This window comes from Aptenodytes patagonicus, chromosome 20 (genome assembly GCF_965638725.1).
Source record: "Aptenodytes patagonicus chromosome 20, bAptPat1.pri.cur, whole genome shotgun sequence".
Lineage (NCBI taxonomy): Eukaryota > Metazoa > Chordata > Aves > Sphenisciformes > Spheniscidae > Aptenodytes > Aptenodytes patagonicus.
Window position 1 is genome coordinate 25346 of NC_134968.1, and position 144179 is coordinate 169524.

A 144179-nucleotide genomic window follows, 5' to 3' on the forward strand; every position below is an offset into this window, starting at 1 on the left:
AGCATCAAATGAGTCACCTGGATTGCTTAACAATTCCAGAGGTCTTGCTCCCATTTCAGAATACCCCCTAGAATCCAACTACAGCCTGCCATTAAAAGAAAACCCACAACCTGTAAACCCCACACAAAGAAGCCTTAACGCTTTTGAGCTGCAATCTGCTTCACTACCCCCAAACAGCCCCTCCCACGTGGCTCTGCCCATCCCCATACAACACTCCTGAAGAGAGCTGTCTGCACAACCTGCTGACGGCTACTGGATCTGAGATGACCGTACACCCTTTGCCTCAGCAGTCTAGGCATATCAACATATTAACCATAGACTCTTATCGCTACTCCACCTACCCCGGACTCTACACCCCCGGGCAGGGCAGCTCCAAGCCAAACACACACACAGGCACAGACCAACACTACATGGAACACTACAAACAACGTGCCTCAAAGAGAAGAGAAAACTCTCAGCCACAAGAATGACACCCGGATGGAAGATGCTCTCCGGCAAGACCACCAACGGGACCGTGACGGTGACGTGAGGAGGCTCTGTGGCGACCCCAGAAAGAGAGGAGAACTTGTCATGGCCCGTGACAAGACGACACTCTCAAAAAGTGAGGAGAGGTATGCGCAAGAAGGCTGGCATGAAGACTAAGAACATAAGGATGCAGGAAAGAAGTGCCAGTCTGCAAAAATGGATGGCTAGAGAGCCCAGAGCTGCTCACACAGCCGGGAACAACGCCATGAAAGAGACCGTCCAGAAACTTCCAAGACGCAAGACCGATCCATGCTTTAAGCTTGTAACGCAAGAAAAGCGGCACCCGATTGGCACTATGCCGATGAGTACAGGCACTTGAGACCCTAGGGATGGCACCCAAGGCGCCTGCTGAGCTCCTTGAGCGCCAGGGGCACGTTCTGACCCAAGGAAGGTCTAAGGCACAGAAGACAGACCACACAAACTACACAACAACAACAGACACAGGCTGGAACTGCCCTGCCCACACTAGCATCATGCTGAAGAGTAACCCGCTTCCTTTACCTGTCCAGAGGGGACTGTTCCCAGACAGCCCTCTCCCCTACACTATCATTAAAACCCCTTCATGCAACTGTCAACCTTGTCCCCTCCCTCCCCCCTCTCCAGCATCGCTGCCTCAACTTAGCTTTCAGAGGGCCAGGAATCTGAATCCATCCTTGACAAGAGCAACCACAATCAGCCCACTAAATTAGTCCTGCAGTCACCAGGTTAGTCTTCATTATCTGCAAAAAAAAAAACCCCACCAAACACCACACACCAAAAAAAACCCCCAAAACACCCACCAATCACTGCTCACCTTGCCCAAGTCAGCTCCAGTGCTCATATCCCACATTACTCCTTGATTTGCACCTTCAAATTAAAAAAAATAAAATGCCATAACCTAGTCATATAGCCACCAGTCAAATCTCACCTCTGACACCACAGGCCGACCCACCTTTTACGGCACTCCGCTCATCTCTATGTCAACCCTTAGGTGTGCCGCTCATCCCTCTGCATCTGCAAAAAACAATATTGAATGAGTCACCTGGACGCAGAGCGACAGCTTAACAATTCCAAAGGTCTTGTTCCCATTTCAGAGTACCCTCTAGAGCCCAACTACAGCCTGCCATTAAAAGAAACATAACTCAAACATTAAGCCCTGCACATACAAGCCTTAACACCTTGGAGATTCAATGTGCTCAACTAGCACCCTAGCTGCCTCTCCCAGATGGCTCCGGTCATCCCCTTGGCACCTGCAAAATGCTACAGAAGTGACTCTCTGTACCTGCTGCTGACATCTACTCTATCCAAGGTGACACTACACCCTTTGCCTCAGCAGTCTAGGCATATCAACATATTAACCATAGGCTCTTATCGCTACTCCACCTACCCCGGACTCTACACCCCCAGGCAGGGCAGCTCCAAGCCAAACACACACAGGCACAGACCGACACTACATGGAACACTACAAACAACGTGCCTCAAAGAGGAGAGAAAACTCTCAGCCACAAGAATGACACCTGGATGGAAGACACCATCCCACAGACCACCTATGGGACCATGATGGTGACATGAGGAGGCTCTGTGGCGACCCCAGAAAAAGAGGAGAACTTGTCATGGCCCATGACAAGACGACACTCTCCAAAGTGAGGAGAGGTATGCGCAAGAAGGCTGGCATGAAGACTAAGAACATAAGGATGCAGGAAAGAAGTGCCAGTCTGCAAAAATGGATGACTAGAGAGCCCAGAGCTGCTCACGCAGCCGGGAACAACGCCATGAAAGAGACCGTCCAGAAACTTCCAAGACGCAAGACCGATCCATGCTTTAAGCTTGTAACGCAAGAAAAGCGGCACCCGATTGGCACTATGCCGATGAGTACAGGCACTTGAGACCCTAGGGATGGCACCCGAGGCGCCTGCCGTGCTCCTTGAGTGCCAAGAGCACGTTCTGACCCAAGGAAGGTCTAAGGCACAGAAGACAGACCACACAAACTGCACAACAACAGACACAGGCTGGAACTGCCCTGCCCACACTAGCATCATGCTGAAGAGTAACCCGCTCCCTTTACCTGCCCAGAGGGGACTGTTCCCAGACAGTAGTAGTATTGCCCTGTAGTAACTTTAAATCCCCCTCCTGCAAATTGCCAACCTCATCTCCTTGTCCCCTCCCCAGTGCCCTTTGGTGCACGGTTCACCAAAACAATGTTGAATGAGTCATCTGGATACAGAGTGACAGTTTAACAATTCCAAAGGTCTTGTTCCCATTTAGGAATACCCTCTAGAGTCCAACTACAGCCTGCCATTAAAAGAAACATAACTCAAACATTAAGCCCTACGCATACAAGCCTTAACGCCTTGGAGATTCAATGTGCTCAACTAGCACTCTAGATGCCTCTCCCAGAGAGCTCTGATCATCCCCTTGGCACCTGAAAAAGTGCTATGGAAATTATTGTCCTCACCTGCTGCCAATGCCTACTTGCTCTGAGATGGGCTGCCTCTTTTGTTTTTTTGCCTTTGCCAAAACAGTCTAGGCATATTAAATTAACCATACACTCTTATTGCTATTCTTCCCCTGACTCTACCATTGCTATGCTCCCAGGCAGAGCAGCTCCAACCCAGACACACAAGCACAGACTGACACTGCACACAAACACTGCAAACAACACAAACCAGAGACCTAAGAAAACTCTTGGCAAGAAGAATGACTCCCAGCCCAGAGATGCCATTGGGTGAGATTGAAGGGGCCATGAGGAATAATCTACATAAGCTCCCAAAAATTCAAATGCTGGTCACCTGTGATACAGAGAGATGTCCACAACTGGGATGATGGATGTGTGAAAAGCTAGGCTTAAAGACCTAAGAATGCTAAGACACAGGGAAGAAGTCCCAGAAAAGGGCTCCAGGAAGTCAGACTGCTCCTGAGCAGCAATGCTGATGCTGCCTTAATCACCACTGCAAAAAGATGACCATCCATAACTTCTGATACATGAGACATGCACAACAGATCCGTGTGTCAGACTTATAACATGAGAAAGGAAGTGCTCAGTTAGCATTACACTGATGAGCCAAGGCTTGTGAGACCCTCGGTATTGCTACTGATGCACCTGCTGGGCACAGAGAACAATGGAGACATCAAGACCCGAGTAAGGTATGGTACACAGAAGACAGTACCATAAAACAATACTACAAAAACTACAGAATACTACACAATACTACAGACACAGGCTGTAACTGCCCTGCACAGTAGACACTTGTGTTTTGCAGAAAGTACTCCGCACCCTCTCTCTGCCCAGATGTGTCCAATCTCAAACCGCTTTTTCTGCTACACCAATTTTAAAACCCCTGCCTGCCCCACCTGTGCTTCCCCCACCCAACCAACCCACCCACAGAAAGATAGCATTGGACCCTCAACTTGCCTTTCAGAGGGCTGCAGTTAGAAACCATCCTTTACAAAGACCACATAGGCTACCTAGGATGTTGCTGCAATCACCTGGAGCCTCTTCATCATCTGCAAACAGAGTGCCATCAGTCAGCGTCACACCAGTCAACGCTGACCTCTTCCACAATGATGCCCTCCTCAGAAGCACTGTGGCATTCCACTTGCTCCCAGTCTAACACCAGATGTTGTGGCCAGCATCACCCATGGCACCTAGAAACCGAGAGATACAGAGTGACCATCGTACCTAGAAGCGGTCATCTGCTCACGAACAATTTACACCTCAAAAATAACTGCTACTATGGTTTGGCATTCATCACTCACCTTGCACCGCAAGCTCAGGGGCAGACATCCTGCTTTGCATGTAGTTTTGCAAGTCGCTTCACACCTTCAAAACAGAGCATTAACTAGTCTCACAGGCACTAATACCGGTGCGTTCCCTCCATCGTCACATGCCAACCTACCTTCTCAAGGCGCTCCACTCACCTCCTCCCTTCGGTGCATCTGCAGCAACAATAAAGCAAAAGTCAGCTGGATGCTGACAAATACCCTAACAAACAATGAACCGGCCCCTTTCTGACTTCTTCGCTCCGCTAACCTTGTCAATCCATGCTTTGCACTCTGATCTGCCATGCTGAGTCAGCAACATCAGCAAGTTAAAAAGAGACAAACAGTAGTACCCATAGGAAGTATACACCCTTCCCTCTTCTTTCCTCTACCAATAGCCACACCCCCAACTCATCCTTTCCCCCAGCAGGCTAACATGGCTCCTCTCACCTCCCATGCCGTGCCTCCAAGGGTCAGTGACTGCATCAGGCACCTGCTCATATAGTCGGTCTGTCTCTGATGACTTGGGAACCGTAACCTTTGATGCCAAGCCCACCTCAGGAAAATGCAGAGATGCACACAGATGTTATATACTGCTTTCCAAACAAGAGAGCCCACCATGCAAAACAGACCAACAAATCCCTGTGACTGACTTACATACTCAGGCACCACAGACAAAGCACAAAACCCAAACAATCAACCTCACCCTCCATCATGGCCCACAACACCGTCCGCTTCCTTTATGGATAAAAACTCCTAAATGAATCCATGAACTGCAGCATAGAGAACCCCTCGGTAGACAGCATGCTCAAATGAGAGCACTGACATATACAGCACAGGAGACTGGGCTGCCGGAAGCTGCTTGCGTACAGAACGCTACTATTAGGTAACACTGCACTATAATGTCTTAATCCAAAACTGCATAGCAGTTACAGGAGACCCAAATGCAGACAGATACTGAATATGACTTGATGGTCACAATATCTAATGGAGACAGGTGCCAAAAATCTAACAGAGACTCTTCAGACCCAAATACTTGATGAGATGCTTCTTGCCAAAATACAAGCTCCATGAGGAAAAGCCAAAGGCAATGCAGACCGAGCTATTAAAGTCTCAGTACAGAAGTATACATTACTTCAGGTGGCAGGATAGCTCTGCCAGGTCAGTCCAACCCAAGCACCTGGTTCTAACACCTGTCCAGTGATATCTGATGTCTCGCAGCCTCCCATGTAATGGACAGCTCCCCTGTCTGGGACCATGTTTTGCATGTTCCAGCCCCATTCTGCCCCTGTGATGGAAATCAAACAAAACAAATAAGGACTCTGCTTCATCACCTCGGCCTCCAAAAGAAGCTTCCTTCCTCTACTGACAGTCAACACTGATAACCTTATGCTGTTCCTTGAATGCAGGCTGGCCCCCAGATGCCTGTACTGCCAATGACACACTAGAGCAAATCTCATTGGACACTTAAGGAAAAAGGCAAAACTGGAATAATAGAAAAAACTTGCATGCCCAGGACTGCAATAAGAGAAAGACCCCAGCTGGAGATTGTTACAAGCACAAATAATACGCATCCTCTTCTCCAAGAAATTCCAGGGAAGACAGTGACAAACCTGCGCTGGAAATAAGTGCCTAGTCAATGCCACTAAGTAACGACGACTGTGACATCCACGTAGATGGTGAAGGGATGGATGCAAAAAACTAAGTTGGGAATGAAATAAGTAAAAGGCACAGAGAAGCAGAGACCTCAGAGTTCAGGAGGGTGTATTTTAATGTACCTAATGCTTTCCAAGATGACACTCATCTGACATTCAGCCCTGCATACTGTGATGCAGAGGCCTGGATGGTTTACACTGTCTCTGGTGACTTTGTCATACCTCCCCTCAGCTGCAGAGAGACTAAAACAAAACAGACCTTACTAACACCCAAAACCAACTGCAAAACCAGTCTGAGAAAGGCTGACAAACCCTCCTCCCTTTCCCAACCATCCCCCAGTCCCAAAACTTTTGAAACCTCTTCTCCTGAACTGTCAGGGAAAGAGCCCCACTCCTTCCTGACAGCTCCTTCCCTGTATTTGCAGCCCCTGAACCCCTTGCATCAGCCACTCCTCAGGAGTTGCCTTTCTGAGCTATGCCCTATGTTCTGCGGGCACCTCCTATCTTCCATCTTCCCACAGACTCTGGGCTCTGCTACAGGCCTGCAAGATAAATGAAGTCCTGATGCTTACAATCTACAAGGGACCTGCCACAAGCTGCAAAGGTTCTAGAGATGACATGATACTCTGTGGGCAATCGGAAAAGGCGATGAGCCATCCCATACCCTGAAAGACACTATGCCTTATGTCCCTGCCACTTTCTTGAATAACACTAAAGCTCTATATGCAGATGGATTTAAGATGCTCACCCTAAGCCCCGCTAGATAACCTCACCATCAGTACTGTTAAGACAGATTATATCAGCAGTTTACAGAGTATACAGCAAAACTAGTAAAAAGACAAGGCTTCATCTTCAATAAAGTCAGGAATTAAAAAAAATGCATTGCACCTAGAATAAGAAAATTCATACTATTAAACTATCTTGCTACCCCTGAATGCTCAATACAAAGTTATTGACCCCAAAAAAAGAAAGCTACATACAAGTGTACTTTCCACTATATATGCTGCTTAACCTTGGCTGGTCCTGAAGCTCTTACCTCAGGTGCCTCTACTTCTCTAAAAGTCAACACATCTGCTCAAATACCTTAACCAGCTCAAAAGCTGCAATTGACTGAAGGAACAGCAGAACACTGACCCCAGAGAAGCCCAAGAGCAGAATGAGCTCCCTGATGAGAGGCTGTGGCTCATATACCCCGGGACCCACCCACCACCCTTCCCACAATCCCCTGGGAAAGGGGAGGGACGAACCACCCAAAGGCATAAAGGCAGCCAGAGGAGCAGTGGGAAGTTTTCTCATCTGCCTTAAGTTTACAGCGTGCAAAGTGCTGAACAGAGATAAGCGACACTTACTGGAAATGATGATACCTGCTCTCTTACTACAACAACATCTATTGCATCAGCAACGTTGACTGGGTAAGGAGTTTAACTTAATTTTTCTGGGGCGTAGATAGAAAAAGTTAGATGTTATACTAGGCTATGTAGGAAGGTAGCTCATTAAATGCAATAACAATCTTATTATCGAAAATTACGTGCTTTAGTTTCCTATTAAAAAACCAAAATGTTATGGGGTTGCACTTCATTTCTAGCAAGACTATGTGTGCTACCTAACTTCTACCAGAACTACCTTCTGAATAGGGCTGAATGACAAAGCAAAATTAGATCCCATAAGAATCCCTTCTCAAAAATATCGCTGGTTGCAAAGTAAATTATTTACTGTAAATGACTGATGACTCAGAGTCACCTCAACGGCCTCTCCAACTGACTCCCTTAACAGAACTAGATGAGTCCCAAAGGACAGAAAACACAAAACCCCCATGGAAATATAAGAAATGTATCAGAAGGTGTATGAAGCAGCCTAATTAACATCTAAGTAACTAGAACGAAAGTGAATTGCAAAACACAAAAAAACCACCCTGGGAGCTGCATCAATAAAAATAGATGAAGGCTATTGCCCTCTCTGAAAAACTCAAGAGAAGATCTGAGCCAACGATAGACATCTTTGGGTACCAGATACCACATAGAAACATACTATAAGACAGAAAACAGATTGCTGTGGAGCACAAAGGTAGCTTCGGCAAAGGTTCTGACAGAACAAGAGGCATCGTCACAGGGATTAGAGAGGTCCCGAAGGGACTGGAGAGACCAAAGAAGTCTTGGGGATGCAATGAGCTCAAAAGGGAATGGAACAAAGCACACATGTCCTCAGGGGATCGAATGGAGATGCACCGAATGGGTGAGAGGACAGAAAGACTGACTGGGGTAACAGATGTGGACTTAAGAAGGGTTCTGAGGGGGAAAGAGGGGTGCAAAGTGCCCTCCTGAGCTAGAACAGGGCTCTGGGGCGTAGGGGATGTCTCACGAGAGCTTGGCAACGGCGAGCAGAGGAGTCCTGAGGGGGCCTGAGAGACCAAAGAAGCCTCAGAGATAACAATGAGGAATTCTGAAGGGATTTCAACAAAGTACAGATGTTGTCAGGGGGCTGGGGGCTGAATGAAGGTGTCCTAAATGGCAAAGAGTAAGATAAGAGTGCTCTGAAGCGCACAAAAAAAAATTCGAAAGGGAGCTACAAGAGTGCCGTGCACTACAAGAAAGAACTCAGATGACATTGTTATAGAGAGTAGAGGAATTAGGAGGGGGCAGGGCAAAAAAAGAAGGCTTGGAGACACAGTGAGGTCCTTGGAGTCTCAGGCGGGCATCTAAGCAAACTACAGATGACTGAGTGAGAGAGGAACAGAACAGAGACACCCTCAATGGCAGAGAGAAAGATAAAGGAGTGCTGCGTAGCAAAGAAAGACGGCAAGCTCTGATGAAACAAGAAAGATGGAAAGGGAGATAAAGTGCTACAAGGTGCTGTGGAGAATGAGGAGGGTCTCAGGAGGCATCGTAACTGTGAGGAGAGGGGTGTTGAGGGGAGCTGAGGGACAAAAGAAGGCTTGGGGATGACACGGAGGAACTGGGGTGATCATCTGAGCAGAATACAGATGGTCTCGGGTGGACAGGGACTGAACACAGGAATCCTAGATAGCGTAGAGGAACAAATGTGTGCTCTACAGCTCAAAGTGCTACAAGATGGATGTGGAGCACAGGGAAGGTCTCGGGAGGCATTGTGACTGGGAGAGAAAAAAATGTCCTGAGGGAGCCAGAGAGACCAAAAAAGGATTGGGGACACGACCGTGAAATCCAGAGGGGGTGTGAACTGAGTAAACATGTCATCAGAGGACCAAGGAATGAACAGAGGTATGGCTAGAGGGAAGAGAAGACCAAATAACTGGGCTGGGTCATGAATATGGACTCAAGAAGTCTTCTGAGGGAACGAGAGGGGTGCAAGGTCTGCTACAAAGCTAAAAGCGTGCTAAGGGCAACGTCAAAGGCATCGATATGCACCGTGACACCATTAGAGGGGTCCTGAATGGGCCAGAAAGACCAAAGAAGGCTCAGGGACACAAGGAGGAAGTCTGGAGGCGATTTGAACAGAGTACAGATGTCCTCGGGAGGCTGGGGACCAAACGGAGGCACCCTAGATGGCAGACAGGATGTCTGAGGCACAAACCCGAGGACGGGGTCTGGAGGTAATGAGAGAGGATCAAAGTCCGCTAGAGAGCAAAAACAGGGCTGTGGGACACAAAGAAGGTCTCGGGAGGCACGGTGACTGGGAGCAGAACAAAAAGGCTCAGGGGGATAAGAGGGATTGAAAGGGAAGTAAAGTGCTACCAAAATGCTGTGGAGCACAGGGAAGGTCTCAGGAGGCATCCTAGATGGCATAGAGAAGAAAAAGCATGCTCTTTTTTGGGAACGGAGATCTTGAGAGTTGCGATTGCGACAAAATGAGTCCAAAGGGGGCTTACGGAGCTAAAAGTGTGCTATGGGGAACATCCAAGACCTCAGGAGGCATCATGACAGTAGCAGACAGGTTGTGAGAGGGACAGACAAAAGAAGACTCGAGGACATTATGAAGTCCAGAGGGGATTTAAATGGACTACAGACGTCCTCAGGGGACTGGGGACTGAAGGTATCCTAGCTAGCATGGAGGACAACATGAGTGTTCTGGAGATGAAAGATGGCATTAGGAAAGGTTCTCAGGGAGCAAGAAAAGTGTGAAGTGTGCTACAGAGCCGAAAGAGGGCTGTGGGGCAGGAGGACGGCCTCGGGAGGCATGACGATGGGAGAAGGCTGCTGAGAGTGAAAGAGACAGAAGGCGGCTCTGGGATGCAATGCAAAACTCAAGAAGGTGTCCCCCCACCAATGTACAGATGTCCTCAGAGGATGAGCGACTGAATGGAGACATCCTAGATGGCAGTAAATAAGGTAGGAGAGCTCTGGGTCAGAGAGAAAACCTGAGGAAGGATTCTGTCTGAATAAGAGAGATGCAAAGAGGGCTGCAGAGCTCAAAGGGTGCCGTGGGGCACGAGGACAGTCTCGGGAGGTGTCATGACAGGAACAAGAGGGCTCTGGGGGGCAGGGGAATGAGGACATAGAGACAAAGGATTGCTGACACAATGAGGTACTCGGGAGGGGACTTCAACAGAGTACAGATGTCCTCAGGAGAACGGACGAGGCATCCGACATGGCGGAGGGAAGGTAAGAGTGCTCTGGGGCAAAATGAAAGCCTGAGGAAGCGTTGTCTCTCAATAAGAAAGATACAAATCCTGTTGCAGAACTAAAGGATGTCCACAGAACACAAGGACGCTTGCAGGAGGCATCATGACAGAAATAGAGGGGTGCTGAGGTGGCTGGAGAGATAGCAGGTGGCTTGAGGGAACAAAGGTACTCAGGAGGGGATTTGAACAGGGTACAGATGTCACGAGGGAGATGCTGACCCATTGGAGGCGAGTGAGATGGAGGCGAGGACAAAAAGACTGCCCTGAGGAAGAGGCGTGACCTGAGGAGATGTTCTGACAAACCGAGAGGGGTACAAATTACACTCCAGAGATAAAAGCGTGCTGAGGAGACCCTCTAAAGCCTCAGGATGAACTGAGAGAAGGGGGGGGGAAGACACAAAGAAAATTTAAAAAGTGACACGGTGTGTGACAAACAAGAAAGAATTAAAAAATAGGGATAGACAGCTGAATAAAAGTAGACTTAGAAAGAAAATTTAAAAAGCAAAAGGGCACAAGGCAGAGGAGAATTAAAAAATAGGGACAGAAAACTAGACAAAAGTAGACATAGAAAAAACTGGAAAACAAAGGCATTAAAGGAGGAAAAAAATTAAAATAGATGAACAACAAACTAAAATGGAGACATAGAAAGAAAAATGAAAAATTGAGAGAGTACCCAACAGACAAGAAAGAATTAAAAAAATAGGGATGGGAACTAGATAAAAGCAGATGTAGAAAAAAAGATTTAAAAACCAACAATATTAAGGAATTAAAGGAAAAAAATAAAAAATAAGGATAGCAAACTAAAATGGAGACATATAAAGTAAATTTAAAACGCAACAGGGTACACAACAGACAAGAAATAAATAAATGATAGGGAAAGTGAATTTAAAAGCCAACAGGGCACGACAGACAAAGAATTAAAAACCAGGGAGCTTGATAAAAGTAGACATAGAAAGAAAATTTAAAAGCGACGTGTTAAACAACAGACAGGAAAGAATTAGAAAAATAAGGATAGGCCTGTTGATAAAAGTGGTCACGGAAAGAAAATTTTAAAAGCGATGAGGTGCAGAACAGACAGGAAAAAATTTAAAATAGGGACACCAAAGTAGATAAAAGTAGAGACAGAAACAAAATTTTAAAAGCCAAGGGATTAAGAAATGAAGAGATTAAAAAATAGGGACAGCAAACTAGAACAGAGACGTAGAAAGAAAATATTTTAAAAGGCGGCACTAAGGAAAGACAAGAAATAATTCAAAACTAAAGACATCAAATGGGATAAGAGTAGACACAGAACATTTTAAAGGCGACAAAGACTAGGAGAAGTGAAGAAAAAAATTAAAGAATAGGGACAACAAACTAAATAGATGGAGACATACAAAGTAAATTTTGAAAGTGACAGGGTACATGACGGGCAGGAAACAAATAAAAAATAGGGATAGGGAGCTTGACAAAAGTAGGTGTAGAAGGAAGATATAAAAAGGGATGAGGTACAGGACAGGCAGGAAAGAACTAAAAGTAGAGACAGCAAACTAGATAAAAGTAGACATAGAAGCAACATTTGAAAAGCCAAGGGATTAAGAGGGGAAACAATTAAACAATATTGGTGGCAAATGAAAACACAGCCAAAGAAAGAAAATTTTAAAAGTAAGAGCACTAAGGCAAGACAAGAAATGATGAAGAAATAAAAACAGCAAACGGGATAAAGGTAGAAAGAAAGATTAAGGAAATGAGGAAAAAAATTAAAGATAGCAACAGCAAACTAAAACAGAGACGTAGAAAGAAAATCTAAAAAGTGACGGCACTAAGGAAAGAAGAGAAATAATTAAAAGAAAAGAGAGCGAATTAAAGACAGCCAATGGGGTAAAGGTAGAAAATATAAAAAAGCAACAGGCATTAGGGAAATAAATGGAAAAAATTGAAAATAAGGACTGCGAACCAAAACAGAGATGTAGAAATAAAATTCAAAAAGCGAGGGCGCTAAGGAAAGATAAGAGATAATTAAAAAATAAAGACAGCAAATGGAATAAAAGTAGACAGACAATTTTAGAAGCAAATAGGATTAAGGAATTAAGGAAAAAATTAAAAAGTGGTGATGGCAAACTAAAACGGAGTCACAGAAAAAATTTAAAAAGCGACAGCACTAGGGAAAGACAAGAAATAATTTTAAGAAAACAGCAAAGGGAATAAAAGTAGGCATAGAAAGAACATGTAAAAATCAATAGGCCTTAGGAAAATAAAGGAAAAAATATGAAATAGGGACAGCAAACTAAAACGGAGACATAGAAAGAAAATTTTAAAAGGGCTGCAGTAAGGAAAGACAAGAAATAATTAAAAAATAAGGACAGCGAATGGAATAAAAGCAGACAAATTTTTAAAAATAATGGGGATTAGGTAAATAAGAAAAAACTAAAATGTAACGACAGCGAACTAAAACGGAGACGTAGAAAGAAAATTGAAAAAGCAAAGGGATTAAGAACAGGTCAGCAAACTAAATAAATGAAGACATTGAAACAAAATTTAAAAAGTGAAGTAGAGGACAGGCAGGAAGAAGTAAACAACACAGAGAGAGAACTGGATAAATGGAGACAGAGGGAAAAAATTTAGAAAGCGATGGGGTACTGGCCATAGGGGTAAGAAGTGAAATATCAGGAGAGGGAGCCAAATAGACAGCCACAGGGAAAGGACGTGGGAAGGGTGACGAGGTGCAGAGCAGAGGGAGTCACTGAAAGCGGAGACAGGTGACTGGGTAGAGGGACACCTGGAAATGCAATTTTCACAATCAATGGGGAAGAAGGCAGTGTGGGAAGAATGAAATGATGGCATGTGAGGGGACGGAAAGGGAGAGGCATAGAAAGGAAATGTAGAAGGCGACGGTGTACAGGGCAGCGCTAGCAGAAGAGCAAAAAGCTTTGGGGAGCTGGACAGCCCAAAAGGGAGACGGAGGCAGGGACAGGCAAGGAGGCAGGCAGAGATCTGGAGAAGCTTGTCAGGGATGGGCCGGGACGCACACGAGGGGATGTGCAACTTACCGCAGTTCCTGGTGCCAGCAGGAGACCTACACTGCCCTGAGACTTCTCTCTCTGCCTCTTCCTCCTCTGCAATGCCAGCTGCCTGACCCTCGCCCACCCAGGAGGAGGCGGCGGGTGCCTTGACGCTCCTCTCCCATGAGGCTTCCCACAAGCACAGTGGCTCACATGTGCGGAAAACGGAGGCACCGAGCTCCCAGCACTATGTGCTGGAGGTGTGCTCTGTCAGGGACAGCTAGGAGGGATCCTTCCTTGCTGTGGGGACCAGCCATTCCTTGCTGGAGGCAGCTGCCTGTGGAAGCCCCTCAGTTTCACTCCTCAGTCAGCTCCTGCAGGCAGGCATGCCCAGGCAGCCCTCTCCCCAGCTAGAGCCCCTTGGCACAGCAGGGCCAGCCCCATCCTCAGCCTCACTGGCTGCACCTGGGGCTGCCCTGGCCCATCCCCACCTGCAGCCTTTTTAAACTCTTGGCCCAGCCCCATCCTCACCTCATGGGTCCCACCTGGGCTGCCCTAGCCCACAGCTGGAGCCCATTGGGAACAGGGGGCCATCACGCTGTCCCCTGCACACATCCACCCACATGAGCTCTGCACCCAGGGGCTGCAAACACATCCTGGGGCACAGGGGAGGCAGAAAAAGTTTATTCATTAATGCACATAAGAAATCCTGGCAGTGCGTTGGCTACAAGGCTCAGTGCCCAAATGCAGGAGGACAGAGGAAGACAACGGAAGAGAAAAACAGGAGGAAGGACAGAGCAACATAGAGAAGAGGTGTCGGACAGGGAGCCAGAAAAAGGTACGCTGTGAACAAGAGAGGGATGGGAAGCAGGACAACGGTGTAGAGAGAGGACAGCAGAGAGATTGCAGGGAAAACACAGGGAGAGAGAGATGGAGGAATAAATAAGAGAGGGAGCAGGAGAGAGAAGCAGAAGGGACCAGCAGGACAACAAGATAAACACAAGACAAGGGATGGGGAAAAATTCTAAAGCGATAGGGGAAAAGAAACATAGGCAAGAAATAAAAAATAGAAACAGAGCCTGATAAAGGTAGGCATAGAAAGAAAATTTCAAAAAGCGAGAGGGTACAAGAAACATAGGCAAGAACTAACAAATAGGGACAGGGAGATAGAAAGAGGGAGATGTAGAAATAAACTCTAAAAAGTGACAGGGTACAGAACAGAGAGGGAGGAATTAATTACAGACAGGGAGATGGATAGAGGGAGACATAGAAAGAAAATTTTGCAAGTGACAGGATACAAGAATCTTACGCAAGAATTAAAAGATAGGTACACGGAGCTGCATAGAGGGAGACGTAAGAAGAAACTTTGAAAAGCGACAGGGTACAAGAAACACTGGCGAGAAATTAAAATTAGGTCAGGGAGACAGAGAGAGGGAAAGGTAGCAAGAAAATTTAAACAGTGACTGGGTCCAAGAAACATTATGTAAGAATTAAAAAGATAGGGATGGAGAGGTAGAAAGGACATTTCAAAAGCAACGGGGTACAAGAAACATAGGCAAGAATTAAAAAATAGGGACAGGGAGCCTGATGGAAGGAAACTGTGGTGGGTTGACCTTGGCTGGCTGCCAGGTGCCCAGCGAGCCGCTCTGTCACTGCCCCTCCTCAACAAGACAGGTGGAGAAAATACAACAAAAAAGCTTGTGGGTCGAGATAAGGACAAAGAAATCACTCACCAATTCCTGTCACAGGCAAAACAGACTTGATTTGGGGAAATTAATTTAATTTATTGTCATTCAAAATCAGAGTAAGATAATGAGAAATAAGAACAAATCTAAAACACACCTTCCCCCCCCCTCTTTTATCCTGGGCTCATCTTCACTCCTGACTTGTCCACATCCTACCCCTGACCAGCGCAGGGGGACAGGGAGCGGGGGTTGCAGTCAGTTCATTACACGTCGTCTCTCCTGCTTCTTCATCCACATTCCACCGCGCATGCGCAGCGCTCCACCTGCAGTACCACGTTCCGGTCGCTGGGAGGCAGCAGCGAGTGTGGGGGAGCGCGCATGGGCGGCACCTGAGCTGCAGTAGCGACTTTTGGTCGTTGGGAGGCAGTAGCGAGGACGGTGTGATACCCTACCGCGCATGCGCAGCGCTCCCCCTGCAGTATCGCATTTTGGCCGCCTGGTGGCAGCAGCTAGGATGAGGACATGCGCTACCGCGCATATGCAGCGCCGCACCTGCAGTGCCGCAAGTTGCTCATCAGGAGGCAGCAACGAGCACGGGGGTTGCGCGCCATCGGGCATGCACGGTTCCCCACCTGCAGTACCGCGCTATTGCCGCTCGGCAGCCACAGCGAGCCGGGCGTTGCGCCACCGCGCATGCGCGGCGCTTGATCCGCAGAACCGGCTTTTGGTCGCCGGGCGGCAGCAGCGAGCGCGTTGTAACACTCAACTGCGCATGCGCGATGCCCCCCCTGCTGCAGTGCTGCGTTTCGGTCGCCGGGCGGCAGTGCGAGCGCGGCGGCCGCGCGACAGCGCATTCGCGGCGCTGGAGCTGCAGTACGACACTTTGGTCGCTGGGCGGCAGCAGCGAGGCCAGGGGCATGCGCTCGCGAGGCGCGGCCGCACGGCTTGTCGGGGACCGGGCGCAGCGGGAAGCCCGCAGAAAACCACACGAAACCGGCAACAAAACTACACCTCGTGCCGCGCCGCGCCGCGGGGGCCACGGCGGTAGCAAGGACTACGTCGCGCCGCACAAGCCCGACAGCCGTGCGGCTGCCAGGCAGCTACGTCCGCGAAAACTACACCTCTCGGCATGCACTGGCAGACACGGCACGGCGGGCCAGCAGCCGAGTGACCGAAGACTACACCTCCCGGCATGCTCCGGGGAACAAACATGGCCGACCGGAAGCCCCGTGCCCCAGGACTACAGCTCCCGGCATGCCGCAGGAGGCAGCCGTCCCCGCTCCCTGACCCTGCGGGGACACCGTTCTCCCCCCGCCGACGCACCCGGAAGCCCCGCCCAGCCCCCAGCGCAGCCCCCCGCTCCCTAGCGCGGCCTCCCTGCCGGCCTCACCGCCTTCCTCGCTGAGCGACCGCTCCGCTCCTCCCTTGGCTCACACCGGTCCCTCCACGGCCACCCAGGGCGCGGCAGCCCCACCAGAAGCCCCATAGCCTGCAGCTACTCTGGCAGCACAGCCCCTTAACAGGGAGGGGCCGTCGCCATCAGCCTCACTGCCCGCACCTGGGGCTCCTCCAGCCCCACAGCCCACAGCTGGAGCCTAGCAGGAACAGGGGGCCATCGACCGACCCCCACAGTATGTCACCTCCTCCTCTGGGCTCCATCACGGCCCCTCACCCGGTGCAAAGGAAATGCAAACGCAGCCGTGAGGGCAAAGGAGACGGCGAGTGTTTATTCGGCCATGCACATAACAAGTCCCGGGAGCAAGTCTGCTCTGGGGCTTTGAGCCTCCGATGCACATTTCACACCTCTTGGCTCCTTGCCACCTCACCGGTCTGGCACGGTGCGTCGTGCCTGCACAGCGTCAAACTGAGACCTCGGATCAGAGCACAGAACTGAATGCTGGGTGGCACAGCGGAAAGTTTTTGTCATGATCTTGTCCACCTGCAGAGCCCAGCACTGAATATCAGGTGGCAGCTGGCGGGCGGCCAACATGCGCGTGTGTGTCTCAGCTGGCCGTCCCCGCCGGTAGGCATTCCCCAACGCTTGCTGTGCTGCCGTGGCACGTTCCACCTGAGCCCCCGGCTGCGGGGTTGCCTTTGTAGCCGTAGAGCGGGCTCAGAGCTAGGCCGCCTGCCGGGAAAGTGAGGGCACATACCGCTCCCTGCTCCTGCTCGGTCAGTCCCGTGTGATCCCGGAGCTGGGGGACGGTTTGCTCCCACCCGGTGTCCAATTCAGGGCCCGACTCGCCCCCTGACGCGACCTGCTGGTGGCAGCACCGGTGACCCCTTGGTCACACGTAGCTCTGCAGTTGCTAGGGGCCCCTTGGTGTCCTCCTGGGGCCACGCAAAGCTGGCTACGTTCTTCCTCCTTGCCCTCCTGTATCTCTGGGTACCCTGTTGTGTCATTTTGCTTGTAAGAGTTTGCTTTCCTCCTCCTTCATCCTTACTCTCTTCCAGAGCAAATACACTCCTGGAGGAGTAATAGCGTTATGAGAGATGCGTGCTGCAGCCGTGTCTCAGGAAGACATCTTTCTGCTTTGTGCAGTAGGAACAGAGTTGCCATAGGGTTCCCAGAAGTACTTTGACAATTATTTTTGTCACAGTGGGCATCGCAGAAAACCACCATACGACTTGCAAGCTCTCATATAATACATTTAGAACGTGAAGATTCTGCTTAGCGCCGAGTCGGGTCTACAGGAAAGTCTCGGGAGGCCACGACTAAATCTACTCTGCAGCTATAGGAGCAGCCCCGAACTGGGAAAACTGAAAATAGCTTAGGACCATCCTCCAGAATGCACAGCACAGAATACTTACATGTCTGACAGTTGCATAACATGCGTGGAACAGCCTTTCACGTAACTATTTGGAAAAGCAGATACAGGGTACTTCTGCCCATTGTTTCTGTGTCTATTAGAAATGCACTCTGAGCTGACTGACTTGCAAGAATGCTTGAGACCCTAAGTGGATGTAATTTTATTTTATACTAATTCTGGCTGTTCTGAATAGTGGGGAGAGTCATCATCCATCAAGACTTCATGCCGTCATCTAAATATCCCATACTAATACATTTAATAAATGAAAATACAGATTTCAGCACGTATATAATGTTGAAATTCATGTTGAAAACGAACAAGAACAACAAGAAGCAAATCCTACCCCTGTGCAAAATACCATTTTCCAGTTTCAGACCGTAGGCAGGAGATCAAAAGCAAAAAACAGCGATTTATGCAAGCCAAGCCATCCCTGGCTTGGATATATCACTTTACCTCTCCGTTTTAGTCATCGAGGCATGCATTGCCGATTGATATGGCCACAGCAACCCCTCTTAAATTTGACTGAATTCTGTCCATGTAACAAGAGCAGAATTTGATCCTTCTGTTGGGGAGTGCTCTGCTAGTGATAAGCACCCTATATGCTGAGCTACTGAACATCGCGTTTTACAAAATAGCAAGTTCTGATTGTGCTTGCTCACTACCAACTGGAAAAAAAAAGACCTCACAGAATGAGATGGACAGCAGAACAGCTGAATAGTAATGCGATTATTCTGAAATGTAGAACCCCAGGAAATCTAAGGAAGTCAAAGTCTAGTTCTTGCCATTTCCTCATGATCAGTAAGGCAAATAGTAGTTTCAGTTATGCAAGATTTGTTTTAAAACCAGGAGAGCATTTTTCCCTCTTGTTCAAGGCCAGTCACTTAGAAAAAGCTGTATGACACTTTAAAGATACTGCATACCAAAATACCAACACTTCTGTGTAAATCTTCACTGACATCTTTTTGGTCATTTCTACACATAAGGTTGCCATATTCCAGGGATGATCTAAAATATTCATGCAGCAATTGAAAGTAAATCACCATTATTAGCAGAAGCACTTTGAGAGGATGCTCCATTATGCTCAAAAACGAGAAAGCCCTCTCTCGGCTGCACACTGAACATGTTACAGACCTATGCTTCCTTTTCTTTCAGTATCTTAATATATTTATGTTAAAACAGAGTTCTACCCTGCAATAAATTGCATAATATTATAAATGTCAAACCTACAAAATTATTGAGAATCATACATAAACGGAGAAGGCAAATGTAACAAAAAAAAAAAAGCAGTATCAAAGACCCTCACCATTCATTAGTAAAACTCCGAGATGTGTACATACTATTGTCCATTCCTGCAACGACTGAGCATTATCTAGCACTTTGCTTTTATTTACTTACGAGGAGTCTCCAAACTAAAATTTCATTAAGTTGAGGTATGAAACATACCACTAAGTTGAGCTACCGACCTCAAGTTCTCTTCACAGTGAGTGGTGATACGGTTATTAAAATTCAATGTGATCCACCTGATCGAATGCTGGGATCTAATTTTGGACAGGATAAATGATTCTCGTGTTTATGAGAGCTTGTGCGAGTCAAATGACACAAATGGCTATCGCAAACCACATCCCTTACCTGAATGACAATGAACGAGATTCTGGGAGTACGGAGCTGGCATGCCGCAATCATTGAGAAAGAAGGATGCATGCCACTAGGCTGCACAGGAAGGCCACCTTCCAATGGGGTCACTGAGAGAACTGGACTACAACCGAGCAGCGCCACAGATTCTTCCAGTGTTCTGCTGTACTGTACATCAGGAACAGCCCAAGATCTGAGCTGCACAAAATTGTGTTTCAGCTGGTTTTACACCCTTTTTTGGCTTGATCTCTGAACATTTCACTCTGCAACTAAGGATCTGGACCTTGCTTTGTGAAAAAGCATCTGCATATATGGAAGACAATGTAGATTTGCAACGAGCATGAGATAAACATCATTAGGGCAGCAATCTCTTTGGCACAACACTCTAACCTTACTCCACTCAAAGTCCTATTATGCTACCTAAGTTGGATCTGTACAGAACAATTATACAAAAAGGATCGTTATTCCTGAAAGTGGCAAAACCAAATTATGACTTTACTGTAAGACAACTCTTTCAGGTCAGCAGTCTCGAATGCAGTTTATCAGCAACAACTCCTGTTGCTTCTGCTCTTAAGAGAAGCAATCAGAGTTCATTTTTCGAAGTTTGGCAGGAAAAACATCTTCCAATTTCATCTCCAGAGCGCACATACTTGGAGGGTTCTTCTGTAACTCGAGATCGCCGGTAGACTCAGTCAAAGCCTCGGTGTTTATTTTTAAGGCTTTCAGCTGTATCCTGTCATCACTGTCTTCACCGTCAGAGATGGGACTTATTTCTTGAATTTTCAAGAGATCGCTGGTACTGCAAGTCTTCTCTGTGTTACTGGAACTCATTCTCAGAGCTCTTCTTGGAAGGTCTTCCATTCTCGAGCTAATCTTCTGGAGTTTAAAAGGGAGCTTGTTCTTCTCTCCTGCAACATCAATACAGTCAAGTGAACAAACCTGTTCTCTTCTGGTTTTGTCATTATCGACGGGACTATTCAAAGGAGGTGACAGGGACAGGTTTTCTTCTTGCTCTTTAACACTGTAAGGAGGAGTGGGGACTTCAAACGTAGCATGGAACTGAGAATAATCGACACGGAAAAAGCCATCTTCTAGGGACATTACTGGGAGGAATCTGTGACCCCAGAGAACTTCATCTTCTGTATACGAGGTCCTAGCTTGACACGTCATTCCTATGCAAATAGAGACAAGAGCATGACATTCTAATGTGAGCAAGTAGACCGGCATATGGAACAAAAAATACAAGGTAAGGCTGACAGATAAAAATCAATTGGAGCCTGTAAGCTAACAAATTTATACATTATAAAATGGAGTGATTGTTGCTAGTCAATCTCCTGACAGTCAATGGAGTGCCTCCAATTGATTGACTAGATTTTTATGCAAATATTGGATTAAATATTGCAGACTCACACCAAGCAAACAGCTTTTGATAAAAGCAAAACATAAAATTAAGACAGTATTAGCTTGCTAGCAACAACAATCTTATAGTTTGTATGTAATACTGTTTCTTGGAAGTTACCTTGGGAGAAAGAACTGTTGCTTGGCAGAGGCTTACAGAATTCTCTGGCAAAGATCGTGCTGGGGAGAGCCAAAGCTAAATGAAAAATTTAATCTTCCATTCCTTCTATAGGCTAGGCTACCTTTTCTCCAAATAGCATGTCAAGACAAAAGCTGTGCAGAGACACTGCAGCTGTCTTCCATGCTAAGACATAGGTACCGCTGTAAAGCTTGTAGAAGAATTTGTGCCGCTTAGTGCAAACATGCATCATTGGCAGTATTTACACGTGTGAATTGACAGCTAAAATGTGTTCTAACCAAGCCAACAAATCTGTTACAATCTCAGCACAACCGTGCTGATTATAATTAATACAAATATCCCAGGTGAGTAGAACTTTAAGACTTCCTGTCATGGTACTCTTCAGAGGCAGAATTAGCAGTCAGTAAGCCCAAACTCTGATTTGCTCTCCGGTTACTGCTACATTAATTCTCAGACAAGCGTAAAATGTTTCCCTTGCGATATCCAGTTAGGTAATTTCATTAAGTGCGGTTATGAATGCATGCTTATCTAAGATACATGGTTCAGCTGAGGGATGAGAAGAGGCTTCTGTGGGGATCTAAAGACTCCCACACTCGACGTGAAAGAGTGTTCTGCCCCGGTGGATTGTGCATTTGTTTAGGGCTCAGCCGAGCATGTGGATAGTAATCAGTCAGTTCTGTTTCCTGTCCGGCATGAGATGACTGCACTTGGCTGCGTCAAAAGGAGATTACTGTTTCTAAGGCAGGAACCGGGCAACCAGTAATCTTGTTGAAAGAAGGATGAAAATGCTCCTTGATTAACCAAAGTTTAACAAATCCTTAAAAGAAGGGAGAGGAAGATCAGAATATCAATGAACCTACTGAATTATTTGGACTTTAACAGTACACATGGATCCCCGACGCAGAGCTTCTTATGTAACCGCAGTGCATTGTCACAGGATTCGTAAAAGAATTAAGTCCTCAAAAGACAAGGCCACAAAGTCAGCTGCCATCTGGACAATGCCATATCAGAATTTAAAAAAAAAAAAAAAAAAGTTAAAAAACCCGAAAGCCCGGCTCACGTTTGCCGATAACCACGTGTTCCTACAATCTTTGCAACTATGTGGTCTGTATTTGTACTGTAAAACTGGATTTGTTATTTCGCATTCAATTTAATGAAAGCTAGGCTGAAAGTGATTTTGCAGCACTGCCAACTTTTAAAGTTCAATGTTCTTTCAGAGTGGTGGTCCTTAAAACAGGAGTCTCATAAGGGTGTTGTACTCCTCTACATGCCATACTCAGAGTGGCAGGGTGCATCTCTTCTTGGATGTATTGGCCACTTTGGGCATCGGTAATGCAGAGCCCTATGAGGAAGGGAAGTCTCCTATTGGCTGTTAAAGGCCACTGAAGCTCTGTAGCATATGGCAGGATATTCTGGAGCATCCAGGATTAGCATCCTGAAAGGATTAACAGCTGCCTTGCTAAAAATATCAGGACTGAAAACACACGCTAAAAATTAGAGCACGCATATTATTCTAAAACTTACCGGTAGTCTCAACGATTCCTTCAAGGATAACAACTATTTCAAATTGCTCGCTTCTTAGTGATCTTTGTGAGAGACAAAAAAAGGGGCTCTTTGAGTTAATTTCATGACAGATAGTTAATGGGGAAACTAAAAACAGCTGGTCAGCTCCAGTTCCAAATCCAACATCCAGTTCACACTGGTCTAGCGGCAGAAATTCTCCCTCCGGTGTCTGTCGGGACTAAAGATGAAAAGATGATTTAGTAATCACCGTGTGAGGCAAAACATGAAAAGCAATGCAATGAAGTTTAAACCTGCCTCTTTCATGACATTATCATCTACATATTAGGTCTGGGGTCTTCATAACGGAGATATAAGTAATGCTAAATACTATAAGGCTACTATATATGACCAATTTTGATTTTTCTTATCATGCCACTAGATCTCATCATCATCTACAAACTTTACTACGAGAGAGACAGAGAGAGAGAGAGAGAGAGGTATTTTGACAAAGACATCAGGTACCACACTACAGGCCTTATAACGGATGTTCGCCATGAACATCCTGCGGCAAAAGTTCCCGTTAATGAAAACAAAATCTACAAGCCAGGCACATTTTAATCCATTGCCTGAATTCATGTTTTGTCATTTTTATACGTCACTAATTTTTGTTTGGCAGACACTGTGATGTGCTAACTTAAAGGTAAGCATCATAGTAATTGTACAGTAGGTCTGGTAAGTGACATTTCCACAAAACCATCTGAATCGATATTAATGATGCTATCATCCCTTGCCAATTTGCATGTACCACCTACTGTATGTTGATCTTAATAATGAACTTATGATCATTATTAAGCTAAGTGCCCCGTTTTTATTCATGTCATTTCACGGGTCCAATAAAAATACCGATATGATAGCTTCCCCCCACCCCGTAGTGTTCCCCACAAATTTTCCTGGTATTCAAGTATAACTAAAAATTGCATCAGTTGGCCAGGCAGCTCCTCAGCTGATTGCTTTAAAGGTCTCTGGTAGAAACTGCCCATTAAAATTAAAAGCTTTGCAGAGCCTATTTAAAATCCTATTTAAAATCCTTTCTGCTTATTGCTTGATTAGAAAGCACTTAACTCTTTAAGAAGCCGACTATTGATTATAAATGATAGATTATTCCGTAGTTACTAAATAGTTTTAACTGTGTTGCATTGGTATTGACAAATGTATTGGCTCCATTGCTTGGAAACTCCATCCGTTAGTCCTGAGAGCGAGCTGAAGCTAGCAGTTTTGCTGTTGACTTAGATCTGATTGGTATTCTTTTAAGAAAGTTTCTGTCTTTAAAAAAAATCCCTAAGCAACTAGTATACCTTCAGATTGTCTCTCCGCTTCACTTGTATGTTAAAAATGCTGAATTTTTAACTGCCTGGTATTTACTGGTGATTACATAACCAGTTAGGTAGCTGGTAGAGTACAGCTCCTTATTAAATACAATGCATTATTTCATTTACATGCTGTGTCCGTTTTTCTGCTGAGGGGAAAAAAAAATCTTCCCATCTAAATAACCAAGTTTTCCCTTACACAAGACTCAGTTTCACCGCTACCGATGAGGACAGGGAAAATATCAGCTGATTGCTTGTAAAAGCATTCTCACGGATTATTTGTGCTTTGAAAGGTAAAAGACAGTGCTATAAAATAAAAGCGATCAAAACCACTACTACGTAGCAATCGTGACAGTCTCTGTTGTATGCAAAGGTGTAATCAAACTACTGCAAAAACATCCTTTCTTTTTTCCTGAGGGAACCTGCAGAACTAAGCTGCAGGCTACGCCACTGCTTTTGTTGCCTGGCTACTGTTCTTTCAGCGGGTCCACAAATTGGCTGGCAACATACGATCTTTGCTCCAAGGTAACAAGGCTCAATGTGAGCTGTATGAACCAACATCTAAACCTCAAATTTTCCCAAAGTTTTATCAAATGCAATTACCTAGACAAAGATGTGCATATTTGCACAAACTGCTGCCTGAATGACTTAAGAACTGTTTCATCTACAAACCATTTTTCTCTGTGGAAGAGTCTTCGATCAAATCCACTCAATAGTAAACAAATCCAGCGAGGATGATTAGAGGTAACAGATCTGGGAGAAAGCAAAAGGTTGTGTTTGAGGTATTTGGTATCTTACATACAGGACTGATTTATGCAGGGGATTGAGAATTTTTGAAAGAAACTGATTTGTTACATAAAAAAAATTAACCTGAATGAAGATAGCTTAATAGCCCTAATATGTTAAGACTCCTAGCCAGCGACCTTTGTTGCATATATATAGCTTTACTCAGAGGACTATAAACTGTCAGCAGTAAGTTTGGAAGGAACACTTGTGATTCTTTACTTTGACCACCTGCATAACACAGAGCCAAATAAATTCCGCAGATTAATACATGCTTGAACAAGGGCACAATTACTTAGAAATGCCCCAGCTTTCATTTTAAATGTGGCCAGAGATGGAGAATCCAAAGGTCTAGATGCGTTGCTCTGAAGGTTAATTGCCTCGCAGCTAAGAAAAAAAAGACTCCTTCTGTGTCCGGATTTTTCCACCTTTAACTTTCTGCCACTGGATCTTTGCTTTGTTTCTTATTACTTGGCAGACTCCATTGCATCATCACTTGGTCTGTTTTTGTGTCTGACCAAGTATTTTATGCCCTTCGAGTCTTCGCTCCTATCCTTTACTCATTCTCAGCGCTTTTCTAAACCCTGTTGTTTACGCACGTCCTTCTTTAACCAGACACAATGCAGTTTTATTATTATTAACCCTCTTTCAGTTCACTCGTTTAAAGAACTCACATAATTCTGCTTTGATACCCAAGTAGACTAATTAAGCATTGGAGTAGAAAATGCGGGATGCAAAAGACAGACGACCATTGAGCTTAATATTGGAGTACGTTGTAGAGAAACTCAGGAATCTAGAAAATGCTAAACTGGTACGTGCTAATTTGCCATACAGTACTACAGTATTTTCAGTTCTGGTATTTGAAGGGAAAAACCCTGATCTCACCTATCTGTGCTTCTGCCCCATCATTAAACTAGCAGCTTGCAAGAATATTTATTATATATTACATTACTGAAATAATATGAACTTGTTACTTTGATACAGCTGTTAAAGAATTGCATGGTTTTTTGGTAGTGACGCTATACCTGGAGCTCTAGCTTAGATAATTCCCAGGATGACTGCTACTTTTTAATATAGTCTAGTTGCCCCAAGCTGTAAATATGACCTGAGTGAGCTGAGCTTGTTCAGACCGGAGAAGAGAAGGCGTAGAGGGGGATCTAACAGCAACCTTTCAAAACCTAAGAGGAAGGTAATCAAGAAGATGGAGCCAGGCTCTTCACAGCAGTGCACAGCAGAAGCAAGAGACAACAGGCGTAAGCTGAAACAAGAGAAGTTCAGACTGGATTGAAGAAAAACTTTTCCATCATGAGGACAGTTAAGCAGTGGAAGAGCTTGCCCAGCAAAACTGTGCAGTCTTTGTCCTTACAGGTTTCCAAAACCAGATTGGAAAAAGCCCAGAGCAACCTGGTCTGACCTCCTAGCTCCCCATGCTTTGAGCAGGAGGTTGGACTAGAGACCTCCCGAGGTCCCTTCCAATCCAAATGATTCTGTGATATTAAAAAACATATTGTTTCCACTTTCTGCACGTGCCCTGCTTATCGAGTTATTGAGATCACAATATAATGGGTCTTCTTACTTATTTTCAATGCCTGTGATCTGCCATCTGCAAACTTTCTGTTACAATTTTGTTTGCTTGAATTTGAATTAGATACAGCTCAAAGAATAAGTGCCTGCTGGTCATAAGCCAAAGCGCACTGGCTCTATGGCTACTGTGCTTCACAATTCTATTTTTAAAACTATTGCTTAGCACATGTTGAAAACAGGCTATGATGATTTTACATTCCTCAGCTTTCTGAATCAAAATGTCCTACACTACTAGCTGAAACACTTTACAGACCACTTTACACACCAACCCTATCATGTTTATCAGTGACATATGTAGTCCCATCAACAGAAGGTAAATATAGGTATCGCAACTAATTTAAAAAAAATCAATACTGATCGCCATATGGTAGATGCTGGTTGCTGCTGCTATCTCCAGATCACTCAGGTGTACTAGTGAGGTCCAGGAATTAACAGGCAGAAAAATACAGTTCACTGTGACGCTGAAAAGGCCAGGACCTGGAACTGCACATTTTCAGCAGCTAGTTCCAACCAGGTTCTTTCTATTTCTTGCCCCAGGAGTTTGCTTTTTCCTGCTTCTAGAGCACTCAATGTAAATTAGAAAGGCTCGGGTTTCTGGAAAAGTTTTTGCTGAAACATGCACACTTAGTCTTGTAACTCTGTTTTCCAAACTCCCCACAACTCAGTCCAAAAAGGGCCCCAGATTTTTCCATGACATCACTATGCCGTGCTGCTGGGCAGTCCCCTGGACAAAAAAAAAAAAAAAAGCCAGCACAGTGTGGTGGCACCACTGTAATCTAGTGAATATTCTAGGGCATATATCACACTTTCAGTAAATGCCATTCAGACAGACTTAGATTGGTGTACTTTCTTTACAAATGTAAATCCTCGGGGCTCCACTGAAACACTATGTTCACTACTAAATATGGCTCCTATCTCAAGTACAAAAGTGTGATAAGACATATTTCTTCACATTCTTTCACTGTGACACAAGTAAAAAAAATTCTAGCTATCTAGTTGGGTGCAGGAGAAATGTAGCAAGATCAGCTGTCAACAGCACTGCATGAAGCACAGCGGAAAGAGCACAAACCACAAAAAGGCAGAACTCGCTAAAGATAAATGGTAAGCGAGTTCTGGCACATTCACCATCAGTTTACAGGACACTCAAAGCTACTTCAAAGCAGCTGACGTAAATTCACACGCTGCCGGAACAGCCGCTATGACTGCTGGAACGGTGTGTCCAGTTCAAGGGGCACCTCAACGAACTGAGGAGGATTTACAGAAAGACATGGGAACTAATACCACGCCTTGTAATGAGGGCTGAGGGGGCAACTAGTACACAAACATTCACTTTTAAACTTTCCTGTGTCCATTGCTTATATTTGCCAAAGGTCGCAAAGCAGCCTGAAGACAAGTCATGGGCATGATGATCGTTCGAAAGAAATCAAGTATTACTCACTGATTCATTGTCTTGTCTATGAAACAGCTACCATAAGACGAATCGGTCAAGCAGGTCCATCAAATGTCCTTGTGTTTTCTGTCCCAATCATCTGCATACCAGCATTGTGTAGCAATAGAATTATCAGCAGAAAGCACACCAGGTTGTGTGTTCAGTGTCTTATTTCAAAAGAAGTTTATAGCAAATTACTGTCACTGTAAAAACACAACTGCGACACCACTTTTATTCCACTTTGACTTGCATTCTGTCTTGGATGATGGACAGAATTAAATACTTTAGAGGAGGCTTTCTGCTAATTTTTAATAGTTAGAGATCAACAAAAATCATGGCTTTCCAATTCCTACAAAAATTGCTCCATTGTAACTCCTGACAGCTTGTTCCCATATATATATCCAACCTCTTTTTGAATCTTAGCAGATTCTCCATTTTAAATGGTGTTCTGCGGCAAGAAAAATTAACAGCTCGGTCAAGCGTTCTGCACGGAACAGAAGGAAAACAGCCTTTCACATTTACCATTGTCCTGTCACCTACTGTATCATGCCTATTTCTGCAGATTATTAAAATGGCCAAACAATTGCTCCAAAGAGAGGATTACCATGGAGAATATAGGACATTTGCGACATTCAAATATGATATTCTGAAATTAACGTCATCACTGGGATGCAGCTTCTGATGCTCCCCATCAAGCGTGCTCCCGTGACAAGACGTAGCTGCTATGTTGCTTCACCTCGGCATGCCGCACAGTGTTTTCTTTCCATTCTACTGCCCGATGTCTCTTCCGGACTTCAGTGCCTGCCAAACTCTACTGTCTCCAGAGTATTTCTTTATTTTTTTGGTTATGATCTCCTTTGAATTCCAGTTTTCTGGCATTCTGAATTACACTGACCATTGTCAGTGATTAATAAATAGATATTGGTGACAATCAAAATAGATATTGGTGACAATCAATGGGCCTTTCCACTAAAGCACCTGCACAATCCCTCTGAAATGCTGGGAGGCTACTGGCTGGAACTGTGGGGCAACTTAAAGCTGTGCAAGTTTCTCCAAGGGGAAGAGGAGGTCAAGGTTGATCTTTGTCCTCATTTAATGCCACCACAAAACAGGTATAATCAATTTCTTATTCCCAGCCGTCACCTGCTAAGGGGCATGCCTTAGTATCCCTCCCTGCAGCTATCCTGTATCCCGACACATCCACTTTTCCTGACCAAGCTGGCTTCTTGCCAGCCTCAGAATCCACTGGAATGCCCCTGGGAGCTCTCTGATGAGACTGCCTTTTCCCTTATACCTGCTTGGTTCTTTTGTGGCTCCCACTATGGGCAGCCACAGCAAATTTTTTCCGAAGCCCTTCACACCACCCCAGCCATGTCCTCTCGCTCACATGACAAGGGACAGGGCAGCTGCCCCTGGGGCAAGGCACAGCCCACCAGCAGACAGCAGCAGGGGCTGCACAGGGGAAGCCCCATGCTACCTGCAGTATGGGCACGTGGTTGCACTTGGCCTGCACTGTGCCCACGTTGCCCACTGCAATGCGGGCACCCCATCCCGCCCGCTGTCACACCAGGCCTCACCTTGATCAGCTTGCAGCGGATCTGGGCAGACACCATGTGGCTGTTGCGGAGGTTGCCAACACGGAACATGAGGCAGAGCTTGCCATCCCGCTGCGAGACGACTGCAGCACGGCTGAACATGAGGGTCTCAGCTCGCTTCTTGGGCTGGGACATCTTGATGAACATGCAGCCGATGAGGAACGCATCGACGATGGAGCCCAGCAGTGACTGGAAGAGGAAGAGCACGATGCCCTCAGGGCAGCGCTCGGTAATGTAGCGGTGCCCGTAGCCAATGGTGGCCTCGGTCTCTATGAAGAAGAGGAAGGCGGAGGGAAAGTTGTACACATTGGCCACACATGGACTGTAGGTGTCATCATGCACCTGGTGCAGGTCACCTCGCAGGTAGGCGATGCCCCACCACATTGAGGCCATGACCAGCCAGGCGACTGTGTAGGTCAGCAGGAATATGAGCAGGTTCCAGCGCCACTTGAGGTCCACCAGCGTGGTGAAGAGGTCGGAGAGGTAGCGGCTGCTCTCGCCACCCAGGTTCCCGTGCTGTACGTTGCAGCGGCCGTTCTTGTCCACGAAGCGTTGGCGCTCTCTGCGGGTGCCGCTGCGAGCTGGGCCCACCACCTGGTACTCGTCCCCAAACTTCCGGCGCACAGCAGACATGCTGCCGGCTGCCGAGGCCCCCCGTGGGCGCGGTGAGGATGCGGCGGGGCGGGGGGGTTCGGCGGCACCCCGCTGTCTGCACGCAGCAGCCGCCGAGTGCGGCGCCGGCCCCCGGAGAACGGGGCGCGCCCGGATGCCCGCGGAGCGAGAGTCTGCCGCCGGCAGCGCGGGGGAAGATCGGGCAGAGCAAGCGCGACGAGACCGTGAACACGCCGGCGGAACCGCGCAGCCGGCGGGTGAGCTGGACCGGTGGGCGGGGCGGAGCTCGCCGGGGACCGGGGCGGGGGCAGAGCCGGGGTGGGCTCGCCGAGCCCTGCGGGGCGGCCTGCGGCTGCGCGGAGTCCGGCGGTCAGAGCGGCGGACTCTGAAGGAAGCAGGAGCGGCGAGTGCCGCCCCCGGGCTGGGAGATAGGTCGCCGGCGTCTTTTTGCTCCAAGCCGTTTGCAGTCAGCACCTCGTTCCGTGCTCAGAGACCCTCGGGTGAGGATGAATGATCACTTTACAGATGGCGTTTCACCGTAACACCCTGGTAGCGGAGTTCAGGCTGCCGGAGATTAGAATAATGTGAGCGGCACCGAGTGATCCTCTGAGAGGCCATGCTGCCGGCAGCACTAGGGATTTTAAAAGGAAATGGAGAGATAGGTCAGCTCTTAAATGAATGCGAAGATGCTAATCCTAACACACACCGAAAAGAAATTTGATTACCTAGCTGTACAGGCAGGACACAAATATCCAGGTTTGGTAATTCCACACTCCTCCTTCCTCGCAGGTTAAGTGGATGATGCCAAGCCTTACCACCAATTGAGAAGTGCTTGATGGCTTTTGTCATGTGATTTCACACGTTATCTATGCTGCACAGTGCAGTAAGGTGGAAAGAATACACAGCTCACATCAGTGTTTCAGCACGGCCCGTTCAGTGCTGCACAGACGCTGCAGCTTGTTGGCTCTCAGCAGGGCTCATGAGTATGTATGTAGTACCACAGTAACACAGTTACGCTCCCATTCTGGAGCCAGTTCAGACTTTGCTAGTTGCACAGCATATGCCTGATTTTTAAATCCTACTCCACTCCTGGGGAATAATGTCTGCATTTCTTTTATTGTTCTCTAACTGTGCAACATTTTCTACTGCCCTGTCCTCACTCACCTATCTCCTTAAAGTAGAAAAAAAAAAAAGCCCCCAAACCTCTCGAATGCCCTCAACCAATCATTTCCAGAATAATCCGCAAGAACTAAACACGTCAGCCTTAACGGTTTAATGATTCTTAAGACACACACTTGGCTGTATCAGTATGCACTGGACGTTATTTATCTAACTCTTTTTCCTTGTCATCCATTCTTTAACTCTTCCTCATTCTTTGCGCGCTACGTCTAAAATTAGAGTACAAATACATGGGAAGGGGGTAATATCTTGGGGTTTATTTGCTGTCAGTGGCATAAATCTCAGCTTAAGTAGACTCCTTGTAGACACGCTGAACGGAGAGCTGATGGACTTTACCTAGAGATTATGGGTTACATTCATAAAAGGCCATAGGTACCAAAGTTGAAACTTGGATCTTTAAAAATTCCTGCATAGCTCCCTGCCCGTTCCGGAGGCTCTGGGGTTTTTGAAGAATGCTCCTCCTGAATAGACAGGTGCCTTGCTCCTATTCCAATCTGCACTTCCCACAGTCACTCACCAAACCTGATGTAATAGTCTCAGTCTCACACAGAAGGGAAGATGAAACAGGAGTGCTGTGTTTCTTCCAAGTGCTCGGCCAGGGGAGAAACGTACAGTTTGAATTCCCTTTAACATTAACCTTCAGCTTACTAGGGAAGTGCACTGTTCAGCAAACTGGCTATTTGCACTGTACAAATCTGGCACATCTTAGCCTATCCGAACAGGAATACGCTCATTATGAATTTTTGTTTACCACTACAGGTAAACAAAAAAACCTGCTGTCTGCAGTGGTGGAGTTGTATTCCAAAACAACAGGAGTTCCGTCTGTACTGCTGCGTAAGCAGTACCTCAGGGTACGTTGGAGGTTAATTAGCAGAAGACCCATGCTTCTTGCCTGCAGACACCATCTTCAGTTGTGGGGTGACCTGATACTCTTTTGTTCACAGGAGGAATACTGGGTATGCCCATCATGGGAGCACCTTCCTCTGATTTCCCCCTCCTGATCCCCCTCCCAGGTTGCACATATTAATCATGTGGATACATCCTGACCTTCAACTGTATTAGCTGCTTTTCATAATGTCAAGTAGAAAGTAGGAGCCTGGGTCTTCCTGGACAAACTCCTGTGTTGCTTACTGCCAGGGTAGATGCGATCTGTAGATAAAATACAAGGCTAGTAGTGACATGCAGAGTTGCGTCTTGGGATAATGTAGACGCGTATCATGGGGCTTGAGTATACATTACTCATGTGCTGGTCTTTCAAAACAGAAGGAGTTGTGTTCCTATTGAAAGAGCAAACTTGCTAAACTCAGTCTGACTGAGAAGAGCCCCACTGCCTGCAAATATCTCTTTAATGAGATATTAAAAAAAAAAAACAAACCAAACCTATTCCTGACGGTCAGTAGAATCATTTCTGTTCACTGATCTGCTGCAAACAAGTTATTGATTTATGCCTCAAGTGTTAGTAAGGATGGTTTGTACCTAAGAATTCCAGTTGGTAGCCTTCGTCAAAAAATAAATGATCTTATAGAATGTTTTTCTTATTTTATGTTAACTGCATATCAACGTACTTCACAAGCAGTGAGAAACTTCAAGTCTTTCAAGGCTAGACTAGACATAAAAAAATTTCTACAAATGACTGTTCACAAACTGGATAACCCTGACTGCATTTTCCAAATAATTTTGATTTTTGAATGCATTTTGATGGCACGCATAGGAAAAGACATTATCCATAACTAAAGCGGGTATGATGGAGGCCAGTTCTGCAACTCCGTAGCAGTATTTCAATCTGACTCAGCTACAGCTGAAAAAAGCAAAATAGCTGATAGAACTCCACTCTTCTCTTCTAATTCTAGCCAAAGGAAAATCTATCTGACTGTGAACTTTGGATCTTTTTCAGCCTGTTTTCAGCCTGACACTAGTGTTTGAAAACATAATCATCTGAGGTTCAGAGATTTTTATCTCCTAGATTTTAGGCAGGCTTTCCTTCAGAAACTGGAATTTGTCACTTCATTATTTTATTAAGAGCAGACAAAAGATGTGCTTTCACCTTGGAAATATTTGCTTACTTTCTGCTTGAACGGGTAGTTGTTGGGAGAAAGAGCGGTCTTTAAAAGGGCAACACATTCACCTTCAAAATTTTAAGTTCTCCATTTTTGTAAGAAAATAGACAGTTATTCTGCATGACTGACAAATCACAGCACAGTACCCCACTAGCGAGATGTTTTTTAATAGGAGTTTCTTATCTCCCTGCACAGTGCTTCCCTCCAAAAAAAGTAATTACTAAACCCATAAAATCTGTGCAAAATACAGTGTTGTTTAAAAGAAAACCCTTCAACTGTCATGTAATAAAATAGTCTACAGTATTTCAGAATCATGTTTGCATTCAGTGATGCAATCATAGCACGGTAGTGTAAGTTTAAATCTCCTATAACTGCACAGAACTGAAAACTGATTTGTAGGGTTTTGCATTTCATGAGATTTTCCTTCTTTTTGTTGTTCATTATCTTTTTCTTTTCTCTTGTAAAATAATAACTGAAAGTTGCTTCAAGAAAAAAAAGTCCAAGGATACAAGAAACAGCAATTTGATTTTTTTTTCTCCTGGTAACTGCAGCAGACTGGTAAAGCATTATTAGCTGTTCTTGCAATGATTAACTTATATTTGAAGAAACCAGCTGATCCTGTATGCATTTAGCAATATTGCTGCCATCGTATCTGCAAAACCACACTGAATAAATCCTTAAACAATCTGCAGTGAAGAACTAACTGTAAAGAAGTAGAACAGATTTGGCAATTACTTGTTTAACTGTGACTTGACTAAAGAAACAGTATTCATGTAAGCATTTTTACAAATTAAATGGAAATCTATTTAACAATGATCGAAGCGGCCTCTGACAAGTCTCCACATGCCTTTCTCACTCTATTTTTACAAGTTTTAGAAGTCGTCTTATACTTCTACAATCACAGCAGTGATCGCTGCAGATGGAAGCACTGCTGTTTGTACCCTGGCTCGGAAGAAGGAAAATGCTATTTGTTCAGGTAAACCTTAGGAGAATACTGGGAAGCATTTCTACTTTCTCTTTAATTAATGCCATTTGTCACCGTAATGACATATCACTAATGAACAGCTTTGGAGAAATTAGTATTTAATTATACATTAAATTCTATAAAGCATAAAATTGTCATGAATGTTTAGTAAATACTTTGATAAATAGCTTGGTTATTCTTCCAGAATAGTGTTCTGTGCTGCAGACTAGCCTTCATATATATATATATATTTTAAAAGGATGTTTTACTCCTAAGAGCTTGACTGACCAAAGTAGCTATACTCCTAAATTACTACTTAGTATTGCATCTGATAAGTGGCTAATAGATTGTCCTGTCCTTCCTGCTGAGGACTTTTAAGGATTGAAGAGCGGGAGAGAGGACTCTGCAAGCTAAAAACTCATCTGTTCCTAGCCTCTCTCTCTCCCAAATAATATAAATTTCTTTCCAGAAAAAAAGGATGCTACCTCTGTAGAGCCTAGTGGATCTTCTGCCACACTCCTGTGATTTTTATCGACCCTCTCTGTCTCCATTGGCTATCCATTTTACTTCACTGAATACAGCTTTTTGTCTTTACCTTTAAGGCCTGGATCGCTTCTTATGGATGCCCTGCCAGCTGTCTTGAATGCGATCAGCCTGTGAGCTTCTGCTCCCTTGATGCCTGGCCACCAAATATCCACCAGCACTATTTGCCCCGCGGTATTTTTGTGCATGCTCCAATGCCGCGTCCCCCCTCGTGGGATGAATCCCCCTATAAAAAAAAAAAATCCAGAAATCCACCGCAGTGTCCTCCTTCAATGCCACAGCACACTGGACAGCTGCTAGCTAGGGGACTGGGCGGCTACGCTCACCACCACCGACACCCACTTCCCAAGGATGACTTCAGAAAAGGGGGCTCTGGAGCCCGGGTGGCGCAGAGCAGGGCTAGGTCGCGGCAACGGCCCAGGTCCGTACTGCGCCCCGGAGCCCTCCCGAGCTCCCCTGGAGGCGCGTGGGTCCCTCCACGGGAAAGCCGCGTCCGGCACCGCCACCTCTGGGGCGAAACCCCGGGCCGGAGCTCGCTGCCGCCCCGACTCTACGCTACGGTTTCGCGGCGAATCCCCAGCGGTGCACAACGAGCCAGGGGGGCTGCAGCCGCCCCCGGCCCCGGCACTGTTGCCCGCCCGGTCCCGGGCAGGTTGGGGGAGGGAAGGAGGCGGCGCGTAGAACGGCTCTAAGGGCGCATGAGCGAGGCGCGCAGCGGGCTACAGGGACGCGAGCACCGGGGAACGGCTCTGCGGCCTGCTGGGGCAGGCAGCCAGCACCGCACGGGCCCGGACTTGGGCCCGCACCCGCAGGTAACGGTCGCCCGGCGGCAGCATTGCTCCCGAAGCGCGGCGCGGCTCTGTACCTGCACAGGCGGCCAGGGCGACGCCATTTTGTAGCCGGGCGGGGCTGGGCCGGGCCGGGCTCTGACGCTGTCTTCGAGGCGCGGGCCCCGGCGTGGCGGGAGCCCGCGGGTCCGCTGGGGTTTGCCTGGTGGGCTCTGGCCGAGGCCGAGGACTCGGGGCCGGGCCTGGTGGAAGCCCTGCGGAGTCCTCCGGGTGGCGGAGATGGGGCCGGAGAGGCGCTCGCAGAGCCCGGCCTCACGGCTGGGGAAGCAGGTCTGGAAGAGGACGTCTCGCTGTCGACGAGGAAGTCCGGTCCGGGGCGTAACCTCGCTCCATACCCGTTGGGCCCGCGGCTGAGCCGTGAGGAGGGTCGGTCGCGCTAGCCTTGCGGCCGGCAGAGTCATCGGTGCCCGAGCTCGGTGGAGCGCATGGAAAGCTTTCTCCGAGGCGGGATAATCCTGTCCGGCGGTGCTGGGGGAGCTGGTCCGCCTCGCCGTGCTCCGCCCCTCGGGTTCCAGCCAAGCCCCCAGGTCGTCAGAGGGGCGCCCGGCTGAGTCCCGGCCGCTGGCCCACGGGCTGCGTCTGGTCCCGAGCGCAGGGCCGTGGACTTGCGCGCCTGCAGTGGGGGCTCGGACGAAGAGCCTGTCCCCGTGGTGCCGAACAGGGAGCGATGTGCGGTTTTGTCCGTGCTTCGTTCAGCCATCACAGCAGTCGCTCTTTTAGTGCTAAAGTATGTGTAGTACCTAGCGAAAGACTAGTTCGGTCAGATTTGGACACTTTTTGTACACAAAAGCTAAGAGAAATCCTGTGTCATAGCTATCAGCTATGGGCTTATTAGCATGCAGATGCATTTTCTGTCCTCATCACCGGTGATCTTCTCCCAGAAAGATGTTAAAATGCAACTGCTTTCCGAAGCGAGGTCTTCTACTGCTTTGACCGCTACATCTGGATTACAGAAGCTTTATGTTGTATGAGGCTGTGAACCACACTAGGTTTATTTTAAAAGGTAATGGGGATATGCCAGAGCATATTATGTGTCTGTTTAATTCCCTTCTTTGAACCCATGTACAGCATCAGTTCAGTTTATTTAGCTCTTTCCAAATATCAGCAGTCCTTTTCCTAGGCAAGGAAGGTGGCTCAAACGTTCTGGCTTGGGAACAGCTGGGCAAGGATATGTGTGAAAAATGAATTATGGTTTAGGGTAGATATTTTTGAAGAGGAAAAGTGTGTTTGAGCCTATTCATATTACAGTGATGAAAGGACAGATTCATGGTTTTGAGCCCCTCTTGCAAAATATCACATGCTGGGGCTGAATTGAATACCTTGAAGCCAGCCCTGAGTATTGACATGGAGCGTGCTGATGACAAATGATTGGCTACGGAATGCTCTTCATTATTCTGACTGTTCATTCCAGTCAGTCCTGGCTAACAGGATTTTTACAGAGAGTGGGAAATGCCTCTAGGGGAAGCCTCCATTTTGATTGCTGGGCCTAACTCATCTTAATTCTGTTGCTCCTGAGTTTGCTGTCAGGTTTTTGAGATGTTAAAGCATATATTTTCCAGATTTCTGTGCAGGATGCTTTTTCGCTAAGAGTCTGGAAAATAACTTGGGTTTTCTTGGGGTTTGGTGCTAAATAAGTTTGACTGTGGGAAGCATACATTCTTACAAAGACAGAGCACACAATTGAAGTTCCTTTTCTTGATAATTAGAGATTTTAAATACATGTCAAATGAAATGCAATAGTCAAGGAACCAGAGCAGTTGAATGACTTGCCTATACATTTCTTTTGGCATGAAGTGGGGGGTGTGTGTGTGAAATGTTTATTTCTTCAAAGCAATAGGTAATAAAAATGCTTTTGAAAGTTAAATAAATGTGTAGTATATGTAATACACTTGAGTACGATCCATAGATTAGAGTGAAATTTCAACACTCGTTCAGTTCACTTGCTTAGCGAACTCAGTTATGTTTTGATACCCAGGTAGGCTAATTAGGCATAGCAGTAGAAAATACGGGGTGTAAAACTCAGGTGACTATTGAGCTTAATATTTCAGTACATTGTAGAGAAACTCAGGAATCTAGAAAATACTAAACTGGTATATGCTAATTTGCCATGCAGTACTACGGTATTTTCAGGCAGCTAATCAAAATAAAGTTGAATCAGAAAACGATCAAGCTTGTGTCACGCGATCAAAATTTCAAGAGATTTATCTACAAATAGAAACACAAGGAGCATCCTTTATTGCATTTAGCAAAGAGTTCGAGTATCCCACATTTCTTTCTAATCCTTTTTGTGTGCTGTTATGGCTGTTTATTTTTCTGATTAATTTTATGAGCATGAATGAGATTTTAAATGCCCTGGAACGCACAAAGTGTTTCATCTTGGACTGGCAATTATAAGCATAGATTCAGTTTTGCAGTTTGAAATGAAATTGCTCTGGAGTCATTTGCTCTCAGTGACAAGAAAAATCAGCAACAAAAGCATCTAATGGAATTTTTGAGCAATGGAAGTAGCCTTATTTGTTGTAGCATCCTTAGTACCCATGACCAAGGATGATGGAGTGACACTCCTCCTAGCTTTAATGAGTTGCATGTAATTGTAGCGTGGTCTGCATCAGAATGCTGGGGGATGTAGATTCCTTCGAGGTGTGCTTTTAGGAAGCCCCAGAACATCTTGTCGCGATGGTGTCTTCCTGCATGCTCTCTCTATTTCTCTGCATATCGTGTTTATTGGTGCTTTTAGACATCCATTCTGCAGCATGCTTTTTTCTTTTCTGTCTTTTCAGACAGTTACTTAGGCCTTGTAAAACTGTCTGTCTTGAGAATAGGATAGGGAAGCATCTGCTCTCTTCAGCATCAGCTTTATCCAAGATACCATATGTTATTAGATAACATAATATTTTTCATGTTGTTACTTGTGTAGCAGAATAACTGCAGGACTCTGCCTAATTCAGGTTAAACTGAACACTTGAGAGAAAGATGTAGTAGGAATTTACTATTTTTACATGATTGCCATTTTTCTCGCATGCTTGAGCTTAGGTATTATCTTTGCTCATTTCAGGACTGCCTCTGAATCGCAGTCCAGAAAGAAGAAACAATCGTGTTGATTTAAGTTGAACATTTGTCTCTAAGATTAAGAACAAAGCCATGCCAGTGCTTTCGGAAGACTCAGGTAACTAATCTGCATGCTTTCAACAGACCAGTGACTGAAATCTTAGTGTATGTGTTTCACACAGGAAATGAATTCGAATTGGAGTTACATAAAATAGAATTAAGATAGTTCAACTAGATTTCTTAGCAATTACCTAAAAGAAAACAAGGAAGGTGGAGTATAAATGGTGGAAATGAATAAAGTTAGTCAGATTTCAGGAAATACATAGTTTCATAAGAACCCTAGAGCCCCTGAATATATGCTGGTAGACAGGCTCCTCGGGACAAACTTGGACCTCTCAGTGTAACACTGGCTTCTATGCATGCTTATTAAAGATCAGCCCTTCTATCTCTGCTGCTTGCCGTGTCACTTCTTAATATTTTCTGAATAGGTGTTAGTAAGCTTTGTTAATATTCTTCTGTTTGACTTTAAAGACAGTGATTCCACTCAAGGCTTCCTAACCAGCTTCTCCAGTATGCTACCCAGGGTGAAGTCATGTACGCTAATGATACTGAGTTTTAAAGCAGAAGTGAGTTTGAGTCTCCTGGATCCAAATGCGCTTTAAAGTTCATGGAGAGAATAGCCAAAGGAGCAGATTTTAGCGCCCACCCTTTTTTCTTTTTTGTTTTTTTGTTTTGTTTTCCAGTCATGGTCCGCCAGGAAAAACCTGACGTTTGTCTGGCCCTGTGCACTGCAAAATTGGGATATTGATGATTTAAGCACTTTTTAGAAAACTAGCCACAAGCTTTGCTTCCACTGCAGTGGAAATCTGCACCAGTCCTTTCCTCCTCTGGTCAGGCCTGACTTCTAACAGGTGCCTCAGAGGTAGAAAGGGCAGGATAACACTTGTAAGCAAAGTTGCTTGGGAAGTAGAGCTGGTAACTGTGTAGCAAAGGAGGTAGTTCAGTCATTTTGTGAAGTCAGCTGTGGCACTCTAATAACTTCAAATTTTGTTAGGGCTAGCTGTTCTAGAAACAAAGGGTAATTGACATGAAAGGGGAAACTTCAAAAGTAATGTCTTTAAATATATATATTTCTTTGGTAGCTTTTGCCTTAATATGATATATGTTATATCTTAAGCTGTGTTTGCCACTTAAGAAGGAAGCGTTACAAAATGAGTGGAAGATAAGCACAAATCTCTCTGCAAACTTAATGATCACCAAGATGGTACCCAAGTAAATGTAGCTGATGTTAAGTCTGCAATAGAAGGTCCCATGAGACATGCTATCTACAGAGCTTTTGTTCTGTCTTGAATCTAAATTTAGGATTGCATGAAACTTTGGCCCTTTTGACATCTCAGCTAAGACCTGATTCAAATCATAAAGAGGAGATGGGATTCCTTAGGGATGTCTTCAGTGAAAAGAGTCTCAGCTACCTGATGAAGGTAAAAGTTCATTTATGAACATACGTTTTCTTTACAGGTTACTCATTATCTGTTCCCTTGATTTATCTATTGTTTACTTTGCCAAAGCTTTTTTTTTTTTGTAGAATTCCATGCTGACCAAAGCATGTATTTATTTAAGCAGAAGAATTAAGAGCATTTGTTGACAGTTAACATATTTTGTTCAGAAAAGACATTTCTGCCTTGATTGCCAAAATGCAGATACAGTGCCCCGTAGTTAAAAAGCAGTGTGAGATGGCTTCATTTTTTCCCTTATGCTGCTGAAGTCTTAACAGATTTTCTGGCTATCTGTGAAACTAACATGAGCAAAAACAGAACTAAGAGACTCCTAAACAAAACAAAAATAACCCCAAGAGAGGTTATTTTTCTGACACTTATCTCAGAAAGATTATATTCCTTAAATATAAAAATATTCCAGTGTAGGTATATTTAGGAAGTTTTGTATCTCTCTGTAGTAATATACCTGAATAATCTTTTTCAGATTCATGAAAAACTCCGTCATTATGAAAGACAGAGTCCAACTCCTGTTTTACATAGTGCAGCAGGATTAGTTGAAGATGTGAGTAAAAATTCTTGTTTTCCTATTATTTAACCCTGCTTTTCTAACAAATCAAAGCTTTGCAATTGCGCTATACGTGTACATATTTCTCATCTTCCACAGCTGTTTTTGGAATCTGTTGGCTAGTTTCACTCATGATTGATCAAGGAAATGAGAGCTTAAAAACACCATGTCATTAAATGTCCAGTGAAGACAGACATAGGCAGGTAGAACAAAAGGATGTTATTAATGGCCTTCATAAGGGAGAGACTGCAAAAAGGATTCAGTCCTTTCTTGACAATAGACTATCCCAGCTAAGCATTCAGTCTTAAGGACTTAAATCCATTACAACCCAAGCAGCATTGCTGTTCACGTAGAATGGTTTGGATTGGAAGGAACCTTGAAAGATCATCTAGTCTAACTGTGCTGCCATGGGCAGGGCCACCTTTCACTAGATCAGGTTGCTCAAAGCCCTGTCCAGCTTGACTTTGAACATTTCCAATGGTGGGGCATCCACAACTTCTCTGGGCAGCCTGTTCCAGCATCTCGCCACCCTCATCGAAAAAAAAATTCTTCCTTATATCCAATCTAAATCTGCCCTCTTTCAGTTTAAAACTGCTGCCCTTTGTCCTGTCACTACAGGCCTTGGTAAAGAGCTTTTCTCCGTCTTTCTTTTAAGTCCCCTTTATATATTGAAGGGCCGCAATAAGGTCTTCCTGGAGCCTTCTCTTCTCCAGGCTGAACAACCCCAACTCTCTCAACCTTTCTTTGTAGGAGATGTGTTCCAGCCCTCGAATCCCTTTCATGGTCCTCCTCTGGATGCGCTCTAACAAGTCCATGTCTGTTTTGTACTGGGGACCCTGGAACTGGATGCAGTACTCCAGGTCGGGGGGGGGGGTGTGGGGTGTGTCTCATGAGAACAGAGCAGAGGGGGAGAATCACCTCCCTTGACCTGCTGGCCACGCTTCTCTTTACACAGCCTGGGATATGATTGGTTTTCTGAACTGCAAGCACACATTGCCGTCACGTATCTGATTTTTCATCCACCAGTACCCCAAGTCTTTCTCCGCAGGGCTGCTCTCAATCAACTTATCCCCCAGTCTGTTCACAGAGCAAAGTTGTATCTTAGATTTGTTTGTAACGTGCCACGTGCCTGAAAAAGTGAAATTTATACTGCCTTTGACAGCTCTTTACAAGTGGCTTGCACCTGTTTCCTTCGAAAGCATAGCAAAGGGCTGTGGAAGGTTTGGGAGCTAGAATTCCTCCCTTTGCAAAGCCAGGAGACCCCCCTGCCCCATCTTAACCTGCAGCATACCCCCTCTCCCCTTTCCCACAAATAGCCTACTGCCTCCATAAAAGTTTTGGCACTGCTGCCTGTCAAGTCATACAAAATTACCATCTTCTAAACAGCAGAGGAGAAGTTTTATACAGCACTATATGACTTCCCTATCTAGAACCCTTTACAGGGAAAGGAAACCTCCCTTGCCTCAACCCCTTGTCCCTTCCTCCTCTCTCTCCTCCCACCCAACCAGCCTAGTGCAAAAGTGCTTCCATTATTTCTCTAATCTTTTGTTTGGAAGCCCTGAGACTCCACAGCATATTTTGGTATCCAGGCTTTGCAGGGGAACGAGGGAACTTCTGTTGCATATTCCATGTGGGTAATGCTACCTGGTTACAGAGAGGATTAAACTCCTTTATCATAGTACAAGCACAAGAGTGTTGTTTCACATATCACTTACAGATTCCATATAGAATTTAAAATTTCAGAACTTGTTCCTGAAATTATATTGGCGGAATCACTCTTAAAATGTATGTTTAGGGGCTAGGATCCTGATTTCTGATTATGTCTTCCTGCACTATCTAATAAAAATAAAATAGATTAAGAAGCTTTCATTTCTTTTAGGATTCATGCACTATTGATTGGCATTGTTTTTCATCTGTGTACACTCCTTTGAAGGACGATTGAAATTAGCAAACACAGAACACTCGCTTGCAAATATATGATCTTGTTTGGTGGACTCCTTTTATTTTGAGGTTGTTAATTTTTATTTTAAAGGTAATAGAAGAATTGCAGACTGCACCAGTGAATAATGAAGAAAAAGAGCTACTTCAGCTGTTGTCAACACCACATCTCAGGGTAAAAAACACACCAGAGACATTAACAAAATTCCTTTGCAGAATTCCAATAGAATGTTTTGTAATGGAAAAGTTACATTAGAGAGTCCCTAAGAGAAAGGAAAAACCTCCTATAAACTGTAGTTCTGTTCCACTGTGATTTCCTGCACAGGCTTTAGGATGTGAAGGGGATTGAGAAGACGCAGCGTAGGCCTTTCATGCATAATGCACCATGTTGTCTTCCCTTCCCTCCTTAATATTTTCTGAGGGAGCAGAAAAGAAAAGGATACATTTCTCAACTTCTTGCTTTCCATAGTCCACCTCCATTCTCTAAGTTTATTTAGGCTGAGCTTTGTTATTGCCTGGATTTACTTTAAATGTCAACATATACCAATGTATAGTTTACATGATGGGTAAGATAATTGCTAAATCTTTTTGGGGGGATTTATGGTGAGGGTGGGAAGGGAGAGGTTTAAGTTCGCTGGAATGTTGGAAACATGAGAACTGGAAACTGTAATATTACCCCATTACATTACTGTTTCTTATTTCCTTTATGCAGGCAATGCTTGTAGTACATGACACTGTAGCACAGAAGAATTTTGACCCAGTCCTTCCACCTCTTCCCGATAACTTTGATGATGATTTTGATGAGGAATCAGTGAAAATTGTTCGGCTAGTGAAAAATAAAGAACCCTTGGTACATATAAGATAACCCATCTCTAGTCATAAAACTCTGTAGTGCAAAAGCGTTATTGTGAGTATGGAGGAGATATACTTGGAGATGTCGTCAGATAGTCTGCAAAAACTAGCAGTGTTCTGAAGCTAGTAAAATAACATAAAAAGAACACTTTAGTAAATACACCTTCACAATTTTGTGTGGGATGCTTTGTAGGCATGGGTTTATAACGCCAGTTAATGCAGGGAACACGATCCCTGAGGAAACTGTGTATGTTGAAGCAATTATGCTTATTATACATATTAATTCTTTTCATATTGTAGCTAATAGTCAATGAATTAATACCTTCATTTGCATGAAAGTCAGTGATGTATGGTAGGAGTATGTTTGATAGCTGTATGTAAACATTATATTGACATGGTACTAATTTTATACAAATGGAAATGGAAGAATTGATTTCCTAAGAAAAAACAATTGCGTCTGGGAAGAAATCTGCTAAAGTGCTTTTTGTGTATGACAGTAGGTAGTAGAAGAGAGCAGTGATTTAATTCCTGATTAAAGCTTTATATTGCCAGCAAAGGTAGGAGAAGAAAAAAAAAAAAATCTAATTACTTAGCTTTCCTTGCTTTTATACGTACAAGTGCTGGCTGTATTCTATAAAGATTCAGAAGACACATAGAGAAAGCTTGTTGTAAGAAATTCCGTTTTGCACACTTGAGTGACTTTGATCACCACAATAATGTAGGTAGTGTAAGCACTCAGCAAAGTCGGCAGAAAGGAAGGTGTGTACACCTTCCCACAATCACATGAGATGGGCACAGGCAAAAGTTCAATAATGGTGGAAATTGTCAAGGAGGAAGACAAAATTTATAGAACAAATTAATTCCAGTTTAAAAGACACATTAGCTTACATGTTATTTCACCGCTTACTGTATTCTAAGCAAATTTCTTATGGTTTCTGGGGGGGGGGGGGTATGTTTTATTTCAGGGAGCTACCATCAGAAGAGATGAGCATACAGGAGCTGTGATTGTAGCAAGGATCATGAGAGGCGGTGCAGCTGATCGTAGTGGTAAATTTCTGAAGAAAAGGGGATTTAAAATTGCATTTGTAAACTGTTTTAAAATTTCCAAAATTATGCATGCACACACGTACTGCATACACATACCTAGAGCGATAATCTCTAACCAAATCTGATGGTTATTCGTTCCAAAACCAGTCCTTTGGACACAGGTGTTTAATATATGTATAGACTATTTCATAAAAAAAGTAACAGCCTATCGAAATCCTAATAGGCAACTGTTAAATGTCAAGTCTTAACTAGTATGTAGGCGCTCTGTGTAGTCAGTGGAGGGAGATGGACATATTGCTGGAGAACAAATAGTCCCAATGAGCTTTAGAATGGGATAGGTCACTGCTGAAATTGCCTTTCTTCCTTGTTGACTATAAAGGGAGCCTACATGGTAAGCTCACTTGACAACTGAATTTCAGGTGTCTAGTGGCCGGAGAGACTTCCGTGCGTAGGCTGTCATTCAGCATGCTTTCAGGACCTACAGGGTTAATTCATGCAGTATTTGACCTTCCATTTTCTAGAAGGTGATCATCCAGATTTTATTAAATAAGCTGAATTGGCCTTATATGAGATTTATGGACTCCAAGCCTCATGCACTTTTTTTAATATACAAGTAATACAATCCCAAAATTAATGAATTACTGTGATGAAAAAATACTAGCTAATTACAGCTTTCTTTTTGATTGTTACCATTCTTCAAATTAGTGTAATCTGATAAATGTAATGTGAAATGACTAGAGTGTGCACTTAGCATTTCTGTATTTCATCAGTAATCTATTAATTTAATTAGATACGTTTTCCTCTAAAATAGCCACTAGGAAAAAATGCCAATGGGGGTGGGAGAGATAGGTCTAAGTTTTAGAAGAAAGAAAAGAAAAGAATGGTTTTTACCTTTAATCTAGTGTCTTGGTTTATTCAGTGTATCGTGTTGTTTTCTGTTTGCTTTACTGAGAAATTCTTTATTAATTACATAATTAATTCTTTATTAGTTACATAACACAAGTACAACATTTCTTACTGAACTGGATAAACAAGCCTAAATCTTCTAAGGGCCTCTTCATGGGTTGTTAAAAAAATTAGTCCAACATTCTTTCTGGGACTGTGTAGTGTTGATCTGTCAGTTGATGGCCATGTCATTCCTGCCTTTATAGTCAGCAGCGTGTCTCCTGACTACAAGATTTGATCATCCTCATGAAACTATTCCAGTTCTGCATTCTTAGTGCTGATCCAAATATAGAGGCAGTGATTTTCCAGAGTATCTTGCCACATATTCTCTATCTCCATGCTGGTCTATGAGACTGTGCAGCATGAAAGAAAATGCCATATGGAATAAGGGCGGGAGACTTCAGAGCATGTTGCCAACAGAGGCACCTGGCTCTAGTAGGAAATCCATTAAGCTGGGGGAGGGAGGAGATGGGGTACATGCTATTGACAGGTTGGACATCAGAGGAGTGGTGCTTTCCAGTCTGTAGACTTATTTTAATTTACTTACTATCTTTTCAGGTCTTGTCCATGTTGGAGATGAACTAAGAGAAGTCAATGGTATTACTGTGCTTCACAAACGACCAGAAGAAATAAGTCAGATTTTGGTCTGCACTGATTTTAATTTCAAGATCTTTTCTGTTGAGTGATCTAGTAATTACAATAGATGATGAAATTTAACCATGAGTTTAAAATACATATAGAGCTAAAAGATGCAATCCCTGCTGGTCTTTGCATTAAGAGTTTTGCTTCTCCCAGTGGATTAGTCTTCTCGTTTTGACTTTAGAAACTGTGATCTGAATCGGTACCAAGTAAGATACAAATAGAAAGTTACATGTTGCTCTGTCAAGAACTTACCTTTCATGCTTTGTTTATGACAAGCAAATTGCAAATTAAAAGTGCGTTCCTAGAAGATAAGCAGTGTATTCATAATACAGTGTGTTAGGAAGCTGAAGAAAGTCTCGGCTGTGTGTCCAGTAGAGCTGTCAGTCTGTTCTTTACCAGCAGATTCCTTGCAACATTAGCAAATTCTTGCGTCAAGCTTCTCTAATATTAACGCCCGCAAATCTTGGTAACTTTCTAAATCTCCAAATCTGTGGTCAGCCTGCTGCGTTGCAGAAAGTGTTGTAGCTCTTACGCTTATTTGTCTCTGACTCCCCTCTTGTGGCTTGGTTTCCCCTAGTCTTGGTGTGGAGTGAAGTTAGGGATACAGTAAAAAGAACGGCAACACTAGGAGACTGAAGTATCTGGCATCAGTTCCATCACCTAATTTAAATGTAGATCAAAATAATCCTGAATAAGGAGGGTAACTGCTTTTAACTTGGGGGAGGGAGGATCAAAATCGTATTTTGAAATACTGTGTAAAGTTTTATTTGTGGGGACCCTGGGATGCTATTCATCTGTCCCGTTTTAAATGCCTGCAATGTAATAGTTTCTTTTTCATGTTTTATTTTTTGAGGAAGAGCTACAAATGTTTGTCCAAGCTGATTGTCCGGGTTTTCTTTTTAATCTGTGCAGAATAGCAGGCTTCTCTAGAACACAGTTCATCTCATCCAAAATAAGGCATCTAAAATAGATCAGATAAACTATTCTAGAGTTCCAAAGCACCTAGAAGTGCTTTTTAATTTACTATAACTCATAATTGAAATTTACTAGCAAAGATTTTTAGAGTGAAAGTAGATGTTTACTTTGTAGATGTTTACATTTCACCCTAAACCAGTTAGCCACTATGTGGGAAAATACAGCAATATTTTTCAAAGGAGCACTTTAAAGTGGTTGGTCTGCAAAAACTTAAGTTAGTGTCGTACTAAAAGCCACAGAAGTATTTAATGCCCTGTGAACCATAATCCAGAAATTAATGCAGTTGCTAAAAGCAAATGAAGGAATTTTAATGCAGGTCTTATTATGTTCTAGCCAAGTAGTTACTGTGGATTTCTCCATGGGGAGGACGCTGTTGTGGAAGATTCATGAAACGTCATGATAGTCTCTGTAATGAAGTTAAATAGTGGATTAGCTTGGCCTATTAAAGCTGAGAAGAAGAGACAGACGCTAGCTCATAAACTGGAACGTGATTAGTCTGCATTGTGTCCTTGTCCTGCTTTCAAAGTAAAAAACATTTCTCTCTTTCTTAGGCTCAGTCTCAGGGATCAATAACATTAAAAATAATTCCAGCCATCAAAGAAGAAGATCGTCTAAAAGACAGTAAGGTACGCAACTTAGTGAAATACTGAAGCATGCGTTTTCATATTTACACAATGCTGGCATCTCTGTAAATGCAAGATTTCTGCTGTTTCAGTGAGGAGTGTCACAGACCCATAATTGAACTAAAAAGATAGTAGAGCAGTTTCTTGTAAAATGCAGTGCCCTTTTATTCAATAGAATTACTTAGGTGACTTCTCTCTTCTTCATCATCTTGGCACACGTTCTTTCATAGCATTTCTGAAATCTAGCCTCTTCTTTTTGTTCACGTAATTAAAATTGGTGTTCCTACCGGTCTCCTCTTACCATGACAGCTGCTATCTGTCCATTATCTCTGGGCATTTTGCCACTTGCTTGGGTCAAAACAGACCTATTTGCAAACAGGGCTGCATTCATCATTTGACCCCATTAGCCCACTGCAAACATCAGCATGCCTCTCTGAGTGCTTCATTTGCTCTCCTTAATCAGCGATGACTTACTGTTCGACTGGTCCCTTACAGGATTCCTCTGTCAACCTCTATCTCTGCTTCCCGGCTCTCAGTTGCCGAATTTTTCCTTGAAGCCCCGCAAATCACTTTTAAAAGTAGTTCTACTGTGATGTGTTAAATAGTGCTAAGATACAAATCCAAAGTTGAATAGTAGATTTCGATGCATTAAAGGAACTTTTTAAGGACAGTCTTTATAATCAGGCAACTTAGCCATAAATCCCTTATTGTTTTCTCCCTCCCCTTATTTTTTTTTTTTCCTTTGTTGCATTTTGTACTTATGTAGACTGTGCACTGTGTTTCTTGGGACTTTGATCTTTGAGTTTCATGTTCCACAATGCCAATACGTAATGACTGGGTATGTACTTGAAAGTTAGTTTATTTTTCTGCATAAGTAAGTCAAAATACAGATGCAGCTTGCTAGGTTTCAGTATTTCTGAGTACCATAAAGCATAAATGAGACATGAAGAGTATATATAGTTAGCAGTGTAAGCACTGGGGAAGCCTTTTAAAGATAGTTTGAAATTCCAGATAGGACAAGAAGAAAGGATGTGTTACTTTCTTTTAAAGGTGTTTATGAGGGCGCTTTTCTGCTATAATCCCAAAGAAGACAGAGCCATTCCCTGCCAGGAGGCTGGGCTGCCATTTAAGAGACGACACGTCCTAGAGGTTGTAAGCCAAGATGATCCCACGTGGTGGCAAGCAAAGCGTGTTGGAGATACCAACCTCAGAGCAGGCTTGATCCCCTCAAAACAGTTCCAAGAAAGGTTTGTCAATGAAGATTACAGATTTTTTTTCACACATATAGTGTCATACTGGTTTTATACTGCTTTTTTTTTCACAGGAAAGGAAGGGCAGGATCATATACTTTTTTTATATATATATTAAAAATATATATAGAGAGAGTAATATAAAGTGCTAAAAAGCTCCATCTTCTCCAATTATATAATAAACTTCCTAGCTTTCCTTGGCTAGTTTGCCATTGACTTACACTTTGTAGCATGAGGACAGAAGCACTCGCTAAACAAACATGTATGAAATGAAATGAAATGTGGAATATCAGTCTCTTGACCCTCTTGGCTTATGGAGACACTGTATTTCACAGACTTGTACTTCCATAGTATAAGAGGAAATGCTGATTTATTGTAACAATTTTGAATTTATGCATGTAGTCGTAGTCAAAAAGCGTATCTGATCTTCTGGCTCCTAAGAGAGTATTTAGCTGGGACCCGGATACCTTCTAGAGCTTGAAGTTTCTCTGTTTTTACAGCAAGATATGTGTATCTTCTAAAGCAAAAATATCCCTCAAGTCTTGTATTTACAGTACAGAAGTCATATTTAAGAAGGAATCTGTTTTAGGCCACTGGTCTCGTTGTGTGATTCTTACTTTGAATTACTGGATGTGTCTTCTTTGGATTGTAGGTGTTACAAAGGTGGGGTATCTAAGAATTAAACGGGTCTGATTCTATTGCTGGCCTTCAAGATTTGCATAAGGTTTCTAATAGAGGACTTTGTTCCACTATATGAATGCTCCTTTGAAATACTAGGCAAATTCTTCCTGAACAGCTGTGTCCTTCTTCCTGTGCATGCATGTATGTCAACAGATGCGGCTGCACTGCAGTCCTTTTTTTTCAGATGTTGTAAACTACATTTCAATGTATGCAAGAATATAGAAATTGCTTCAGTGTCTGTTTCCCCCGAGAGACTGCGTAAATGCCTGAGCACCTTCTTTAGTCTGTTATGAATGTTGGTCTGTTGCAAAAAAAACACTTGGGAAAAAAATGTGGTTTCCTTTGCCAACAGCGAGGGGTTCTTGGGAGTTGGATTTTTGTGCTGGGTTGTTGGGGGGTTTTTTTTGGTGTTGGGTTTTTGGCGTGGGGGGGTGTGGGGGTGTTTTGAGCAAATTCAAGACTGGGAGATTAGGAGTTGAGCTCTGGTTCACGATTTTAACACATCAGAAAATTTTTACTTGATACTCTGTTCTTACATTTTCACACAAGCTGGGTAACTTGGTTTGTTTACTAGTAAATAATGGAAAACTCCAAACTGATCTGGAAGGCAATGGATAATTTCTGAGTATGCATAGCTGCAGTGATCATTTTGGACAAAGGTCATCTACTTTTGAGTTCTCTTTGAGGTTGGTAGTTTTAGGATTGTGGCAGACAGGAATTTTGCGCATCCTTTGTAAAAATAGCAAATAGAAGTTGGATTCTCAGCAGAATTACAGTAGAATAGAATAGTTGTTGTTTTCTTAATTTTTCAAAAAAGATTGCGTGGGGAAAAGGAAATAGAAAAAAATTACATTGATAAAAGTAACGTGCTATTGATTTCTGTGCTCTGGTGTATGCAAGCCTAAAATGTTTTAGAATCTTCTCTCTCAGTCGCTTATCGGTAGCAATCTGGGACCCTCATAGTTTTAAAGAACAAGTCTTTTAAAACGTTGAATCAGAGACATCTTATATTTTTCAAGGAGAAGCACAATTTCATTCTTTATTTTCAGTGCTATATGTGTAACATGCTATAAATTCTTTATAATTCTGAGCTTACATGGCTAAAATATAATTATTTTCTATTTAGACGATTGACTTACAGAAGAACAATAGGCACTCTGCAGAATCCCAGAACTGTGAAGAAACCATTATGTAAGTCTGTTCTGTTCCTTCAGTGATGTCTTAGTTGAAACCAACTTCTCAGTATTTTTCAGTAATGATGTGTTTGAATATGTTTTGTGTAATCTGTCATTGATTGATTTGCATGGATACAAGCTGCCACGTAAGAGGATTTGGGTTTGAGCTTTATCCAGTGTTGCTAGTGCCTATTGTTTTCAAAAAACATGGTTGTCCCTCTCTACTGTCAAGAACATGAGGCCTTACACATTGTTTAGCAGCTTTAAAATTTGCTAGTGTTCACATTTTTTCTACGGTTTGAAACTTGAAAGCTGCAAAAGTAACCCAATGCACGTTTCTTGAAATTTTTACATAGGTGCATGAAATGACTCTAAGCTTATATGAAAATAAACTGTAGCTTTAAGGAGGATAAAAATCACTGGAGCTGGCAATACCATCTGCATTTCAGGCTTAGCGTTACAGAGCTGGTCTTAAGTAGACTTTAAAGTGATTCTTCGTTACAGCTCTGAAGCCTCTGTCAGTGAAAAAAAAAACCACAAAAACTACTACTTGTGATGAAGTTGCTAGTCAAGTGATGAAAGGCAGAAGACATTCTGTATTATCCCAGAATATAATGTTCCTGTTGCTCTTGGGTACTTCAGCACAGCTATTACTGATGTGTGAGGCAGCCCTGTGACTGTGTGAAGCCAGCCATTGTGCTAGGAGTGCCACCCTCATGTAGACTAGGAATCTGGAAATTGTCCATCTTCAGTGATATAAGTGAACTTCTGACCTGTGGTGCATGGCACATCTCATGAAGAGGTACAGGTATTTTTACGGAGATACAGGTATTCTTATGCTACAAAGAGGACGGAAGATGCTCAACCAAATTATAAAATAGCATTACTGATTTAAATGAAGCTTTTCCAAACTAGTTTCCATTACATTCAATGTTAGGAGGCATGTAATAAGGATTGCTACTTAGGCTTTTTGTCAGACGTTCTCGAGACAGTTAAGCTGATAACTGGTTATAATACTAAATTTTAGCAAAAAAGTCTTTAATCAGTTGATAAGGGTACATTACTGCATTATTTTTTTTTTTAAGATAGAAAAGCCTGTTAAGCAAATCAGACCAGAAGAACCTTCCTTTCCATTCCCTCTAATTTTACTCAATCATTTGCCAGTCTTTTAATATCATACCAACTCTGCCTTTCATGCTAACTACAGATGATCAGTCTTCTGATAAAGGTAGGTACTCTCCTCACTCATTTTCTGTCTGAATATAAACAACCAATGCATTTTCTAAAATACTTGCTAAGCCCCCAAGCCAAGGGAATAGTAGATATAGCTTGTTCCTACAGCAGTTTCTTCCTGAGTCATTATTTAAATTAATTTAATTTGGATTGATGATTTAGGTCATCAACAACAGGAAATAGCTCTGATCTTAGCTATGGATAGCATATATTGCTACTAGTATCTTCTGTTAATGTAGGCATAATGTTTTATGAGTATGCATTGGCATTGCTTGATTACATACCTGCATGCAACTATTCATTAAAAAACAAAGCTCTTTCTCTGGATTGGCGCATTTTGTTAAAGGTTTAAGCTGCATATATTTTTGCCTATGGTTGGGCTTGTCCCAGAACCATACACGTTCTTCTTAAAATGAGTAGAGGTCTGTGGATATTGCAGGGCACAGCTGCCTAAATTTTAACAAGCCAGGTAGCACTCTTTCAGGAAATAGAACTCGGTATTTATCTTAGGATTGCAGTATAGTGTTTTGCAGCTAAGTATCATGGTTTTATTTTGCATACTTTTAGGGGCCTTGGGGGTGGTCGTAGTTTGAGGAGGGGTAGGTTGGCTTTTTTTAACATAGATTTGTATATTATTTTACATACATGCATATGACAAAAGCATCAAATCTTTACCTTTTTAATAAAGAATTAACTTGTCAAAATGAAGGTGTTTAGAGCTCATATTTCAGTCATCTCCGATTCCCTTTTTTCAAGCCCAAATGATATTGAAATGTCAGAAGAGGCAATATTCTTACACAATCATACCCATTTATAAAGTCATACATTAAAAAAAGAGCTCTGTGTTTGCGGAGTCTTCTTTTTTACTTAGGTCTGGATATTACACTTTTAGCAGCAGCACTGATCAAATGTAATGAATGCTGAAGAGCATAAATTCTGGGAACCATAAATACCGACATGTAAAATTCTCTTGTGCAATATTGACATCAAGGATTTCTTAAAATATAAACCACTAGCCAAGGCAAATAATTTTTTGTATCATTGTGTTAGAAAAGTGTGTGCATATAATGCAGGATATAAAACTTCTCCTTCTCTCACCAATGAGCCAGACTCATATCACAGGCACTGTTTAAGATGTCTCCCTCCTCCCCTCTCACTCTCCTCTCCCCTGTGCCCTTATCCACCCTCCCCCCCGCTTTTTAATTTACAGAAGACTGTGACTGTGAAGGATATTTCAACGGACAGTACATAGGTGAGAAACCAAAATCCCTTTCCTCTTCCCTAACACCACCACCACCCCCCCCCCCCGCAAAAAAAAAACCAAACCCAAAGCACCCCCACATTAAAAAAGAAAAACTAGCTTATTTACATTAGACTTAATTTCCCATACATTCATAAACTAGATTATCTTTGTGCAGAGGCATAATTGGACTTTGGCATAGCCAACACTTGGCAACTCAATGTGATATGAAGGGGGTTTTATTATAGATTGGGTGCTTGGTTTTCTACCTGATATGCAAATTTTTCATCTATAAGATCAGCATATGTGCACTGATTTGATTATTAAAAAAAAAATTGTGAGAGTAACTCGTATTCAAAGGCAGAGTAATTTCTAGCTGAACAAGCTTGAAAATTTAGATAAGTGGAGACATGATTTAATATATCTTTTGTTTTCCTCTACAGCTGGCTTACGCAGGAGCTTTAGATTAAGTCGTAAAGAGGAGAACAATCTGAATGAAGGAAAGCAAGCAGAGCAGGCAGATGCAGTAGAGTTCCTAACATACGAAGAAGTCACAAAATATCAGCAGCAGCCTGGTGAACAGCAGAGGCTGGTGGTTTTGATTGGTAAGATACGTGAAAAATTTTGAACTAATTGTGTATCTCCCTCTTTCCTTATCACCTGCACTCCAAGAGACTTTCTTTAGGTGTTGAGTTTTGGTTTTTGTGGTTCTGGTGGGTTTTTTTAAAGGTTTTTCTGGTTTTGGTCAGAAGTTGTTCTCTTCTTTTAAATAACATTTAAAAAAAAAAAACCAAACCCCCCAAAATCCCCCAAAACATCCAAACTCGCCAAATCCTTCTAAAAATAATGATGCAGGACCATTTCTCATTTTTCTGATTCACTTTCCATTGGTTCTCACTCAAACGTGCATACATATGCTGTCAGAACAATTGATGAAAAGGTAGATGTTAGAATTATCTAACAAAATTTTGCAGCAATTTTAATTCAGTGTGCTTAACAGCTTTGTGTTAAGCCAGTTTCCGAGGATGTCATAGAAATCAAGGGTATCTCATAAAACTGGCTGCTAAGATTACAGATTTTCTGACTTAGTGCCTGACAAATGTTTGTCCAACAGCTGTTCAAGGATTCAGTTTGTTCCTGATGATATTCTTCAAAGCAGAATGTGGCAGGTCATGAGGTCTCTCATGTACAGGTTTCTTCAAGCACGCTCCTGTATCTTATTATTTGTGTGAAATTTATATTATTTATTCTCTTTGCAGTATTTCATTCCACACAGAAATCTGTCAGTCAGTTCTATTTTATTAGGTTGTTTGGGGGCCAAATTAAGTGAGCTCAAGCAGAAGGTTGTGTCAGAGAACCCACAGGATTATGGTGTTGCAGTTCCACGTGAGTAAAATTTACTACCTTCTGTGTGTTGACACTTTATTCCATAAATGCTGTCTAATAGTGTAGTGCTAGCTGCATTGATGAATGGTAATTTGTGTTTTGGCTATTGATTATATGCATATTTCAGAAGTACTTAAAATTATTTTTCTCATTATAATATACTATGTTTGCCCTTAATAGCTGAATAGATCACTACATAACTTGGCACATATGTTCTTTGGAACTCTGTCAACTCAGTTAATTTTTTTGAATTGTGTTTTCCCAAGTGAAAAGATTGCATTTTCTCAGTGTCCATTAAACAAATGAGAAACTGAATACAGGAAGAAAAAATAAGATTGTAAATTGCAAAAAGAACTAGTGTGAAAAACTAGTATCTTAAGATTCAGCCAAAACATTATGTATGTTTAAAAGAGGAAGATTTTTCTTCAGAATATCATACCAGCTGAAGTTTAAAAAAAAAAAAAAGTAGACAGCAATAAACCAAGTCAAAATTTTTAGAAGATTTTAAATTGTGATTAGTATATCTAGGCTGTTCAAACAAGCCAGTCACAGTGATAGAGAAATTAGTGATTCTGCTGTATGGGTTTGTGACTAGAGTTACACTGAAATTTTTTTGCTGGATTAATTTCTAAAAAAAAAAAAATCCATCAAATCCAACAAGCTACTTTTGCAAACCAAAAAATTAACATTGAGGGCACTGTTTATATGTTATTTAAGACTTTCAATAAACATCTGTCACGCAGACATTCAGTTAGTTAGCAGTAGAACTCGTGTAATTTTTACTTGAATTTAAACACGTACACAAAAAAATAGCAGACATCACTTTTATGGCCAGGTATAGATTTGTAGACTGATCACCAGAGCTTCTCCTACAGTAATAACAATTATTAGAAGAAATTACAACATCAAAGGTAACGGACACACATAATTATGTAAGTTTCACAGTAGCATGGGAAAACAGCCAGGGATATTCTTATTCTAAATTCAGAGGAACATAATAGGACTTTATATTTCCTATTTTTATTTTCTAAGTTTCAAAGAAAATCAGAGTCCAATATTCCAAACGGTTAAGAGATACTGTTTTCCATAGGATATACTCTACTGCTTCTACCAGATGTAAGAAGTATGCCTCCTCTTGAACCTCATGAGGTTTAACAAGGCCAAGTGCAAGGTCCTGCACCTGGGTCGGGGCAACCCCCAGTATCAATACAGGGTGGGGGATGAAGGGTTTGAGAGCAGCCCTGCCGAGAAGGACTTGGGGTACTGGTGGATGAAAAGCTGGACGGGAGCCAGCAATGTGCGCTCGCAGCCCAGAAGGCCAATCGTATCCTGCATCAAAAGTAGCGTGGCCAGCAGGTCGAGGGAGGGGATTCTGCCCCTCTACTTGGCTCTGGTGAGACCCCATCTGGAGTACTGCCTCCAGCTCTGGAGCCCTCAGCGTAAGAAAGACACGGACCTGTTGGAGCGGGTCCAGAAGAGGGCCACGAAAATGATCAGGGGGATGGAACACCTCTGCTATGAAGAAAGGCTGAGAGAGTTGGGGTTGTTCAGCCTAGAGAAGAGAAGACTCCGGGGACACCTTATTGCAGCCCATCAGTACTTAAAGTACTTAAAGGGGGCTTATAAAAAAAAGTTTGCTGCCATCTTTAGCAGGGCCTGTTGCGACAGGACAAGGGGGAATGGCTTTAAACTCAAGGGGGGTAGATTTAAGCTAGATATAAGGAAGAAGTTTTTTATGCTGAGGGTGGTGAAGCACTGGCACAGGTTGCCCAGAGAGGTGGTGGATGCCCCATCCCTAGAAACATTCAAGGTCAGGTTGGACGGGGCTCTGAGCAACCTGATCTAGTTGAAGATGTCCCTGCCCACAGCAGAGGGCTTGGACTAGATGACCTTTGGAGGTCCTTTCCAACGCAAACTATTCTATGATTCTATGATTCTAATTTTTGTGTTGGCTATAGCATGCTTGGGAGCAAAACAACTTCATTTTTGGTCTTACAATTTTTGAGATTGAGTTTAAAACAAAATTATAATGTTTGATTTTTATTTTATATTAATTTGAATTTGCTAGTATGTAACTACCTTGTTTGAGGTCACGAAAACGTGACTGGAACTAAACAGAGAAAATACAGTTGTTTGCAAAGGCTGATCTGTCTCCCATGTCTTGCTTCCATTCTCTTCTAGATACAACCAGGTCAAAGAAAAGTCACGAGAAAGAAGGAGTAGAATACAATTTTGTCTCTAAGCAATCATTTGAGACAGATGTGCAGCAAAACAAGTGAGTTAATTTTAAAATACTGGCATAATTGACTGTATTTCAAAAACATTGCTAGTTAAATCTTACATCATATGAATACCAAAATCAAGTGTAAAGTTGGACTAGCTGTTTTAGAAAGGTTCAGCTTTCCAAGTAAAAAGCTCTTTATTCAGTTTGGACTGTTAGCGTGAACTTGGAAATTTAATAAGAAGCAATTTAGAAACAACATAGGACTAGTAGGAGGATCATAAGTTAGAATTGAAGCCTGCATATCATAAGTAGTATGATTGGTCAGAATTGAATCTAGTGAAAGTAACATACTTAGTTGGGCCTACTTATTCTCCATTTAATATGATGGGTAACAAGTGTTATTCATAAGTCCACTTTAAAGTGTGTTGTAGACTGAATACGTGGATATAAAGGACTTTCTGTAAGATTGAGTGTGTTTCCTGAAAGTACAAATTTTTGGCTAGTCTCCCAGAAGATGGAAGAATTGGAGTTCATTTCCTTGCCAGCTTTGTTCTATTTTCTGTGAAAAACATCCTCTTTCTTCTATTAGGCTTGAACATCAGTCAACTGAATTAATGCAGCTTCTTCCCCTATTTGTCAGTAGTGCTGATTAGCTATTAGTGACATGTGAAGAAGACTATTGCTACTAAGCAACCAGAAGGAAAAAAAATAATCAGAAAAAAGAAACCCTTCTGCTCCCCTGCCCTGCCCTGCCCTGATTTTCCACCCTTCCCCCCCATTTGACTACTGTGACTTCAGGAAACAGCTATCAAATGTTGTAAGTTAAATATTCTTTGTGGATGGTATTTAAAAATGTATTGACTTTTTAGATTTGTGGAACATGGAGAATACAAAGAAAATCTGTATGGTACAAGTCTTGAGGCAATCCGGTCCGTGATGGCCAAAAAGAAGGTTTGTTTGGTGGATGTGGTACCTGAAGTAAGTTCTGCAGCTTATTTTAAAGAAAGCAAGTATTTCTTCCTAGCCTGCCAGCCTAAGTAACTGTTGTTGTTCACCATTTGTGGCTACTTGCTCTGCAAAGAACAATGATACTCTCAGAACTTGTGTTTCTAACAGGTGGCCTGACTGCTAGCTAAGTGGAATAGGGCTCTTTAGAAAGCAGTGCAGTGTTTACAGTTCCTAGATGTCTAGTCGATACAGCCTAGATGACACTTTATCAGTTCTCACTGTGGGATTTTTCCCTTGCTGTAGGAGAAATGTGCATCACTTTCCTAGCCTGCTCAAGTCCTAGAGGGAATACTTAGAGCATGGATGGGTTTTTCGTTCTTGTTCCTTCCTATTGCCTCTGAAGTGTTACTAGCGTTGTAACCAGTGCCAGTATATCTGCTCTTAATCCCTCCATACTGGGAGTTAATCTTTGACATTTTGATTCAGATTTTGTAACTGGGCTAGGAAAAGACTTGTAGTACTACCTCAGATGAATTCCAGGTTTAAAATTTCCAGTGTTTGGCCTCTTAAGTGAAGCAAACCATAACTCGCCTGTCAAGTCAATTTTCTTATACTTTTCTCAATGTCCTTGTTCCTGGTATTGCAACGTGTAGCAAGGCAGGTGTGCAGTTAGACCATGCTGCAGGAAGCTCATGTACTCTTGTAAGCTAGCCAGGACACTGACATTAACTTTTCTTTTGAAGAGCAAAAGATTACTGTGGTCAGATGTATAGTACACAGGACTTCACACCACAGTGTGTTCTAGTGAAACTGTTGAACCCAGCTTGAGTAGATCATTGACGTATAACAAAAAAAAAAAAAAAAAAAAGTGTAACAAAAAAAAATCTGTTCACAGGCAGTAAAGCACTTGAGGACTCCTGAGTTTAAGCCTTATGTTATCTTTGTGAAGCCTCTCATTCCAGAAAAGAAAAAACATGTCCTAAAATCTCCCACGTCAGAAGAAATCTCAGCCTCCTTTGTAAGTATTCTAACCTTAATCTCTTCTTTTTAGACGTGAAAAGAAGTATTTGGGCTAGTGTTTCTGTGATACGGAAGAGCTCCTCTTCCATGACAGCAAGAGTCAGAGTGGGGCACTAAGTGGGTCCTGTGCACATATAGCCTTTCAGCTGGAACTTTAGATTTGGATTTTTGGCTCCCTTAAAACTTGACTATATAAGTAACATGAAGCAAAGTGCACATCTTCCATGCGGATCTGTGTACCTCACTCAAGGCTGCACCCAGGGAAGCTGCTGCTGAACTCAGATAAACTAATAATCATTTTACATTTCTGATGAGCAGCCCCATCAAATGGGTAAGGGTAGCTGCCTATTACTGATACCTCGAGTGACACCCACCCAGGCTGTTAATCAGGTACACACAAAATGCAGCATGTGGATGTCTTACAAGGACCAAACCTAGACCAGCTGCAAACTGGTGATGTGTAAATGTGAACAGAAATACTCAGAGTGCATAATGTCATTACTTTGGGTAACCTGAACTTGAATTTATACATATCAAACTTAGTTCACTTGGTAAGTTTTCATGTAAACCCTTAAAATTATTGAACTTGGGGTCAGTGGGTCCAGCATTCCTTTTCAACTTTTGAGGAGCATGATTTCCAGGTGTTAGGTTAGGCAGCGACTCTAACTTCATAAAATGCCGCATCACCATCTTACATCCCTCCTGTAATATGTTTTTTCCCCCTATCACCTCTTGCATTTTTGAAACAGCCTACCAAATTCCAGCAGTTAGCATACTACTCCTTGATCTCAGTTGTAATATCTTACATACCCTTTCCTAATCGTAGCAGCTCGTTTCATTTCCTTTCAAAGTAATGACTTATCGTGCTAATATATTTTAAAATGCTAGTAGTTAAAAAGACATGCTGTAAATTTCATACCACCTTCTTGTGTTGATCAGCAGGATGAAGAACAGCAGGAAATTATTAATTCAGCAGCATTCATTGAAGAGCAGTATGGCCATTTAATTGACACTGTACTGGTGAAAGAAGATCTCCAGAGTGCATGTAATCAGCTGAAAACTGTGTTAGAGAAACTAAACAAGGATTCATTCTGGGTGCCAGTCAACTGGGTTAGGTCATAGCTTATCATCTGTTTAAGGGAAAGATTATATAAAAATGTCTTGTAAAGATACGGATTAGAAGAGGGAAGTATGTCAAATTCACTTCAAAACTGCTGGTCTATCTAGAAGCTAATAAAGACTGTATGAGAAAAACTAAACAAAGTCAGAAGCTGACACTGCCTTCCTGGATCAAAATCTTGAACAGCAGCTGTCATTTAAAAGTGAATACTCAGACTAAACAGATCAGTAAAAGATTGGAGTGACTTTTAGACTGTAAATAGCGCATTTTGTACAGTAAAGTTTCACAGAGGGTCTCACACTTCCAAAGCATTTAAGTAGCGCTAGGACGCTAACCAGCTGGAATTTTCATCCTTTGGCTACAACTTTTGTGGCTAGACTTAAGGCATCTGAACAAGGTACATTTCAGGAACCAGTCTGCCTACAGAACAAGCTACTTTAGCTAGGTGGGAGGGATGTCCTCTGGAGAGTGCTTACACCATGTCAGTTACTCAAAAGTTCAACTGGCTGACAGGCCAGCAAAACCTGTTTCCCTTCACTCAGGATCATTAGTTGCAAATCCTTTCCAATTAGGCCCTAAAACTAGGTCAGTTATATAAGTTGTATATATTTTAGTGGCTGAGGGATGAGTTGTTTTTTTCATGTCCATCCCACATTTCCCAATGCTTCCACGTTGTCTTGCACAGGTATGAATCTGCTCATCCATAGCGTATGCCCACTTTCCCAATCTCTTCCTACTGACACAGGACAAATGTGAAACCACCTGTGAACACACCTGTGTGACTAGCCAGCTCATAAACCAGAGACATTTTTTAGTCTACATGAAAATAACTGCATATGATTTAAAACAGGACTTCTAAGAAGCTTATTTTCTACAAGACATGTTTGCAAATGCCACCTGATGGGATATCACCTTGACACTTAACATAGCAGCTCCAAAAAGGGCGCTAAAAGGAGGAGGCTGAAGTACCAAGTAGCTGAGCTACAGGTCCAAATCATCATCCTTCCAGTATTTATGACTACCTTTGTTCCAAATCAGGTAAAGGCTTCCAGAGCATCTAATTAGCTACAACAAGTCCTGAAGAAGAGGACTCTCTATATTTCAGGAGACTTGAATATACAGGATTTTTAGATGGATGTTAATAAGAAAATGCAGAGAGATGATTCTGGAAGCACCTATGCTTTATAATTATTTGGAAAAAAATTATGAGTATTGTACAGGAGCATGTTAGCTGAAACTAGTTCTTGTTTTCCAGTGCCTGCTGAGGTCTAATCTTTCCTGTGTACTGTGCCCTTTAACAAGACCTTTTGGTGCACCAGTCTTATGCCTTGCCTCTTAACAGTATGATGTTATTCTTGTTCCACTGCATTTAGCAAAACTAACAGCATTGCATATTAAAAGCACATTTCTTATATACCAGTGTCACTGAATCTACATTAACTCTAGCCCAAAGAGCTGTATAGGACAGTGGGCCATATCCATCTTCTCCAAACCTGTGTACCCTGGCAACTTTCATGTATTATCCTGCCTATAGGTATTGAGGTTCCCATTCCTACAAGAATAAACACTTTTCACAGTCAGATATCTGCTCTGGCTTGTCAGAATGCTGTCATACTGGTAGCCTCAGCAAATGTACCAGGACTCCTTCACATGCAGGTGGCCCATCAGCTCTGCCATTAACTCTCTGCAATCTTGTCCCAGCACAGCCAGCAAAAGTAATGTGGCTTACAAGAGAGACATATTGCCAGGTGAATTTTGTGACAGATGTACCTTCATCCTATGAAAAACTGGGTGTAATACTTTAAAAACTATTTAAGTAACAGCATTTCAAACTAAGTTGCTTTATGAAAATATGAAATGGGCAGATTGATCTCAGCATAGATCTAGATTGCAGATTACAAGCAGGTTTTTATAATCTGCAAGACATAAATGTGTAGATGATACAGATTTAAAGAAAATAGGTAAGATACTATCTAAGGGTCAGAATTCACTTAAAGCAAGGTTGCTATCTAACATCTTAGAATATTCGAAATGACTAGTATAAATAAATTAATTTGTATGCTTTATGATCTAACATAGTCTAATAGTAGAAATATGCGTTAAGAGAAGCAAGACAAATGACAGAGGTACACCTGAAGTTACAATAGCTGAAAACTTAAGATGTTAAGATATAATATTGCTATTAAAAGTGACTGAAATACTCAGAGTTAAATAATCTTTTTTTAAGTGTATGCAGATACTCTGTATTGATGTACAGTCACAGATACGTTTCTGACAGTATCCCAAGTTAGTTTGTTTCATTTTTTTAGGTTCGAAGTAATGGATGGTGAGAGGCTATGTATTATATGCTAAAGTTTGCAGGTAGCTAAGATGAGCGTCAGTTGTAGGGAGAAAAAAACCAAACACATTCAATGCTCCTATTTATTATAAAATCCTAGGAAGAGGATACACGCAGAAGATGGTTGTTATCAGGACAAGACTCCAATTCTGACAAAATACCGAGTCCCTGCCGCATTAGCTATGCCTAGTATAAGCTCCTGCCATTAGGGAGAAAAAAGGTGAGAAGAGATTCTAAAAAATCAGAATGCAAATTTACTTTAATTCAAAGTCCTGCTTTGTAAATAGTGCCAAAAGTTCTAAGTCAAAGTACTTAAGCAAACTGAAATTCCTCCCCCTTATCCCTCTCCCCACCTTGCTCACACCTAAAATTTATGTAGTCTTTGATACTTCTTTTCATGGTTTATAGTATTGAAGTATGAGCCTCTGTTAACATCTACAGTTTTCAGGTGGTCTTCCATACACTGGCTCTATCTGAAACTGCTTCCCTTTCTAAAAATATGTTGTGTACGGTACATCCAGTGCATGCTTCTGCCAGTGAGCTCAAACATGCATTCATACAGTTTTGAAGAATCCATTTCTCCAACCAAATTTGCCATAGGATTAAGATGACAATTTACTATAAAATATGTACCTTCGATATGACTATGAGATGTACACAGATTATAACCCTGATACCTCTAACCCAGCTTCTTAGGATGTGTACTTTTTTTTTTTATAAAGTGAAATCTGTGTTAAAACAGCATACCTAATTCTCTTGTGAGGGGATAAGGGATCTTGTAGCAGTCTGCTTAAAGGTGTCTGGTGTCCTGCCATAAAAAAAATTGCTATGGGTTTTGTCATCAGGGCTAATTAGGCACTGTAAGAAAGCCGTAATTAATAGAAGTATACTTCATCCTTTTCCCTCCCCCTACTCTTACACATCCTCTTCCCTTTGTAGACCAGTGACTGACTTACTAGCATTCTCAGTCAAGTCTTCTGTAGGAGAATACATAACACTATTTGTTAATACGGACTGTACATTCTTCTTGCACCTCCTGTCTGAGAATATGTCACAGGTTATCTTAGTGATACCTACAGATTTTTAATACATATTTTGATCAGCCATCATTGCCTTTTTCTAAACAATAAAGATTAGCTTTTTTTTTTGTATTAAACATATCTTAGTTTGTCTAGAATGGGATACAAAGCATGCAAGTTCAAAAAATGCCCATAATCATCTACCTTTTACAACCTGGTATCTCAGATACCTCAGATACGAGGTACTAAGAATGCACTAAAATACTACTTTGTTTTGCCCTTTCAGATAGTATAGAAAAACTTGTAGAGAACCTGAGGAGGAGCAAGGGAAATATGGGGGACAGTTACGAAGATGCTTTCCTTTACAGTTGTCATTGGTAATTGAGCACAACCTATCATAATCTGTGTCTCATGGGGGGGGGAAAAAAGGCTACAATTATAAGTAGTAAAACCTGTGAGCTTCTCAAGTTCCTAATTAGCAAGTTGAAAGACAGCAAAAAAACTGCCTAGGATTCAATGGCTTCCTAAACTTTCAGTGAAAAGTTGGCTGGGGCTGTTACTGAAATTAGGTTCCACTTCTGTAACACAGAAGCAAGGTTCTTGTTCTAGCGATCTTTTTATAAAGAAACAACGTTATGGTTTATTGCTCTGCCCTAACAGAAATTAATATTTTTGCTTACACATGTGAGTGAGTAGACAATAGAAAGATTAAGTCTTGAATGTAATATACTGGCACATTTTCTTTATACTAAAATACTGGCAATATTTATTGAGAATATCAGAATAAAATAGCACGAAACACAACTTCAGCAAAGCAGCCATTAGCACTAAGACCACACATGCTTTTTTCATATAGGCAGCCCTTCTACCCAAATTTCTAAATTTTTTTTTATAGAAGATGCTTCCCTTGCTCCCTTTTCTAATTACCTAATGCTTTCTCACTACTCTCAGATTTTTTTAAGGTATAGGTTTTTTTCTAGTTCAATATACAGTTAACTAAATAGCTGTAATTTTAAAAGCATCCCAACACAATTTATTTAGTTTGAAGTTAAAATAATATTTATACAAAACAAAAATTAAAATACATCCCTGCCAACCACTCTCAGAATTCTTTTGATCATAGGTAGGCTTACAGTCAACAAGCCTCTTCAAAATACCTTGGTTTTCCACAGTGATGTTCATTATTTTCCTGTTCTGCTTGTCTCTATTTGAGCTATAAACAAAAATGAACACGTACGAAAACACATTTTCTGGCTAATAAAATTGTATTTGTAAGGCACATACATACATATATATATCATGGTCAAACAAACTCATGTTATCTACCCCCATACACACACACACACATTCCCCCCACAACCCTTCAGTGAATCCTGTAATCAGACATTTGCTTTGGTCAACATTTCCATAACAGTATGTTAAAGGCTGTACCTTTATCGCAGCTCATTGTCATATCCTTTCCCTGCACAGCCTACAAAACTTCAGTTACTCTTTTACAGCATTCACGACTGCAGATACCACCCAATAGATAAAGTAATCTCACTTGTGAAGATCTAAAAAAGTAACTGTATGTGGAAAGAAAGTAGCAACAGAACAGCTGTTGTGAATAGGTAAGGGGAGGAAATGATAATACACTGCAGTTCAGTAACAGAATGTGTACTACATGTGCAAGCTCTTTCAGTGCAAATATATATCTGCAAATACAGAACCAGAAATCACCTTGCTGGCTTGCCTTGGATAGCTGGTTGTGAAGTTAATCAAGTGTGGGGAAATCACGATGACAAAGCAAGTTTGGTGTTGCGGTCCATGCATTAGGGCAGTTTGGAAAAAAACTTAAGGAGAACTGAGGTTGGCAGAAAAAAACCCAGGACAATACCTAGTGAAAGATGCAGTCAAAGCCCTAGCAAGGAGCAACATTTCCATGTCTGGATGGTATAGGATGATAGCATAAATTTGCACAAAAGGACAGTGACTAGTGGAAGCTCTGGAAGAAGAAAGAATGCAACATAAAAGCATTTCAGTAGACACATTTTATACACAATGAAAAGGGTTAAAATCTCCAAAAAGTGGTTCACTGAGTGTTTGTTGCAGGGGGTGTGCATGTGTGTACAAAACAAATTTTGTATACAGAATGGACTGAAGGCAGAACTCTGTAAGGACACCATAGCAGATGGGGCTACAGGGAGCTTGAGGATGAGAATGCAGTTGAATTCTAAAAATAACAGCAGAACAGAACTCTCAAAAGGCATTTAACTACAGGAGATGAGGTAGGAAGGTACCACCATCTAGTAGGTGCTAGTTTAGCTCCCTCTGTTACAGATGGCCCCTTCTGAAGCGGAAATGTTTATCAAGCACTCCTTCTACAGGAGCCCTTCCGTTGCATAATATTATAATTATATAAGAGAAGCTTTTCAATAATATTCCAAAATGGAGTACTACCTTATTTTATGCTAAGGCAGGAATTTCAGAAAAAGTCCATGTTGAATGCCATACAGCAAAAGCACAATACTCTAAGAAGCACTATGATTTAATAGTGAAAAATCTGACAGAAAAATACCTGGAGATATCAGCTGTGCATAAGGGAAGGAGAAATTGTATTTTGTTAATGAACAAAAACGTATTTTGCTGATCAGTTTGGTTTTTGGATCTACACAACTGGTGGCAGGTCAAACAAGGCACAGACTAGTACTTGGAATCCCCCCCCCCCTTTTTTTTTTTTTAAAGTCCACTCCATTCAGACAGAACAGCCACCTGTAGATTTAAGAAAGTGGACAGTATGCACCACATAGACTTTTATCTTGCTGTGCTGAAGATTCCATTAGCTGGACTCCCTGCTTCTCTGTGCTTTTATCCCAAAGACCTGGTGTCTGCAGGATCTTTATGACTAGCTCCTCAAAGGCATGTTGCACTCCATCCTGCGTCTTGGCACTGGTCTCTGGTGGAGGGGGAAGAAAGGGGGGGGAAAGTATTTTATCTTATTTGCAGGGAGTATTCCACTTTGTAAGAAGTTCTTTTGGGACTAGAGAGAAGATACAATTTTTTAAGTGAGTGAACCTCCTCTCTATTCTCCCTTAAAGGCACACTTAAGTTGAATATGATAAACAAAAATGCATCCCAGTCTGAAGCATTCAATTTTTCCGCCTAAAAAAATTCCACAGCTCCCCATTCTCTCTATAATGAAGAAACAGAAATTGTTCTCAGGTTGTGATAGTAAATCTACAAGATTCCACAGCTAAGCTGGAAAACAAAGAATGCAGACAGAATTACATGTTTTCCCCTACGCGTTTGTTCCCGTTCCTTCTGGGAATCTTTTCCAGAAGCTTCACCTAAAAGGCACTTTTTAAAAAAAAAAACAAAAAAAACCAAAAAAAACCCACAAATTTGTTCCCCATCTTTATATCTTCACATTGTACATTTTATTGTTGGTCTAAGAATACTGTCTTTTATGTAGCTGCAACAGAAACTTGGAAACGAAAAAGAGATTACCCAAGGTCCTTGCTGGCATCAGTTAGGAGAAAAACTCCAGTCTTCTGGGCTCTGAATTAAAAAATCCTGCTAGTTTCAAGAGAATATAAAATCCATGCCTACACAGTATATGAAGTAAATCTCTTTCAGATAAAAGTACTTCCAACTGCAGTCGATGCAGAGCATCTCTGAAAAAAGCTAAAACCTACATCCCTGCATATGAACTAATGCAGCAAAAGGAGCCCATATTAATTAGGTACTAAAAAAAAAAGTACATCAACCTATCAATGTGAAATACAATTGTACACTTCATTCACACTTAACATAAACATGAATATACAAGTTTTTGGCACAGAGTTACATACCTATAAAAAGCAGTGAGCGTTTCCTAGCAAACTGAAGTCCTTCTCTTCTCTCTACTTCACGATCAGGCTGCAGAGATGAATGAAGAACATGACTAAAATAAGCTACACTTGCCACTTTTAGGAAGTACCTGGAAAAGCACCACTGCAGAAATGAAGTTCTGCTGAAAACAAAAGTCTATAAAACCATGTAGTAATCAGCAACTGGATTTTCCCACTCTACAGGCTGTTAGGGGGTCAAATTGAACAGCAGCAACATCAAATCAGTAGGAAGTGAATGTGTTGCTATCTTCTGAATCAACTAGGAGCAAGATACATGCCAGAAGGGAGGTTTCAGTAGTCAAATAGCTGAAAAGTCATATCAAAGGATCTGAAAATTGACAGATTTGGAAGGGGGCAGAAGAGAACCTAGTTCAGGATAGCCACACTGGAAACCTCTTGTAGTAAAGCAAGAGTTGAAACATCTCACTATGCAACAGGCATCTAAGATACGTCAAAACACTCCAGAAACGTACAGCAACTAGTGCACCTCACCCCCACACAGATGCATACTCTATAGCCATCTGAAGAGCTGAATTCTCCTTCCCCACCACCTGTCCGAAACAGAGTCTGGTCAAAAAGAAAACAGCAGTTTTGCTGTTGCACTACAGTTAACTTCAACGGTATACAGCAGTTTTTAGGCAGAACCTCTCACTATCTTAAGAGAATCTCTGCCATCAATTGCATGTCTCCAGGAGAGTTTCCATTAAAATCTTTAACAAGAGCTGCTTCAAAAATGAGGTAGCAAGTGGAGCCTGCCCAACCTAGGTTCCTCAGTTACAGAGCATATCACCTCCTCACGCAACAGATGCGTTAGTTTCAGCGCTTAGCTCACATTTATACTCTATCATGACCGAGTAATCTGTGGAAGAGCATAAGAGGATGCATTTCTAAACTGACCTTATCAGTTTTATTGCCAACTAACATCTTCACAGTGTTGCTTTTGGTGGTATACATTTCCAGCTCATTCAGCCAGCTCTCTAGTCCTGCGAAAGTGTCTTTTCTTGTAACATCGTACACTGGTAACAGAGGAAAAGGAGCTTAACAGCTGTAGAGTCCTGAACAATGTTTATTTCATTATGGCAGAACTACTAGCTAACTACTGCCCTGAAAAAAAAGCAGTATTAGGGAATTACAGAAAGATGCATCAACCATATCCTCTTCCCAGAGCTGGAACACATTGGCTGTGCTCACCCAAAGTCACTAGGGATAACAGAACACAAGCACCTCTGCAACAGATCTGTGACTGGAAATCAGACTTACCAGTTGAAATCTTATACCGGTTACTAGTTCTGAATTGGGCCACACAGAATATTTTAAAATAGGTATTTTGTCACCTCATTTAATGTATAAATACATGCATGCACTGCTGCTAAAAACACGGATTCTGAGTAAAAAGTGACTTTTGGTCACTGGTAACTCATAACTGCATTCACTTAATCACTAAGGTTTAAAAAGCTGCATCGTAGTCAGAAATAGTATTTTGTCAGCAAGGTGTTCAGCCTTCACAATCCCCGAGAATAAGAATCCCTTCTTTTTCTAATTGGTGTTGTCACACAGAAAGGGACTAGCCATCCATTACTTGTGCTACAAACCTCATGTCTTACAGTAATCACATCAACAGTTTCAGGGGTTGGGGGGGAGAGGAAGTAAAAACACCATGGGGGAAAAAAAAAAAACAGAAAACCTAATTTGCCTTATTACCAGAAACTCACCAAAGTAATTGCTACAAAGCTACTAATTCATCCACTGAACGGCTTGTAGTGTGACATCACTGTATTTTCAATTTAAAATATTTTGAAGAAGCACTATTTCCTGCCAGTGGTTTTGCATACTCGGTGTTTGAGCTAACGATGCAGTAACATTGTAAAAACTGTAGTTGTTCCTCTGATTCTCTCAGACAACCTTATTTTGTAAAGACATGCACATTTAGGTAGTAATAAAGACCACACTTTTTGTAATCATGTTTTTCTTCCATATACCTCATACCTAAAACAACCCCTTGAGCTCCTCGGTAATAACTGGGAGTCAGCGTTCTAAAGCGCTCCTGTCCTGCTGTGTCCTACAGAGGAAAGAAAAAAAACCAAGCAAACAAACAAACCCCCCACAAAACACATACACACACAAAATAAAATATATTTAGAACAAAAAAGGTATTTTAAACTACACAAGATAAACAAAGTTAAATTTTTCCTGACCAGTAAGGATACGTTAAACCATAAGACAACAGAATGAGGGAAGCAGTCAGAAGACATTAGCAGCAGCAACAGAAAATGGATAAGGAGGGGCAGAAAAGCATGGAGAGGACTTGATGGAAGGTTAAAGTGCTAAGCACAGACACCTGTAACATGACTGAGACAACAAGAAAGTCAATGAGACTCAAGAGAAATACATAAAAGGCTATTGCTGCAAGCCAAGCAGCTAGGCTTAATCAGTTAACAATCAGCTGAACTGAATGAGGTGAGGAATAAATTGTTTTACAGTGAGAGACACTGCAGGAAAGGAGACATAGTGGTTCCAAAAAATCTCCCTTTGCTCCTCCACAGCAGGAAAGGAGAATCCAGTTAGAAAGAACTACTTCAAGTTTGCTAAGACTCTAAGCAGATAAGAAATTTAAAATCAGCAATTTCATTCAATTATTACTGCAGTATGTCACGCTTATTCTCACAAATCTTCAAAATAGCTCCTAGGTGCAACATGAAATTCAAAAACCCTCAGAACAAACAATAAGGAGGCAAAAGAATTACACAAATATGATTTTTACCAAAAACATTTATTTAAGTTTATGTACAGATTACAATAGACAGACTAACAGCTATGTTGTAATTTTTTTCTTATTTGTTAAAAAAAGAAACTAAAATTGGCAATATGTTTACTTAATTTGGGTCATTGTTACTAAGGAGATTGTACTCTTAGGCATTCATGGACACTAAAGCAGAAGCCTCTTTGACCTTGATGCACCATACATGCATTAAAGTTTTTATTTAACATTGTACAACTGCACTGTTTTTTTCCCTCCTAATTAGCAGTTTCTCCTGATGCTGTTACAGACTGCTGCAAAAGTGCCTTTTCCAGCTATACAACTTGTGCAAGTTCTGGTCTTGCTTTTCATTTCACAGTAAGGAGACACACCCCGTGTGATTATTTGGGCAAACGTATCTTGGTTACTCTCAGCAAAGCTTCTGCTTTGTGTGCAGCATGTTCAGAATACAACTAATATATACGCTCACTGGCTAGAGCAAGTGTGACTTTATCACTCTTGCTCTGCATTCTGTACACAAAGTGTGAATGAAAACAAGAAATCAATTCAAGTTTCGGCACTTATATTACTTTTATTAATACCAGCCCAAGGCACATTTGCGCTCCCTTTCCAATAGTCCCAATTACTTAATTCATAATAGTATAAATAATAATAAAATACACACAAAATTTCTTCCTTCTAGGGCTCTTTCATTCCGTTTAGGAGAATAAATGCGGTGCTTCAATATTATAAATATTCCTGATCACAGAGCTGCAATCTGATTTCCCAGTTTGCAGGTCCTGGAAATACAGCATCAGGAACTTCAGGACAAATGCTCAAGCCTCCCAGTAAATCTGAACCAACCTTTAAGTAGTCTAGGACCGAGTATTTTTTTTTCCGTGATTTTAACCAAAATAAAGCATCTGGACTGTTTCTGGTATAGTATACACACAGAGTTGCTGCACAGCCCCTACAGGAAATCATGCAACTCATCACCCAGAACATCACTTTTCTGCAGTTTCCTTGACTTAAGTGCTGTCTGTCCTGGGAGTGCGCTCCCAGGTCAGACAGGCACAAAACACCTGCCCTTCTTGCAAGGCCACATCTTCGCAAGTCTAACACTTCACAAAGGGTTTGAGAAACCCAGTTGTGTAAGTGCAGGAAAGAGCAGTCAAAATCTCTACTAGAACTAATGGAAGTCCCAAACCTAGAGCAATGAAGTGTTCTGAAAGAACCTGGTCTGCAACTTTTGTTGTACGATCATGACAGACACTCATCCTATGTGCATTTGCATCCTAAGTACACAATCTCAACATGCAGACGACTTTAGCAGGGGGAGGGAGTAAAGGAAGAGGGAAAAAACCCACAAAAAGAAGCTCTGTAAGTTTTCACATCTGTCAAGAACAAAACCTATCCGTATCTGTCTGGAACAAAACCTACCCATATTGCAAGCTGTAGCGCATGGCCGTCTACCACCATTTTCTTCACTTTAAAGTCAACACCTAAGACGTAAGAAGAAGGGAAGGCTTGTCTGAACTGGCGAACGCCCGCCCTCGCAGCCGGCTCCCCCGCCGCTGCCTCTCGTCAATGGGACCCAAACGAAAGCAAGCGAAAACGTCCCCAGCTCGGGGACGGGCGGATTCCGGACTCACCAATGGTGGGTTTCAGGCACGGCTCAAACGCACCGTCAGTGAACCTCAGCAAGAGGCTGCGGGGAAAGAAACCGAGAACTCAGTCCGGTGTCGAGAGCGCCCGGCCCGCCCGGCCCGCCCGGCCCGCACCTGGACTTCCCCACGGCGCTGTCTCCGACCAGAAGCAGCTTCAGGGTGAGGCCTGCAGCGTCCATCCCCCGCGCTGCACGGGTCCGGAACCGCCCGCGGCCGAGGCCACCGGGTCGGTCGGATTGAAGCGAGGGACACAGCACAGCCCTAAACGAACTGCGCGCTCCTCGCGCGGCCCTGGGCCTGACCCTGCCGGCCATCGCCGCCAGAACCAGCTGACGCGACTCCGCCTATCAGGCGGCGGCCGGTGCCGGGCGGGGCGGGGCAGGAGCGCGCCAGGCCCGAGCTGCTGCGCCAAGGGGTCCTGGGGCTGGCCGGCGGGGAGCGGCTTGGGCCCGGCCATGTCCGATTACCAGATCTCAGTGGAGGAGCTGAACGACCTCCTGGCTAATGGGAGCGGCTGCTATAGCCTCCCTAGCGCGCACAGCAACGAGGTGGTGCCCCGCATCCACGTGGGGAACGCGTGAGTGCGCCGGACCGGGGCCGAGGCGGGCGGCTCGCGAGGGGCGAGGCCGGCCGCGGTGGAGGCGGGGGGCCCGTGCTTGTAAGCCTGTGAGCGGTGCTCCCGTAGGCATTTGAGCGCAGAGGTTGGAGTAGGCGGGCTGCGAGGCCGTGCAGGGTTGTGAGACGCAGGGCGTTCACTGAGTAGCCGCCTGAACGGGAGTTTGAGCCGGCGGAAGTCTGGCTGCAGGGCGGAATCCGCTGGATCTGTGCGGGCCCCGGGAGACCCTCCGGAGCCTGGCCCGGGCTGCGCAGCCCGGGGGTCCCGAGCTTAGGGGAACCGTCAGCCGGGAGGCCTGTGGCTGCAAGACCTGCTCAGCCTGGCAGCAGGCTGCCTGGGGCTCCTGCTGGTGCCTGGCACAGCAAATGGCGAGGCACAGCTCATAAATGGCGTCTGCTAAAATGTTCAGTACCCTGTTGAATTCCCAAATCTAAGCTAAAACAGAGCTGAAACAAGGTTAAAACTAATTAAGCTGCTTAAGAATGAAATATGCCTGCTCAGTTGTGTCAGCGCTGGGCTGGTTTTTTCTCCTGATATTTCCTACTCTTGCTAACAAGTTGTGGACATACACACAGAAGAGGGAGGAAAGACAAGACGCCGTGAGGTGTATGTACAATATCATCTGCGAAAACCCGATGACAACACCAGTGTAAGAACTGTGTGTCAGATGAGTGGAATAAGCTGGAACATGAAGAACGAGCAAAGTAGCAATATGGATATTAGATCTCGGTTTAACCGTGTGCAAAATGACCTAACGGAAGCAAGACTTTAATAGGAGTCGCCACGCCTGTCTGTGATTGGTCAAATGAATGTTTCTGCACTCTAAGCCCTAAAAAAACCTCATCCTAATTAAGTATTCATGCACATGATAGAAGCCAGAGCGATACAGGTATGGCTATGATGAAAGCCCTTAAATGGGGAAAAGTGTTCAGGGTTCACCAATAGCACTCCTTTTCTCAGTTGTATGATGTTTATTGTTTGCACCAAGATTATGATTTCAGTTATCTGTTCCAATCCTATCAAATCCTGCTGATTCTTTTTCCCCTTTTTGCCCATCTTTGTATACTTTATCTCTGTGAAATTGGGGACTTTTTGATATGTGTGTGGTATACTGGATCCCTGTCCTTATTTGAAGCTTGTAGCTCCTAAAGAAATATAAGTCAAACCCATAGGTTTTCATTAACTTTCTCCTAAGCCAAACCAATGATGTTTGTCACTGCCAGTTGATGCAGGACATGCACATCTAGAGATAGGACGAAAATTATTATCTCAGTGGCCAATCTGACGTCTGACAGCCACCTTCTCCTTCATATTTTAGCAGTTACCTGGAAGAAATGAAGTCATAGCCTGCAAGGTGATTTGCGCAGTAAATAATTAAAAAATAATTTTGAAGATAGTTGGCTACTACAGAATAGTTTTCATTGTTCAGTAATTTATTTTAATTATACAGTATGGACTTTAATACATTCAGATGCAAGGTTGTCTAGGAACAGAGAATGCATGTGTATGTTGCAGGATGGAAAATATCTGTCTAGTGGAAAGCTTTACCACTGAGAAGGGTTTTTTATGTAATAATTGACAACCGAAAATATCTGAAGCACCAGTGCAGTTTGTAGCATAAGAACAGTTTAACTGTTAGTTGAACTAACAGACAACGTGCAATTCTACTGTCAGTGTTTTTAAAAGGATGCTGAAAAATTGTGGAGGACAGCTAGAGGTAAGAAATAACTTTGTGGGCTGAAAAAGCTATTTCACAGTGGGAACAGACAACCTACTTAATTCATCAAGACTTAGTAGACAATAATATCTTTGAAGCATCCACGGAGAGTTAAGATAATGCTGAGGTCTAGTTGAATGGATGAATGTCTATTAAGATTCAGTCACTGCAGGGTAAACTTTGATATTCTCAAACTGGAAATAATACTAATTCTTAAGAGGATTTTTTGTATCAAGTGGGGTTGTGGTATACTGCATTGTAAGTAGCATTTACTATATTAGTTGTCATTCTGAAAGAATTTGAAACTGTGCAGATCTGTTCTTACGCCATTTCCATCTACATGTCCCTCTTTTGTACTCTCCTTGTGTAAAGATACAGCTGAAGAGAGATCTGTTTTTCTGACTTGACTCCTTCTACAAACTGCTGGGGAAGTGAACCTCCTTTGCACTCAGCCTCTCAGGCCTTGTGCATATGTGTGTCCAACTGTGTGCAAGGCATCAATAAAGCTTTTATTACTGTGTGCAAGAAATAAGCCATAGCTTTGTTTGGGGCCTGTATTTGCATTCATTAGCCTGTCTTGTTCTGCTCTAGCATCTGCACAGAGTTTGGAATACATTTCTCCTTTGAAGCTGTCTTGGTGCAACGTGCATCTGATTGGTGCTCACCTCATATCTCGGTTTTGGCCTTTGTTGCACAAATCTCCTTACTGAATCTCTGAGGAGTCGTTGGAAGCACTTTGCATTGGGCTACAGGGAAGGCCAGGAAGGCAATATAGCAGAAGAACAAAGTAATGCGGTCATTTGAGCTGACATTCAAATCTCTGCTTTGACTTGGGTGGATCAAACCTTTCTGCAATATAGGGCCACATTTATGACTACAAGCGGCAGAGATTTTATAACAATTAAGAATTCATAGAGTAGCCACATCTGTAGAGTTTTAACATGGAGGGATTGGAATCCCAATACACGGCATAAAAGCAGTAGAATTGGAACAGGAACTACAGGAAAAAATTAAAACGTCTGAGTGAGATTCAGAAACTTTGTTGGAAACCTTTTAGAATATTTTGCACAGAGGTGCTGCTATCTGTCCTTATGAGTAACTCATCCTTAGATAAAAATGACAATGCAGAGACATTCAGGCGGATGAGATTATATTGGGTCATACTGTAGAATAAGAATTTATCTGTCAAATGACTTGAAGTTACAGGCAGAGCCAAAGCAGATCTTCCATGCAATACATGAAAGTCATAATTAATGAAAACAGAGGTAAAATGATAAAATATTTTGAAAAGAATGTTTTTGCATATTACAGTAGACAGTTCTAACCTCTCAGGAAGATTAGACAAGATTTGTGAAGATGAGTAGAAAATATAGTATCACTAAAACAAGAATTATTATATAGGTGACAGACAAGCACAATTATATATTTTTCAAGCAATAACAAAATAAGAATTCAGGATAAACTGGAAGTACAAATCATTTTCTATTTCTGTACAAGTCAAGATGTTTTTCAGTGTAACATCTTAATCAGTGACCAGGACAGTTGGACAGAATGCATCTTTATCAGGGTTGCAGATGACACCAAAATGGGGGGAGCAGTCAACACACTGGAGGGTAGGGTTTTTATTCAGAGCAACTGTGTCTTGTCAAAACCAGTGTTTTGCCAGAAAGCAAGCAGGCTTAGCTTTCTGAACTACTGGCTAAGGGAATCTGTTTGTGTTTCTTTTCACAGACTATTGGAAGCCTGTAACAATTCAAGCCATGTCTCCAGAAGTGTATTTGGTAAAAAGGTTCTGGTTACAAATGCCCAGTCTGAGTTTTCTATCTGCTTTAATGTGTGTGGGTAACCCATGAAGCAATTCTTTGTTCTTAATGTGTTAGAAGTGCAGGTGTGTTGTAAGGAGTATGAAAGGCATTCTCCCAAAATTAATATTAAATCTAGTGACTGTAAGGGAAGAAGCAGTGAGGAAACAATTTTGCGTGAACATAACAGTGGAAATTAAAATGTGTTAATGTGCTGGCATTTTTTGCCATTAAGGACTTGGTTTATTTGCTTATAATCCCATATGGCAATACTTTATAGCATCATGTACCCTTAATTGCTGATGCATGGTACTCTAAGACGTGTGTTTTGTGGCTGGTAAAATTGTTCATCTGTGTTCGAAAGAAACACTTCTTACTAGTGTTACTCACAGGATGAGGAACTCTCAATCTTCCATGTTGAGAACAGACAAGAATCTGATTTTTCTTAGGGAAATAGAAGCAGCTGATGTTAGTGTCTCTCTGCTATTTGGAGAAGCTAGCATTTCAACATTGAATGTGATGCAGCTGGAATGAAATGTTAAGGATGGGAGAGATCCAAAGAATGTTTGGAAAGGGAGAAAAAAATGGCATACAAATACTCTCTTTTTCACCTCTAGCTGTGTAAGAAAATCATCTATAAAATCTGCAGAAACCATTCACTAGGAATGAGATTGCCTCCAGGGGAGCCAGTCTGTGTTGCCAGATTCAACCACGATTCCAGGACACGAGTTCCTATTGATCCTGACCACCATCAGATATATACTGATCTATATACTATTACTTAAACCATATACTCACCCCACTAAGCATAGGAACTCACAGCTGAATTAACACTTTTTGTTTTGGCCTTGCACTGTAGGATTTACTTTTGTGTTGCAAGCAGAATTCCCCAGGCACTGATACTTGTCCCCTGGCACAGATGATGTCCTGCCAGATAGAAAATCTGTCAACATTTGTTTGGGTAATGAAGTCTTTACAAATATTTGGCTCATTGCCATAGCTGTTTGGCACAGACAGCAGAAAATTTAGAAGCTTCACTCGTGCATAAGGATTCATCTGCTTACACTACAATTTAAGGGGTGAACAGTCATTAGGAGAAAAGGAACACTCTAGATGTTCATATAGCCTTGAATTATGTGAGTGAATGCACTCAGAGATTCATATAGATATAAACCAACTAATTTGGTTATTTATTTTAATTTTTTTAGAATAGCTAAATGTCCAGCCAAAACCCTTAGGTGCATTGCCATCTCTTAGAAACTTGTCCAAAAAGATACTGCACAAATGCTTATCTGGAGCTCAGCTTAATATTAAGACTCCTTGTATTTGCAATTTATGACTTGAGCTGTAGGAAGATTTTCTAAAAGATGTTTCCACATCCAATTACACACATAGTGAAAACTGCCTTTAAAACCAATAAAGGGATTTATGTCTGTTTAGGCTACCTCTTTTCACAAAGTGTGCAGGAACTGAGTTATCTTTCAACTAAAGCCTTCTGTCATGTTCTGCTCATGCTGAGCAGTGGGCTCAGATTTTACTAGGAGACCACATGGTGTGATAAAACATTTTTTTTTTTTCTTCCCAGGGGAGTGAGGCAAATATTGGGACTGACATACAGAAATAATCAGACTCAGAATGAAAAGTAGTGGTTTTACGACAAAAAGGAGTCAATGGTCTCCTCATATTATTTAATGGTTATCTCCTCTTACTATAGATTGCGCTCTAGTACACAAGTAGGGATTTGTGCACGATCAGTTGTGTTACTAAGCAGATGGATTGTTTGCCATTGTACAACCTAGAGCTTTTATCAGAGCTTATGGCATTATTACTGGATCTAATTCATTGTCATAATCAAGCCTGAAAGGCATGATTATTATGTATCATCCTGCTCAATTGTTCACTAATAGGGTAGGGTGCTCTTTTAGCCACTTAAAGATGGAAGCAGGTGGTTTTGCTACAATTATTTGATAGAACTGAGGAGTTGGAAAGGGCTTAGCTGACCTAAAAGTACTGAACGCTTTCTTAAGCACTTAAGCTCTTGAACATCACTCATCTGGATTCTTTTCCATCTTTTCCATTTTCTATATTGATTTCAACTAAGACACTAACAATTATAATACTTGTGATGAAAACACTGAGTGGCAAAGACTGAATTATATCGCTGTATTGCTGGTCTTCGGATAGCCTTGCCAGATCTTTTCATGACTTCAAATGATGAATACTTCAAATGATGAAAACTTCAGATGTTGAATAGCACAGGGACAGAGGACTAAACCTCATAGGAATCTTCAGATGAGACCTTTGAAGATGCAGGAACATTTATTCATAGTTACTTTCTATCTTCCTGTGGCCTGAGAAGGAGACAGTGCTGTTTCACAGTGGTTAAAATTGCCCCCTAAAATGTCTGTTTGTCTGGACTGTCTGTTAGAGTAGCAAGTACTGCTTACCTAGCCCTGCAACACTGGTAGCTCACAGTAGAGGCTTTTTATACCTGGTTTTTAAATTATCTTATGTAGATAATGGTTAATCTTAGAAGTGACTATCCTGGCTTTCTGTTAGCTCCAGTATTTTCTTACTTTGGTCAGAATTTTATGTTCAGAAAGAGTTATAATTTTATGCCATGATAGAGTGTAACAGATTAAGTTTCATGTGTGCTCTGCTCGGTTGTCAGCCAAGAAAGTAGCGTTCTCTCATGCACACGTAGTGACCATGGCTCTAAATAGCTAATTCACTTCTGGGCAGAGTATATTTAGCATCTGTTAACAGAAAAATCAAAGGTTTTGGTTATCAATACCTTCTGGGGACATCATAAATACTGAGATGATTCACCAAGTTCTAATCGTTTTCTTGACACTTTTTATCATGCAGGTTCATAGCCAAGAACATTATGAGGCTGCAGCGTCTGGGGATAACCCATGTTCTGAATGCAGCAGAGGGGAAGTCATTCATGCATGTGAACACTAATGCAGAGTTCTATGAAGGCACAGGCATCAGATACCATGGCATTAAAGCTAACGATACACAAGAATTTAACCTCAGTCGCTATTTTGAGGAGGCAGCTGATTTTATTGAGAAAGCACTTTCCCAGAAGGATGGTAAGGCAAACTGAAGTATCTTTCTACCATGTTTTCTCTGCACTGCATATGTTTCTTAGCAATTTATTGTACTGTTTAAAATGGTTCTTTGCTCATCAGATCATCAGCTGAACAACCAAGTCAGGAATTCAGATCAAGGCTCTGGATCAAAGACATGAGAATACATAATGAGACATCTTAATCTTCTGTCTATACACGTAGGTCTCCAGTATATGGCAAATGAAAGTCTGTCACTGTAGGGGTGACTTTGAAAAGTGAAACACACTGCTGCGTTCTATAATAGTGCCTTTCTGGGAAGATGTGTTCTTATTTTTCCTTGGAAGTGGTAAATCACATGAAAAAATAAAAAAAAATAAGTTCAGGATCTAAAAGTTCTTTTAGGACACTAGAAATTATAAATCAAAGGCAGCAGTCATACAAGTAATGCATTGCTGAAAAGTAGTCACACAACCTGCTATATGTTTTTTTCCCAAATGTACAGTAAGGATAGAGACTGTGGCCTTACAATTTTTATTACATTAAGTCATTAAATTATTTTATGTGATGATTACCTCATTATTTTCTAGGATTGCAGGAAGGCTGAAGATGATATTTACAATGTTGTTGATTGCCACATTTCCCTACAGTGTGTTTCCTCGGAGCAGAAATCCTAGGACATAGTGCAGTAGGCCAGACGGTGTTTGTTGTTGTCTGACTATTTCAGCATACCGTTTATTTCTACACATGCTTAATTTCTTTCTTGCTTCATGACTGAACATGAAAAAGGAGGAACAAGAACTCCCACAATTCTAGAAGTCCTTTCTCTGAAATGGGCAAAAGGGGTACTAGAGCTGTGATGTGCTTCTGACAGGTGGAAAGAAATTTTACCTCCAGTTTGGTGGAGTATGAAAAATTGAAACGCAACTCTTCCAGTTAGCATTGTGACTCACTGAAACAGGTTGCAGTAGGAAAGAAGAGTCTAACAGTGCCAGCTGTGCCATGACTGTCCCTACTCAGTTTGATCTAAACAGTTGCAGACTCGATCTGAATTTACAGTAGCAGTTCCATTTGCTGATTCTTTCAGTCTTAGTAGTTGTCTACAATGGCTGCCACTGTTTTCTTACGGCGGTAAACAAAGAGGAACTTTGTAGCTGGGTGATGCTGGAGCCAATTTTAAGATTAACTCACTACTGAAATTTGATAGTTTTGTTTGACATTGAAGTGTAGAGTAAGGACAGTGAAGTGAAGAGGGATGCAGTAGTATTTTCCTTCAGTTTCATTTTAGCGTTGTAGTTGCATGAAGTTCTGAAAGGCAGGTCTGGCATACTAAAGGTCTGGAAGGCAGCTCTTAAGACTGCCTTTCACAGAGGAAGGCTAGAAACCCTTTTGCTTCTGATCATTTGCAGAGGGGAAGTCAATTCTCTTCCACATATATGATCAAGAATGTCTAAATCTTGCTAATTTATGGCTACGGGCTCTCAAGAAATGTTGAGAATGAATTGTTTTAGCTGTTTAACTTGCTACTGATTAGAGATTTGCCTTGAGCTGAGAAGCCTCTGCAACTCAAGGCAAATGTGGTAACGGGTTTTCTGTTGCTGTGGTTCAAAGCAAGTTGTGGTTATGATGAAAATGTGTGCGTATGGTTCATCTGTTCTCCTGTCTCAGAAAAAAATTTACTCTGGAGAGTAGCCTGGGGCCATATCTCCCACTGCATTTGGGAAAGGGAAAATTTTTGTGTCTGGAAAAGCAGGTCAAAGAGGAAGCAGCTGAGAAGCAATAAAATCGAGTTAGATTTCTCAAAGGGAGCAGTGGCCTGCTTTATTATTGTTGGATACCTACCTATAGGATTTACCCATGTGGTGGGTTGACCCTGGCTGGACACCAGGTGCCCACGAAGCCGCTCTATCACTCCCCCTCCTCAGCTGGAAAGGGGAGAAAAATAGGACAAAAGGCTCGTGGGTCCAGATAAGGACAGGGAGTTAACTCAGCAATTACCGTCACGGGCAAAACAGACTGGACTTGGGGAAATTAATTTAATCTATTACCAATCAAATCAGAGCAGGATAATGAGAAATAAAACCAAATCTTAAAACACCTTCCCCCCACCCCTCCCTTCTTCCTGGGTTCAACTTCACTCCTGATTTTCTCTACCTCCTCCCCCTGAGTGGCACAAGGGGATGGGGAATGGGGGTTGTGGTCAGTTCATCACGTTGTCTTTGCCAGTCCTTCCTCCTCACTCTCTTCCAAGAGTGAGTAAGAGTCCTTACAAGAAGGACGTTGAGGTGCTGGAGCGTGTCCAGAGAAGGGCAACGAGGCTGGTGAGGGGTCTGGAGAACAAGCCTTATGAGGAGTGGCTGAGGGAACTGGGGTTGTTTAGCCTGGAGAAAAGGAGGCTGAGGGGAGACCTCATCGCTCTCTACAACTACCTGAAAGGAGGTTGTAGCGACGTGGGTGTTGGTCTTTTCTCCGAAGTAACAAGCGATAGGACGAGAGGAAATGGCCTCAAGTTGCGGCAGGGGAGGTTTAGATTGGATGTAAGGAAAAATTTCTTTACTGAAAGAGTGGTGAAACATTGGAACAGGCTGCCCAGGCTTCCCTCAACCCTGGTTGAGTCCCCATCCCTGGAGGTATTTAAAAGACGTGTAGATGAGGCGCTTAGGGACATGGTTTAGTGGACATGGTGGTGTTGGGTTGACGGTTGGACTCGATGATCTTAGAGGTCTTTTCCAACCTCAATGATTCTATGATTCTATGATTCCCCTGCTCCACTGTGGCACCCCACCCATGGGAGATAGTCCTCCATGAACTTCTTCAGCATGGGTCCTTCCCATGGGCTGCAGTTCTTCACGAACTTCCATGGGGTGCAGTCCTTCAGGAACAGACTGTTCCAGCGTGGGTCCCCCATGGAGTCACAAGTCCTGCCAGAAAACCTACTTCATGGGGTCACAGATCCTGCCAGGAACCTGCTCCAGTGCGGGCTTTCCACGGGGTCAGTGTCCTTTGGGTGCATGTACCTGCTCCGGCATGGGGTCCTCCATGGGCTGCAGGTGCATGTCTGCTCCACCGTGGACCTCCGTGGGCTGCAGGGGGACAACCTGCCTCACTGTGGTCCTCACCACGGGCTGCAGGGGAATCTCTGCTCTGGTGCCTGGAGCACCTCCTGCCCCTCCTTCTTCACCGACCTTGGCGTCTGCAGAGTTGTTTCTCTCACTTATTCTCGCTCCTCTCTCCCAGCTGCTGTTGTGCAGCAGGTTTTTTCCCCTTCTTAAATGTGTTATCACAGAGGCGCTACCACCATCGCTGACAGGCTCAGCTTTGGCCAGTGGCAGGTCTGTCTTGGAGCTGGCTGGCATTGGCTCTATCGGACATGGGGGAAGCTTCTGGCATCTTCTCACGGAAGCCACCACTGTAGCCCCCCCGCTACTAAAACTTTGCCATGCAAACCCAATACAACCCAACAAATATCTAGAATGAGTTCCCTAATCAGTTGGCTGGAAGCATTTTATTGGTGCTGGCATAGGTGTGATTAGATGTTTCTGGTTCTTGTTGCTGCACAGTCAGCGGTTTCATTTACTTGAGTGTTAATGTGGCTTCATAAACAGCCAGAGAAGTAGCCAGGTATGATCCAACATGGAGTTAGCATAGGAATTGGCAGCAACGCAGCAAAAACGCTGGACATCTTTGAAGAGATGCAATATATGACAAACAGCATATTTCTGTGTTTTCAGTGTATTTTAAACTTTGCATCATTTATTTGTGCTCTTTGGTACTGGTCATCTTTAGGGGCAAGGCTTATTCTAAACCACAAAAGATTGGAGAAGTGTAGTAAATAGGCACAGTTTGACTCTTTGTAACATAGTAGCAAATGTGTTTTAGTGTGAATGTTTGATATACAACCATTTTTTTTCTGCATTATCCTTGATAATGACTGTGTAGCTACTAACAGAGTGATAGCACCTTTCTTCCAAGTTCTACATGTCTTCTGTAGCAGTCAGAATTTACATTTCTCAAGCTGCTGAAGGACTAATATTATTGTGCTTTATATCCTAGCTATTTCATGTTGCTTTTCAAACATGTATTCCAGTATCACTGAAATTATGACCTGTCTTCCCTGCAGGACAAGTGTTTGTGCATTGTCGTGAGGGCTACAGCCGTTCTCCTACACTGGTCATCGCCTACCTTATGCTTCGCCAGAATATGGATGTCAAGTCTGCACTGAGCACTGTCCGGCAGAAGCGAGAAATTGGCCCCAATGATGGCTTTCTAAGGCAGCTTTGCCAGCTCAATGAGCAATTAGTGAAGGAGGGCAAACTGAAGCCCTAGAACAGAGCACCGTAGTATTTTTTGAAGTTTCTCAAACCATCAGAGGACGTCTTAGGTGCTTTAGATTCCCAAATCCCAACCACCAAGCTAAATCACATAATGTGAGGGAGACAGAATTCCTGCTCTTGCCTGCTGAAAGTATCTTTCTCAAACTGTGGGTCTGTCTTTCAAGATAGCACAAAATTGTGTCACTGTTCAGAGCTGTTGCAATAAAGAGGTGTTTTTAGAGGGGTAACTCCAGTGATAACAGCTGTCTTCACATGTATTTCAGAGCCCCCTGCAGACTCTGTAGCATATGCGGTTTGCACTGACATTGAGTGTGATTCATTTAAGCCTTGTCTTGTATACCACCAGAGCACCATTTTCTGAGAGCCCCAACACATCTCTTCACTCACTCTTAATTGAAGTACTGTATTTTCTAAAGCTTCTTTTTCATGCACACAGGTGCCTAAAGTTTGAGTGTAGGAGCTTCAAGGAATGGAGAAGCATATATACAAATGCACAGATGCACTCGCTTGTAAAATGAAGCGTATGCAGTGTTGTGTTTAGTGTGAATTTATGCAATACACAGTGTGTGGTAGTAAAGCCATTCAGAGCCCAATCTTGATGCACACTGTATTTCCAAGAATATTTGTACCTTTTGCTGTTGTGATTGACATGAAATAGTCTGATATTAAATGCTATTTTATTTTTGTTTTGAAGTCATACTAGAAAAAAACATCAAGAGCAAATGTTGAGGAAAAAACTTGAGCAAGGAAGAAATAATGTCTGTATTTAGGAGTGCTTGTACTGGATGTATGATAAAGTCCTAAGTATCAGAATGTAATGCCTCCCGAGGCTTGTATTGAATTACAGTGCCTCTCTCTCCCTTCTTTACTATTGCTGTTTATTAACGTAGAATGGAATGAGCACGTACACAGCTTACTTCCAGTAGGGCAGCACAGGTGTGCTTACAAAGCAGTTTGCAGAAGTACACTCTTGACTTCTTGGATTGCTTGCATGGTCTCATTAAATAGAAGTGAGCTGTTACATACCACATGGAATAGGAAACATTTCCTTTCTATTAAAATAAATGATGTCTTGATTCTGTTTGACGTACAGATGGAATGAGTCATTGCAATGTTGAGAGAGGGAGCTTTGTTTACAGCGTGCCAGACTTAGTGTGTAAATGTGTACCTGTGAGTTACAGCACTGTATTAACGCAAAGGATCTCCCACTGCAAACTCAGAATTGTTGGTTAAACTAACAGAACCTGAGATGTCTGTGTTCCCTTTTTATCTGTGCTTTAATGTAGTTCTAGATTGAAAATCTTAACACTATTTTAAACAGAAACACTGTTGTATTAGTAACACACGTAAGCCCAGATCTAGTTTTGTATATTCAGTTCACTAATCAAAAATCACAAAGGACATACATTGTTTTACTTCTAGTCGTTGGGGTTGTGTGGTTTGGGGGGGTGGGAGCGACAGGGGGGAGTTTGTATAGCTAGATAACTCTATTGAAATTAAACTCCAGAGGTGATTATTCTGGTTGAAGACCAGGCTTATTTCTGTTTCCTTGCACAGGATGGGAACTGCCAAATCAAGTAGCCTTTTCTCTTTTGTGTCCTTTAAAGGGAAAACTGGGGAACACTCGACACAGTGTTTCCTTTCACCTCCCTACAGTCAGTCAGTATTTAGTGCTTGCTTTGAATCAGGATGGTTCAGTAATAACAAGCAGTAGTCAATTTCATTGGCTAATTACATACCTGTTTCCTTTCTCCCGTTGTATCAGTATTAAATGAATTGCTTCTTCAAAATTCCTAGTTACTAATTTAATGCTGTGTAGCTTGGGGAATAGGAATACTGGCCTTTTCTACTATACTAACTTTTTCATACTGCAGTCTTATTTGTAAATCACCCTTTAAAAAAATTTTTACTATGGGCATAGATTTTTTTTTTCCTATCTCCTTTCACACCATGTATTCATAATATCTATCTGCACTACAAGAAAAAAAAAAGGGGGGGAGGGGGAGATTCATGTGCATGCACTTTGTCTTTGACCTGTTACTTGGAACTCAAAAATTCTGGTCCATTAAAGAGCTAAGAAAACGTTAGGCATTAGATTTTTGTTACTCTTTCATAGATTGTAAGAAGGCTAATAGTTGTCAGATTAAAACCAGAATGGTTTATTAAAATTGAGTCTGTTTACCTTATGGTGATGTTTTTGTATTTGTCAGTATCAAGAAATACTGACAAATCAAGACATACAGGAATTTGTATATTCAAAATGTTCTTTTAATTTACAGGACACTGCTTACTTCTAGTGGTAACTTCAGTGGTACTCTGGCACATTTATCTCAGTATAACAAAGCTGATTTAACAAACATTTTGTAATATGAGGGTGGAGAGGAATAAATAAGACTGCTATAAATTGATTTTAAAAATTGAGCTCTAAGATGGTATATCCTATTTTGAGTTATGAAATCATTTCTAGCTCTGCTTTTAGAGTAGGCTAAAAATAGTTAGAATGTCAGACCATTGCTCTGTTAATGGATCATGCCCTTCCTCTTTTAGTCTTATCTTGCTGTTTAAGTACAGTAATGTTGCAGATTCCTTTGCCTATTTTAGCTGGCCAAGAAGAGCTTGTATGCCTCTAATCCATAACGATATGCTGAATACTTCTGAATTTCTCTTTCTGATTGTAGATGGAAAGATTGTATAAAAATGGGAATGAGAGCTTTCTTTCCATGTAATAGGAAATGGAGAAAGTATTGGAAGAAATACACCTTTTTATTCTTCAGAAATTACTGCACACCTGCCCTTTGCTGTGAGATGTTCCTTACAAGCATGCTAATTGGGGAAGATTTTTTTTAAAATAACTATTTGTTGCAAATGGCAACACTGCATTTTTGGAGTTACAGCTAAAATAGCGTGATCTGGATTTACATTAATGTGTTTATCCTGAATAGCAGTGTGGTACTTTTTGCGTAGATAGCACTCTGGAGAAGGGATGGGGTCTCTGTAAAATATGCATCTATCATAGAACAAAGATATCTACTATGTCAAATCCAGCACAATGAAAGAAAAAGCAATAGCTTGGGTTTTTTGTACTTAAGAGTTAGTGAAGTTGGAGAGGGGGGAAGAGTGGAGGTGAGAAGCTATTAGCATTTTATAGCAAGGAACAAAGAAGAAAGTCCAGATAGATAAAATGATGATACATGTAAAACTAAATTCACCTTCTAGTCATGCTGAACTAAATCTTTCTCAGCCATTGCACAGGAGAGAAGTTTGTAACTAAAAATTAAGATTCAAAGCAAAAGCATTTTCTGAGTGCTTGCTTCATCCTTTGGTCCTACAGCTGAGACTACAATGTTGACAACAAGTGGTGTATCTAGCATGCTACTCTGAACCATAGGTACTGCCAGAAAATACTTCATGAGAGAATGTTGCAATATGTCACTGCTAAAAATTAACATTTCAGGAAGTTATTTCAAACTTAGAATTAATAGCATCTGAATGCAGGACTAGCAGCCACAACATGTTGTATTTGTAATTCCATTTTTGGATGTTGAGCCTGTGTTAGTATTGGACACATTTTTCTCCTACAACATGAGTATGCCTGGCTTACCTCTCCTGGTGATGTGAGAGTTAATCTTCTTAAAAGACTTTTAAAGATGAAAAGCACTGTGTATAAGAACACTACACGCTCCCTGAGTTGAAAAACAAACTTGTGTCAAATATATCTTCCTCCTGCTGAGCAAAGGAGAACAGCAGAAAGGATATTTGCAATGTTTGTTTTCAACATTTAAATATTTTCATTGAGCTGTCTTCTGTTGTCCAGAACCGATTAAATCTCTGATGCTAGAACTAGAACCAGGATTTTTTCCCTTCTTTTTTTAAATTAGTACTACTAGTTTACTATAATGTTTTTAGCACAGAGGGACTATCTAATGGAATCTCACTTAGTATAGCACAGAGGTTTCTTCTAAAATTACTTTCTGGGCTTTGCCAATGAGTAAAACTAAAAATAGAACAGGCCTGAGAGGTAACTTCTAAGGATTTTGTGAGAATTAGTGTCCTATTTGTTTCTTCTATTCTGCAAATAAATCCTGGAAATGCAGATTGTGTGAGTAGTTCGATTAAGTGTTGGGGTTTTTTTATAATTTTAATCCCAGTACGCCAAGGTTGCCGGCTAGCTGACTCACCAGATGGAGCTGTAGGCTTGTTATTCTTCACTAGATAGATAGTCATCATTCCATCCCTGAACAATGCTACTGTGTGAAACTAATGTATTCTTGTCTTATGACTGAAAAAGGCAAGCCACCAGAATGATTTATCAGTGCATTTGCTGATCTCTGGTGGGAGAATACTAAGATTCCATTTATTCTTGGCTACTTGGAGGAGATCACATCATAGCATTCAGACTGATATATTCACAAGGTAGTATGTGACTCAGCAAAATTCTTATGAGACAGATAAAAGTTGCTTGGGCAAGGGTGGCTTAGCAGCATCTTAGAAAAAGAACTGTTTGAGAAGCAAGTAAGTTCTTGAACATGTCAGAAACTGAATTCCTGGTGTGTAATTATAAGCCATTGTCCACAGATAAGCTTAATTACACACATATATCTTAGGGCCCGGATACCTAACAGAACACCCCTTGGCCCAGGTGTGAGCAGAGGGGGGTGCATAGTGAGCACCACAAGTTACAAGTGACAGAACCGATTTCAGAAACTGGTTTATACATGCCTGCCTTCATAGTACAGTGTTGCAATGCAAGCACGTCAGGACACAAGTCTGAGTCCAGAAAGCAGCAGCAATGGATTCAGGCTAAGTATATAATGCCAATTTACTCCTTGTACCTGCTCCCCTAATATGTCTGATTCCTTCTTAGAACAGCTAAGGGTGGTGGTTTTTCAGCTCAGAAAATAGCATCCCCGTTCTGAATATAGAAGATCTAAACTCAGGTCCACCCTGGTGGGGGAGAGTTCATTCTGAAAGCATCCTTGATGTCTTTTTTTTTTTTTTTCCTCTTGTGCTTCATTAACAGTGCAAAAATCAATTGTTTGTGGGGGGCTGCAGCCCAGACCATGTCTGCTTTGTTGCAGAAAGTACTGTGAGCAGGCAAGCAGCTACAGGACGTGGAAGAATGTTTTTGTAGTTAAGGAATCTGAATGTCTACGGGATTTGGATTCTTTTCTTGCCTCTATTAGGCTGCCCTCCTAGCTTGTGGACAAGAAGTTTTAAGCCGGAGGCTAAATATAGCTTCTGATTTTTACTTTCATAGATTTTTTTGGTATTATTTCTCCCAGTGGGTAATACAGATAAATGTTAAGACAGTTAATGGAGGGGATTGTTTAAGTACTTGGAGAAGCTACATCAAGAATTGTTTTATGTGACGATTAAGTGTGGTTCTCTGTACTAGGCCTACACTGATAGATTTTTGGAAATATTCTCTAGGCAGACACTACGTGAAAAGAAATTAAGAGAAACTGAGCTTTGATAGATACATACAATTCTGAAGGCATTTAAATACGGGAGTGAATAGGTAGCAATGGTTCAGTGCTTACCAGTACTCAATTTTCTTCTGCTCTCCTGTTCTATTTTTCAGCTGTACTCCATTGCGCCACAAGCTGATATCTCACTTTGGACAAGTTTGCTATTGGTGAATACCACTATAAGGTGGTATTCCTATCTGACAAAAACAATACCAAGCTAAAAATCTTTGTTTAGTTCCTGGTCATCCTTCCCTACTTGTTCAGTTAAAAAACAACAAAACAAAACAAAAAACCCACCAAAAAAACCCCCACACAAACAAACAAAAACCAAACCAAAACCCCACACCATTTTAGTCCTTTGAGGGCCATTAGAAGACCACACGTCAGTATTTCCAAATAAAAGAAAAAAATAGCTGTATTGTAAAGCCTGAAAGCAGAGCTTGAGATAATTGTACACAATTTCAAGTATAATTTAATTATGGTAGTCTAGCCTGTTCTTTGGGGGGGGGGGGGGACGGGACACGACACAAACCAAAACAACCCAAACCCCCAACCAACCTCTGCAAGGAAGGTAGTTCCACAGCTTTACAAGCTGGTGTCTTGTCTTTTCTTCAGAATCCTTTTTATTTGGTGGGCAATCATGTGATGCCCCTGTGAAGTTGTGTATCCCTTGCTGTTGAATAGATTTCACCCTTGCTGTTGAATAGATTTCACCTGTAGCTCTAAGTCAAAAATAGACTTACTCATAACTGAGAAAAATTATGCTTGGAAAAAATGTTTGCGATGGCTGAGTGTTTGGGTTTCCTGTATTTGTGAGACCATCATTAACTACTTTGAGTAAAGGAGGTAGTTATTAATGAAAGATAATCAGTGCTGCTGCTGCTGATTATAGGGAAAAAGGAATCAGCACATCTGAGGCAAATTATGTGACAACAGTCTCTATTAAAGAATGATACTCTGACTGGCTGTGGAGAAAAAAAAAAAACCCTTGCAAAAAGAAAATAGTGTGTTGTATCTCTCCATAAAAACAGAGTAATTTCTGAGATGGTAGGATGCATAAGATGTGGGCTGGAGGAAAGGGAACAGACAGTAAGGGCACACGGTTGTATGCAACACAATGCACGATTGCTTTTAGAGATTCTTTGGAATATTTGGAAAGGAGGGCTCTTCTGAGAATGCTAATCTCTATAATTTTGGGCAGAGAGAAAGGGTAGGAGAGAAAGCATGTCACAATATATTTCAGATGCTGTTATTTTAGGAAAGGACCACTGAAACTCAGTACCGCTAGTGCATCTGCTGTGTGTGTGTCTCTGTGTATGTGTAAGGCTGAAGAGGTGAAATGTCCTCGGTTCATTGCTGTTGTTTAAATCTATGATTTATCATCAAGGTCACACCAAGAGAGAATACACCTCCACTTTAAATTTGGTGACACCTGTTTTCCATGCCAGGGCAGAGGAATTGTCAGAATGGAATGCAAGCCTTAGGTAATGAGTCTTACAGTAGTATGGACAAGTCAGACAGTGAATCACTTTTGAATCTCTTTTCCATGAAATATTTTTATGAGGATGTATGTGACAAACATTGCAGTAACACGTATGGGTGTCCCTCTAGTGCTTTAAGCAAACATTTTGCATTCATTAGCTCAATGTAGTATCTAACCTTACTAAAAGCTGAGATGCTTTCCGATTAATGTATTTAGCCTGATATCATTTGCAAATAACTTGAAAGCGTTTGTGGTCTTGAGACAAAGAAATGATGCAACTATCACCACTATCATCTTATTTTTGTGAGGAAGAAGAATACCATAGATGAGATTTTAAAACATGACACATTAATACATCCTGGGCATAGGTGCCCTAGACATAAGATCATCAATTATTTTTGTTGGTTGCATCATGAATGGAAATCAGTCTGGTCATATTCTTGTGTTTAAAATAAGTAAATGTCCTATATTCAACAATTGCACAGAATGTCAGCAGAAGTAGTAGTATGCAATGAATTTAAAGCAAATGCTTTTTTTTAAAGTGATAAAAATGTGAGAAAGAGCACATCAAAAAGCATGATGTACAACATCCTGGCTGTTTACCCTAACATATTCCAAGTAGCCTATTTTTTAAGGAAAACTGAACAAAACAATTTCTCATTTTGAAAAGAAGCTCTTTCCTGTTTCTTCCAGTACCTTTGTGAAATAAAATGTGGAACTCCTTGTTTTGTAATGGAAAAAAAAAGCTACCCCCCCAATCATTTGCCTGCAGAGACTGAAAAGCGTAACTACTGAGCTATGGTTTCTAGATTTGCTTAATTTATACTGGGTGCAGGGGGGAAGAGGAAGAACAACAGTAAAAATAAAAAGTCTGAAAAACCTTTGGAAAAGACAATAGCCAAAGATTCAAATATGGAGGTAGAAGCAGGTTTTAATCATAACATTGTTAGAAAAAACTGCAGAAAGACTTGTCAGGTTGCAATTCATCCTAGTCTTGTCAATCACCATTATTGCCAGGCACAAAAATGAAGCTGAAGTGCATATGAGAAGTTTTTACATAGAAGTTGTAGAATATTGTCACTAACCCACCCCCACACACCCATTTTATTTCATACTGACAAAAGCTGAGATGAATGAGTTGTCTGGCCCTTCCCACTTTGTATAGTCATTGGCTGGCTTGGTTCTAAAAAGGATTTAAAAAAGGGGAATAATGTGCCTTTGCCTGGGATCTGAGACTGTCAGGGTGCTGAAAAGCTAATCTGTGAGCTGCCACCATGCAGATCTCTTGGGCTGTGTGCTCTGTCTGTGTCTTAATACAAATTGCATTTCGATCTGTGGAAGGGTGGCAGATGTTTAAAAATGATGCTACTGAAATCATTCCTGAGATCACTGAAAATACAGAAACACCAATGGAGCAGACTTTCAGCAACAACAACACAATGAACCAGGCAAAGCATGGAGGAAGACACATACCACAAGCTCCAGACCCTAACGGTAAGAAAAATAACATCATTATAACTGTTTTGGACCCTAATAGTTTGTAAAAGAATACTTGTTATCATATATGTTTGTTTATTAAAACCTTCAGGTGTGGACCTAATGCTGTAAGTGATAGGGAGTTACATCTACTGTTGAAGAACTGTCAGTGTAAACATTAGAAGGGAGTTTACTGATGAAAAACATAGTCTATCTGTTGAACGATCCTTAAGTACTACAATATGCATTCCTATTCTGCCCAGCTGCTCTCTGCAGACACAACTCCAATACATAAAACCTGTAGAAGATACTACTTAAATTTCTCTGTGTTTTGTGCTTGCAAGCACTGTGAGGAAATACCATTAGTCATCTTTCTCTCTTTGATGTTAGGATAGGGCAATGGGTTGACAGTGGAGATAATATAAATTCTTAATATTTAGAAAGAGTCACACTAGTGTTGTCTAAGCTTATACAGGAACAATGGCACATGGAGCTTGTATTCAGCTAGATGAGGGAAGTGTGCTGCTCACTGTCCTTTGTCAACAGCCAGATTTTCAGCCAGATTCCAGCAGCCAAAAAAAGCTGTTATGAACAGTTAAAGCATTCCCAAGGGGAATTCATGCCCAAATGAATTGGAGGGGACTCTATTTTGCAGAGGTGTGCAATCTTGGAATCAGTTTGGCTACTTCAACAGCACTGACATACTTCATAACATATTGTCACTGCATTTGGCCAAATGTCTAACATTAGCAATGATGCAAAACACAAGCTTTGTGAGAAGAGATGGAAGATGGGGAGTTAGCACCAGAGAAAGGTAGTTCTAAAGAAGTGTTCTACTGGCAAATAGGGCAAACTTGATCCTCCAGAGTGACACTTTTGGCTACCAAATCCATGTAGCAACAAGTCAAACTTACAGTTTCCACCATCGTGCACTGCAGATCTGAGCTAGCCTTCTTTTTCTGGGGACAACTGGAAGGGAATTGTGTTTTTCTGCTGCAGCTGTCAGTTAAGGTGTTTAAAACCATAGCATTAACAATATTTTAAAAGAAAAAAAAAATGAAGTCATGTTTTTGAGAGTGCGACTTTATAAAGGTCTTAAATCCCTAAAAGTGGGAGCACCCTGCTTCTCACAGGCAGCCCCACCACCCACCAGGTCAAGGCAGGTTGGTTTTGTTGTTACATCTGAATACCTTCATTTTTTAGCCTCTTACTACTCTGACATCAACTGGGGGGAATCCCACATGTCCCACTGATATGTGCATATTTTTTGAAGGACATTTACTTAAGAAAGAGAGAGTGAAGGAGACTGGACAGTTATTTGAGATATAAAATGGTCTTGCATACTTATTTTAACATCTTTAACACAAAGAATCAAACTGATGATCGAAAGTGGCGAGACCTTCCCAGGACACATGACGTTGCACCAGACCATGAATAATTTTGCAGTATGTGGAACCTGCACACATACAGGACAGGACATACATGCTCAGAAAATAAACCTATATAGCTGAGACAAATGCCCATATATTTAACTGTATCTGCCTATGTGCTATGGTGGTACAACACACCTGATTCAGAGCATTATTTTTTACATAGACAGACATAATTTCCTTAAATGTGTATGGAACTTGGGAGGATAAGACTAAGTGCACGTGGACTTCAGTTGTCAGCATTTTTGTCACAGCATTATGACAAGGATTGTTTCATTTCATTAATGCGGTCCTTAAAACTTTTAAAAAATGAAATCTTGCTAGCTGTACTTTGATAAATATAAACCTGAGCACTAAAAATCATGTTTCTGTACTTCACAGGAAAAACAAAAATTAAAATATCTGTACAAATACTGTTCTATCACTAATGACTCAGGGTCAGAATTCTCTATTGAGGGAATAGAGAATTCCCTCTAAGAAGGGAACCACCTTGTGCACAGCAAGGAGAATGGGTCTAACAGACACAGCCTTCTATTTGTAAGCTGGCCTTTGAGGATTTCCACCACAAGTAGCGTTCCTGAGTTAAGACGATCCTTTTGACTAAGAGAACATTAGCATGTGTTTATCTAGATGAAGTTCTTTGATAAACACCCTCAAAAATCAAATTCTGTGTCTTCCAAACAAGTCAATTAGCCAAGCATGTCATTTGGCAAAAGAGACGCCTTCGGAAAAAGTCTGTTCCTACAATTGGAAAGTTTTTCTAAATCCTTAATGCTAAAAAATCTTGTCTTTCCTAATGTTTCATTTGCCTATAGCTGTCCATTGAGAAAAAGGGGGAAAAAGAACCACTGTAAGGTTCCTAATCAGCCAGAAGATGCCTCTAGCTGTCTGAAGGAAGTTATATGGGACAAATGGGATTATCACAGAGAGCAGTAAACTTGGAAAACCTAGTGCCTGAAGAGTGGGAATTTCTTAGCACTGTTGTTACCTGCTGATTTCCCTAATCTGGAACACATTATGCTAGTTAAAAATCACTTAAGGAACACTTTCTTTGTTGCAAAAGAATTTAAATCTGGAGTCAACCTCTGTAGTCAACAAACTAGAGCAATGGGGGAAGGTTTTGCCCACAGGTAAATGAAGCCAGGAGAATCCCATCAAAATTTCCCATGAGGTAACTGCTGCTGCTGGGGTTACACTTCAGAAGCTGCACTGCCCACCTGCAGAACCCTGACATGGAATTTACCTAGTGGCAAGAGAAGGATTTTGTCCATCAATTTGTATATTGTTATTCAAGGGTCTCATGACTAGTGTAGCCAGATATTCAGAAGCTGCACGAGTGAGTCTTTGGAGATAGTCTTCCCAAAATCTGCCACTGAAGATGTCCAGCTTGTATCTAGCTCAGAATATCTGCTACAGAAACAAAAAAGTGCTTTCTCAAGGATGGGGAAGAAAGTAGTCAGTAATTAATGTTTCTTGTTTGCAGATGCTTCCGACTTCAGCTGCAGAGAAATGCGAACCACCCGCTATGTCACAGAAGGGCCTTGCCGCAGCATCAAGCCTGTCAAGGAACTGGTCTGCTCTGGTCAATGTGTCCCTTCGCACCTCCTTCCCAACTCTATTGGTAGAGGGAAGTGGTGGCGTCAGAATGCCCTGGATTATCGCTGCATTCCTGCTCACACTCGCATGCAGCGCATCCAGATGGCTTGTCCCGAGGAAGAGACTCGGACTTACAAATTCCGAGCTGTCACATCCTGCAAATGCAAGCGCTACACTCGCTACCACAACCAGTCTGAGCTGAAGGACTTTGGAAAGGAAACTGTCAGGCCTCAGAAGAACAAGAAGCCCCGTCTCTCCAGAGCCAGGAGCAGCAAATCTAACCAGCATGAGTTAGAAAATGCTTATTAGAAGGTGGCTCTGAGTGATACTGCCTAGCAGCTCTGGATGTTTTACAAAACATCAAATGGCACTCACAGGCCACAGCATGACATTCTGACTGCAGTAGGTTCCAATTCCTTCTGCTAAGCTGGGTCCAAGGCTCACATAGTCAAAAAAATCTGTCAGATTGTAGCAGTTATGGTCTGATAAGAGAATGAGATAAGCCGAGCTGGAGGGAGCAACACCTAAATTCAGTCTGAAAGGACAGGTACACCTTGGAGATTCACATGAGGTCATGTGGCTTGTACAAGTAGGAATGCAGAGGGAAGTGAAGCTGTTACGGCAACAATCACACTTTGTTAGAAGTTGTTCTACTCATGTTATGTGAAAAGAACACTGAGATCCCTTTCCCACTTTTATAAGTGCCATGATGCAGGACAAACATGTGATTAAGGAAGCACCAGCAGAGTTACCGCTCTCTGAATGAGTTGTAGAAAGTTAGTGATAGCAGGGATTTCAACAGTTATGGTGACTGAAGTCAAATTGTTGGGAAATTAACATCCTGTGAGATGTCCTCATGCTCCAGTTGTTTCCTCTAAAACACAAAAATCAAAATATGGCACTTGTGTTCTCAAAAGTGTGACAAAGCTATTTCATACTTTTGATTAAAAGACTGTAGGTTCAACAGATTCAAAAACTGAGATTTGACAACTAAAACCATACTTGTTTTAGGGACAATGATTTGTTTCAGGAACAATTAAACAAATTCCACTAAGTGGAGCAGATTTATGGAATAGATGCTCGTCTCAAACCAGATAACCTCACTGATGTTTGTCCTGTAAACAGCTAATGATATGCATAATTTAACATAAAAGATACTGATTATTCCTTATTTCCTAGAACACAATTGACTTTAGTATCAGCTTAGATATATCAATTTACTTTTTCTATTCTGTAGAGTTTGGATTATCTGGCCACACACTTTGTAGTGCTAAGACTGTGCAAGCCAAGTTCTGTAAGTAAGGTGCTGGTTCTGCATTAAAAGTGAGCCTCTGCTAATTTTAAAGTCATTAATTCCTCTAGACAAGTCTTTGGTGTGTGCAGCTTTGGTAAGTCTTTAGTTTGACAGCAACTTTCCTTTACTTAGCTTCTCAACATTCAGACTAATGTTTGTGTTTTTAACATTAAAGAATATTATTAGAAAGTGAATCGTCACATGCTGTATATATCCTGTAGAAGTGCTAAGCCTAGTGTCAGATGAACACAGTTTGGGATGAAGACAGTTCCTCACTGTTCTTATTTTCTATGTAGAGTTTATGCTGAAGTCATATAAACTATGGAAATTTGCAATGTTGATAGATTTTGCAATTATTTTATGTGGGAACAGAACCTAGAGAGAAAAGATATTGTTTCAGAAAGTGAATTACATATTTATTTTTTTTCTCAGAAATTATTTATGCAATGTTTTTCCTTGTAGAGAATGAGAAGTAATAATGCTTTAAAAATATTAGTCTGTTATTTTTAATTTTAAATACATTGTTAATAAAGTAGAAACAATGATTAATTATAGGAAGACTCATTGATTTTCAGCTATAGTATAAAGCTCATTTGCTGCAAAGCCAGTGAATTACAGAACAGTCAGGGTGTCGACTCCAATTTCTGTGATAGAGGGTATCAGGGTCCTTAATTCTCAGTCAATAACCCACACATCTAAAGAAACTCCATCCTGAATCTTCGTGCTCCAATGCACGACATTTCTCATGGAAAAAGTCTTCCTGTGCAGATGTGCAGCTCAGAACTATTTCAGTATTCTCATTTCTACTTCCCCTGGGGAAGAAAAACTCAGCCAATTTCAGTTTCCCTCCTACTCCCAGTGACATTTCCTGATTCATATGTTCACAACCTGATAAAGCCACCAAAGAAAACAAGAAGTCTGTGAACTGTCGATCAAGATTTCTTGATTGAAATCTGATTGTTTCAGATTTCTCTCATTGAAAAAAAAGAACTGTGGAATCCCCTTGCAAGTGCTGCCAAGCAAGAGTTAAATTTTTAACAATTTGATATTGTAGACCTATGCCCATTTTCATTTATAAGGCCATGTTCTTTAAGAAACAAAGACATTTTCCAATGAAGTCAGGGAAAACTGAGCTTGGACTGCACATAGTGTAATACAGCTGTAAAGATTAACAGCTTTTTCAAGACAGCCAGTAGATAAGGTGTCCTTTCACTACTATTAGTTGATACCTCATATAAAAACATAATACAAACAGTTGTCATACCTGTGACAACATTTTTCAGACATATCTTTGACTTTATGAATTTGGCACTTGGGGCTTGATTTTTAGAAACCAGCATGAACACCTGCAAGTGCTTCTTAAGTAAGAAAAGCAGTTCAGTTCCTCTGAAAAGCTATTCCACAGTCTCACTGGCATCTAAAGTTACTAGAATATTGTTTTTAAAATGCTGTGATAAGCCAGTGAAAGAGACTTACTCCACTTCATCTGAGACTTCATGCTGGATTCCAGGCAGTTCAGAAGTATAGGACCTGCTGCAGGTAAACCAGTAATACCTTTCTCCCAAATGTTTCACCTTGAAGACGTACTCTTCCAAAAAAAACCCCAATCCTCCCACACAGTTCTCTTCTACCAAAAGTGCAAAAATTTCCTGCTGTTAAGCTGCCATTCAGAATCCTGCAGTTTTCTGACTTAACAATGTAACGATTGGTTCTTTGCATGTTATAAAAGCTTTTACAAGAACACCAATGGACAGGGAGTCCTGAGGCACTTACTTATACTACTACGTTTCCTCTCAACGCCCATCCTGTTTACAGTTGCTTCTCACTGGTTTCTTACCACACGTTAAAAGTGGATTAGATGAGCAGTCTGCAGATATGCTTAGTCTTCTGTAACCTTACTCCTGAAACAGTCCCCTCCAACCACCTCTTTTGCAATTTATGTTATCAAGAGAGGAATGGGAAATAGTAGTGTTCTGCAAACAGCTGGAAAAATCAAAATGTGGGATGTTTCACAGAGGTAGACGGCTACATCCCCCCCTCAAATGTGGGTTCTTTTCAAATAGAGCATTTAGGTTGGTTGGTTGGTTGGTTTTCACACTTTTTTTTTTTTTTTAATCTCTAATAAAGGTGTACGTGATTTTAGCCTCAGATTAGTACATATTACTTACAGCTGTTAGTAGGGCTCTAGAACAAGACAGAAATTTAGAGAGTGACTTACTGGTCTAATAAACTATGTCAGTGTTTGCTGAAAGCTTTATTTACGACTTAAGGGACATGCTGTACAGAGGAGATGCCATCTCTAACTGGGGGTTTGGGAATGAGGGTCTGCAGGAAATTTCAGTTTGTCTTCCACACCAAATCTATACACTTCCAGTTCTTTCTGAAGAAAAAAGGTTGCTACTGTACACAGAGGAAATAACTGAAAACAGAGTGACTTTATAGATTGTCCTTACATCAGTGAAACATTACTAGACACAAGGCATACATGCAACAGGCTCTTTCAGAGTAACAAATACTCCAAAGGGGCTTTGTAAGGGGCAGAGACCTGCTGGGCGCTCCTTTTACAGAAGCATTAAATAGTTTTTCGTCAGGACTATAAACTCTTCAGGCAAGAGCGAATTTCTTCATTGTAATTTTTGCAATAAAATAGCACAATGGTATGTAGTGTAGGTGCTACTGAACTGTAAGTAGTAACAGGTCACTGAATTTACCTTCACTTGGCTGGAGACAGCTGCCTGTCAGCAACTGAACTGTCATAATGGGTAGTCCACAGAAAAACAATCAAGTTGCTTTTTTCAGACAGGATTCATGATTTCTCCATCAGCTTTGAACATTCATTTGTCCCCCATTTTTATTTCCAACTTGTGTAGACAACAAACCATGGCACATTCTCTACAATATACTCACTGACTTACAAAAAATAGTCAGTGTGCCTACTTTATTTCTTTTTCTGGCAAAAATACAATTCTGCTATTATTCAGTGAAAAATAAACTTACAGGCAGCACAAACAGCCTGCTGGTATCCACAAGGTCCCAAAGATTTTGCATGAGGTTCAACTTTTTAATTACAAATTGCACAATAAAGAACATAACTTTATCCAGTGAGGCCCTAGGCGCAGAAAACACATATTGTGTGTGTTCTGCAAATGTGGTTGAGAAAGTCAGCATCATGAAATACAGAAAGAATAAACATGTATTTTTTTAGCCATATGACATCAACTTATAATTAGCTTGTTTCACTCAAATTAGTGCAGTATATGGGTGCACAGAACAACTTCTCTATAGTAAACAGGCTCAAAAGTCTTAAATTAACATAGAACATATTTATATGTAGCTTGAGTTGGGATTGAATATACTGTGCAGTTGTAACCTGAAATTTGAATAAACTGAAACTCCCCTTGATAGGCAAGTAAGGGAAGTCCACCTTTAAAATAACTCACAGTTTAAAATAAAGCCAGTACAAGTTGCAGAACTTGCAACAAACACAGCTGATGTTATTCAGTTACACAAAATAGTACAACTGCTCCCCTTTCAGTCTTAAAGCCATCAAAGGACAATTCTGCACAAAGTTTTTTCCAGTTATATACAAAGGGATGGACATTTCTCTTCTGTTCCCAGAATTGTGGGAATGATTTTTACACTGAATGTTGGAGAGTTGTAACATCAAGCTGCAGTGTTTCATGGACAAGGGTCATGATGCCTTGTTGTCTTTTCATTGAATTAGGAATATGGTGCTTTTCTGTCTTTTTTGATGCCACAATGAATTTTATTCTCACTAGAGTATAATAAACGTACTGTGCCTGAAGCCCAAAGGGAAGGAAGTAATGCTGATTCTTCTGGCTCCGTTAACCATTCCTGACACTGTATCATTAACTAGCTATTTCTTTTAATCCTAAAAGCTCTCACTGCTCTCTTATGAGGACAAGTTATTACTGTGAAAAGAGGATAATAAAACTAATCAGTAAAACCTGAGTAGAGGTAAAACTCATCAGCACAAGCCCTGCTAATTCTGAAATAAAAGTATAAAGAACACAAAGACAATCTTCAAAACATTATCTCACCTCTACCGCATCACAATGTATGGCTAAATTGAACAGTTCCAGGGAGGGGGCATCCACAACTTCTCTGGGCAACCTGTTCCAGTATCTCACCACCCTCACAGTAAAGAATTTCTTCCTAATACCTAACCTAAGTGTACCCTCTTTCAGTTTAAAACCATTGCCCCTCATCCTGTCACTAGACTCCCTGATAAAGAGTCCCTCCCCATCTTTTCTGTAGGCCCCCTTTAAGTACCGGAAGGCCGCTATAAGGTCTCCCTGGAGCCTTGTCTTCTCTAGGCTAAACAATCACAACTCTCTCAGCCTGTCCTCATAGGAAAGGTGCTCCAGGCCCCCGATCATCTTCGTGACCCTCCTCTGGACCCACTCAAGGAGGCCCATGTCTTTCTTATGCTGGGCCCCCCAGAGCTGAACGCAGTACTCCAGTTGGGGTCTCATGAGAGTGGAGTGGAGGGGCGGAATCCCCTCCCTTGACCTGTTGGCCACACTTCTTTTGATGCAGCCCAGGCTTTCTGGGCTGCGAGTGCACGTTGTCAGCTCATATTCAGTTTTTCATCCACTAATATCCCCAAGTCTTTCTCTGCAGGGCTGCTCGCAATCCACTCATTGCCCAGCCAGTTTGTCTGCGATTGCCTCAACCCAGGTGCAGGACCTTGCACTTGGCCTTGTTGAACTTCATGAAGTTCACATGGGCCTACCCCTCTAGCCTGTCAAGGTCCCTCTGGACGGCATCCATTCCCTCTAATGTATCAACCACACCACTCAGCTTTTGAACACTTTAGTATCTAAGCTTGTAATCCATCCCAGCCCTGCTTCTCCTTGGTGCTACCAGGGGCTGACTGGTTCACGCTGGTGCCATGAACATCCAGTGTGTGATGTGAATCACTTTTTTGCCACATATTGGCTACTCAGATTCTAACTGATCTAGGTGGGGTTGTCATGACACTTTGGCACTAGCACTTTAGATTGAAATTGTCCCTTTCTTATGAATTTGTACAGCACTCAGGATATGGTAACATTGATCTGTGCTTGGTGTCCGTAAGGGTAATGCCATCATTTGCATCTCAAAGGGAAGCAGCCCCAACTCCTTGATTGAGTTACAAGTCCAAAGTCATGCACCTCCCTGCTGAAGACTGCCACATCAGGCTGTTTGTAGTATTAACCGTTAGACTCAAGCTTTCTTGTTCGTGGCTTTCCAGGCAATTTAAATATACTCTCAAACCAAGGAATAAAAGTGTATTTATTTTGTGGTTATCAAGCCCCTAAATTAAACAGATATCTTTATCACTTTGCCAACAATTTAATGCTTGTGGCATGGGGTTATTTCAATGTCTTAAGAAAACGTCTCAGCTCTGGCTAAATAAATAAGTGATGTCATTCTTCATTCAGGCTACCAGATTCTTTGGTGTAAAAACTTCCCTTAGGAGAGGCCTTGGGACATAGTGGCTCCTCTGAGACTATTTACATCTGTCAGATTCTCTAATCTCTTCTTCCTTCCTTCCTCCTGTCTATTTCCTTCCCTTTCACTATAAAATGGCCAGTATTTAACTCTAATGCTTCCAGTCTGCACAACATGCTTTTAGAATTGGGTGGTTGTTTTGGTTTTTTTTTTATAACCAGAAATAAGGCTTAATTTAAGGTAATTACTCTCCCATTTGGAGGGTTTTGCTATTTGCAGGGCCTTCTTTTTTTCTAGTCAAATTATCAGGAGAAGTTAGTTTTAAAAGTGATAGTTTTCTTCTAAAATTGTTCTTCAGATTAAAGGGTGGTGCTCAGAACCAGAAACTTTTCACTCATGATGAATTTCTGCGTGTCTAGAAACAAAAGTAGCGCTATCAGGAAATCATTATTGAGGGGAGAGAGAACACAGAAAATTGCATACACTTCCAATGATTTGAGAAAATGCATGTGAAATTTCAGCCTGCTCATCAATTAATATGGGCCTCTGAATAAATTAATCTTCAAATCAGAGGTGTCCAGGGTCCTCCTAGGAGCCAAAAATAGGCCCAGTAATTTTAAAAGATACATTTTCCTAGAATTAGTTTTGTCATTAACATCTCTAATATGGCATCAAGAGCTAACAATCAGTCATAAGGATTATTCTTTGGACTTGCACTTGCAGCAAGAACAGAACAATAGTACTTTGTGGAGTGAAAAGTGTTAATAAATGCAAGCATTCAATGGAGCATAGTTCAGTGACAGGAATTAGTGAATAGGATATCCTTACTGGGAAAACTGGCATAATGTCAGAATTTAAGCATCGTATCTTCAAGCATGTCCCTTTCTTCTAGTTGGAAATGCTGTCTGTCTAGAATTTAAGGATTTTAGCTAGTTTTTCATTATTTTGGGATGCTTGGAACCTCAAAGTGGCCATCAGATGTGTATGCAACTGATTTGTAGCATAGTCTGAAGAAACAGTCTGCATGAGCAATAAACTCATTTCACGTCCAATTTACTTTTAAGCTACACAGCTCTCAAATATATAATTCTGTCTTGGTTAGCAGTACCATCACCCTATATTTACTGAAATACACCATTGTTATTTTGAAGTACATGTTACATACAGACGTTATACCCAATGACTTTGAATTTACTTGTATTTCTCTGCAAACAGTGAAAATACAACTTTTAATATATATAGAATGCTCTGCTATTTAGAAGGCAAATAGAAGACTCAAGAGCAGTGGAAATGACACATGCCTAAGGGCATTCACGTAAAACCCCCTAACTTATTATAGAAAGTTTATGGGTGGTCTTTGGGGCAATGGCAGGTATACTAAAAACATATTTGGAACTGGCTGTTCGGTGAGACCTCTCACACAAGTCTGATGAGAAGCTGGTCCAGGAAACTTTTAAAACAAAACATAACTAAGAAGAAAGCCACGTCCAAGAGAAAACTGCAACCAATATGGGTTTCAGTGGAGCTGTACTGATTTTTGACATTGGGATCCTAATACGATATTTAAAGGACAATCACCCAGATTACATTTATGCAGTTTAAAAAAAAAAAAAGATCTTTCTACTTATGAAAGGCCAAAAAAGCCATACTAATCAGCAAAAAGAAACACATTTAGCAGTAATAATGGAAGGATTCTTCACATCCGCAGCACCTGACAATTTAAAATGAGTTAACATTCAAGAAATTCACTTCACAGAAAAAAAGTTTCAGATCATTTTTTGTCATGGGCTATGAACACCTAGACTCTGGGGACTACTTCTAAGGGGGGTGGTCTGGAAACTGACTGAGAAAAATGACCCTATATTGAATATGTTCACTACACAGGAGAGTACACCTCCACTGGAAATTTCCAGGTGTCTGCAAATTTAAAAAGCTTGAAAAAGCTTTCTTCTGATTACTTAGGTATCAAAAAAACCCTCAAATATAATTATGACACGTTCCCAAGAAAATAATAAAAAAAAAATCTTGCAAAATCCTTCATCTATGAGGAACTCTTTGGACCATTATTCCATAGTTGCCAAAGAGAAGCCTTTCCTATTATAGCTATGTCTATAGCTAGCTTACATTGTCACCCCCTTTATATCAGAAGTACGGTAGAGAATCACATTTCAAATTCAGTGTTCTTAAAAATCTCCTGTTGTACTCTCAGAACCCTTTCTACTCACACTCTGTTCTGTCTAGTTTATAGAATGGACTTCTGTGCAGTTCACAGGATGTATAGATTAAGCAAGACCTGTGCTCTTAAGAAGACAAAAGCTGTCTGTTAGACTCGGCTGTATGTCTGCATGCTGCGCTCCTGGAGAGAGAGCTTTCTCAGTACCAGTGAATGTAGAATTAGTGATGGTTTGCAAAATCAATCATCAACCATTTTAGTCTGGTTACATACATAGGCATGAGTTACATTTCTTGCGAGCCAAAATGGAGAATTCTCAGTAACATTTAATATCTCAAAAATAATCTTGACATATGTAGCAGGTAAGAATATTTGGATTTAATGCTTAAGCTTAATAACCTCTCAGAATATGAGTAAACAAGGATTAACTTGTCAGTTGGTTTAAGCTGAGCTCTCTCCTTTGACTTCATTTCAATTACATTTTTTGCAAGCAGCTGAGGACGAGGTCAAGTACATGGTTTACCTTAAAAAACTCACACACATCCTTTTGGACATACTTTGTAGTAAATCAGCACGTACCACTGTTATTTCAAAATATTTTTACTCAGATGTGATATTAAACTCTACACAGGTGCCAGGTAGGATGTTTCTTTAGTCTTCTTTTATTATTATATTAACAAATATAGCTCTCTTCCTTAACATAGTCAATATTTTACATTTTAATTTTCAGCAGGAAAAAAGTGTAGACATTATCTGACATATTTTTTTGATTGTAACTGCAGGAAGAAAATTATAGCATGCTCTCTTGCCCACGGTTAAGAATCACAGAGAATGTGGAGATATTAAAAGGTGTATCAACAACCATAAAATGGATCTATGCTTTCTAACTGGGGAAAAAAGGAAAAAAGAAAAAAAAAATTTAAAAAAATTGAACTTGCTGGCCTGATTCATTTGACTGTTTCTAAAGAAAAGAAGAAAAAGCACCTGGTCATGCTTTGGTTGAGAAGCTGAACAATCTGTTATTTCCTTACAGGAGTGCATTGAATAAATGTATTTTAAATACTAAATAATACAGCAGTGCGATTTACCGTTAGACTAAAAAAAAAGACCCATACGTACAGTGTTGCTATGTATTCTTTTTCATACTGTCACACACATCAATATGTTGCCACTGTTAAAAATTAAATTTAATTCTAGTCAGGCAGACAAATTTGAAAGGTCTAAAACCAGCTGGAACATTTAAAGTAGTTCTAGTCATGGAGGTCATAGCACTCATCTGTTACAAATAACAGATATTTAAAACAGTCCCTTCTCTGTAGATAAATTATACTGAATGCAAAACATGGTAAAAGATAGTCAGCAGGTACACTGTAAAAACTTTCAGGCTGCAAGTTCTTCATGTATGGAACTAAAAAATCCCAGCCCAGTGAAGGCAGTTAGGGCTGTACAGTAAAAAATATAAAATAATAACAGAATAAAATAACAAAAGAAAAGGAGGTTAAACATTCTGGCACTTCCAAGAAAAACCAAAGCCTCACGTTGTGAAAGGCACTTAGTGCCCTTAAAGAGGGTATTTTGTGCTGCCACCAGCTTGAGGGCTTTACAAGATTTAACTGCAGAGTGAGTTGAGTCAGGAGACTGTCACTGGAAGAAGAGAAGATGTAGTTAGCATCTACTTTTTTTTTTTGAGAACATGAAATTTTTTGCTTGCTATTTAATTACACGGGAGAGGGCTTGCTTTTTTTATAGTGCCTTTTTTTTCCTTTTTTTTTTTCGTTTAAGAATACCTGAAAGTGTTTTTAACAACTGTGAAAATGATTAAGCTGTGTATGTATTTCTAAAAGACCCTCTTTGTTTGTATAAGTGCCATGGTGACTTTGGAAAGGCTGCTGCTCTAGGGGAAGTAATTATTTAGCTGCCACTTTATTCTCACTCTTTTCTCTATATCACAATACTGGTTTTTTGCCTTGTCTACTGTAGATCTCAATACATTTTATTTTCCATGCAGTGACTGATTCCAAGCCTCCTTAGTCAGCCATTGTGTTTTTCCTGTTGGAAATGCATGTCTTGAGGTGCTATCTCATTGCTGCTCTTTGAAAATGTTCAGACACAAACCTCATGGCAGCTGCCAAGGCTTCTGCACAAGTGGCTCCTCCTGTGTTTCCTGGCAGCTACCTCAGATGGCACAAATACATGTGGTTTATTTCATATCTGCTATATGTTTATGGAAAAGTAAACTCTACACATCTGCTAAAGTTAATTTGGAAAATCATTCCCTGATTTCAGAATGCACAAGCTGCATAACTGGGGAAGACAAAAGAGGCAAATTACCAAGCTCCAGTACTGCAGGAGGCATTGCTGCAGGAATAGGATGTACAAGCCAGTCCCTAGTCACTAACACCTGCTTTCCTGGCACGTGAGTGCTACACCTACATAATTGCTTAAAATCTACTGTTAAGCATCACAGACCAGATTCCCTTTTATATTTTGCCAAGGTAAAATGACATCAAAATAAGGTTCCTGTCCTTAAGGCAAAAACTGACTTAATGATAATCAGGCTCTTTTTCATTTGTATGCGTATGTACACATAAAGGCATGTGCACATGAACTTTTTACAATATTTGCAAATGCTAGAAATAGGCCTCTGTAGCAAGTACTGCATTATATCATAATTCTATTATATGGAAATGCACATGAAGAGTAGAAAAGAAGTTATTAGACACTCACTTTCAAAAGTGAATCAGGATTTCCAGATACTAAGATCACACCCCAGATTCCTGAGAGGTGGCTGTCAGTGTGAGCCGCCCAGCTAGGAGCTGCAGGAGCATAATGGTGAGTAATGTTTGTGGCCTCAGAGCCTTTGAGGCTAAATGCAGGAAAGAAAGCTCCTCTACCAAACCTTCCAAACAGGCCTCTTGATGCTTTTAATTTTTCATCATATCTGACATTCTTTACTCTGATTCTTTACTCTTTGCATAATCAAAATGACTAATCACAAGATTTTAAAATGAGCTTTCCTCACATAACTTACTATTCATGGGAACTTCAGGCCTTATAAACAAGTAAATGGCTGACAACAGACTTTGAAATATAAAAATAAGTTTAAATAATATCCCAGGAAGTTGGAAATTTTATACTCCATAACAATAATGATCTAGTGAGAGGCCTGAAGCTATATATCAGAAAAGAAAAAAAAAGGGCACATATATGTTATTTTTGAACGCAACATATAGCTTGAAGAAGACCTAAAGTGAATCATGTAATAATTTAAAATGTATAAACTTCCAGTTCAGAATATTTCTTTTTGACTACAGATGCCAAGTTGAGCAAGTCAGATCAAATCATCTGAGGAACAATATTTTCCAGGGGTTGCAAAAAGTCATAGCATTTGCTATGCTGGAATTGCCTAGTGGATTGTCACTACTGCTTGCAGCCTTGGCACGGTAGAAGCTGGGCATCAGTGTCCTCAGCACTAGCCCCCAAGTCCTGACAAAGGAACAGGCTAAAGTCAACTGCTATTAGACACCTTTTCACTACTACCATGAACTAGCAAGCCCAGACACCAAGAATCCCAGTGCTTCAGTTTTGCCTCTTGAGGATAAAGACAATTTTATAGGCAGACACTCCAACCCTCTTCACTGTGCTGGGCAGGGGTCCAAACCCGTGTGTCTCTTGCATGTCTCTAGTTAGCATGGATGCTGATTTTATGTCTAAGCCACATTACTTTACAATTTAAATAATTAAGTCTTAAACAACAGGCTCCTGATAACGAGATATAGTAGAACTATAAGCTTTCTTTGTCCTTCATTTTGGGTCCACAGTTGGTGATACTGTGAGAGTGGTCAAACACTGGAACAGATTACCCAGAAAGGTTGTAGAATCTCCATCCATGGAGATATTCAAAACCTGACTGGACACAGTCCTGGGCAACCTTCTCTAGCTGACCCTGCTTGAGCAACGTGGTTGGACTAGGTGGTTTCAAGAGATCCCTTCCAACCTCAACAATTCTGTGATACTGCAGCTGTGTAATGAGCAGATAGCTTGCTTGTGTCATGGCTGTTTTTCTCCTCTTTGGAACAAAACTGGGAAGCTCTGACCTGTAGGACCTCCAATGCTAGTGGCTAATTCAAAGATGTTCCCTTAACTCACATGGTTAACACTAATGTTATTTTAAGACCACTTCAGTTCTTTGCCAGTACCTTGTACGGTGTCCTAAACTCACTGAAACATAAACCTTGAAGAGAGTCTCCTGGTCCATTTTAAATAATAATGATTAATAACTATTATTTACAGCACTGAGAGTTTATTTACAGCACTGAGAGTTTATTTACGGCTTTATGCAGCAAATACAGAAAAAAATCACAATCTGTATTAGCTAACTGAATTAGCTCAGCAAGCTATTCTTATACAACATAAAATTCAAAAGGGACTCTAAAAAGAAAACTAAGGCTTCATTAGGCAAGTAAGCTGGTGAGAAATTTGGTATATATTAAATACTGAGTAATTGAGCAGTATATAGACATAATTAGCTCCAAGTAGCACATACATAAAGGATATAGATATGAAAGATATAAATGAAAGTAGAATAGGATAAATTCATTGCAATTGTGGGGCAATGGATTTTTTTAAGGACGAAAAGCAGCTGGAATATTGGCAAGTCAAATGAGAAAAGCTGAAATGGGGTGTGAGTTACTCCCCCGAGTCCATTCTGTTTGACTGACCAAAGTCTTGAGTCCTGTGTACGCTTGGTGCTTTGTATCCTAAATTACAATATCTGGCAAGAAAAAAAACATTTTTGCCTTTGATCCTCAGTTAAAGCAGACTGAGAAAATCCCTTTATAATTGGTTAATAGTTTATGGGGCTAAAATTGTTGTTGTAGCACAATCTGTGGGAACAACACAGGAGAAATATTTCCTGCAGAAAGAATGCTGAAGTTTAATTACTACACATCATGAGAGAGGATTTCAATTTTTAGGGCCCTGTGTTCAGGCAGTTACTAGGTAGCCAGCTTGTACTGGAATACTGATGCTTTAGTCTAATCTCTGCTGTGCCAGAGAACAGTGGAGGGGCCTCATTCTCATGATGGGGTAGAAGGAATGTTACACATCTCTTAGGTCTTATCATCATGTACATTGCTATGCCAGGCAGTTTAATTAATAACTGTCGACATCTTGTCATTTATCATTACCAAAACGGGAGGTGAGGGCCCTTCCATATGCATGCTGTACAAATAAATTAAAGTTGTCTCAACCAGTCTCACGGGTTTGCTGCTGTCAGTCACTCATGTTGTCCTTCCTGCAGTTCAAAGACTTGCATCTTATCTTGCTCTCAGGGCTGGGCAGCTATTTATATAATATAAAACAAAAACACATATACATGCAAGCCTGGTGGATAATCAACCTGTTAATATTGTGGTAGAGTGTTCAATTACTGAGTTCACGATAAGACATTTACTACTAGATTCGAAATGTACATCAAGGAAGAATGTTTCAGGAGCAAAGACATGCATAGAAATGGGTCCCTGAGATAGTGGGAAAACGCTGCAGTCAGATAATGACATCAATATAAGCTTTTTCACGGACTTCAAATGTCATTAGAGCAATATCTTATTTTCAAATCACATAGCTAAATACTAAGTAGTTCAGTATATGTAAATTGCTCATCTTTCTTTGAAATCAGATTACCATTTTGCATGTGCCTCAAGAATACCCAGAATGGCTCTGGATACTAGACAGGATTTCATTTCTAACAGTCAAGCAGAAAAACTTCCTCTCTGTGAATGCTTTGATTCATGGTAGCATTTTACAGGAAAGATCAATTCCAACTGAAATGAGAAGGTGGCCAGAGCTAGAGTAGTAGTGTGAGTAACACACTTCCAAACACAATCCATTTTTGGTAAATAAAAATAAACCGTTCATTAGAGGTGCTGCTCTGTCTTCAGGGGCACAGTATGCCAGGGGCTGTACACAGAGAAACAAGAGCCCCACAGATCTTATTATTAAAGTTAAAAAACAATAAACTGAACTCTGTTTAGTCTGCACAATAAACTGAATTGTGAGAAATTTTCATGTTAATTTGTGGATGCAGACAGAGCTTCCTGGGCCTGCTGAAGACAAACAATGGAGCATCTCTGTTTTGGTTTTGCAGGTATGTTTGACTGACTCTGAAGGAGCCTTATCATTCTTGGCTATTGAAGGCCAGTAGGAAGTGCTGGATTCCTGCAAGGACTGCCAGAACCTTCCTTCCAGAAGGAGGGTTTAAAGAATCATATTAAGCTGCGACTCACTAAAGTACCTGTTAAAGCCACTAGCATGATTCAGGTCACACTTTCACTTTCATCAGGAAAATAGTTGGGCAAATTGTGGGATATGGCAGTTTGGCCACACTGAGTGTCCTAGCTCTGTTCCTTGTACTGCTTTCATGTGGGGGATGACCCTACATGCAGGAGAGTATGTGTAGCACTGTATGATATCTGTTTCTTACAGACAAACTATACATTACACTAAGATTTCATTAAGAGAAGAACATGATCAAACAGAACCCAGCATACAGGTAAGTGCAAACAAGAAAACCCTCCACCAGAGCTTGTGAATTTCCCATATTTAAAATATCAAAGGGACCAAAAGTGGCAGGCATAAGATAGACCAAAGAGAAAGAGACCTTTCACATGCCATCCTTAGCAGAAGCCCATGGTAGACCTAATACTCAGGGGTCAAATGGCTGAACTAACTATGAGAGCATTTTAATAATGTGATATGGTGGTAATTCTGGCCCCTTCTGGCCACAGTAAATTGCCCTGTTTGGATGGAGCCAAGCTGAAATAGCACGTTGTGCATGCATCAGGAAATGATCTCATAATATACAAAGCCTCAGTCTGTAGGTGACAAGTAAGGGCCCAACAAATTAATCTCATCAGCTGCATTCATCTTTGGATGCTACTCTGTGCCAGGCCACAATGTGTGGGCTGGAGTCTATTTTTTTCATTCGTCTAACTTAAACGGGTAGTTTGAATTACTATGATACAAATGTTCTATTCTGTGCTGTCTGCGTCCTAGATTGTTCTTACTGAAATGGGAAGGAGTATCATGTCATATTTTACAGACAAAGAAACGAATTATTATGCTGACAGCTTGCTTTTTTCAATATATTTTGAACTATACATTCTATAAATCTAATGAACTGAATTTATTGTTTTCCTTAGTCTTTTCCTCTTTAATGGCAAGCATCTTTATTAATACTTTAATTATTTATGATGCCATTCAGAATGCACTAGGTTCTACAGTCTATCCTTTAATTGCATTCCTCACTATGTTATTAAGTCCTCACAAGATCAGAAATCACATCTAAGTGAAATGGAAAGAAAGAGTTGCCTTAGGCTCAGGATTGGAATTTAGGAGATGGTATGCTATTTAAAAAAAAAAGGAAAAAACCAACACATTAAATTGTAAAGAACAACCCCACCCTCCATTTTAAAGAAGCACACTTCTTTTTGCAAAATATGTCAGTAAATTTTGCTGCCATATGAATATATTGACAGCAGAAAGAACAAAATCTTTACAACACTCCCCCTTTTTTCCCTGACACACACAGTGACTCTATTGCAGACATAAGGAAGGCAGGCAGATCTTCAGTTGCCTGCATTCTATCTTTCTGGTGTTCATTTTAGAGTTAGCAAAGGGAAGATTTTTGGGTTTTTTTCCAAATCTATTATTTGTTCTCAAAACTAACCATTTTTAGGAACATGAAGACCAAGTTTGTGTACAGTCTTTACTCTTCAGATAAATTTATGAATATGTACTCAAGACACGAAAAGACCACACATTACTGTGAGAAATAACCATTTTACTGCAATATCAGAGTCCTTTCTGATGAATTTCTAATCCTTGGCAGATGATCTAAAAAGCATGACACTAACCAGAGAAGAATATCTGTAATATCATTCACTTTGCTAGCTCCATTTCTTTGTTCTGCAAACAGTAGCTAACAACATATTTAGCAAGTCATCCCCTAATGGTGGTTACACATGATAGATGCACCAAAAGTTAATTTTCAGTTTGTCTCTACTTTCTAGAAAAGGGAAATTATTCCCTTTGGATGAAATCTAAGGCATGCAGAGATGGAAGTATCAGCAGTGTATACAGGTAAGAACGTGAATATTTCTATTGTAAGAGTATTTTTTTAGTTTCTTCTCTCTTTTATATTTTGTTTTAGATTCTTACTCCACAAAACCATTGGAACAATTCTCTTCCAGATAAGAACACCTTGCTGGCATAAGTCCATGGGAGAAGGTTCCCATACCTTGTATAAGCCCTAATACCTTGTATAAATCTGCTCTGGCCAAATCCAGAATTACCTGGCTTCCAAACTGAGCTGAAGTTCTTAGATGTGCCTACTGCCTAAGTAGAAATAATATCAGATAATTTGAGCAAAATCTGTAAGAGAAAGACCCTGTGCAGCATTAACTGTGTTGGAAGCCTAGGAGATTGGAAAATATACCATTATCTATCATAATTTATGAAAACCCCCAACCTCCCAGGTGTCTGAAAGCTAGGATTGACTCCTTTGGTGAGAAGATGGTCTTTGGGGAGAGGTATTTCTTAGTCTTACAAACACTGATCTAAAGATGATCAAGATGTGAGAATTTATAAATAAAATATTTTTTTTCTTTGCTTGCTTACAAGCAATGTAACACTTTGACTCTAAGCTACGAAAAATGGTCAGTGTTCTAAAGGAAATTCAATACGTTTATGCATATTTGGGTGGCTAAATGAGTTGAAAAATAAAACGTTCAACATTTCTGCACATTGGGTGAGGCAAAGCTACTTCCTCAAAAGTAAAAAAAAAAAAATCAAATTGAAAGTGACTGTTAAAATGTATACACAATAATATTTAGTCCGTGATCCCCTACTGATGATACACAAAAACAACTGTACCAGACAGCCTCCAAGGTAGTAAATGTAAAAGTGATAATGAAGTGGGATAGTTATTCCATCTATGAAAGTCAAAAGCTCTGTGGTACAGCATTCTACACTTTGGCTATTAGACCAGAGACAGTTGCATTTATGCAACTCTAAGAGGAAAAGGGAGAGAAAAGGTCAGAAGCTGATTTATTCATTAGCAGGTACAACAGCGTGACACTTGGAAATTGTCACTGAAATAACAGACTGCAACTTATAGGGACTAGAATTCAAATATTAGGACAAGAAGTTTGTTTTTAATTCTCTGGGCAAGGAAAAACAATTCAGGTTTAGTTTATGCTTGCTATCCTTTTGTTTACACTTTTGTCTGCTGAAATATACTGCATCAGCCTTGTATTGGTCTGCCTGTTGGTCATCTGCCTCTTATCCACTGGGGTCACTATAACATCTCAGAAAACACTAAACTGGTGACTTCACAAAGCCTGCTCCTTACTACAGGATTATATTGGGAGAACACTATTCTCCGCATTGTTCCTTCTGCTGGGTCTGCTCCTGCGAGAGGACCAGGAGAGCCAGTGACTGGATCTGCACCCTCAGGAGTGCTTGCTGAAGACACTTGCCGCTCATCTTGCATGACAACCCAGCCAATTTGGCTTCAGCAAAAATTCCTGTCTTCAAACCCTAATTACTGTGCTGGCACAGCACTCTGAGTGGTTTTCTAATTGTTTGTATTTATTTGCAAAGTTTCTACTGCACAGGGTCCTGTGATAAATATAATTCCACTCATGGCTAATTTGATGTTTTTTGGGGGAGAGAGGGGAGAAGGGAGGGTAATTTAATGGTAAACCATAATTACTAGTACAAATACTATGTTAATTGCCAATCCAATCTGAGGGGGTAGCTGAGGCTCAAATCAGCCTAATTAGAATTCTATTTGTTCATAACAAATAAGCGGTAATTGCTAATTGGATCTAGCCTACAAATGGGAACCATTTGAAAGTGTGAATTTAATGTCAGTTTGTGTTTAATTTTGGCCATTTCCTACTTGCATTAGGCTGACAGTCTAGCACAGAACTGAACAGAATAGACATCTAAGTCCTCCAAGTCTTCTACTGCTATTAGCTTCTACTGGCACAGACCCCTGGCGAAACAGAGGACTTGATAAAGCAACCTATAGCTTGTATGTTGAGTGTTGAGCTCTTTTGAAAACCTAGTTCCAGCTAGAGGTGCAACGCGTAGAAAATTTGGTCCTAAATGAATTGCCTACAGCTATATGGTAACTCAATCACCATGTAGAAATACACTTTTGACTTTCAGGTCCCTGTTCCTCACCTTTTCTAATGAAACCACACTCCTTCCCAAGTTAAAAATTTCATATTCATTATTTGGGTCATTCATGGCTAGACACCATGATTTCTGATTGACGCCAAGTAAAAAGAGTAACTATCATTACGATATACTGATAACTTGACTCCAGCTGTATATCCAATATGTATTTAATCACAGGCATAACACAAGTATATTTTCCACGCTTCTTCCTCACAGTTTACTGACCTAAATACCTGAGATATTCTTGCAGGCCTGAAACAACACTAGCAAGCATAAAGAAAGCATTATAGAAGTATTTCTTCGGACATTTTCCCTTCTTTTTTTCTCTCTAGGAGCTCCACTAGTTGGTAATGGGAATACTATGTTAGAAGTCATTCTGACTTCTGATTGATATACGTGTTCAGCTGATTTGAGAATTAGACCATTATAGTAATGAAAATTTAGTCAAAGATTTTTCATTTCCAATGAACCTTACCATTCTATTGTTGTCTATTGACTACCAACAGGGAACAGAAGGTTTGTTAATTACAGCAGGTGTAGTAGCAGTAGCTTTATAGCTTATGAGTCCCCTGAAAAACCTATGGGTAAGAAGCAGCTGTGGGAATTAGAACAAACAGCACCTTGTGGCATCAACCTGAAGTCTTGTAGCTCTTTTTAATGAGTAAGAGTAACATCAACTGCAAGACTGACTGGCCAAAAGACAAATATCCTCTCCAAAAAGTTTGTCCTTAGTATAGTCTAGAATCTTTAATATATTAACATGTTACTCTTTACAAAAGTAAGAGAGTTCTCTGACTTCTAAGCATATCCAAATATATGGTAGATACAGGAAAAAACAAGTGTCAGGGTGTTTAACCCTGCCAGTAGCAGTACATACTCCTAGCTGCAGCTAGTCACAGTATAATATATACTTTGGAGTGGAAGGATCAGTAGCTCCTCTTTGCCCCATTTTTAGCTCTTTTTTGCAATTTGGAATCCTTTAGAGAGAAATGGAAGAATTCCTTGGGTTTTTTTAGATAAGCTTCTGTTCTCATAGCTTCTGGCCAAATACCTCCTTATTTGCAAGAGGGCTTAGGGCCCTGGGAACCCAGCGAGGGGCAAGTGGAGGAGCTGCTCACACTCCTTCTTACCAAGCTAAAAATCACTTTTTCTATCAATCAAACCCTACATGAGGCCTGCTTCAACTTACAGGCTCCTCACCTTTGTATTATGATCCTGCTAGTCACTGTCATGGCAACCGCAGAGGCCATTCCAGCAGAGAAAACTGCCTTGGCGATTAGAAGGGAGCCTGTGGACTGGGAATCCCTGCTCCGGAGTTACGGTCCTGTGGAGGGGATCACAGGGCAAGGGTGAGGAACGAGACAGTACAGTGGGAACTTTGCATGATAACTGCCAGTAAATTTTCTGCAAGTAAAAAAAAACAAAAACCAACAACCTGGAAAGGATAGTGGTTTCCTCAAAGACGAATCTGGGTGCAGAGAGCCCTTCTGGCTGCAGCTAATGGGAAAGACTGCATAAAGATCCAGTCCCTACCCTTCCAGAAATGCTACCCTTCTCGTTACACAAGCCTCCCTTAGCACCTACTGCTGATGTTCCCCACATATACTTTGGAGAATCCTCAAAGATATTTGTGTCCTTCACCACATTCCCCCAACTGCCTATGAAGGTGCATAACAGTTCCGGGAAAACAAACATTATCATCCTGGAAAGCTCACATACCTTACTGGGAGTTTATTCAAAGTTCTGGTTTAGATTAGGCTTTTATCAAACTGTTTCTGATAGTATAGAAGACGGCTGCACTTTGATTTCTTGCATCTTCTTTTTATTACCCAAACTTGTATTTACTTGTCCTTCTCTTATGAAGCTCCTAAGAATCAAAGATAGCTTTAAAGCATAGAAAATACATGTTCTCTAATGTCTGAGGACTTTCATGTGAAAATGTCTTCAGGAAAAGAGAGAATTTCCTGCATGAGTAAACTCTTCACAGCAGTCTCTATAGATAATGTTGCCTAATTGTCCTGGTTTCGGCTGGGATAGAGTTAATTTTCTTCCTAGGTTTCCATATACCCTGAGAGTTGACATTATCAATCATAGGAGGCTTCCATTTGCCTTTCATCTTCATTTTTATAGCCAGCCTTGAATACTTCTGTCCTTTTGCCCAAAGAGGACTGACAGCAACAACTGTAAAGTAACTAATTAAGCAGCCCAATCCCCTACAGAAAAAGCTCATTTCATCTTTTGGAACATAGTAACTGCATTTTCTTGTTGTTTGCTTACAGAAATCACTGCCAACAGGAGAGTGTCCATAATGTCTCATTTTGATGTTTTGCAGCATTGGGACTGATCAAAGTCTCCCAAGAGCTTTATGGCTATAGATATAGCTTCTGCTATAGATTCATCTGTTAGATGAATCACATATATAAATATGTGATATTAAACTTAAAGCATTTTGGCAACATCTGCTGTGATTTATCTGTGGCAAATTCTGAAGGAATAAAAATCAACCCAGTTCCACTCTAAGCTTTTCAAAGTTTTTGCTTTTATTGCTTATTTAAATATTTTTACTTACGGAAGGGTGTTTACCCTTCTGTAGAAGTCCCAAGTTTACTTTCATAGTTGTACACTTCTTAACATTGCTGGCGCTCTCTCTTGGATGTTAGAAAAAGGTTCTGTGCATTAGTGTGCCTCAGCACCTCAGGCTTGATTTCTAGTTTACAGACACTTCTGCTACTAAGAATTTTGCCACAAATGCCGATAGCCATTTTTTTTTATGTGAACCCTGGCTAACTGATGGGATTGATATGTAGGTGTCAAGCCTGAGCTGGTAGTGTTTGATACTACACAATGGCTGTTGAGTGACCTGTACAAAAGGGCTTGGTTGGTCACAGCACAGTTCCGCACGTGGGCTCTGTCACCTGCCTTGTCAGAGGAGGGAACGTTTGAAGTCAAGGGCAGAGGTGAAACTTTAAACCCCAGAGTGTGGTTGTTTTCATCTTCCCAGATGAAGGCTAAAGCTTACAACTCTGGAAAATGATAATTTATCTTGAACTAAATGTTTATTCAGCCTGAGGTGGATCCTCCTCTCTCTGTCAAATTTAATATTGATTCATTTCCTTAGTGGCTCATTGCAACGCACTCTCCCTTGGTCATTCCTTGTTCTGGGCCCATGTCCTGCAATTGCTTAGTAGCCCTACTCTGGTGTAACACAGGTTCTTTGTTCTAAACTATCCTGTAGCATCATTATCCTATGCACTTCTGCTTCTTTGGCATGTCAGGCTCTGCATGTGAGTGGTTAGCATGTGTGTTAACAACTTTCACCTCAGTTTCCCTGATCTTAAAATTTACACTTTTTTTTCAGGAGCCAGTTGCTTGACACTTAAAAAAAATAAGGCATCCACTAGAAACAGTTTACATTTTTTTTCATACATGGAGTGAAAAAGAGCAAGACATAGTACTCAAGAAAATATGAAAATCAATTTTTTTCTCCATTAACCATAACTGTTACATCCTGAGTCACAGCAGGAAACATGGTGCCTCACTGTCTTCGAGCAACGAACCACAGGAGTGACTGTCACGGTCACCTTCTAGCAAAGGATTTTGTTCCTCAGACACATTTCTCCCATAATAGCAACAGTCCAATGACAAGAAAAAAATAGCTTCTTCCCTTACTCCCAGACAACAATCTGGCAAACACACTTATAATTTGCTGAAGGGGCCTGCAGTGTGTAAGTTATAAACATAAAATAAAAGCAATTGAGGATACAGCCATGAGGCAAAGGTGGTAGCTAGGGAGAGGGGAGCATGAATTCAGCAAATCTGTGGAGAGCCTTGCCCCTGGACCCAATGGCCACACAGGACTCAAGGAGCCTCAAAGTGCACCAGCTCCTGAGCTTGCCCTTGTTTTCCTATTGCAAAAACAAGTCTTCACATTTCTCTTTTGAGTAGCCCAGAATAATTGTCCTATCTGAAGCTGTGATTCCCCTCACCCTTTGCCATTAGCTGTAGTGTAGGGTGTCTGAACTTGTTTGCTTTTGCTAACTGAACACTAAGGCATTGGCCTTTCCTAAAAGAATTGGTCCAGCTGGGAATTTATTCACTACTTCATACACTTAGATGCGGACTTCTTTCATGCAAAGGAGTTCCTCACTGTTTTTCCTTGCCATTCAGCTTGAAAGCATGCTCCCCGGCTCTCAACTGCAGCTTGGAGGTTGTGCAAGCAAATCTTGCCAGTGGGTCTATGGAATGGACACTGCAAACTTACATGGAAATGCTCACATCCACCCAGCAGTGGACGGTAGCTATAATTCAGTGATTTTTTTAAAGTGCAAAACAAAAGAATAATGGCGCTTCTTGATAAAGCATCTGCATGCTTTTATTCTATTTTATTTATTTACTTTTAAGTGGAAGGAGGGGAGGGGGAAGGCAGCATTTCATGTAAACCTTTGCTACAACTTTACAGTTAAAAATTAGGGTCATTTTACTAAGAATTGCAGGTAGACGTCTCCACCTCGTGGTGTGAAATTGAAGTAGCTTTAGAAAAACTAAAATGCTATTTTATGCAAAGGCATGTTAAATTCACCTTTGTAAATTATTTTCCAAGGCAAACTGTGCTTGTCAGCAGTGTGCTTATGCAAAAAGGCAGGGAGGAAAAAGGTTTTATGGAAAATCGACCACATATATACATATGTGATGGTGCATCATATAACATAAGCACGCTGCACTCAGTTACCCTTTCTGTATACAATGATCCATATCCTGCACAGCATGAATAGCTTTCTGATGCCAGGTTTAAAGCATTCTTGTCTTTTAACTATTTCATTTGTTTAAAAAAAAAAAAAAGTGTTTAGGACTGTTCTGTGTAATTTAATACAGAAAACAAGGCCTAAACCCTCAACTTTTCCTCAAGCCACTGTTCCTTAAGTATTTAGGCTTTTAAAAGCATTTATAGGTACAGCTTGATTAACTCTGTGCAATTCTGGAACGTATATGACTTTTCATAACCGTATTCTGGACAGCTCACAATCATCTTAGAATTAGCTTATATACCTGGATCCTGTCCCCCTGCTCCATCCAATTTATTGTTTCCAACTGGTAAGCTCTCAGTTTATAATAGAAATTCTTGTTTGGCAAATTCATTTTCCTGATCTATAAATTGTTATCTGATTTTTGTAACTGTAATTCTCATGATAAAGTAATAATTCATCAGAAGAAATAAAATGAATCAAAGATCAGAATGGCTCAGTTTTCTCAGGCTATTAAGCAAGCATCCACCACTTGCTAAAGGCACGCACATGCTTTGACCTAGAGGATAGCTAAAATCAGGCTTTCCAGAGCACAGGAATTGCCAGCCACAGAAATGGATTGTAATGTGGGATTGATCATATGTCCTACTGGTTATTAAGTCTTCCTTTGTACTGACTATGTTTCCTAACTTTACATCAGCATCCTTTGTTCTTACTTTTGGCATTTAATAAGGTCTTGGTGTCACATTAGTCAAATACATAATAAAGCATCTGTTTATATTGTGTGTATAAATACACCAAAAAGGGAGAAATGAGGATACAGAAAATAGAAGTCCTACAAAGATGATTTACATAAAGTAACACAACAGATCAGTGGCCAAATCAAGATGAAAATACAGGTCTTAAGTGCCAATTCATGAGCCACATTGTTTCTATAGAAACAAAAAATTTAGCAGTTGATCTGAGGACTTTGTGGTTTTACACACTTCTAATTGGTTAATGAGCACTGGGTGTGGGAGGCTTTAGACTACACCCAGTCTCCAGGTGTACGGCTAATCATTGCATTTTGTTTCCACTTACACTGATGGGATGGTGACTTGCAAATACTACTGGAAAACAGATAATTCAAAATGAATTATCAACAAATTATCAAAAATCCATTTTTCTCAGTCAGTCTCTTTCAAAACGTACTTTTCCCATGTAAGATGACAGACTGTAGAAGGGTCCCAAAATATCTCCTAATTTTCTACGTAATACTCAAAAAATATGAAAAACAAAACAGCCTTTTCATTATATATACTTGAGAAACTTCCTCTGAATTTCCTTTAGAAATCACTCATTTCGAACGAACCTCTTGGAGGATAGATTATCAGGCCATGGAACAAGGAATGTACGGTTCAAGGCTTTGGCTACAGAAAAAAATACCAAGAGGAAGGCCAGCACATAACCTCTGCTCCCACAAGCAGATACGACCTGCATCCATCAGGGGCTTTAGTTTCAGTACACGTGCTGAAGCGCTAATTAGTGTAACTTTGCTTTTCATGGGCTACATAACTTACAATGTTTCGAAAACAGTGGAATTGATGCGCAATTAAATTTAAGCCACGGTTACGTTGCATTTACAAAGGCTACCAGTAGAGGGAGATACTCCACCACTAACAATTAATTCCTTTGCAGCAGAAATTAACGGGGAGACGGGAGTTTAAATGGAACAGAAATAGGTCCTCGTTGCTCTAGCTCTAAGATGTAAGAAAACACAATACAATAACGGTAATGTGTTCTGTGGTTTCAGAATTCCCTAACGAAATGACAAATGGTAACTGACTGAACTTTAATTACTATACAGGATTCCGTAGAACATCTTTAATACCAGAATTTATGCTGATCTCTTCAAAACTATAAACGTCCTATGACTATATTCCTAATAATAAGAATTCAAAGAATACTTTTTTAAATTTAGGCAAATTAAAAAAAAAAAAAGAATTTCAGTGTCCATAACAGTCATTCAGCATAGGAATGAGTTCTGACTCTTCTGAAAATCTTTTCCAGAATTTTCATTTAATTGCATTTAGTTCAGCTAGCTCCAGTGAAAGAGATCATACAGCACAATGACAAAAGCAGCAGCAAAGGGTGGTCTCAAGAAAAGTAGTGCAGAAATCTTAGCACTGAAGAAATTTAAAAGCTTATCATTTGGCAGATAATCCTATACATTTATTTATTAGGATCTCCAGAAACAGATAGGATTCTTATTACAACAAAAACTCAGAATGAAAATATTGCACTCTGTCCCACCTCAAAATGCATGAACCACGCACTAAAGTATAAGTGTAGATTTGTTAATCTATACCCACCAAATGGTTTGAAAGGTTGAATGTTCTGTTCCTATCTGTTCCTTGGGGATGCCATGGTTCCTGTTTCTTTCGTGTGGTCTGATGAAAACAACAGATGAGTTTTGCAATCTGCCAAAAGCTGAGCTAATTTTGTATTTTTCAAAATATTTGCCCGTGACACTCTTTAACTGTTCCTTTGCTGATTCTAAAAAATATTCTTGATTTAATAGAAAGCTTCTGGTGCCTTGGACCTTGTTCAGGACATGCAGCTCTTCATGAAATAGCCACAACAGCATGCACAATGTAAAGACAGGATTCATTATGTTAAAAAAGATGATTTATCAAAGTTTTTGGCAAATAGTCTTTCCTGTCTTAGGGATTAATGTTGTAGCTGAGACAGTACTTGCTTTTATGACCTTTCAAAGAAAGGATATTCCTCATCTTTACATGGCACTGGGCCTCAAATCCAGAAAAAAACTGAAACAGGAGAGACAAGCAAGGAATACAGAAGTTGGTATCTAGACTTGCAAGCAGAGATCTTTGCTGCTTTAGCACATAGCTGCTGAAACAACTGAACATACCTTGCCTCCTGTAATTGCTAAGTCTCAAGACATGGATATATATTTACCTATTTTCATTCATACTAATTTCTTAATAGTAGAGAGAAACCAAAAGACAATGTTTTAAACAAATTGCATGAGAAAATCCCAATTAGGTGGGAACAGATCCAAGGTACAAGAAAAACACGTACACATCTACCCATCCTAGAATTTACAGCATCACATTTCCCAGTTTCAACGACAGCAGCACCACCAATTTTTTTGAGGGTTTCATGTCAATTTTTTTAGGAACAAGACATTGTCAGTGTTTCTCTGCCAGAGGTTCTTTCTCCAGAGCTCAAGTAATATTGCTAGTTGCTTACTCATCTTCTGCAGACTTCGATTTTTTTATCATCTACTTTCTTATCTACTTACACAGTTGGATGAGGTAGCAACTACTTCAGTGAGAAGAGCTGGGATATTGGTTTTGCCCTGATACAAAAGAAGTACCAGGGAAAAACAAACTGAGAAATGGTAAGACAAAGATAGAGCTCATTTATTCAATATAATTATTGCAGATGCAACTGAGTTCTTCCTGCGAGCGAACCCACTGAATTCAGTTAAGCCAAGTTTGCCGTCATTTGCCTGTAACTCTGTCCCGGTTTTGGCTGGGACAGAGTTAATTTTCTTCCTAGAAGCTGGTACAGTGCTGTGTTTTGGATTTAGGATGAGAATAATGTTGATAACACACAGATGTTTTAGTTGTTGCTAAGTAGTGCTTACACTAGTCAAGGACTTTCCACTTCCCGTGCCCTGCCAGCACAGCCAGGACAGCTAACCCAAACTGGCCAAAGGGATATTCCATACCATATGACATCATGTTCAGTATATAAATTGGGGGGAGTTGGCTGGGGGGCAGCGACCGCTGCTCAGGAACTGGCTGGACATCGGTCAGCGGGTGGTGAGCAACTGCATTGTGCATCACTTATTTTGTATATTCTTTTATCATCATCATTATTATTATTATTATTATTTTCCCTTCCTTTTCTGTCCTATTAAACAGTCTTTATCTCAACCCATGAATTCTACTTTTTTTTTCCCTATTCTCTCCCCCATCCCACTGTGGGGGGCGGGGGGTGAGCGAATGGCTGTGGTGTTTAGCTGCCTGCCGGGTTAAACCACAACAAACTCCTATCACACCTTTCATTTCTAAAATCCAAAGCCCTTGTTATAGTAAACATAGTAATAAAAACAGCTAAAAACCAAAACAAAAAAAATTATCTTTCAAACAAAAAGCATTAAAACTGACAGATTATGCATTGTGTAAAGTGATTGAGCAGTTTCCAGCTAGTGTTTTTTCCTTTTAATATTTCTGCAAACTTAAAGCTGGCCACCTTTTTCTTCTGCTTTTTGCTTCTACTGCTCTCTGTCCTAAGATAAATTATCATGTAAGTGTCTCTGAACACATCTTGATGTTTCCTGTACCTGAAGGAGTTTTTTTTTCACGGCTGTGAAGCCATCAAATTTAATTAATACCGGAAATATTGACTTAGTGCTAAGAGAAATTTTATCGTTAAATTAGAAATTCTTGTAGTAGTGATGCCAGCTCCCTATCTGCAGAGCAAGTCAGACACTGGATCTCAGTAAAAGTATCAGATAAGACTGTGGAAGGAAAAAAGCCTTAATAGTTCTGCTCAGTGGTTTGACTGTACAGCTCCTGCCAACTAATGAAGGCTATACTAGCACCCTCCGATCTCATAGGGAATCAAACTGCTAAGGTCATAGAGATGCCTTTAAAAATTTAGGGGAAAATCTGAGGAAGTTAAGGAAAGTGAAACATTCAAGCAGCAGCAGAAGGATAGAAGTTGAAGACTGCAAAAAACTGGATAGATGAACCGAAACAGAGCAGTAGGGGATGAAGAGATATAAATGGAGGAAAAAAGCAAGGTATTTTAAAATACTGTTGTGTTCAGAGTGAGCATGTTATTGCATGTACTTCTTTAATTTGTAGCAAATTAAGTAGAGAGGTTGACAAATGTGAGAATGTACAAGTGTTTTTGTAGAAAAGGAAAGGGCAAATCAATCAGAAAATCACTTCAGTCTATTTGGAACTGTGAACATTACAAGCATATTGTCAGGAGAATGTCAGATTCAATTTGCAAATGACTCACCACAACAAAGAGTAAATAAGTAGCAAATATAATTCTTCAGTCTGTGCTTTAGCTGCTGTGGATATGAACAAATAGGAAAGTATGCATTCTGTTCAATTTATGTTCAGCTAGTTTTATTGAGACTGTCAATCCTAGAGTCAAAGCAGCTAGATTACATGGCAACAATCCTAACCTGGCACACAACATCTGGGTTGGGAAGAAATTAAATAGCATAGCATGGATTCAACCACCTAATCAGGTGAAAGATCCCCAAATGCTATACTATAGTCACTTCTCATGATTGCTAGAGTATCAGTTTTGAATAAAGTAATACGAAGGAAAACTAGCCAGACAAAACTTCCAAACTAATGCAGAAACAACACTCAGTCATTTTTCTCTTCTTTTTTTAATCAACAATTTGAAACGGAACAGGTGAAATAAGATGTGGAGAAGAAAAACTCAAATCATTAAATCAATATGAACTTAAGTATTTTAATAAGAACACTCTTGAGATACAGCTTTTAAGTGTACCATATTTGCATAGCAAAGGAACCATCCAGAGGAGAACGAAATGTATACATTGAATAGAGTTGTACCTGATTCTGTGGTAAGTTTAGTTAATGTATCAGAAGCAACTGATCACCTTGATTCAATATTCTTGGCCATTAAGTTGCCTGTATCTCTCAAAGATGCAGCTACAACATTAATCTAGATTAACAGGCTCAAAAATTGTATGTTCACAATTTGCTCACAAAAACATTTCTTTTATATGATTTTATAGTTTCAACCCATCATTCATCTTGAATGACTTGTTCTCAGATCATGTGCTGGGCTAAGAAAGCATTAATTCCACCAAGAAATGCAACAGAAACCTGGTTTAATCTACTTATGAATTTTGCAGCTGTAAAAATGATTTTATGACGAAAACATGGCCAAAATCAGATAATAGTATTGTCTTTTTTTTTTTTTTTTTAAGTGTACTGTGCTTTTGGTAAAACTTTTCAGGGCTAAAAGCATTAATTACTCACATAACCTAAGATATTCATTATACTACTTCAGACTGAGAAGCTGGTTCTCTCCAACATTATTTCTCTGACATTACATATAATTTCTGCTTGAATGCTCCCTACAAACTGACTGAAAACCTGTTCCTAGAAGTTTTAGGGAGAAGAGAGATAAATATATCATACAATCATGATATCACTGTTACAAAATAGCTGCTTTTTTTTTTTTTTGAGAAGGAATGCAGACTTTCTCACTCTCTACATCTCCTCCCCCAAATTATCAAAAACCTAATACTGATTTCCTGCAAATACAGGCCTTTTAAACTGGACTAATTTGTCATATGGCATTACAGCAAAATGCAAGTTAACGTTTCCTGACGTTTTGTCCAATATCTAATGTCTTTTAATATAGCTCTTTAACCACATAGCTCTTTAACTTTCATTGGTAGGAGATAATTTTTCCTTTCTAGGTACACTGCCTCTATTAGTCTAAGCTTTATGCTTTTTCTGCTCTTTTATTACTTCAGAATGGCTAAGAAAACTATTAAAATGACTGATAGACCCAAAGAGCCCATCTTTGGGCTTGGCATTTCCTTTCTAACTCTCATTGCTGTTTTAGCCCGCTTCTCCTTTCCTTCACAGGTCTTCACTGTTTCTGTCCTTGACACACCCCTCTCCAATCCTCTGCCCTCCGCTAGGTCTCCTGTGGTGGTTCAGATTCAACAAAGCTCTCAAGTGCCTAATTCTCCCCTCTTCTCTCTCCTGCTTCATGCTTCACTCTCTGTATGTTTACTACCTTACCTACCACACATTTTTCCTATCCACATAGACTGTAATTTCTGCAGCACACTATGTTTATGCACTATTTAGCATGATGGTATAGACATCCCTATTCTCAATACCTACAAACCAACAGTCACAACAAATGTGATAGCAATTTTTAGGACATGCAGTGTTGTGCAAAACCAGCTGCTGTGATTATTATTCACATAGATATATCTGTGTCAGACATTAAACTCTACTACTGCCCGTAGTGTAACCCAGAGCTTCATATGAACTGCAGTGTAGATATATCCTTATATACCACATTAGCTACTTAGGGATACAAAATGAAGAACAGATAGAGAACTCAGAAGTTCTGTCTCCTAGAATTCAACTATAATTATAGGCCACTTCCTTTTTAATAAGTAGGCCAGATCTTGTTATTAAGGAGTAAAGCTTCCCTCAGTGAATTGCTTGATGTCTCTATGCCTCAGTTAACCCGTCTCCAAGCTTCACTGGCCAGTTGTTTCCCTCAGAAGCGAAAATGAGCTTTAAGTCGCACCATCCTGTCAAGTTCTTTGAGCTCCCCATATATAAAATAATCTGCAAAACTGGAAAGGCCTTAGTGTGTGAGCAGGCCCTTAGGGAGACTCACTCCATCACTGACTCAATGCAGGCTCCGAAGTGCTGAAAATCCCTGCTGCAGCTCTACTTCCTACCATGGGATGTATCTGATGAAACTCACTACAGCTGAGACCTTTCTGCAGTGTATGCTAAAGCCATTTATTCTTGCAAAAAAGTTTTTCTGCTAGCATGGGACTTCACTTTCTAGAGAACTCACGTTGACTACAGTGGAAAAGACAATGAATGCTGGCGGCTGAATTGTCTTCATAAGTGCACATGCAGTTAAAAGAGGCCTGAGATTCAGTTTCAGTATTTTCAGTTTGGTGCTAGTTTCAGCACTTTCTGTTCTCCAGGCAGACAAGCAATGGTGCTAAATCCTTGTCCATGTGAGTCAATGGCTATGTCCTACTGACTTCAGCAGGTGTAAGCTTAACAATCAGATGTAGGAGATATCACCTAGTCAGTACAAAGTTTCTGCCTCGGGTCATACTGGCTTGGCTTTTACTCAGCTGTAAAAGGAAAATACAGTCTCGCTCTCTATGGCTCTACTTCTTCAGCCTCTGGAAAGCTATTTAACTTGTTTCTGCCACGTAAGAATAAGAACTGTAAATATTCATGAAACATGTCTGCAAAATGCCCCTGAAAATGAACTTCAGAGATACTGGGTATTATGATCCATTCTTGCAATACTTTAATATGTCAAAAATGCCCAGCAGATAAGGCAAACCCAGGTCCAGCTCCAACCTTTTATTTAGACTCCCCATCCTCCCTCTTCCTGTGTCAATGCCAACACATTATTTTAGTTTCACAGTCTTATGAAAGCAGAACAAATATGAGATTGCCAAATGACCAATACTATATATGAGAACAGCTCAGGAGGAGTAGCTCAGTGAATAGTCAACAACAATTTTTCCTCACATTGCAATGACTTTTGTGTGGCAGAAGATGACTTCTTAATGGAATATTGAACTGTCTCCAGGAGCACCTGCTGTGCCAACAAGTGTAATCTTGTATCAGTATCAGTGCACTTATCACTGGGTCTATGCTGATACAGCAGCTTCAGGCAGCAGTATAATTTTTTTTTCATCTCTATTTCTGAATGTTTTGCTGCAATGGCTTTTAACCTAACATCACACTCATTCTTTAGGGAAATGCTGCTATTCATCAGATATACAACATTTGGGAGCATTTGCAAGGGAGGTTCTAGGCAGAGGGCAGCACAAAAGCTCACACATAATCCCTTGGAAACCGAACTTCGTGATCCTGCAATGCTGCAGTTTCCTCCAGAAATTATTCTCCCTTCTTGACTGAGAGAATCTGTACCAACAATCTCGGCTTGGTGCTAGTGAATGTTCATTCCTACCACTGCAACTTGGAGAGAATTCAAAGCACAAGAAACACAATTAAGAGGCTATAGCGATTGACTTAGAGGAAAGATTAAAAGTCTGAAATACATCTGGCTTGTGTTTAAGATGGCTTATCATAGATACTACAAAATTTTAAAACTCGCTTGAATAATTGCTCTCCACCTGTGCAGTGCCAACAGGTTGTTAGTCAGAATAATGAGATGGAGTCAGTAAAAGTGACAACTGAGTCTAGACACTAGGAAACAGTGAAGAATTGTCTTCCCCAAAGGGAAAGTGGAAGACTGAAACTGTGACAGTTACTCGGGTCTGGGCAATATCCTAGAAAATGACACTGGAACGGGTTGCCCAGAGGAGTTGTGGATGCCCCCTCCCTGGAGGTGTTCAAGGCTAGGTTGGACGGGGCTTTGAACAACCTGACCTACTGGAAGGTGTCCCTGCCCATGGCAGGGGGGTTGGAACTAGATTATCTTTAAGTTCCCTTCCAACCCAAACCATTCTATGATTCTATGGAAATGTCTAGTAAAGAACAATAAAACAACTACCTGTAAGGAGACTAAGTAACCCAATAAACTTTGTCCATCTTTAACTTCTGCAACTAAGCAGCAGCTTCCTGAATTTAGTATTGGCTATTTGTTACTCTCCAGTTTTCTTTCATCAGTGCTAAAATGTGCAATGGAGTTAACAACAAGCATTCTTCAATGTACAAGGAATTCCCTAGTCTTGGTCCACTACCTGCATGGAGGAAAACTTTCCCAGTTACTTCAGTTGCACGCATGGCAGGTCATAGCATGGCATTGTTTAGGATTTATTAAAAAAAAAGCTTGGAGAGCACTATTTTTTAATGAAGGGTGTTATTAACTTGCAATTTAGTAGCTCATAAAATTTCAAGAGTAGACCTTGGTGCCTAGAGTTTCCTCCATGACAAATGTGTAAATTTTTCTTAAACTTCTGACAAGATAAGCGTCTAGCCAGTGTCTCTCTGTTGCAGAGCTAAATCTTCCTTTGCCTTGCGATCAGAGTAAAATCTGTAATCTAAGAAATCACTTTGGATTTCAAGTGCAAAAGCACCAGACACAATTGTACTGGGTCAGGTGCAGCAAAAGCAGAGTGGGACCTGGGCTCCTGCCCCAGAGCGCTCCTGTGTTCCAAGAAACGGCATGAGCGTGAAGGTGATTTAGAAGAGGGCTACATTAAAGTGGCATGTGATGGTTCAGGTCTTTCTTTATTGAGAAAGAAAATTGCCTTGCCAGAAAAAGGAGGTGAAGACATGGCACAACTTATGTCATTTCACCTTCATGAAGTTATGCAAATTACTGTGCAAGGTCTCAGGGTGAACCAGAGCTCAGAGGCTTCTTGGTCTGTGAGATGGCTGAGAAATGCTTTCCCAGGGGAGTCACAGAATGAACTGATAGAAAGCTCAAAGGTAAATCCCCACTTCCAGCCTTCAGCTTGTTATGGGAGCATTCGTTACAAAAACTGATCTCCATCCATGCCATTTTTTTCTACCTAACACAGTGCTTGACTGAAGAGATGTTGACTTAACGAAGGTTAAAGGTGGCTGCCTCAACCAACAAATGGGATTTAGCAAGAGGGGAGGATTGTTGTTCTTTCTTCTTTCAGGAATGAAGTGTCAGGAAGATGTAGAGGTCACACAGGCCCCTGCTGAGCAGCTGAGTGACAGCACCAGCTGCAGAGGGTGCTGGAGCAATGCAAGACCTGAGGGTTCTCACATTTGGGAAGGGTATGCCATCTCCTTTTCCCACATCTGAAGTTAGAGGAATAACAGTGAGAGCTCCATTGGGAAAACAGGGTCCAAGCAGTTTAACTCGGAGTGCAAAGTGATGTGCAGGAATTGAGTCATGCCCTACAGATAGACCTCTGCTCGGATCTCATGGGTATTCCTGAATGGGAGCCTAAAGCTGCTTCTGGCTGAAGTGAATACTAGACTAATGGACAATCCTCCCTTCCCTTTATCCCCCCAGTATATGTGCAAGGACATAAATGTTTGCATAATTAGCTAGATCATTTTGTAGACTGAAAGTAGGACTGAAAAACAACAGTCCTAGGCTTGAATTCATACAAATCCCTAATAACCTGTGTGACTGAAGTGAGGGAGTGTTATACATATGACAACACACACAGAGAATGTAAATTAAATACTTTGCTTTGGCAAAAAGTTCGGGACTCTGACTTAGATTCTGCCAGTGCCTGGAACATTTGCAGAATTCATAAATTCATTATAACCTGGCCTTTCAGAAAAAAAGCAGTCTGGGGGCTTTCCTCCTGTCAGCAAGTAGGAAATACATTTTAGTGTTTATTCTCTAATACAACACAACAACAGATTTAAATATTTAGGAGAGCTCTTCCTAGAGAATGAATTAGGTATCAGATATTTAGTATTTTGCAAGAAAGTAAAGATTTGCATGATAGAACAGAACCTGATGTTCTTGTTCGGAAAGATCTGGACTAAACCCACTTGATTTCTTGGAAAAGGCCAAGCTCTAAGAACCAACAGATGTATCAGGATAAGCACACCTTTTCTTTTTTTCTTCCCCTGACTCCTTGTAATGTTACAATTCTGAATTATACAGAAGCCAAATAAAAGTATCACTTAAGTCGCTGTGAAAAATGAAGGCTCTGTGTCCATCTGCTAAATCTCTGTGTCTATGAGAGAACACAAAACCCAGCACAAATGGTGGGAGAAGGGAAAGAGGAGCACACAACATATAGCAAGGCCTAGGGGAATAAGTATTGGAAATGGTTGCAAGCAGATTATGGAAACATGGAACACATGCACACATAAATTGTCATTAAAAACATGGAGAACAACCTTGAGAGAAGTTGCAGTAACCCTAGCATAGCAGGGTTTGGGGCATTCCCAGCTGCCACACTTCTGTGAAAAAGGGATTGAGAACAGATTCCCTGATAATGTCTTTTCAACTGTGATGGCTCCAGGGTCTAAGAATCTGCTTTCTGTTAGGAAAAACTATAAAACTTTCAACAAAAGATGAAAAACTTGTCTTCCATTGGCATAAAAGCAGGAGATTTCCTGGCAGGAAGGAGTGGCATATTGAAAATTCCCTGGAAAGCAGAATACAGAAAGAATAACTGCCACTGGCAGCAAACTCCAACTCTCAGCAAATACATGTGTTACAAAGCTAACAAAACAAACAAACAAAAATAACTCAAAACCTTGCATGTGTGCACAAGCCAGGTTTAATACTTTTTTTTAAACTTAGGATTGGGCTTTAAATTATATATAATCAGTGAAGTCCTTTCTTACTTTTATTTCCCACTTTAGTTCTTGAAATTTGGCATCTGTTGAATTCTGTGTTAGGGCTTTTTCCAAATCCAAGACTTGGGGAATTTTGTTAACAGTGCAATAAAAATAACTTCATAGTGTTACAAGGAAACATTAAAGCCTTTTTTGTGTTCTGCTCTTTCCCTTTTAAAAAAAATACAGACATTGTTTCTTTAAAAGGCTCCATCTGCAAATCCCATTAGATGTGCATATAAGGTTTCGGATGATTAATAGTTGCCTGCTTTGCTTTGGTTGGAGGGACTGAGTGTATGTACGTTAACCCCTCCCTCCCCTCTCTCACATTTCACTTCACAAACTTGTCACTCTCTCCCCAGCACAGTATTTAAAAAGTGTTTCGCTCATGTCCAGCACTTCACAAGGAAGCAAGCTTCAGGCCTTGGGAAGCAAGTCAGGGCAATCACTGCATAGATCTGGTTGCTGTTTTCCAGTCGGGACAATGAAGACGTTTAGAAGAGTTCCCAAAGTAACAAATCTGCAACAGCATAAAACCCACAAACAAACTGTTGTTTAGGGAGGAAATCTATTCCATAAAATTTGGAAGATTTCCCCTCTGCTCCTCTTCTGATTTTGAAGCCTGAGCTATAACCAGCCACGAACACTGGAGTGTGGACAGGATTGGAAGCAAATGGATCCCACCAGCAGCAGCTGCATGCGCAGTCCACAACCTCCTGCCGCACTTTGGGGGTGCCTGCGGAGCACCCATGTGGATGTCAGCACAGCTTCAGGGCTGAACCACTACCCACCAGCACCATTCTCCTTCCATCAGAAATCAGATTTTGCTACTTACTCTGATTTCTCAACCTCCTGCCTGGTGACTGCTCCCCATAGCTTCCCACATGAGGAGCGGGCATTTGTGGAGCAGCACCCCTCTTTCCAACACTCTGACTGGCATTTTACAGCAACTGAGGCCAGAAGACGACTAAATCCAGGATTGGCCTTGGGTTCTGGGGAGTCAGAAGGCAGCAGCCCAAATGTAGTGAGTGCGGCAGTGGGTATGAACGAAGATGATGAGGTACCAGTAAATACTACAAATGAGACTGAGAAAAAGTCATCCAAAAGAAAAAAGGAAAACTCAGGTAGGTGATATGAAATCAGGGTTGTGGGATAGTACAGGCTATAGAATGAGAGCACCTGTAAGATTAGGAATTAAGAAATAAAGCTAATGAGGAAAACATTTTGTAATTCTTGACTGGGGAAACTTAAACAATAACAACACTGAAACTAAATGGCTTATTCTTTGATGACCTCTGGTGTTTGTATTTCACTCCTGCAGATCTTGTTTACTGAACCAGGCATTTTACTCACCAGCACAATGCACATTTGCTGTAACTAAACAGGAATCACATGGCATGTATACACTGAGCTGAAAGTCCTAGGATATGGAGTTATATATTGCATACCTGCCATTTGTCCAAGCATAAGAGAATGGCAGTCAAAGAGCAAAAATCCCTCATCTTGAGCTGCCTGTGCTAGTTGGAAATGTTTTACTAGGATTTTGAAATACAAGATGCAATGTCTCCCTTTAGATGTAAATTCTATTTGACCTCACTAAATATTAAATGTTTTTACCTCAGAACAGGAGGTACTAAAAGTTTGCCCATCAGTACAATGTCCAACAATGCAGCAAATGTAGATAGTTTTCATTGTGTCATCCTAGCTAGCAAAACACATTCTGTCTACAGCGCAATATTCAATAATTTCATAATTATATAACCTCTGATTTGCTGCTGTCTCAAATCCAGGAATGTGAAATATGCATAAAATTGTTTTCTCCTAAGGAAGCTGTTAAAAATTAAGATGCTTATACACATTCATTTGCTGTAGTATTCATTTACAAGCTACAGCGTGCTTTTTCCCACAGCACTGCTATGAGGTGGGGAATATTTTCCAATATCCCCATTTTACAGATAGAGAACACAGAGATAAAAATATTTATTTATTTATTTTTAGGTTTTACAGGTTGGCTACAGAAGAGCCACCTCTAATCCAACTTTCATTTCTCCATTTTGCAATTTAAACAACAAGCTTGTATTCGTGCTCTCTCTGTCACACAATTAGTCCTAATCTCACTCTCTTCCAATATGAATAGTCTGTCAGGGAACACATAAAATAACTAATATTTCAAACCTCATTATGCCCAGAATCTAGTTTACTCCACTCAGTTATGTGTTTTTATTTTGGAAACCCAGCTTTGTAGAATTTAAGTTCATTTCTATTGAAAAAGCATGTTTGGGGCAAAAATTTCCCAAAAACCCAGATGCAAAGAAGTTAAAAAAAAAAAGTGAACAATGCTTTTATTAAAACATTTGCTAGTCATAGGTAAACAGCAGATTTCAGTATACTCAGATTAGAGGGATATCCTTATTCTTAAAGAGACTGATTCCAAAGCACATCTCCCTGTTTTAAGTAGAAGGCAAATGTTCTTTCTATTCTCTATTACCAGCACCCTTGACATTTTCTTTTCATACTTGCTGCTGTCCCATATACTTTTCCTTACAGGGGAGCTGTAAGCAATGACATCACTGAAAGGTATGGTGTTTCCTACCTTCTAGCAACTGTTGCTCTCTGTACAAGTTGTTACTCTAGCGAATGCAGAATAATGAAAACATCCCAAGGGGGATTCCGTGGCTTTTCATTTCACTCCCTTCTTTGCTTACCAGGCAGCAGATAGAATTATTTGATATCCCTCCTGCAAGCTTTTCCTTCCTTCTGTCCCCAGACAAAATAAAACAAATGAGGGGAAAGTCTATGAGCAATTTTATTGTGATTTCCTTCACTTTTACACCAGTTCCAGAAATGCAACTGGACATATCACATACTGATTGTTTATTCTAAGTGGAACATAAATCTTTTCTCTCCTCTTGAGAATTTTCCTTGACTTCTTTAAAAAAATCTAGGTATCCAGAGCCTTCTCATCAGAGATTGGGCTAGTAAAGAAAAATATATTGAAATCACTTGAAGACAAAACCTACAAAATAAACTATTTTCTTTCAGTTGGTGCCTTATCCACCACAATTTTACCTGAACTACAATATAGATACAGCATTACCATGATTTGTACTAGTGCATGCAAAAACCTGTGGTTCTTGTGAAGACCCTAGTTATTACAAGATACACGGTGAAGATCTTGGAACATGGCTCTTTGCAGAGTATTCTGAGAAAAGTCTAAAATAAGCATATTTCTCAGACAAATAAGCAGAATGGTGTAAAAATAATAAAAAAGCTTGTCAATCTTCAAAACTTTCTTTGAAGCATGGATATATTAAAAACATTTAAAGAATTGCTTTGTTATGGCAATAACAGTGGCATCTACTACAAGTACTTGTGGATAAACATGCACACACCCTTCCCTTCCTCTACAGACTTTAGTTATTTAGATGCCATATCCAGTCTTGACTTCACAGGCTCACCAAATGACCTGAAGATAGAAGTTAACCTAGTGATAGCTTTCACAGCTGCCTCTGCTGTCCATCCACAAGCCACAGCCATTAACATTCTGAAATAAAATTTCAATAGAGTTTGTCTGACCTGTTTGTACTAAATTGTACTTGCGTTATTACGCACTTGAAGTCCCCACATCTCCAACAATAGTAATATAATACATAATAGAATTCAGACAGCTTTATTTTATGTGAATGAAACAATACAGAATGTTAGTGAGGTTGCAGTAGAAATGAGAATGTGAAAACAGTACGTAATGACTCCCTTAACAACATTAGACATACAATGTCCTTGACTGAAGAATTCTGGAAAACTTTGTATTAAAATGTGTAGAGCTGATCTGAATTGCCGCCTGCCAACCTTTTTCAGTCTTGCCACTAACTATAAAGAGGATTTTCTAAGCTTGTGATTCCCATTTGCAGTCATGGTGGCATAAAAAGCAGTAGATAGGAGTAGATAGCAGGTAGCATCAGATAACCTGAGAAAGACTCAAAAGCAAAGTACAGGCAAGTTCCTGATCAGTTTGAAGTGGTCTGGGTGCAGAACATCATGTGTCATAGCCCTCCGTATGCACCCTCCATTGAGCATTATTCCATGAGGTGCACACATTGAAGTAACTTCTGGATATTTTATCATCAGCTGCCAAATGAATCCACTATTTACGAGGTCACTTTACTTGGCCAATGTTCCTGATAGCTTTCAGAATTTTATGTTCCATAACAGCAAAATCTACCAGTGTCTTACTACTTGATTTAACCACCACCATGCCCTCAAAGTCTTTAGTGTGGGGAAAAAAGTAATACTGTGCAGATGTTTCGTATTTTTATTTTACTTTCTTCTGCTGAGGGAAAAATTGCAGACATCAACAGTAGTTTGCAGAATAACAAACACCAGGTGCACTGATCTGAGCTGTGGATCACCACAAACATCTAACAAGCAGGTAGGATCCTCCACGTACAGGCATTAGTGATCCCCATACTTCTGTGCCTAAGCTGCTCTCTGAGCAATGCAAGTACCCTCTATGGTGCCAAAATCCTGTATCTGCACAGTGCAGAGTCCTTATGCCTTCCTCCAAAGCATTGTTTACTGGCTATTGTTAGTAGACCAGTTCAACCCAGTGAGGGAGAGTGAGTACAACTTCATGAGACCAGATTCTGATTCAGTTATGCTGGTCGTAAGCACAAAGCAAAGCCAACTTCTGTTGACCAGCTCCAAATGGTGAATTTGGCCCATTGTTTTGCAGGGAATGGGTTGCCTCTTCATACACATAGGAATGTAATAGTGTCTGACACAGTTTTTGTTTTGGAACATTTATAGCTTAGGAAAATGTACCATTTGGGTTCCTACACATATTTTGCTGCAGGCCTGGGAAAAGGCAGCTGTTCAGTTCAACCACACTATGAAACTGGTTGGGATCCTGGAAGTATGCATGCTTCACAGTAGAGACACAGATCTTCCTGTGATTCCTGAGCAGCCTTTTTTTTTTTTTAAACTGGCAGTACAGTAGGAAAATCTTTCCAAGCCGATTTGTCCTTTCACACAACATTTGCCATTTTCCACATTCTGTTGTCAAAACTCTGAAGTAACTAGGCCCAATTTCCACTTTTGGAATATCACAAAACCTCCAGCCATGAATAACCATATGTCTCTTTACAACACCATGTGGCACACAGCCTGGATGACAGGATCCAAGCTACACATCCTGCTTTGTTCCCAGAAATACTTAGCTACTTAAAATTATTCACATTGCTTTTTGGAGATGAAGACTGGTGAAAGTGCCCCTTAGAAAGGATGTTCTTCGCACAGGGTTAAGTAGTGAGCTCACGTGTATATTCAGGTTGCATTAGCTATTTTTATCACAGGTTAATTTGACAGAGGTGGCTTTAGTTCCTGCAGTGTGTTATTTGCATTGGAGAGCTGCTTCACTCCTCCACACGTTTGCTAGGGGAGCAGAGACCCAGGGGGAAGCCCTTGAGACCAAGCTGATACCAAAGTTCCCAGCAGGGGTTCCACACTTCAAATCCTGCTTCCTCACCACTCTCTCAAAAGTCACATTTGTTAGCCTTTGGGAAATATGTAATGGTGTGTTTGTTCAGTAAGAGATAAGAATGAAGGGGATTGTACAACTATGGGCAAAAGCATGAGGAGAAACTTCTGGGGTTTTGTTTTCATACTTTCCCCTACTTTATTTGTGGATTTTTGAAGTATAAGTAGCAAGAACAATGTTAATGTAAACAAGACTAATTTCCTTGAAATAGAGAGCAGTACAGCTGCAGCATGTGATACACTGGTCCCTGTGCACATTGTCGCTAATGAGAGCTATGTTTGATTTCTCTATTTCTGATGGACAGAGCTAAGATCAGATTGATCATGAAGCCTACAGCCACACCTGGCAGATTTTTCCAGCTTTATTACTTTGGCAACCAAAGGGACATCTAGATGATGCTGCTGCGTGTCGTGCTCATTGCTACCATTTTGTATATAATTTCTATGTAGAAATATTATGTTAGGACTTCATTGCATACTGGTTACACACAGAAATTAAGTAATTAATCCTCAACATACAAAAAACCTACTAGCATCTTCAGTTCAGGGAATCTAGCCAACCACTGAGGCAAGAGGGGAGAAAGAGTCAAGGAACTTGTAAAACTGACTCCCTGAAAGATTGACAGTTTGGGCTTTGCTTGCTGAAACAGGGCATTTTTCCTTGCATTGCTTGGAGATTCTTCACAAGCACCAATTTTAAAAATAGAGGAGAAAAAAGAAAAAAGAGAAGAGAGGAGGAAAAGAGAGGAGGAAAAGAGAGGAGGAAAAGAGAGGAGGAAAAGAGAGGAGGAAAAGAGAGGAGGAAAAGAGAGGAGGAAAAGAGAGGAGGAAAAGAGAGGAGGAAAAGAGAGGAGGAAAAGAGAGGAGGAAAAGAGAAGAGAAGAGAAAAAAAAGATTGCCACAGTCTCAGGCAAAGTCAGTTTGTGTTTGCTTTTTAGCATAATTGGTACAGCATCCCTTTGGCTATGGCTTGAAATTTGGCTTTGAAATATGACTCTTGACCACATGGTAGCCAAGTGCACAAATAGCAAAGAAGTTTTTCAGGGCAGCACAGTGACAAGGATGATACTGAGGCCAATCATGCACACAGATACCAGATCTTGTAGTTTTCATTTAGCAAGGATTAGAAGCAGCTCAGTCTGGAGCATCATGCGCCAATTCAAAGAACACTGGTTCTCTGGTGTTGCTTGTTTTACCATGTTCCTGCCCCCCCTGCCCTGCCAATTATTTCCAGGCCATATGCTAGCTTAGGGTGCTTACTAAGTGATTTTACCCTATGCCCTGCACCAGAGGTCATCACCATGCGCTCATAACACATTACACATCATACACACAAAGTGCTAGCTTTGCTGCCTGTTGCTTGGTAGATCAGGGGAGAGTGATAACATGTATATAAGGAATGAAAGTAAAGATGTGGGGAAGGAAACTATTTTGATGCAATGATAGCAAGGAATGAGAGCTTCTGTCCCATAGCTACTCATTTCTGACCTTGCACAGCCAGGCCTGTGCTTCTGCAATTTTGACAACACACCCCTACCTGACTCTGCGCTGTTGTCCTCTTGAACCCAAGACTGACAACACGGCTAAGTCATGCTGAGCTGGAGGGGACATAACACAAACTTCTTAAAACTTCCACTGAGCACTTGAATTAGTAGTTTATATTGGACCTCTGCAATACACATGTTCACACAGATCAATGTAACTGCAAATTACACAACACGTGTGCTTGCCTTTCAGAAAACCAGAACTCAAGCAACAAGGGAGAAACAAGCAGCAAATCACGGAAGGAAAGGACAGCTTTCACAAAGGAGCAGCTACGGGAGCTGGAAGCTGAATTTGCCCACCATAACTACTTGACAAGGCTCAGGAGATATGAGATAGCTGTGAACCTGGATCTCACCGAGAGACAAGTACTTCCTGAATCCCTGCCTCCCCAGCTTCTTCTTCCTCCCCCACAACTTCTCCCTAAAGCTAAAACCCAGATATGTTACTCGAGGGTGTACTTTTGCAATGGCACAGGGGTATTTTAATACAAAGCCTCCACATTCTTTTAAAACACATTTGTTACAAATTTCTGTAAGTAGTTAATAAATGTCATTATGTTTATCTAAACTAAAGACACATTTGGGAATAACTGATATCTACTGAGCTGTTGTTTACCACCACTCATTGGTACATACTGATATGTCAAAGCTTACAGATGGAATATGGATATCACCTTAGACTGCGATTACCAGGAAATTATTAGAATGATATATGTTTGATACATGCATTCTTCCTGGGTCAGGTAGTATTTTGAGGTGATAAGGAAAGACAAAAATGCAGAGTTTCATGGAGAGAGATATTTCTGTTCTCTCATTGTGATCTCAGTCAGGGTTTCCTTATCAAAGCTTAGTGGGCAATAGAGGAATTGCTCAATTAAGTGAAGCAAATTACAATTCCTGAAGCATTAGATTGGATGGACTAGATGTTAAAAGACATTAGATGCACTGTGCCCATTGGATCGACATGCTTAGTTGATATAAAGAGAGACTCTAGGCAAAGCACTTGTACTACATTTGTGGGTCTCAGAGAAATATCTGCCTGGAACAGTTTAGAAAGAATTGTTCCTGCCTCTGTTACAGAGATGGATTACTTAAACTTGTGAGGTTCTTTTCACCTTTTCTTCTAGAATTCCACAAAACATCTGTCTATTGATACACACATATATGCATAGATCTGCTTATACAGCTCAGATTGAGGCAATAAGTAATTATTTCCTTTTTATCACCCAGGTCAAAGTATGGTTTCAAAACAGAAGGATGAAGTGGAAACGTGTTAAAAGCGGGCAACCAGTGTCCCCACATGAACATGACACAGAAGATGTGGACTCTGCTGCCTCCCCCAGCTCTGACTAGTCCTTGCAGCAATGGGAGAGAAATATGGAGAAAGTAATTGATCAGAAAGTGGACGCAACACTGCTCCGAGTCAGCTACACCATGAGATGATCCTGCTTGCAAAACCTGTAGCCCTGAGTCTTTAAAAGGTGTATGATGCTTTAGGTTACAGAGGCAATTAAAGAACGCAGGGGGAAAAGCCGAAGGAGAGCATGATTTTTATTTTTGTCTGAATGAATTTAACTCTCTCTGGAATTGTCTTACTACCACAGATGTGTCTTCAGAATAAAAGCTAACAAACACTGAATATAAAACAAGAGTAATGTTGTCTAGGCTCCCAAACACTCAGAAAATACAGGTTGTCAGTCAGCAAGAAAGGGTTCAGCAAGTGATAATGCAACTGTATTCTCATTCAACCATTCCCTGGTCACATCTACTCATTCTGCATTTGGACTTGACAAGGCACATTTTCCTTGTGCCTTACTTTAAGAGAAATAAATACTTTGATAGTCCCTGATTTTTCTTGCAATATGAATTGAACACCTGTATGGCTAGGCAGTAAGATTACAAAATAAAAATTTGAGACCAAAACCATATACACAGAATTCTGCTTACCAGTTTCAGAAGAGATGGCTTTCACATTGACAGTCCAAGAGGACAGGTGCCTTGTTGATGGCAGCAATTTGCAGAGGGACATTTTTTCCAAGCTTACTGTAAATCCTGAAATTAAATTGCTAGATCTCAATTTCAAATATTTTTTCAAAGCAGTCATTACCAAATGTCACAGCAAGTACAGCAGAGATTAAGCCCTCAACATAATAGCTAATCACTATTTTGTTTTGAACATTTAAATCTATTTAACTAAAGGAAAGCTACTGTTTAGTGCTGTATTTCTTTTGGATTTATGGAATCTCTCTGGAAACCCACGGTTTTCTTTGCGAATTTGGGATTGTCAAGAGAAGCAGAAAACAATGTTATCTGCAGTGGTTTAACTGAGTTTACCGTCTACAAATTCTTGTTTCATTTTTCACTGGAGACAAAAGTTTCCTCCAAATAAACATGCACATGTGTATATTTAAATTACGTATAAAAACATCTGTTAATCTAGGTATTGTGTGGATTTACACTCATTACTTACTGTCTTCTAAATCAATATCTGGATTTATGAAATTTACAGTTAAGTAACCAACTTAGCCCTTTTTGCAGACTTCCCATTAATAGGTTATTTTTTGTGATTTTTTTTTTTTTTTTAGTGTTTGCAACTGATCAAATATTTCATATAAATGAATAGTAACTGTGCTTTTCAAAACATGTAAACATCTTGTGTCTTTGATCACCTCTGCCTTTGACAGGGTTTGAGGACAGCGAGGAACTTTACCAGCAATCTTTAAAGCCATTAAAGCTGACACAGCCAACTGCCCATACTTCTAATATAAATGATATGTAAAAGAAGCTTTCCAATACAGAATCATAAACTGCCATGGCACCACCAGAAGTCTTAAGGACACTTCCACTTGAAATTACCCCCCCTTTCATCCAAAACTTTTAGTATATCAAATTATGAAGTTTTAGAAAAGCATAGTGTCTGTTTCCATTTCTTTTGTATTTTTATTTAATGTACAAATGCCATATTTTAAACAGAAATTTACACTAGCATATCACATTATGACTATTGAGAATACTGAAACTTCGGTTTAAATATTTGAAAGGTAACCATTAGTTGCGGCTATGGCATACTATCTTCCTTTCACCTTACTCTGATGCATCTTTATTGGGGTTTAACGCGGACGGCAGATATGCTGGATATAAAGTTGGATATCTGGATGATATGTTTATAAAGTTATCTGTGGTTAGCCCACTTGTAAAAGACCTCAAAATAGATAAATATCAACTTTTTTTTTGGAACAGAGATGCTGTATTCTTTTCAAAGAGCTGATTACTGTAACTACTAAGAACAAACATCCATTACATTCCTTCTTTAACGTTTCCAAACTCTAACAGATGAAAAAATGAACAGTTTAGAGTATATATGTGTGCAAAACCAATTAAAAATAATTATTTTTTAAAAGAAATTATTTAAAAAAAAAAAGAAACTTGAGAAGTGAAAAGCCATACAAGGTATTTTCCACTTCAAACCAAACCCAGTAGGTGGAATGGAGAAAGGACAATCTCTCATTAAAAAAAGAGTCACTAAATGTATTATGTATTTGACAAACTGAAGATTGAGAATTCTTTCAGTCTTCCATGGTGACAGTGAAACATCAGGATGTCCTTACTGATGTTTATGCAAAGGGAAACAAGGGCCTTGCTTTGCAGGACATTCCTTACTAGCTTGAGGGACAAGGCGCCTTCAAGCCAGCCCTCTGCAGCAGCAGCAGCAGCTGCTTGCCACTCACCAACCAGCAGGATAAGGGAGCTAGCTGTGTTCCTGTATGGTTTCCCACACCATACTACTTGCAACATGCCTACAACTCTTACCCACTATGAACAGCACCCCCCCCCCCCCGCCAAAAAAAAAAAAAAAAAAAAAAAAAAAAAAGAGAGAAAAGAAAACTGCATCACTGATGTTTCACAGGGCCTCTACACAAACTATGCTGTGATCACAGCATGGATGCAAACTTATGTAAATCCTGTGACTGTATTCACAGAGGGGTATTCCCATTACTTCTCAGATCAGCTAGACAGATATTCAGCAAGCACTGTTACCCCTGAGGAGTCCACCTATCTCTCTGCAGAAAAAATGTGCACTTTGTCACCACAAGCTTAAATGAATGCTGCATTTAATGTAAACTAATAATTAATAAATAATCAGTTAAAATAATCAGGAGTATGCATGTCCTCTCTCCGAGCTAGACCTACCCATGTCTCTTCAGATCTTTATGGTAAGGAAACACTACCCTCAATTTCCTCCCAGGACATTTGTGTGTGAATGGTACGATATTTTGATGGGAGATCTTGCAGACAGGAAGTTACAGCCGGATCCCAGTTACTCCAGCAGCATTAAGCTGAGGTGTACTATGACAGAGCACTATTATTTGCGTTACAAACCTGATGTTAATAATAGGTTATTAACCTCATTATTCAGGTTACATAAAACTAGCAGGCTAAAAAAATTGCCTATGCACAGATGAGAAGAAGCTACAGTTTACTGTAATTTTAAGAGCAGAAAACGTCTACAGCTCTGCTTAAACCTTGGTGCCTTCTGATTAAGCTTCTGACTAAACTCACTAGTTTAGCTCTTGGCAAACACTGAAGAAAGCTGTTTTTATGAAGAGCTCTGGTGCTAACTCAGGCATCCTACCCTCATCTCCAGGAACACAAAACACCGTGGGGCGGGAGTTCTTTGTTACTCATTTCCTTCTAAGCTCTTAAGCCAATTACGCACTGTACATCACCTCTGCCTCCTCCCTGTTGTGGTTAGAAAGTTTGCAAGCTGCAGAAACAGCTTATTTTGTGATGAAAACTTTTGGGCTCTTGGCTACCAACATAAACAAAAATCAGCTCCTCACCCAGAAAGAAGGCTAATAAATCTTCCCTTTCAAGGAAGCTGTCAATGGTAGTATATTGCATCCTAATTCACTTAAAAGCTAGTCAATGGGATCTCGGTCTGTACCCATAATTACAGCTCCTAAACAGTTCTTGCTCTGTCTTTTGAGAAATAAGGTACGAGTCACCTGTAAGATCATTTTATGCTTAGGCAGTTTCCGCATGAAACCATCTGCTTATTCTAAGACTTTAGTGTTTTGCGAAGGAACATTTCACTCCTGACATCAAAGCATTTGACCCTGAACCTCTGGTGCCAAGAATCTTTCAGGCAAAGTCTGTCATCTGGGAGCAAAATCTCTGACCTGCAATTATTTTTCGCAGAAATACACATCAGGCTTTATTCTCCTCACAGAAGGGAAGTAAGCTACCTGGGGATGTTTGGCAATGCTTCCTATGCCTGATTCTCAATAAATAATCTGAGCACACAATCACCCACATAACATTGGAAAGGTCTGGCAGCTCTTCCACAGGAAGCACATGCAGGCAGAGAAGCAAGATTTTCTTCCCATATAAGGCCAGTGCAAATAGCCCACAGGGAATGGGGATATCTGTATAAACACAAAAATATGTGCTGTAGCCCTTTATATCTGTGCTGCCTCTTCTAAATACAGGAAGAGAAGCACTTTCCTTAGAGTCATAGATTTTATGGGCATTTTGTCTACCTAGCCAGACGCCAACATAGCGTAGGCCCTAATTTGTTTTACATAGTTTCTGTATCTCATGACTCCTCTGTTGTTAGCCCTCAGTTTCTCTGCATCTTTCTACAGCATTAAGCTAGTGATTTTTCCAGTCAATGGAGCTACTTGAACAACTTAAAAATAACCCAAAGATGACTAAGAAAGCATGTACTCATGTATGTGTACACTTGACGAAGTCTTAGACAGGTCCACAACCCCACTAGAAAAACTTTAGATGGTCCATAACTTTAAAAGATCACTGATTTTCAATGTCAACTACACCATCGCCATCCCCACCCCCTACACCCCCTCCAGCTAAATCAGCTTCGTAGAGATCAGGAGTCTTAGCAGCAATGGTATGATTTTAGAAGACGATGCTACTGTGAATTCCTGATCTAGTTTTCTACCTGTTGTCTAAGAATACCATTGCATGGTTTTTAATAGAGTAAACTGCAGATCTAGACTTCTGTGATGAGCTCTCCAACCCATACGTGAATAAGTATTTACTCGTTTGGGTTTTTTTAATGGTGTCTTATATGTTATATGATTCAAAGGACACAGATAAAGGGCCTTCCAGCAAAATACATGATTCCCTATTATTCACTCTTGACAAATTCCCTTGAGAAAAGAGATTGAATTTTGTACTTTGAGACAATAAAGTTAAAAAAAAAAAAAGCACAACTGCAGTGCAGACAGATTAACCCATGGTAGTTCAATGCCCTGTTAAGGTAGAAGGGAAGCACTCCAAGCTTGCTAGTTTTGTTATTGGTACTACATTGCAAGGACAAGACTTGAAGTCAGTCATTTTTTGGCCGGGTTACGCTTGGGAGAAAGTCTCTGGCTATTGCCTGGAGTTAGATGGTACTTATTCAGGAGCTATGTTTCTGGAAATTTGAATACCTGAATGAATATAGAAGCTTGCCAAA

At 41.1% G+C, this 144179-nt stretch overlaps 6 protein-coding genes and 1 long non-coding RNA gene across 10 annotated transcripts; 4 read left to right on the top strand and 3 right to left on the bottom strand.

Annotated features, from left to right (window-relative positions):
• Nucleotides 1–16889: 16889 nt before the first annotated feature.
• LOC143169500 (G protein-activated inward rectifier potassium channel 1-like) lies at nucleotides 16890–30503 on the bottom strand. Of its 3 annotated transcripts, none has more exons than XM_076356914.1 (3): nucleotides 29404–30503; nucleotides 22685–22901; nucleotides 16890–20795 (listed from the first exon to the last, which is right to left on the bottom strand). In XM_076356914.1, exons 1-3 carry the CDS (start codon nucleotides 30052–30054, stop codon nucleotides 20194–20196), a joined length of 1470 nt encoding a protein of 489 aa, XP_076213029.1. In that variant the 5' UTR covers nucleotides 30055–30503; the 3' UTR covers nucleotides 16890–20193. The 3 variants fall into 3 exon arrangements, 2 of the variants coding, with proteins under 2 accessions (XP_076213029.1, XP_076213030.1); XR_012996895.1 differs by lacking the exon at nucleotides 16890–20795 and adding an exon at nucleotides 24703–24783 and having other exon boundaries at nucleotides 22839–22901; nucleotides 29404–30315; XM_076356915.1 differs by lacking the exon at nucleotides 22685–22901 and having other exon boundaries at nucleotides 20750–20795; nucleotides 29404–30315.
• A 1674-nt stretch (nucleotides 30504–32177) lies between these two features.
• Nucleotides 32178–36164, bottom strand: LOC143169505 (uncharacterized). The gene is made up of 3 exons (XR_012996896.1): nucleotides 35642–36164; nucleotides 34829–35002; nucleotides 32178–32361 (listed from the first exon to the last, which is right to left on the bottom strand). It is a non-coding gene; the product is annotated as an uncharacterized LOC143169505 (long non-coding RNA).
• MPP3 (MAGUK p55 scaffold protein 3) lies at nucleotides 35475–62232 on the top strand. Its single transcript, XM_076356913.1, is given in 19 exon segments — nucleotides 35475–35550; nucleotides 35553–35588; nucleotides 40035–40153; nucleotides 40653–40730; nucleotides 42766–42846; nucleotides 43384–43521; nucleotides 44489–44570; nucleotides 46074–46159; nucleotides 47684–47758; nucleotides 48806–49002; nucleotides 50813–50877; nucleotides 52069–52089; nucleotides 53305–53346; nucleotides 53778–53939; nucleotides 54640–54720; nucleotides 56902–56995; nucleotides 57814–57922; nucleotides 58788–58910; nucleotides 59855–62232. Coding segments are annotated over 19 exon segments (1845 nt in total). The 3' UTR covers nucleotides 60035–62232.
• Nucleotides 62233–64122: 1890 nt separating this feature from the next.
• On the bottom strand, nucleotides 64123–71970 carry LOC143169502 (ras-related protein Rab-18-B-like). Its single transcript, XM_076356917.1, has 7 exons — nucleotides 71777–71970; nucleotides 71648–71703; nucleotides 71436–71497; nucleotides 69245–69317; nucleotides 68156–68274; nucleotides 67220–67286; nucleotides 64123–66324 (listed from the first exon to the last, which is right to left on the bottom strand). Exons 1-7 carry the CDS (start codon nucleotides 71839–71841, stop codon nucleotides 66149–66151), a joined length of 618 nt encoding a protein of 205 aa, XP_076213032.1. The 5' UTR covers nucleotides 71842–71970; the 3' UTR covers nucleotides 64123–66148.
• Nucleotides 71966–84448, top strand: DUSP3 (dual specificity phosphatase 3). Of its 2 annotated transcripts, none has more exons than XM_076356919.1 (3): nucleotides 71966–72239; nucleotides 78666–78892; nucleotides 82989–84448. In XM_076356919.1, the coding sequence occupies exons 1-3, from the start codon at nucleotides 72118–72120 to the stop codon at nucleotides 83192–83194; spliced, it is 555 nt and encodes a 184-aa protein (XP_076213034.1). In that variant the 5' UTR covers nucleotides 71966–72117; the 3' UTR covers nucleotides 83195–84448. The 2 variants fall into 2 exon arrangements, with proteins under 2 accessions (XP_076213034.1, XP_076213033.1); XM_076356918.1 differs by having other exon boundaries at nucleotides 72095–72210.
• A 4737-nt stretch (nucleotides 84449–89185) lies between these two features.
• SOST (sclerostin) lies at nucleotides 89186–96497 on the top strand. Its single transcript, XM_076356916.1, has 2 exons — nucleotides 89186–91647; nucleotides 94543–96497. The coding sequence occupies exons 1-2, from the start codon at nucleotides 91428–91430 to the stop codon at nucleotides 94962–94964; spliced, it is 642 nt and encodes a 213-aa protein (XP_076213031.1). The 5' UTR covers nucleotides 89186–91427; the 3' UTR covers nucleotides 94965–96497.
• A 34615-nt stretch (nucleotides 96498–131112) lies between these two features.
• On the top strand, nucleotides 131113–139303 carry MEOX1 (mesenchyme homeobox 1). The gene is made up of 3 exons (XM_076356730.1): nucleotides 131113–131743; nucleotides 137892–138064; nucleotides 138929–139303. Exons 1-3 carry the CDS (start codon nucleotides 131293–131295, stop codon nucleotides 139049–139051), a joined length of 747 nt encoding a protein of 248 aa, XP_076212845.1. The 5' UTR covers nucleotides 131113–131292; the 3' UTR covers nucleotides 139052–139303.
• Nucleotides 139304–144179: the final 4876 nt, after the last annotated feature.

Excerpts from the sequence above, each read along its gene's own strand:
- MEOX1 (XM_076356730.1), top strand. The coding sequence starts at position 131,293 with ATGGATCCCACCAGCAGCAGCTGCATGCGCAGTCCACAACCTCCTGCC. Across the intron at positions 131,744-137,891 it reads AAGAAAAAAGGAAAACTCAG|AAAACCAGAACTCAAGCAAC; the intron begins GTAGGTGATATG and ends CTTGCCTTTCAG. Across the intron at positions 138,065-138,928 it reads TGGATCTCACCGAGAGACAA|GTCAAAGTATGGTTTCAAAA; the intron begins GTACTTCCTGAA and ends TTTATCACCCAG.
- LOC143169502 (XM_076356917.1), bottom strand. The coding sequence starts at position 71,841 with ATGGACGCTGCAGGCCTCACCCTGAAGCTGCTTCTGGTCGGAGACAGC. Across the intron at positions 71,704-71,776 it reads AGCGCCGTGGGGAAGTCCAG|CCTCTTGCTGAGGTTCACTG; the intron begins GTGCGGGCCGGG and ends CTTTCCCCGCAG. Across the intron at positions 66,325-67,219 it reads ACGCTCACTGCTTTTTATAG|AGACCAGTGCCAAGACGCAG; the intron begins GTATGTAACTCT and ends CCCCTCCACCAG.
- DUSP3 (XM_076356919.1), top strand. The coding sequence starts at position 72,118 with ATGTCCGATTACCAGATCTCAGTGGAGGAGCTGAACGACCTCCTGGCT. Across the intron at positions 72,240-78,665 it reads CGCATCCACGTGGGGAACGC|GTTCATAGCCAAGAACATTA; the intron begins GTGAGTGCGCCG and ends TTTATCATGCAG. Across the intron at positions 78,893-82,988 it reads AGCACTTTCCCAGAAGGATG|GACAAGTGTTTGTGCATTGT; the intron begins GTAAGGCAAACT and ends TCTTCCCTGCAG.
- LOC143169500 (XM_076356914.1), bottom strand. The coding sequence starts at position 30,054 with ATGTCTGCTGTGCGCCGGAAGTTTGGGGACGAGTACCAGGTGGTGGGC. Across the intron at positions 22,902-29,403 it reads TCCGCTGCAAGCTGATCAAG|TCCCGACAGACACCGGAGGG; the intron begins GTGAGGCCTGGT and ends TTTCATCTTTAG. Across the intron at positions 20,796-22,684 it reads AGGAATCGTTGAGACTACCG|GAATGACGTGTCAAGCTAGG; the intron begins GTAAGTTTTAGA and ends CTATTTGCATAG.
- SOST (XM_076356916.1), top strand. The coding sequence starts at position 91,428 with ATGCAGATCTCTTGGGCTGTGTGCTCTGTCTGTGTCTTAATACAAATT. Across the intron at positions 91,648-94,542 it reads ACAAGCTCCAGACCCTAACG|ATGCTTCCGACTTCAGCTGC; the intron begins GTAAGAAAAATA and ends TCTTGTTTGCAG.